Source organism: Bubalus bubalis, chromosome 7, assembly GCF_019923935.1.
Source record: "Bubalus bubalis isolate 160015118507 breed Murrah chromosome 7, NDDB_SH_1, whole genome shotgun sequence".
Classification (NCBI taxonomy): Eukaryota; Metazoa; Chordata; class Mammalia; order Artiodactyla; family Bovidae; genus Bubalus; species Bubalus bubalis.
In genome coordinates, this window is record NC_059163.1 from 32,098,057 (window position 1) to 32,213,649 (window position 115,593).

Here is a 115,593-nt window from a genome sequence, read left to right on the forward strand (position 1 = left end):
TGGATGGCATCACCGACTCCATGAACATGAGTTTGAGTGAACTCTGGCAGTTGGTGATGGACAGGGAGGCCTGCTGCTGCTGCTAAGTAGCTTCAATCGTGTCCGACTCTGTGCGACCCCATAGACAGCAGCCCACCAAGCTCCCCCGTTCCCAGGATTCTCAAGGCAAGAACACTGGAGTGGGTTGCCATTTCCTTCTCCAATGCATGAAAGCGAAGAGTGAAAGTGAAGTCGCTCAGTTGTGTCTGACTCTTAGTGACCCCATGGACTGCAGTCTACCAGGCTCCTCCGTCCATAGGATTTTCCAGGCAAAAGTACTGGAGTGGAGTGCCATTGCCTTCTCTGGACAGGGAGGCCTGGCGTGCTGCAATTCATGGGGTTGCAAAGAGTTGGACACGACTGAGCAACTGAACTGAACAGAACTGATTCAAACTGATTGTTCCTTTTCAAATCTATAAGGTAGAGAGGGGATTGAATCTCTCTTGGTTGTGTGTGTGCGAGTGAGTATGTGTATATGTGTGTGAGTAAGTGAGTGTGTGTGAGAGACAGAGAAAAGAAGAAGGACAAGGAGGATGTGGGGAGGAGGGGTGGAGGAGAAAGACAAGAGGAGAGGAGGAGGTAGAATGATCCTCTGAGGTTGCCCCCAGTTCATACGAGGACTTTTTCCTACACACAAAATTCAAATACTTAACCTAGAAAGAAAACTTTGAATTTCCTTAACACTTGGAATGTTTCACAAAGGTGTTCAGAGTTATAGTAAATCTTGAAGTCTAGTTTTCCTTTTAGTTTTCAATGTTACTTCTCTGCTGCTCTGCTGCTTGCTTTAAAAATCCTTATAGGTTTTAGCTCTGCTTACTGGAATCAATGAGAACATAACTTTTAACATCATTATAAATTTAAAACAATATAAATGGATATTTTTTCTTTGAATGTTTAGTAGACATCCCCTGTAAAATAATTAAATCTGATATTTGTTTTTTGTAAAGTCTTAAATTGTTTATTAAACTTACTTAATAGCTAAAGCATTATGTAAATGCTTATTAAATTTCTTTACATTGTAATAGTATAGTATTTAATAATCATTAAACAAATTTAATTAAAACCTAATGCTTCAGTAGTTTTCTTTGTACTTATTGATTAAAATTATATTTGAAAATTATACTTTCAAAACTGTCTCAATTTAATCTATTTTAAAATCTATTGGCAAAGAAAATATTCATAGATGTCTCATCTCTTCATAAATCACTTGTTCTCATTTTCAGTACTGTTTGTATGTGTGATATTTTTCTTAGTTTATTTTGCTTGTCTTCCTCAATTTTAATCTGTATCTCAAAGACAAAATTAAAAGACTTTTTCTTTTCTCTAAGAATTCTTCCATTTTCTTTTGTTTGTAATATTGAGTTTTATACACTTTGAGCTTATTCTGACATATTATTCTTTTTTTTTTACCCTAACTTTTAAGTTAAATTCTTATTTTATTGCTTACTTCACTAGTTTTTTAATTTTAGAACATTTTAAAATGTATTTATTTATTTGTTTGTTTTTGGCTGTGCTGGGTCCTTGTTGCTGCACAGGCTTTTCTCTAGTTGAGGAGAATGGGGGCTACTCTCTAGTCGAGGTGTGCAGGCTTCTCATTGCAATGGCTTTTGCTGTGGAGCACAGGCTCCAGGGCACATGGGTTTCTGTAGTTTCAGCACATGGGCTCAGTAGTTGCGGCTCCCGGGCTCCAGATCACAGGCTCAATAGTTGTGGCATACGGACTTAGCTGCTCTGAGGCATGTGCAATCTTCCTGGACCAGGAATTGAACCTGCATTGACGGGTGGTTTCTTTACCTTTGGGCCACCAAGGAAGCCCTAGAACAGTTTTATATTTACAGAAAGATTGTGAAGAGAGTTCCCATATACCCCACACCTAATTTTTTCTGATATCTTTGTTAGGGAAACTAAAATGGAGGCAGTCTTGTTCAGTCTTCAGAGGCAAGAAAGCAAAATAGGCCTCTGATCTTATTCTGATCTGTCTGAACATGTCCCTGATGACTTGCTAGCTTCCTGCCGGCTTGTGAGTGCATAGATTTTTACCAGGGAGCTGAGCGTCATTTTAGATAAGATAGAGAATGACTCTTGGAATTTTCTTCAGCCCCTGAGGGTTGGGTCTGGAAGTTCTCTTAACTCACAAGATGAAACATAAAAATGTAAAGTAAAGCCAGAGCTGTATTTTTGCACTCAAACTGATGATGATATCAGTTTGTGGCCTGGACTTAAAAGCAAGAGCTCCTGACACTGCAGTTTGAAGCCTCACCTGTGGAGGGGAAGCACTGTTTGGGACTCTTTCCTGATTGGAACTCCAGACTGCTATTAACAAGGGACTTCCCAGCACCGTTTGAGTCTCGATATTGGTCAGCCCTGTTTGGTGATGTATGTACTTCTACTTTTTTCTATTTCTATTTTTCCTTTCTTCTAATGATTGTATATTGAAATTAAGTTAAATAATCCTCTATGGCATATTGAAAATTTTTATAGTGTTTAACAGGCAGTTTAGCTGGTTAGCGAATCCTTTGAACCTAAAACAAAAGTGAAACTTCTGGCAAAACAATCTTATATTACCAGAGTGCATTTGTTACAGGGAATGAACCAGTATTAACACATTGTTGTCATTAGGTCACTAAGTCGTATCCGACTCTTTGTGACCTCATAAACTGCAGCAACACAGGCTTCTCTGTCCTTCACTGTCTCCCAGAGTTTGCTCAAACTCATGTCCATTCAGCTGCTGATATATTCAGTCATTCAGTCGTGTACGACTCTTTGCAACACCATGAATCGCAGCATGCCAGGCCTCCCTGTCCATCACCAACTCCCGGAGTTCACTGAGACTCATGTCCATTGAGTCAGTGATGCCATCCAGCCATCTCATCCTCTGTTGTCCCCTTCCCCTCCTGCCCCCAATCCCTCCCAGCATCAGAGTCTTTTCCAATGAGTCAGCTCTTCACATGAGGTGGCCAAAGTACTGGAGTTTCAGCTTCACCATCATTCCCTCCAAAGAAATCCCAGGGCTGATCTCCTTCAGAATGGACTGATTGGATCTCCTTGCAGTCCAAGGGACTTTCAAGAGTCTTCTCCAACACCACAGTTCAAAAGCACCAATTCTTCGGCGCTCAGCCTTCTTCACAGTCCAGTTCTCACATCTGTACATGACCCCAGGAAAAACCATAGCCTTGATTAGATGAAACTTTGTTGGCAAAGTAATGTCTCTGCTTTTGAATATGCTATCTAGGTTGGTCATAACTTTCCTTCCAAGGAGTAAGCGTCTTTTAATTTCATGGCTGCAGTCACCATCTGCAGTGATTTTGGAGCTCAAAAAAATAAAGTCTGACACTGTTTCCACTGTTTCCCCATCTATTTCCCATGAAGTGATGGGACTGGATGCCATGATCTTCATTTTCTGAATGTTGAGCTTTAAGCCAACTTTTTCACTCTCCTCTTTCACTTTCCTCAAGAGGCTTTTTAGTTCTTCCTCACTTTCTGCCATAAGGGTGGTGTCATCTGCATATCTGAGGTTATTGACATTTCTCCCAGCAATCTTGATTCCAGCTTGTGCTTCTTCCAGCCCAGCGTTCCTCATGAGGTACTCTGCATAGAAGTTAAATAAGCAGGGTGACAATATACAGCCTTGACATACTCCTTTTCCTATTTGGAACCAGTCTGTTGTTCCATGTCCAGTTCCATGTTCCATGTACAGATTTCTCAAGAGACAGGTCAGATGGTCTGGTAGTCCCATCTCTTTCAGAATTTTCCACACAGTCAAAGGCTTTGGCATAGTCAATAAAGCAGAAATAGATGTCTTTCTGGAACTCTCTTGCTTTTTCCATGATCCAGCGGATGTTGGCAATTTGATCTCTGGTTCCTCTGCCTTTTCTAAAACCAGCTTGAACATCAGGAAGTTCATGGTTGACATATTGCTGAAGCCTGGCTTGGAGAATTTTGAGCATTACTTTACTAGCGTGTGAGATGAGTGCAATTGTGGGGTAGTTTGAGCATTCTTTGGCATTGCCTTTCTTTGGGATTGGAATTAAAACTGACTTTTTCCAGTCCTGTGGCCACTGCTGAGTTTTCCAAATTTGCTGGCATATTGAGTGTAGCACTTTCACAGCACCATCTTTCAGGATTTGAAATAGCTCAATGGAATTCCATCACCTCCACTAGCTTTGTTTGCAGTGATGCTTTCTAAGGCCCACTTGACTTCACATTCCAGGATGTCTGACTCTAGGTAAGTGATCGCACCATTGTGATGGTCTGGGTCATGTAGATCTTTTTTGTACAGTTCTTCTGTGTATTCTTGCCACCTCTTCTTAATATCTTCTGCTTCTGTTAGGTCCATACCATTTCTGTCCTTTATCGAGCCCATCTTTGCATGAAATGTTCCCTTGGTATCTCTAATTTTCTTGAAGAGATCTCTAGTCTTTCCCATTCTGTTGTTTTCCTCTATTTCTTTGCATTGATCGCTGAGCAAGGCTTTCTTTTCTCTTCTTTCAGTTAACATTAATATATTGATTTTTACTCCCTTGATGGTAGTGGTTTAGTTGCTAAGTCATGTCTGACTCTTTTGTGACCCAATGGACTCTAGCCCACCAGGGTCCTCTGTCCATCGATTTTTCCAGGCAAGAATACTGGAGTGAGTTGTCATTTCCTTTTCCAGGGGATCTTTCTGATTCAGGGATCAAATTAATGTCTCCTGCATTGTGGGTGGATTCCTTACCACTGAGCCACCAGGGAAGCCCTATTCCCTTAGTTTTACTTTATATCTTTTTCTGTTTCAGTTAGTTCTTATGTCTCCTAGGCTCCTCTCAACTGTGACAGTTTTTCTTATTTTTGATGATCTTGATAATTTCGAGGAACAATTGTCAGCTATTCTGTAGAATGTCTCTGAATTGGGATCTGCCTGATAGCTTTTCTCAGTATTATACTGGAGTCATGAGTGTGGGGGAGGAAGAATACAAAGGTGAGGTGCCAGTTTCACTTCAACATATTAAGATGATGTTGATGTTAATTCTGATAAATATGACATGTGCTGTGGTTCTCATCCCCTACTGAGTTTCTGATAGTAAGACTGGGGTGGACTAACAAACTTCCAGATGATGCTGATGCTACTGATTTGGGAACCACAGTTTGACAAACACTGTTGTAAAAGAAGAAAATGTAACCTGTGAATAGTCACTGGCCTATGGAAGATGGTGAATTTTACTCTATGTACAGTATGCCTTAATAAGTCTGACTTAAACAGAACAAAGAGGATTTTAACATATTACAAAGAAAAAGAATTAGCATGGGTTCTGGAACACTCATTCTGGTTCTCTCACCTCTTAGGTGAAGAATGTTGGGCGCTTTCCTTACCACTTCTGTGTCTCTGTGTCCTTATATGCAAAATGTAGATGATAATGCTGTTGATTTAATAGAGTTTTCTGAAAATTACAATTTGACAAATGGTAACATTTGATTCATGCTAAATATGAATGTAACACAGTGGTATTCTTTTATTAAAAGGAAAAACTATTAGGTGAGTATGATTTCTTAGTAGGCATCTAAAAGAGAGTAAATTGGATTTCTTTTTTTCCCCAAGGATAACTGGGGTTAGTGAAATGACATGACAGATTATTAACAGCGATCCTATGGTTAACAGAATGTGGTGTGGAAAAATATAAATGAGCTTCTATTTATAACTGAGTTGTATTTATGGAATTATACATGATTATGCCTGAAATTGCAAATGGTTTTACTTAAGCTTGTTCTTTATAGAACTGTGTGTTGTTGTTTAGTTGCTAAGTCGTGTCTGACTCTTTGTGACCCCATGGACTGTATCCTGCCAGGCTCATGTGTCCATGGGATTTCCCAGGCAAATATACTAGAGTGGACTGCCATTTCCTTTTCCAGCACATCTTCCTGACCCAGGGATTGAACTCACATCTGCTGCATTGCAAGTGGATTCTTTACTGCTGAACCACAAGGGAAGCCCTATAAAGTTGTGTAATGTTATAAAATTAAACTTTATATATGATATAGACATTCATTAATACCTCCAATTGTGACATTTCTGAAATATATATTATTATAATGCTTTGACTGGATAGATATTAGATCTCAATTAGTTCTACTTAATTTATCTTTTGTTATGATCTTTTGAATGAGTTACATCAATGAATCTCAAACTTAATGTACTTTGGAATTGTATACAGGGCTAATCAAAACACAGAATATGGACCTCCTTTCAGAGATTATAATTCAGGAGATTTGAGATGAGGTCTGAGAATATGCATTTTTGAAATTTGTAGCATATATATAGATGTTAACAGTTCAGGCATATCACATTTTGAGAATGACAAAATGGTTAAAACTATGTGGGAATATTCTATTAGAGTCTTCCCAGGCCAGATTCTATTAGAATCTTCTCCAGGCCAGAAAACTGGAATGTTCATACTGTTGTCTTTGGATATAATTCTTTCTCCCTTCTTCATGTCCTGCCAAAGTTCTACTCAACTTTCAAGACCATTTCAAGTTTATTTTTTCAAAATTACTTTTACATGTCTTATACCTGTAATGCCCAGGTTCTATATTTCTCTTCTTGTTTTGTATTCTTTCATACAGCAAGCTCTTTATATAATTCATGGAAATATTCATTCATTTTTCAATTATAGAATAAATTATACTGCTGGAGAAGTGAAGTTGAATGTATTATGGATACTTTGTTGAATATGAAATGATTTATAAACTGTTTTTTTTTTTTTTTCAAAACTCCAACACAGACATAGGCAATTAGGCTAGGAACTATTATCACAATTGTTTTGCTTTTCTTTTAGTGTTTTAGGGTATCTGACATGACCATGAAAAAGGTTGCAGGGAAAATGATCATGGCATATTTTTCCTGCTCTGTGAAGATATCAAAGAGATGATGATAATCCTTAAAATGAGATTAAAATGATAGGAAAATGGGAGGATGATTTTCCAAAAGTAATGATAGGAACTGAATTTAATTTATACTACTTTGTGGTAGTGGGATCAGAAGCTGGAGTTAATAGGGAATTATCAAGGAAGCGGCAGCTCTTCAACTTATAAAGTTAATGTTCTTCAGTTGCTAAATCATATCCGACTCTTTGCGACCCCATGATCTGCAGCATGGCAGACTTCCCTGCCCTTCACTATCTTCTGAAGTTTGCTCAGACTCATGTCCATTGAGTTGGTGATGCCATCCAACCATCTCATCCTTTGTCACCTCCTTCTCCTCTTGCCCTCAATCTTTCCCAGCATCAGAGTCTTTTCCAATTATTCGACTCTTTGCATCAAGTGGCCAAAGTCAGTAGTTAAAAGTAATTAAATGCACAGCAAGAAGAAAAGTATTTTAAGAATGAAACATAGGTTGTGCATTAAGGTTTAATGAGATACTTAAGGGACTCAAAATTCTACAGACCAAGTCTTCCAATGGAAACTGGAACCAGCTTCATTATGCTTCTTCATCATGTATTCAAAAGATTCTGTAACCAATAAGCCTCTTCCCAAGAAACTGACTCCAAAATAGTCTTCTTTTAAGAGTCCTTAGGCAGAGCGAAGATTTCCATAATTTTTGTGGCTGGATGGAGTCCGGTACAGGCAGAATTTATACTGGAAATGTTTCTTTGGTAGATGATGAAGAGTGAGGCAGTAAATGTGAAAAACAGCTATTGATCCGCTGTCTTACCTACTGAGTAATTCAGTAATTATTCTTGTAAAAGTGATTTACTGAAAGGCACAATTTAGTTTTTAGTTTATTGACTCCCTGAAAAATCAGGCTTTTGTCTCTTTTTCTGTAAGATCCAAAGTTACAAGAATTTTCATTCATTGCTAGTGAGAATGCAAAATGATATGGGCATTTTGGTAAACAGTCTGGCAACTTCTTTCAAAACTAAACATAGATGTATTGTATGATCCAGCAGTCATGGTCCTAGAGATTTACCTAAATAACTTAAAGATGTGTAGTCTGCCATCTCAACTGATGAATTCATACACATTTCCCCCTCTGCCTCATCTCTAGTCACTTGCAACAACGTTTTACTGTACAAAATCAAAATGAGACCTCTAGGTAATACTGAAAGAATGTTCCTTTTTAGATAGAAGGCTACAAGAGCCTTCTATCACCACAGATATTTCATTCCACTCAGTTTCCATTGTTCTGGCTGCTTTAGTTTTCTTTCAATGTGTAGGTTAGGTTGCAGTGTTGGGTCAGAGACCATGCTCTGGGTTCCCTTTCCAAGAACACATGTTTTGTCTAAATGAGCAATCATCAAGAGGACTGTCCTCTATCCTTTGTCTGACAAGGACACAGACAAAGTGGTTAAGATGTTGTAGCCATGCGTTCCAGGAGAAAAACTCACTCAAAAGGACAATGCAGATAGTGGAGTGCAGTTTATTACACCGGCGGGCCCAAGGCAGAGTCTCCTCTTAGCCAAAGACCCTGACCAGTTTTTGTGAAAACCTTATATACCCTAATTGTACGTGCTCAAACCCACCTACCCAGATTCTCTGAAACTAGTCTGAACAAAGGAAAAGAAAGATGCAATGAAATTTAACCTGTGCCACAGAGTCCAAAAGACTGTTCTATACATCTGTGTCTCTCTTGCTGTCTCGCATACAGGGTTGTCGTTATCATCTTTATAAATTCCATATATATGCATTAGTAGGATGGAGAACATGTGTACACCCGTGGCGGATGCATGTTGATGTATGGCAAAACCAATACAATATTGTAAAGTAAAAAAAAAAAAAAAAAAAAAAAATTTAACCTGTGATTTGTATGTCTTAAACCCGTGTTTAGTATGCCTTAAGCCTAGGTAGTTAACAATGGACAATTATCAATAGGCCTGTGGTCATACCCCAATAAGCATAATAGAATTTATGATTCTATTTGGTTACACAGATAATTAAGGTATTCTTTTAGGTGATGGAGAGTCTAGGTACAAGTCCTGGGGCTCTTCCATCCAGGGGAGGGGGGGTCTGGTTTTCCAGTTGGTATGTCGTTTCCATAGATACTGGGCATATAGCTCAAAGTCCGCAGTCTGGCCCAAGATGGAGTTCTTCTCTCAATATGGAGCCTGTTCTGTTTCCTCCTTCAAAGAAATACAGTCTTCTAAATGTCCAGGAAGTAAAAAAGCACCAGATATAAGGAAGTACCTGTGTAGACCACATAATCTCTCATTTGAAATGCTCAGAAGGCTCGCTCTATTTAACAGCCCCCCAGGGCTTTTATTATCCTTACCTACAAATGTGCAAAATAAATTGCTAAAATAAATTTGCATTAAGTAAAAGTCAATGACAAACCATTCAGTTCCAATGCTAGATGCTTGGGTAGGTGTTTTGGGAAAAAATATATGAATAATTACAATTATTTTACTCAAAAAATAATATGTGAAGCATATAAGTATCTCAATGAGCATTATTTATGCTTTGATTCAAAATTACTTACAGATTAACTATTTTATGTGCTAGGCAATTACCAGGGACTAATAAATCTTTTTCTTTTATGAAGCTTATATTTTATTCTGATGGAAGAAGAGAGAAAACAAACAAACAAAAACATGTGTAATATGCCATGTGGAGATAATTCCTGTGAATTATCATAATGAAGAGTAGAGGACTAAAATTTGGGGGAACATTGATATTTGGTATAAATCAATCTAGAAATGCCTATGAAAGTGATGCTTAAGCAAAAAACTGAATGAAAGTTATACTTCATGAAGAACAGAATAAACCATTTATAGGGTACAGAGTGTTATCTCTACATTGAAATGCTCCCCTAAAATTCAACATTTGCTACTTATCTCCATGTAGATGTGTATACAACTTCTCAAAATTGAACTCTTATCCTCCCTTTCTTGTAACTTGTATCCCAAGTGAGTAAATTCCAAAGAAAACATTCATTGACTTGCTCAGCCCCAAAACTGTGGAATCATCCTTTACTCCACTCTCTCACTTACCATTCCCAAATCCTGTCAGCTCTATGGCTATTTCTTACAAATCCATCACTTTCATTTTTGTCCAAGTCAGCATGGTCCATTGCCTGAATAGCTGAAAAAATTCTTGCCAACTAAAAAAACACTCTTGCCAACCACCATACAGCACTATAAGTATTAGGTCATTAGCCACTGTGATTGCTGACCTTTAACAAACCCTGAAAGGAGTAAAGGATGGAGATTAGGAAAGAGGAGCACTGTACTTTGGGAAAACTGACAATATAGAATTTCAGATAGTTAGATATTTTCATGAGAAACTTTTGAACTCAAATTCTTGCATCTTCTCATACCTAAAGGGGCCCTAAAATCATTAACAGAGACATCTGTTCCTTGTGACTAGTAGAAACCTCCTACAGATTTGTGTGCTTGGTTGCATGTACCCACTTCACCAAAATCATATATAGAGAGAGATACAGACTTCCCCATACCTTTTCAGAGCAATTCTTCAGAACTAGCTGAAAGGGTGTCTCCCAGGCTATAGTCCTCAGTAATCCCCCCAAAAGCTGAATTTATAGCTCTTACATTGTTGTGTATGCATGTTTTCTTTTAGTTAATAGCCTAACTATTCTTTCAGATTCTACTCTTGCCCACACCTCCAATCTCACATTTATTTTCAGCACAGTCACTAATGTAAATCTTTTAAAATAGGGATCAGATATCTCAGTTCTCTGCTTACATCTCCATGTTGAATTTTTCAAAAACAACCAAAGATGTTAGAGTGCACACCAAACCCATTTGCAATTTGGCTCCCAAACCTTTTTCCTGTCCTCTTCCTCCTTGTTCCTTTTTCTCCTCTATCCATACTAACCCCCTTTCAGTTCAGTTTAGTTCAGTCACTCAGTCGTGTCTGACTCTTTTTGACCCCATGAACCAAAGCATGCCAGGCCTCCCTGTCCATCACCGACTCCCAGAGTCCACCCAAACCCATGTCCATTGAGTCGGTGATGCCATCCAACCATCTTATCCTCTGTTGTCCCCTTCTCCTCCTGCCCCCAATCCCTCCCAGCATCAGGGTCTTTTCCAATGAGTCAGCTCTTCACATCAGATGGCCAAAGCATTGGAGTTTCAGCTTCAACATCAGTCCTTCCAATTAACACCCAGGACTGATCTCCTTTAGGATGGACTGGTTGGATCTCTTTGCAGTCCAAGGGACTCTCAAGAGTCTTCTCCAACACCACAGTTCAAAAGCATCAGATCTTCGGCACTCAGCTTTCTTCATAGTCCAACTCTCACATCCATACATGACCACTGGAAAAACCATAACCTTGACTAGATGGACCTTTGTTGGCAAAGTAATGTCTCTGCTTTTGAATATGCTATCTAGGTTGGTCATAACTTTCCTTCCAAGGAGTAAGTGTCTTTTAATTTCATGGCTGCAATCACCATCTGCAGTGATTTTGGAGCCCCCCAAAATAAAGTCTGACACTGTTTCCACTGTTTCCCATCTATTTGCCGTGAAGTGATGGAACCAGATGCCATGATCTTAGTTTTCTGAATGTTGAGCTTTAAGTCACCTTTTTCACTCTCCTCTTTCACTTTCATCAAGAGGCTCTTTAGTTCTTCTTCACTTTTTGGCATAAGGGTGGTGCCATCTGCATATCTGAGGTTATTGATATTTCTGCCAGCAATCTTGATTCCAGCTTGTGCTTCTTCCAGCCCAGCGTTTCTTATAATGTATTCTGCATAGAAGTTAAATAGGCAGGGTGACAATATACAGACTTGACATACTCCTTTTCCTATTTGTAACCAGTCTGTTGTTCCACGTCCAGTTCTAACTGTTGCTTCCTGACCTGCATATAGGTTTCTCAAGAGGCAGGTCAGGTGATCTGGTATTCCCATCTCTTTCAGAATTTTCCACAGTTTATTGTGATCCACACAGTCAAAGGCTTTGGCATAGTCAGTAAAGCAGAATTCCCCCTTTAGTATTCCCCAAATATAGTGAGCATGCCCTTGATTTGGCACATTTGCGCCTGCTGTGTCATTTTTCTGGAATGCTCTTCCCCAAAATATCTTTATAGATCACTCATTTTTCTTATTTATATTTGTATTCAAATACTACCTGAGAGTGAAAGTGAGTCACTCAGTCATGTCCAACTCTTTGTGACCTACTGGAGTGGGTAGCCTTTCCCTTCTCCAGAGGTTCTTCCCAAACCAGGGATCAAACCCAGGTCCTCTGCATTGCAAGCATATTTTTTTTTACCAGCTGAGCCCTAAGGGAATTTCAAGAATACTGGAGTGGGTTGTCAACCCCTTCTCCAGGAGATCTTCCTGATACAGGGATTGAACTGGGGTTTCCTGCATTACAGGCAGATTATTTGCCAACTGAGCTATCAAGGAATCAAATACCTACTCAGAATGAAATTTCTTGGTCACCATATTTAAGATAAACTACTCCTTACCCTATTATCCTGCTTTACTTTTTGGAAATTAATATCAATCAATACTTGGCATTCTAAATGTCTCACTTGTTTTGTCTATTGCCTGCTTCATCTCAGCAGATTGTGGGAATTTAGGTCTGCTTTTATCCAGTATTGTACTTTGGAACCTTGTAGTTCAGTAGCTAAGTTGTGTTTGACTCTTTGCAACCCCATGAACTGCAGCATGGCAGGCTTCCTTATCCTTCACTATCTTCCAGAGTTTGTTCAAACTCATGTCCATTGAGTCGGTGATGCCATCCAACCATCTCATTCTCTGTTGCCCTCTGTTGACTTAAAACACACACACACACACAATGTCAGGGTTACAAATCAAGTTTTATTTAAGGGCAAAATGAGGACTATATACCAGAAGATAGCACCCAGGTAGTGCTGAGGAACTGCTCCAAAAAGGTGAACAGGCTGGTCAGTTTATGTGTGATTTTGTTAAAGGGGGAGTACATGCAGCAAAGCACATATTTTTTGCTAAAGTTGCTGCTAGTCTCATAAAGAATACTGTTAGTCATGAGGAGCAGATGTCACCATGAAGGATTTTAGTCCTTTTCTAGATATGAGGAGATACAAGAATTGAGCTCATAAAATCACTTCCTGAAAATATCTATCTATCTAAAGACCTATCCTGCAGTTTTACCCAGAGCACAGAGGGCCTTACTTTACTCTCCACTCTGAATTCCTTTCAGGGGCTGTTGAAAATCAGCAGCTGCAGTAACACATGATTTAACTCTTGTAGAGGTGGATGGCAAATGTAATTTGTTCTTGACACCTACTAGGCTGTTATTAGAAGCCTGTGAAACAAAAAAGACAAAATAATATCTTTCAGTTTATATTCTGAAAATGATGGGATCAAAAAAAAAAAAAAAAAAAAGCAAAACACTAGGAATACAGCCACCTTCAACTCTGCCACAAAAGTATGATTCTCAGTGAAACTGAATATCAGTGCTATGATAAATTTTTAATATTTACATTTTCTCATATTATCTGAAAGTGAACATAGAATTTCTGGAGAAGTGATCAGAGGTATTATTCCTCACAATAATTACTTTGCTAATTCCCTTTCGCCCTAGTTCTTTCTTCTTGTGAAGTACAGTGATAGCCATATGGACACACCTACAAGTACAAAAGCTGCTTTTACATTACAGGAATGGAACCCCCAAATAGAAATAGGAGTTCTATAAACATGTTGACTTCCTCTGGCCCAGAAAGAGAAAGAGAAACTTAATTTCCCTAATTTAAAAAATTATAATTGGCAAATGGATGAAAAGGTTTCAAGGTTCTTATCCCTTGGAATGTAAATAAGGATCTCCAGAGATGGAAATATGTCAAGTGCTTCTAATTTTGAAAGTCCAGGTGATGTTTCCTGGATTCCAAATGATATAAGACATACCTGTCGGAGAGTAGATCTCAGGATCTTTTAACTACCAAGTCTTGTTTGTTAACTTGCTAAGTCGCTTCAGTCGTGTCCGACTCTGTGCAACCCCATAGACGGCAGCCCACCAGGCTCCCCCGTCCCTGGGATTCTCAAGGCAAGAACACTGGAGTGGGTTGCCATTTCCTTCTCCAATGCTTGAAAGTGAGAAGTGAAAGTGAAGTAGCTCAGTCGTATCCGACTCTTAGCGACCCCATGGACTGCAGCCCACCAGGCTCCTCCATCCATGGGATTTTCCAGGCCAGAGTACTGGAGTGGGGTGCCATTGCCTTCTCCGTTTGTTAACTTAGACCCCACATTTCATAAAGTCTTGCCCGTATAAAAATGTAAAGGTATTTTCTCTATAGTCTTGTCATCCAGTCATGTTTTAATTTTCTTTTCCTACTGAGCATTTTTTTTCTTTCCTCTCAACAAGCTGTTCCTAATTTCCCAACTAACATACTAATATATACACACACACACAATCCTACATCATCACATTTTATAAATCCAGCCAATTGTTGTTGTTCAGTCTCTACATTGTGTCTGATTCTTTGTGACCCCATGGACTGCCTTGGGAACAGGCTCCTCTGACCTTCACTATCCCCTGGAGTTTGACCAAATCCATGATTATGAGTCAGAGATGATATCTAACCCATTTCATTGTCTGCTGCACCTTTTCCTTTTGCCTTCAGTCTTTCCCAGCATCAGGGTCTTTTTCTAGTGAGTTGGCTCTTTGCAGCAGGAGACCTAAGTATTGGAGGTTCAGCTTCAGCAACAGTCCCTCCAAAGAATATTCAAGGTTGGTTTCCCTTAGGATTTACTGATTTGATCTCCTTGAGGGCCAAGGGACTCCAGAGAGTCTTCTCCAGCACCACAATTCAAAACCATCAGTTCTTCAGTGCTCAGCCTTCTTTACGGTCCAACTCTTCCGTACATGACTACTGGAAAAACCCATAGCTTTGACTAGATGACCTTTATTGGGAAAGTGATGTCTCTGCTTCTTAATATACTGTCTAGTTTTGTCATAGCTTTCCTTTCAAGGAGCAAGCATCTTTTGATTTCATGGCTGCAGTCACCATCTGCAGTGATTTTGAAGCTCCCTCAAAATAAACTCTCTCACTGTTTCCATTGTTTCCCCATCTATTTGCCATGAAGTGTTGGGACTGGATGCCATGATCTTAGTTTTTGGAAGTTTGAGTTTTAAGCCAACTTTTTCACTCTCTTCTTTTACTTTCATCAAGATGCTTTCTGCCATAAGGGTGATGTCATCTGCATATCTGAGGTTATTGATATTTCTCCTGGCAATCTTGATTCCAGCTTGCGCTTCATCCAGCCCAGTGTTTCTCATGATATACTCTGCATATAAGTTAAATAAGCAGAGTAACAATATACAGCCTTGACATACTCCTTTCCTGATTTGGAACAAGTCTGTTGTTTCATGTCCAGTTCTAACTGTTGCTTCCTGACCTGCATACAGTTTTCTCAAGAGGCAGGTCATGTGGTCTGGCATTCCCATCTCTTTCAGAATTTTTCACAGTTTGTTGTGATCCATTCAATCAAAGGCTTTGGCATAATCAATAAAGCAGAAGTAGATATTTTTCTGGAACTCTTTTGCTTTTTCAAGGATTTAATGGATGTTGGCAATTTGATCTCTGGTTCCTCTGCCTTTTGTAAATCCAGTTTGAACAGCTGGAATTTCATGGTTCATGTACTGCTGAAGCCTGGCTTGGAGAATTTTGAACATTGCTTTTCTAGCATGTGAGATGAGTGTGATTGTGTGGTAGTTTGAACATTCTTTGACATTGCCTTTCTTTGGGGTTGGAATGAAAACCGATCTTTTCCAGATCGGTTTGGAGTTTTCCAGATTTGCTGGCATATTGAGTATAGCATTTTCACAGCATCATCTTTTAGGATTTGAAATAACTCAACTGGAATTCCATCACTCACACTAGCTTTGTTCATAGTGATGCTTCCCAAGGCCCACTTGACTTTGCATTCCAGAATGTCTGGCTCTAGGTTGGTGATCACACCATTGTGGTTATCTGGGTCATGAAGATCTTTTTTGTATAGTTCTCCTGTGTATTCTTGCCACCTCTTCTTAATGTCTTTTGCTTCTCTTAGGTCCATACCATTTCTGTCCTTTATTGTGCTCATCTTTGCATAAAATGTTCCCTTGGTATCTCTAATTTTCTTGAAGAGATCTCTAGACTTTCCCATTCTATTGTTTTCTATTTCTTTACATTGATCACTGAGGAAGGCTTTCTTATCTCTCCTTGCTATTCTTTGGAACCCTGCATTTAAATGGGTTTATCTTTCCTTTTCTCCTTTGCCTTTTGCTTCTCTTCTATTCACAGTTATTTGTAAGGCCTCCTTAGACAACTGTTTTGTTTTTTTGCATTTCTTGGGGATGATACCTGCCTCCTGTACAATGTCATGAACATCTGTCCATAGTTCTTCTGGCACTCTGTCTATCATATCTAATCCCTTGAATCTATTTGTCACTTCCTCTGTATAATCATAAGGGATTTGATTTAGGTCATATCTGAATGGTTTATAGGTTTTCCCTACTTTCTTCAATTTAAGTCTGAATTTATCAATAAGGAGTGGTGGCTGCATGGCAGGAGCGACTGTGAGGAGATACCCTATGTCCAAGAACAAAGGAGAAGCCCCAGCAAGATGGTCAGTCAATCAGTCAGTTCAGTCGCTCAGTCATGTCTGACTCTTTGCAACCCCATGGACTGCAGCATGCCAGGCTTCCCTGTCCATCACAAACCTCTGGAGCAAGATGGTAAGAGGGGCAAAATCACATTTAGAATCAAACCCCATACCTGCCAGAACCATTCAGAGGGCTCAAACAAACCTGTGCACACCAGGATCCAGAGATCCCACAAGACTGAGATAGAATTGTTTTTGAGTGTCTCCTGAGGAGGTACACGTCAGCAGTGGACTGCCACAGGGGCAGGGGCTTGGGCTCTGGCTGCAGTAGATGTGGGTATGGCATAAGCCCTTTTGGAGGAAATTGTCATTAACCCATAGAGCTGCCAGAACTTACACAGGACTGGGAAAGAAACTCTTGGCAGGCACAAACAGAACCTTGTGTGCACCAGGACCCAGAAGAAAGGAGCAGTGACCCCACGAGAGGCTGACCCAGACTTGCCCAGGAGTGTCCAGGAGTCTCTGGTGGAGGCGTGGGTCGGTGGTGGCCTGCTGCAGGGTTGAGGGCAGTGAGTGTAGCAGTGCTTGCATGGGACCTTTTGAAGGAGGTCGCCATTATCTTCATTACCTGCACCATAGTTTGGCTCCAGGTAAATAACAGGGAAGGAACACAGCCCCAACCATCAACAGAAAATTGGATTAAAGATTTGCTGAACATGACCCGCTCATCAGAACAAGACCCAATTCCCCTCTCAGTAGTCCTTCCCATCAAGAAGCTTCCATAAGGCTCTTGCCCTTCTCTGTCAGAGAGCAGACAGACTGAAAACCACAATCACAGGAAACTAACCAATCTGATCACACGGACCACAGCCTTGTCTAAACTCAATGAAACTATGAGCCATGCCATGTAGGGCCACCCAAGACGGACGGGTCATGGTGGAGAGATCTGACAAAACATGGTCCACTGGAGAAGGGAATGACAAACCACTTCAGTTTTCTTGCCTTGAGAACCCCATGAACAGTATGAAAAGGCAAAAAGATAGGACACTGAAAGAAGAACTCTCCAGGTCAGTAGATGCCCAATAAGCTACTGGAGATCAGTAGAGAAGTAACTCCAGAAAGAATGAAGAGACAGAGCCAAAGCAAAAACAACACCCAGTTGTGGATGTGACTGGTGATGGAAGTAAAGTCCAATGCTGTAAACAGAAATATTGCATAAGAACCTGGAATGTTAGGTCCATGAATCAAGGCAAATTGGAAATGATCAAACTGGAGATGGCAAGAGTGAATATTGACATTTTAGGAATCAATGAACTTAAATGGACTGGACTGGGTGAATTTAACTCAGATGACCATTATATCTACTACTGTGGGCAAGAATCTCTTAGAAGAAATGGAGTAGCCATCATAGTCAACAAGAGTCTTAAATGCAGTACTTGGATGCAATCTCAAAACGACAGAATGATCTCTGCTCATTTCCAAGGCAAACCATTCTATAGCATGGTAATCCAAGTCTATGCCCTGACCAGTAATGCTGAAGAAGCTGAAGTTGAACGGTTCTATGAAGACCTACAAGACCTTCTAGAACTAACACCAAAATAGATGTCCTTTTCATTATAGGGGACTGGAATGCAAAAGTAGGGAGTCAAGAAATACCTGGAGTAATGGGAAAATTTGGCCTTGGAGTACAGAATGAAGCAGGGCAAAGGCTAATAGAATTTTGCCAAGAGAATGTACTAGTCATAGGAAACACCCTTTTCCAACAACAGAAGAGAAGACTCTACACATGGCCATCACCAGATGGTCAATAATGAAATCAGATCGATTATATTCTTTGAAGCCAAAGATGGAGAAGATCTAGACAGTTAGCAAAAACAAGCCTGGGAGCTGACTGTGGCTCAGATCATGAACTCCTTTTTCAGAGGTTCTTCCAAATCAATTTGCAAAAGCATTTTGCTTACATGTATACATTTATTAAAATATATATATTTTTGCTCGTTAATTTTAAATTAAGGGGACAACACCTTATGAATTAATTTTCTCCCAGTTTTTCCCATTCATGAATGTCTTAGAGATAATTTTTTATCAGTATATATAGATCATTATTTTTAAGTACTAAGTGTTTAGATGTCTTACATCTATTCTTCTAATTAGAATGTTATTTCTTCTCTTTCATTTCATTCCTTATAGAAATCTGAGTTGTCCTTTTAAACCTGGCTCAAATATTATCTCTTGCATGAAACCTTTCCTCATCTTTCAGGCTATGTTAAAATGGGCTGAAAGACCGGGTGGAGAAGAGGAAGAAACGGGACCTGATCCATGTGTAAGGTTAATCCCCCTGAGGGGTGTTCATAAATTGAAGCACAAGGTCCACTGGAGTGGGATGAACTGGAGTATAATTTTGAGCAGTGAGCAGTATTCATGTCTGTGGGGGAAAGGGGTTTTAGTGGTAATATTTATAAATCAGTGGGTATTAGGGGGAAGCTTTTGTGCTTGGATCCTAGATCTTTTCCTTTTTTGAAATAGGATTTTCTCTATTAACTAGAGTGAACAAGGAAAGCATCTGATTCTAAAGAAGATAGAATTGAGGCACATATCATATCTCTTTCCATTTGTCTGAAGTTCAGTATAGAATTCATATCCAACTATGGGACTATGGAGGGCTTCTCTTGTGACTCTGCTGGTAAAGAATCCGCCTGCAATGCAGGAGACCTGGGTTTGATTCCTGGCTTGGGAAGATTCCCTGGAGAAGGGAACGGCTGCCCACTCCAGTATTCTGGCCTGGAGAATTCCAACGACTGTATAGTCCATGGGGTCACAAGAGTTGGACTTGACTGAGTGACTTTCACTTTCACTTTCATGGAACTATGGAAGACGTGGTCTCGTGTGGATGAGCACACTTTTGAAGGTGATGGAGAAGGTTGCAACAACATTGTAAATAAAGAACTTTTTTGAGGAATGATCTTAAAATAAGAAAAAATAATTTTAAACCTTCTTTCCTACCTGGCTCTGTCAGGTTTGGCTCAAGAACTTGAGAGAATGACACTGTAGAAAAAAAAATACTTTTTATGAAATTAACTGGGGATGGGGAAAGTAAAAGCACATACTCTTCCTCTTGGTACTTCCTTTGTCATTATAATCATAAATAATACTTCTGGGTAGTTATTATAGCATGAGTTCCTTGAAGGTAAATTTTACCTGTGATTGAATTATGTGTGTTCAGTGACTAACATAATGTCTGGCACTTAGTTGATGCTAAGAAATTGTTTCCTGAATTGATTTTTAAATAATTAATGGTTTGAATTGCTTTTCAAAAGAATATGAAACAAAAAATTAGTTACTCTTGCAGAACTTCAGAAAACAGTAGCAAATTAGTGGAGTTTATTATCTTCAAACTTGCTAATTATCTTTGATTTTCATTGTGCTCCAAGCTGTATGTGTGAGTGTGTACTCAGTCACGTCTGACTCTTTGAGAACCCACAGACTGTAGCCCACCAAGCTCCTCTGTCCATGGGATTTCCCAGGCAAGAATACTGGAGTGGGTTGCCATTTCCTCCTCCAGGAGAACTTCCTGACCCAGGGATCAAATCCACATCCCTTACATCTTCTACATTGGCAGACAGATTCTTCACTAATGCACCGTGTGCACCAAGCTAGAAATCCAAAAATGAAATGTCTGCAGATATTGATGTGTGCCAGTAGAGAGCAGCATGGCCCCGTACTGCTGGTAGATCAAGACTTCTTTCCTTGACCAAACCTTAGTCAGGCTTTTTTGAGCTCACTACTTGAATAGGCCTGATCTTAATACTTGTAAAGCATAGTTTGGGCAAGAATTTTGCTATGTCAGTTTAACTAGAATGCCCCATGATTAATATCTTCAGTTCAGTTCAGTTCAGTTCAGTTGCTCAGTCGTGTCCGACTCTTTGTGACCCCATGGACTGCAGCATGACAGGCTTCTCTGTCCATCATCAACTCCCGGAGCCTACTCAAATTCATGTCCATCGTGTCGGTGACACCATCCAACTGTCTCATCCTCTCTTGTCCCCTTCTCCTCCTGCCTTTGGTCTTTCCCAGCATCAGAGACTTTTCCTGTAAGTCAGCTCTTCACATCAGGTAGCCAAAGTATTGGAGTTTCAGCTTCAGCATCTGTCCTTCCAAAGAATATTCAGGATTGATTTCCTTTGGATTGACAGGTTCAATCTCCTTGCAGAGTCTTCTCCAACACTATAGTTCAAAAGCGTCAATTCTTCGGCACTCAGTTTTCTTTATAGACCAACTCTCACATCCAAACATGACTACTGGAAAAACCATAGCTTTGACTAGATGAACCTTTGTTTTTAAGTAGTATCTTTGCTTTTTAACATGCTGTTGGTCATAGCTTTTCTTTCAAGGAGCAATTGTCTTTTAATTTCATGGCTACAGTCACCATCTGCAGTGATTTTGGAGCCCCCTCCAAATAAACTCTTTCACTGTTTCTATTGTTTCCCCATCTATTTGCTATGAAATGATGGGACCGGATGCCATGATCTTAGTTTTTGGAATGTTTTCACTCTTTTCTTTCACTTTCATCAAGATGCTTTCTGCCATAAGGGTGTTGTCATCTGCATATCTGAGGTTATTGATATTTCTCCTGGCAATCTTCATTCCAGCTTGTGCTTCATCCAGCCCAGTGTTTCTCATGATACACTCTGCATATAAGTTAAACAAGCAGAGTGACAGTATAGAGCCTTGACATACTCCTTTCCTGATTTGAAATAAGTCTGTTGTTCCATGTCCAGTTCTAACTGTTGCTTCTTGACCGGCATACAGATTTCTCAGGAGGCAGGTCAGGTGGTCTGGTATTCCCATCTCTTTCAGAATTTTTCAGTTTGTTGTGATCCACACAGTCAAAGGCTTTGGCATAGTCAATAAAGCAGAAGTAGATATTTTTATGGAACTCTCTTGCTTTTTCGATGATCCAGCAGATGTTGGCAATTTGATCTCTGGTTCCTCTTCCTTTTCTAAATCCAGCTTGAATATCTGGAAGTTCTTGGTTCATGTCCTGCTGAAGCCTTGCTTGGAGAATTTTGAGCGTTACTCTGCTAGTGTGTGAGATGAGTGCAATTTTGTGTGGTAGTTTGAGCATTCTTTGGCATTGCCTTTCTTAGGGATTGGAATGAAAACTGACCTTTTCCATTCCTGTGGCCACTGTGATTTTTCCAAATTAGCTGGTATATTGAGGGCAGCACTTTCACACCATCATATTTCAGGATTTGAAATAGCTCAGCTGGAATTCCACCACCTCTACTAGTTTTGTTCATAGTGATGCTTCCTAAGGTCCACTCTTTTGAATAGTTCTTCTGTGTATTCTTGCCACCTTTTCTTAATATCTTCTGCTTCTCTTAGGTCCATACCATTTCTGTCCTTTATTGTGCTCATCTTTGTATGAAATGTTCCCTTGATATCTTTAATTTTCTTGAAGAGATCGCTAGTCTTTCCCATTCTATTGCTTTCCTCTATTCCTTTGCATTGATCACTGAGGAAGGCTTTCTTATCTCTCCTTGCTATTCTTTGGAACTCTGCATTCAAGTGGGTATATCTTTCCTTTTCTCCTTTGCGTTTAGCTTCTCTTCTTGTTAGGTCAGTTTAGCGAAGAATTAATACCTTGCCCTTTTACTAGTTTTGCATTTATTTATACCATGCCCTTTCCAATTTACTTCTTAACTATAAATTCCCACTTCTGTTTGCTATATTCTGAGCTAAGCCCAAATGCTGTCCCCTTCTACACTGGGGAGTAGGGGAGAGCAATTTGATTGCAATAATGCCAACTCAAATAGCAATAGTCCTGTATAAAGACTGCCTTCACAAGTCTAGGAAGTTTTATGAATAATGTTTTCGTTAACATTAGCACAATCTGAAGAGCCTCAGAAAATTCTGGTTTTGATCAGGTGGTATATAGTATTCTATAAAGTATAGAATATAGTATTCTAAAGTGCTCTACTTTTTAATATAGGAATGTACTTTATAATTCAACAAATCAATTAATTAAAAGATACAGCTTTTATCCTCAATGACCTGACACTCATACAATTAATGAGTGAAATTTTCTTTTTGTATTGATGTTACATCATTTTTGCTCAAACATTTTCCAGATAGTGAGACTAAAACAAGAACCTTAAATATGTAAAGTTTGAAAAGACTTACATTATTTATTTGTATACCTTCTTTTTCTACAATATATTTAAGGCATCTCTAAAATAAATAAAAATATACATGTATAAATATAAAATAAATAAATATATACATGTACCACAAAAAAGGAAAATTAATTAATGTGATTACTTCTAGGAAGTGTAATTGTTACTTAATATTCATTTTATCTATTCAGTGTTTTTTTTAATGGTAAAATGGCTATATATGTCATTTTTTTATTAAAAATGTAGATAGGGGGAAATGCTTAAGGCATTTGGTGTCAGCTTGTTTGCTTGAATTGAGTTTGGTTAAATCTGATAGTGAAGAAGTAAAAAGAAGAAGGGCAGAAAGAGTACTTACTGGTGACCACTTAGTAACCTCCATCCAAGTTCTACTGTCTGAAGTTGAAAGTCTCACTCTGAAATGCAACTCCAAGAGCTTGCAATTAGTCACAGAATCACTTGGTAGAAGAGATAACAAAGCAAACCAGCTATTCACAAAAACGACAATAACAGCAACAAAGATAAAACACCCCTTCCTATAAAGTTGCATTTATGTAAGTTTTATATGAAAAAAAAATCATGAAAATGACAGAAGGATGCAAACTAAGACTTAAGTAATTGAAAGATTAGATGAGTTTTACATAGACACAAATTCACACATTTAACAAATCTTCCTAAGTTAGCTAATGAAACAAAAGTTGTAAAGATACAGGGTTTGCTTTACATTTTAATTAGACATGCTGATTCTAAGGCAAGTCATATAGAAAAGTCAACTCTTGTGAGGTGGCCTCTTCTCCAGTTCTCACTGTGCTGTGCTTAGTCGTTCAGTCATGTCCAGCTCTTTGAGACTCTATGGACTGCAGCCTGCCAGGCTCCTCTGTCCATAGGGATTCTCTAGGCAAGAATATTGGAGTGGGTTGCCATGCCTTTAACTAGAGCATCTTCCCAACCAAGGGATGGAACCCTACTAAGGGATGGAACCCTCATTGCAGGTGGATTCTTTACCAACTGAGCCACCAGGGAAGTCCCCAGTTCTCATTGGAATCTAGTAATATCCTTTCCCTCACTCCTTCAGGCTAGGAATGGTGATCACTTTCTACTGAAGTCAGTCTCTGGGTGCCTAATCATGCCTTAGGTTCCTTAATCTTGGTTGCATCTTTGGAAACAGTCTCATGAAAATCACTTTAGGCAAATCCTCTTGAGTGAATTATATTTTTGCTTGACTACCATCCAGCTTTTTTGATAAAGCAAAGTTAGGTGATAAAACAAAATTTACCACCCCAAAATGTATCTCTTCAGCTTGACAGTTAGTTTTGGCTGATTGTTTTTAAGAACCAAAAGGCTCAGGAAGTCTTTCTTATTACCTCCCTGTTAGCTGCCTAAAAGATTTTAGCTAAAGGGCCTGGTCCAGGATGAGCCCTCTCACCAGAGAGATCTACAGAGAAGATGGGCTACTGTGGTAGGAAGCTTATCAGGGTCTGGAGACCAAAGTCTACTTTGTGTCCCACTATCTCTATGGCATAACAAACATTCCTTTATCAAATATTTGTTTTTCCATCTCCAGATGAATTGCCTTTCTCTCCTTTAAAGCCCCAAATCCCTACCCTCTTCTCTCAGAAGAAGGTTCTCAAGTTAATTTAAACTTGTCCTTGGACCTCAGTCCTATGGAACCTCCAAACATATGTAATTAAATTTAGTTTTCTTCTGCTAATGTCAATTTAAGTCTTAGCTGAGTCAGAAGAACCTAGAAGTACAGAGGGAATTTTTTTCTTTCCCCAATACCTATATATTGAGTTTTGCAATTAGAGATTTTATCAAATGAGAGTTGAATTGTGTTGATGAGTTTATGCCGGTTAAGAACAATCAAACTATTGATAGAACAGTTAAATTTAGTAATAATTGAGTATGTCTTGATTTCCATCTAAGTTAAATACTAAAGCAGTATATAGGTTGTAACATGCTGTTTTCATCAATAAAATATCCTTCCTATATGGCTGCATGGATCATACATATAACCTCTCTTTTTCATTTAATCTTTATTGTTTAGTCACAAAGTCAAGTCCGCCTTTTACGTGACCCCATGGACTGTAGCCTGCCAGGCTCTTCTGTCCATGGGATTTCCCAGGCAAGAATACTGGAGTGGGTTGCCATTTCATTCTCCATCATTGAATCTTATTTTGTTCTAATTTTTAATTTTCCCTTCTAAAAGTAAGAGGAGACTAAATAATTAAAGAAATTTATGTTCCAGAAACATACAGCTTCTAAAACTAGACATATGGTTTTTCCATGAGGGTAATCTTAATTCTAAGAACAGGGATGTAGCCTTTAGAAAGACATTTGAGACCAAAGAGAAAAGATGCCAAGGATTTATCTTTTTCTCACATCTGCTCTTTTCTTCACTCACTGTGTGGCCTCATCTACTCTTCAATTAGCAGTGCAAATAAAATTTTACTGCCTTGGTGCCATCACTGAATTGTTTGAGAGATTAACTCCAAGTAATGCAGAGACTCTAGGTTTAGATACCCAGTCATAATCTGACTAGCCCACTCGGAATATCTAATTCCTTCTTGATCATCTGTAACCAAATGGATCACCTTTAACAAAATTGACTTTCAAGGTTCTAAGCTTGTAGAGTTCAGAACATCCTTTTTAGCTACAAACATAACCTAAAAAGGTTTATGATTTCCAGAAATTGTGATAATCTTTTCAAATATATAATTTCATGTGATGGTCCAGAAATTCTATAAGGAAGTTACTATATGAACATCATGTATAGATAAACCACAAGAAACTTCAATCAGTTGCTCAAGGTCACAAAGATTAAGTGACAGAACTGGTACTTAAATTCAGGTCTGCCCCAGTGTTAGAGTTGGAGCTGTCAGCCGCTTCATCAAACTCCTTATGGAGTCTTGGCTCAATGAACCTGTTCTATGAGAAGTCAAAATAAGTTAGTGTAAGTGCTAGCTCTTTGATGGCCTGTTTTAATTGCTTCCTTGATAGCTCAGTTGGTAAAGAATCTGCCTGCAATTCAGAAGACCCTGGTGTGATTCCTGGGTCAGGAAGATCCCCTGGAGAAGGGAAAGGCGGTCCAGTACTCTGGCCTGTATAGTCAGTCCATGGGGTCACAAAGACTGAGCAACTGTCCCTTTCAGTTCACTTTAATAGAAAAGTAGCATTTTAAAATACCCAGAGAAATTGATAGAATTCACATCCTCAGACAACTCTCTATAAATATTGCTTTTCATAACCTGGCTTTTAATAAGTACCAGGAAGCACAGAATTCAAAGTTTCTATCTCTGGCAAGCTAAACCTAATTTATTCTTTCCTTCTTAAGCAAGATGTGAAGGCAAGCATGGGGCAGAGGAAGTGGTATATTCTAACGAAGTAGCAGAGGTAACATGGGGCTCTTCCTGTACCCTGACACCTCTGTACTTGCTCACTTGGTCAGCCAGTGTTCACTTCATAGATATTAAACTCATGTCTGACGTTTTGCATTTTACAAAGGGTGTTTCCAAAGATGTTCATATTTGCCCCATTTCTTATAGTAAGCAGAGATATGTTATTCTCTTTTATATAAAGACATAGTAGTTAAAATAATTCCCCTGCATTGTACAATTTATCACAAGCAGACCAGGTAGCCTCACTATCAAATCTATTTTCATTCACTACTTTGTGTTGTTTGATAGTCTATGGAGGGTGCCCTGGACTTCAAGGGAAACAACCACATTTGATTTCTCATCTCAACGTATTTACAGTTATAAGCTGACAATGTTGAACTTTATCCGTTGTTCCCCAAAGAAACATTCTTTCTCATATGACTTTGCTAAGAATCACGGATGCCTGTTTATTGGTGACACTGACACCCTCCACATATCCATGTTTTGCCTTGTTAATGATTAACTGAATACGATTCTTCTTGACTAAACTTTTGATTCTTTCCTTCTCCCAGGGTCCTGAACTTTGTCTTGCTATCTGCCTGAATTGATAAACAATTCCATTTTAAATTCATTTTTTCATTGAGATAACGTTGGTTTATAACATTGTATCTTTCATGTGTACAAGATTGTATTTCTACTTGTGTAGAGACTATAGTGTGCTCAATACCAAAAATTTAGTTTCCATCCATCTCCATACAGTGACTCTTTTAACCAGTTTTCCATTCCCCTTTAGTAACCATTACTCAGTTTTCTATCTGTGTTCTCTTTCATTTGATTTGTTCTTTACTTTGTCCTTTTGTTTGTTTGCTTTTTAGTTTCCACATATGAATGAAATCATGCAGTACTTGTTTTTCTCTGTCTGACTGAGGTCCATCTATTAATATATTGCTGCAAGTGACAGTACTTCATCTTTTTTTTTTAACGACTGAGTAGTAACAATCATTTTTTAATAGTCCATCCTGAAAACAGGCTGCCCTCAGGGTGAGACATTTTCTGACCTTCTTTTCCATCACACAGCTCTTCATCCCATTTCTCCATTCAGGGTTCCTTCTTGTCTGCTGACTTCTCTGTATGAAAGAAAAACCCTTTTGCCTAGTGTTCCCATCCCTAGCTTTCCCTGTGTGTGTGTGTGCACGCGTGCGCGCGTGCTCGCGCACACACACACTCAGTCATTTCAGTTATGTCCAACTCTGCAATTCTATGATCTATAGCCCACCAGGCTCCTCTGTTCATAGGATTCTCCAGGCAAGAATACTAGGATGGATTCCCATGCCCTCCTTTAGGGGATCTTTCCAACCCAGGGATCAAACCCGTGTCACCTGCGTCTCCTGCATTGCAGGTGGATTCTTTACCACTGGGAAAGCCCATCATGGCATAAAATTGACAAATAAAAATTGTATAAATTGTACAGTGTGATGATTTTATATAAGTATATATTGTGAAGTGATTATCCTGATCAGGCTAAATAACATGTCAATCATCTTTTATAGTTAGCTTTGTCTCTGTAAGGAGGACACCAAAAGTCTACTCTCAGCAAATTTTGAGTATACAGTACAGTATTACTAGCTATAGTTACCATGCTGTACATTAAATTCCCAGAACTTATTTATCTTATAGCTGGAAGTTTGTACCTTTTAACCAACATCTCCCCATGCTCCCACCCACTCACTTCCTTGTAACCATGCTTCTGTGAGTTTGAATTTTGGGAGTTCACGTGTAAGTAAGATCATATAATATATACCTTGCCTAACTCTTAAGATGCTTGGTGATCTATCAGAACATTCTACATATCACAATGGTTCTTCTTCTACCTCGTCCCAGCCCCCTGCCATTTTGCAATAAGGCTTTTAAACAAAATTTCTTTCTACTAAGTCAATATTTATTTGTTCTTTGATAATATAATATCACAGTCTAGAAGGGACATTCTCCATATCACTGTCAGAGTAAATGTTCTTTTGAAACAGTAATCTAACCTTATTCAAGATCAGATATTCCCATGATCTTGGCTCTAGATTTTGTCCAATCCCTTTCACAATACCAACCCTAATTTTAAAGTCTTTTATAATTCTTCACTTCTAATTACATATGCCTTATGTCCTAGTTGACGGCTTCCCTGATAGCTCAGTTGGTAAAGAATCCACTTGCAATGCAGGAGACCCTGGTTTGATCCCTGGGTTGGGAAGATCTGCTGGAGAAGGGATTGGCTACCCACTCCAGTATTCTTGGGCTTCCTTGTGGCTCAACTGGTAAAGAATCCACTAGCAATGGAGGAGATCTGGGTTCAATCCCTGGATTGGGAAGATCCCCTGGAGAAGGGAAAGGCTACCCACTCCAGTATTCTGGCCTGGAGAATTCCATGGACTGTATAGTCCATGGAATCTCAAAGAGTCAGACACCACTGAGTGACTTTCACTTTCACTTTGTCCTAGTTAAAACAAGACACTTTTGTTGTATTATAAAACTGTATCTTTTTTTATTAAATCTGTGCAGAGGCCCATAACTCCTAGATTACTTTAGAGTCCTCTGTAATATTTTTCTAAAGTACAGTGTGTGTTCTAAGTTGCTTCAGTCATGTTTGACTCTGTGTGACCCTATGGACTGTAGCCTGCCAGGCTCCTCGGTCTGTGGGATTCTTCAAGCAAGAATACTGGTTGCCATGCCCTCTTTCAGAGGATCTTCCTGACCCAAGGATGCAATCTGCATCTCTTATGTCTCCTGCATTGGCAGGTGAGTTCTTTACCACTAGAGCCACCTGGGTGTACCTCCCTTATATTAACTGTATCATATATATCACAGCATAGGTCATTTGGAAAGATACAGTTTTATTTTCCAGGATTTCTTCATTAGTTAGCATTTAGAACAGACAACTGCAAAACATCAGTGACCTAAAATGAGAAAAATTAATTTCTTGCTCATTCCACTTGAAGGCTACAACTCAGTTATGATGTAACTGGGCTCTGTGACTCTCATTTGTCTCCTTGTTCAAACACTGAAGATGAAGAAGGAAGTATTATTTGGTGCATTATGTTCTCTTGGTGGAGGATAACAACATGAGTGACAGCCAAAACACACAAAGGCTTTCCAAACTTTTGCTCAGATATGGCCTCTGTCATGTCTTCTCATATTCTATTGCAAAAAGCAAATTACATAGTTAATTGCAAGATTATTGCAGTAGAGAACTACACTTCACTTTCAGGTAGCAAGGGTAGTGTACTGTTTCCTAGAGCTGCCATAACACCACAAACTAGGAGGCTTAAAGCAACAGAAATTTATTCTCTCAGAGTTCTGGAGGCTTGAAGTCCAAAATCAAGATGTAAGCAAAGCCATGTTTCCCTTGAGATTGTGGATAGAATCATTTCTTGCCTTTTTTTTTTTTTTTTTTTTTGGCTTTGATGGCTTCTGTCAGTTCTTGGTGTTCCTTGAATTATAGACACATAATTCCAGTCTCTACCTCCATCTTCATATGGAGTTTTTTCCTTATATCTTTACATTGTTAGCTTATAAAGACATCATTAGGCTTCCCTGGTAGTTCAGATGGTAAAGAATCTGCCTGTAATGCGGAGACCTGGGTTCGATCCCTGGGTCTGAAAGATACCCTGGAGAAGAGAATGACAACCCACTACAGTATTCTTGCCTGGAGAATTCCATGGACAGAGGAACCTGGCAGGCTACAGTCCATGGGGTCACAAAGAGTCAGACATGACTTAGTGATGTCTAAGTGGTTAACAAATACACAAGGACATCATTATATTGAATTAAGGGTCCTCTACGGAGAAGGCAACAGCACCCCACTCCAGTACTCTTGCCTGGAAAATCCCATGGATGGAGGAGCCTGGTAGGCTGCAGTCCATGGGGTTGCTAAAAGTCAGACACGACTGAGCGACTTCACTTCACTTTCACTTCTACTACAGTAAGATCTTAACTAGTTATAACCATAGTGGTTCTATTTCCAAACCAGGTCATGTTCTGAGGTACCAGGGTCAAGACTTTAACATATATTTTGAGGGGACACATAACAGATAGGGAACACATTCTTATAAACAAATTATAAATCTGCCACCATTTTCTTCCTTTCTCCCTGTCTGTAACCTTTCAAGAATATAGACGGTAAAAATTACCTCAGAAATTGAGAGAGTAGAGGAATGGATCAAGATTCAAAGTAGAATTCTTTCTTAGGAGATGGCCAAAAAAATAGAAAGTGAACTGATTCTAGAGATCAGAGAAGAAACCCACAATTGCAGTGGATCATCATAGATGAAAACTATTTCCATGGCTTCAGATATTCAGGTATTGCTCCAGTTCACCAGTCCCCTGGTGTAGTTGACTCTGATATTCCTACGAGCAATGGGAACATGCAAATTACACTTTAGTCTCTATGCCCAGGGCGTCCCCAATGTTTCAGTGATAAAGAATCAGACTGCATTGCAGGAGACACAGGAGATGCAGGAGACACGAGTTTGACCCCTGTATTGGGAAGATCACCTGGAGAAGGAAATGGCAATGCACTCCAGTATTCTTTCTTGGGAAATCCCATGGACAGAGGAGTCTGCTGGGCTACAGTCCAAGGGTCGCAAAGAGTCAGACATGACTGAGTGACTGAGCAAACACACACACTCTATGCACAGAGGCAGAAGGCCTTAGGTAGGTTAGAATGATTGTGATGATGTCCTGCCCCTTTCAGATTTGGTGTAACTAGGTGATCTGATCAAAGAACAGAACTATTGGGAGCTAGCAAGAATTCAGTAAACTGATTAGAGATTAGAGAATTACTGGACTTGATTAAGCAATTGGGTAATATCTAAAAGAGTCTCTTCTCACTTCCCAAAAATCTTCCTGGTTTCCACAGCTGTGGCATCTCCTCATGCCCTGAGGCCAATCTTGGTAGGAAAGAGGAGGAATTGAGAAGAAGCTGGAGAAATGGTGCAGGGAAGTGAAGAGACTTAGCTGCTACTGGGCTAAGTCTTTGAATGGGCTCTTGGATCAGTTGGCTAGGGTTCACATCCCAAGTCAGCCACTCAGTGGTTATAAATTTTTGCCACTTACCTAACCTAACTGAGGGCTTCCCCACTGGCTCAGTGGTAAAAGAATCCTCCTGCAATTTAGGAGATGCATGTTTGATCCCTGGCTCAGGAAGATCCCTTGGAGAAGGAAATGGCAACCCACTGCAGTATTTTTGCCTGGGAAATACCATGGATGAGGAGCCTGGTGGGCCACAGTCCATGCAGTCACAGAGAGTTGGATATGACTGAGTGACTAACAACAGCACCTTAACTAAGCTTCAATTCTTTTGTCTTAAAATGATTATAAAATACTAATTCAAAGGGTTGAAGTGAGGATGAAAAGAAATAATCTATGAAAAGTACTCAGTGTAGTTCCTGAGACATAATAAACCCTCATGAAACATTAGATAATTTTAGTAGTTTTACAAATCAGATCAGGGACTGTCCTATGACAAAACCTGCATTATATCCCAGGTTTCTCACTTTTTTCCCCCACACCTGAATCCTTATCTGTATATGTTAAATTCCTCTCTTATCCAAATCAGACTTTTTTTCTGTCTTTCTGAGAATTAGTCCTGCTTCTTAGCTCTAGGTTTGTAGCAGCATCTCTATCATCTGCTCGCTTTCTGCTCTTGTGTGACTGCCAGATATCTGACTCATAAATTACCATGTGCTCGAATTTCTGACTCCTAACACCCACCTTTCTATTACCTTCTACCCCATGTTCCCTGAATTTCATTGTCCTAGCACTTTCTGCCTGTTCTGTGATTATGTATATTTTTTCTTTCTTATCATGAAATGTAATTCAAATTTGCATCATTTTAAAGATGAAGACTGACTTCACTCTCTCTTTACCATGAAGCTTCTTGACATAGTTGGTTTCCAAATCACAGTTGTACTTACACCTGCATATTTCAGGACAGGGTTGTAGGATGCACTTGTATAGGATATATGTGAAGATCACATAACTGGACACAAACGGGGTGGCATATAGAAGGTATTCTGTATATTTCACTAAGTTCTTATTTTTCATTGCATTGCTGCTGCTGTAGACCCATGAGTAAAGAAAGAGCCTGATTACTAGATACAGACTAACATTGGACCAGTAACAAGACTAACTTACTATAAAAGTATATTATTAATACTTTTACAAAATAATTTTTCATTTGCCAAAAATTGGGACTAGAATGTTCAGGAACTGGTAAACTGGAGAAACTTAAACTTGTGAATTGGAATCATCTCTGAGAATTAGACCATCAAGGAGGAAAGGAATCAAAACAAGAGGGACATAGGATTTCACAATCTTTCTGGAAACTGATGCTTCCTTGAACTCAAGGGTAACCACCTCCCAAAATAAAGAAAGCCGTGGAAAACCAGACCATAATGTGAAAGAATTTTAAAGTATTCACAAAATTTTCAGTGCCATTTTTAAAGTATAACAATATTACACTATGTCATGACCCATGTGGCAAAATGCTATGAATTATAGTCTATTTTATATTATTGTATTACTTTCAAATGTGCAACACTGTTAAAATTATTGGATAAGGCTAAGTTGAAATTAACAGTACAATTTATAGGCCGACAACCACTTTAAAGCTAGTTCTATCAATTGGGTAGTAAGTATGTATCTGATAGAAATGAAAAGTAAACTACTAAATTTGACATTGAAAAAACCTGAATTCCAAAAAACTTTCTTTCATTAAGATAAACAAAGATGTTGAGTTTTGTAAGTCTCTGGCATTCAAATTATCAGGCATTTCAAAGAACCTATGTGCTCAAATGAGCACTACTAAAAAGTTAATGATTATGTCTTTCTTTCCTGATAAGACTCTCTGGGACTTCTCAGGAGTGGGAGAAGACTGCAGTCACTTTACTTTTTCAGGCTCATGGATTATCAAAAAGTGAAGCCACATGCATGTGTTAAAGAGCTGTCAGACCCCTGGATTCAGGTGTAATATATAAAGAGCATGTAAATAGTCAAACAGACTCCCCACCCCCACCCCGCACCCTCCGTGATTCAGCGGTAAAGAATCCGCCTGCCACGCAGGAGCGGCAGATGAAGTACAATCCACGGGTTGGGAAGATCCCCTGAAGGAGGTCATGGCAACTGACTCCAGTATTCTTGCCTGGAGAATCCTATGGACAGAGGAGCCTGGCGGGCTATATAGTCCATAAGGTCGCAATGAGTCGCACATAACTGAATTGACTTCCCATGCACACAAATAACGAATCACATCCTCACAAGAAGGAAAAAAAAACAAAAAAAAAAAACAAAAAAAACAACAACTGAACTGGAAATCAATAAGACTTCTTAGATCTATCAAAGAAATGAGGTCATAGGGAAAACTGCAGTTCCCAAACCTAGAAAGACAGAATCCATAGAATGAGGTCCTGCCGGGGTCCAGCCCCGGTGGATCCAGGGAATTCGAAGCGGGGACAGTGTCGGAGAGGATCAGGAAACAACTGCTTAATAAAACGTTAATTAAGGATATAAAGAGTGGTGAAATAAGGATAGCTCAGCGAAGAAATTCAGTGAAGAAACGAGGCTGAAATAAGGATAGCTCAGTGAGGAAATTCAGTGGAGAAAAGAGGCTGAATAATTCAGCCAGAAGGTGAGAGAAAGAACGACATGGGGAGACCAAGTTTCGGTGAACAAGGCCCGCACTTTATTTTCCAAAGTAGTTTTTATACCTTAAGTTATGCATAGAGGATAATGGGGGAAGGGGTAGAGTCATGCAGCAAGCCAGGCTTTCTTCCTGCAAACTTATCATATGCAAAAGCTTAGGTGATTTGCATCATCTTCTGGCCTGGAGGCCTGTTAACATTTTAAGACCCTTTCTTCAGAAAACGTATTTTTCTCTAAAGGTGATTGGTCAGGAGCCACCCTCCAAAAGCATTAGATAAAGTTGCATTCCTACAGAGCAAAGGTGTGGTGGGCTATAACAAGAAAAAGAATTAACTCAAGGGTCCCAGGTTACAAACATTAAAGCTACTACTTACACCAATTATATTAATCAATACACTGCCAGGGATGCAGCAGGTAAGGGATATGGAGACTTAGCAGCAAACATTGGCCCAGCAAGTGAAAAACCCTTCACCAATACAATTTCTAATCAATCTTTTAACTGCTCAAAGGAATCTGTATTCAGACAGTTTAGAACATCTCCTGCCTCTCACAGTTGGGAGGCTCTGAACAATCACATGTGGCCAGAAAAACCTATTCAGGCAGGCTAGAGGACTTCCAAAGGAGTTTGTAGGTTGAAACACTATCACACCCAGGAACTTTATTAACTGCAGCTGTAAGTAATGGGGGACAGCCCCCTGTAAAGTCAGAGGTGTAGGTGACAGCACAAAGCGGAAAGTAGGCAGACTCTGGTTTTGGGGGTAGATGCTCAAGAATTTCCAGGGGGACTCCTGAGGCTCGATCCCGCCTTTGCGTATGCCAAGCCTCCTTCCTCATGACCTTTGCCACGGGCGGAGCTCGCTCCCGGCAAGGTCCGATGAAAGAGGAAGAGTTTGGAAAGAGGAAGACTTTGGAGCCAGTAACTGGTAGGAACTGATGAAATGCTGGATGGAGGAGGCTGGGCATGTAAGAGCTGACTTATTGGGAAAGACCCTGATGCTGGGAATGATTGAGGGCAAGAGGAGAAGAGGGTGGCAGAGGCTGATAAGGTGGTTAGATAGCATCACCAATTTCAATGGACATGAATTTGAGCAAACTTCAGGAGATAGTAAAGAGCAGGGAAGCCTGGTGTGCTGCAGTTCATTGGGTCATGAAGAGTTGGACGTAACTTAGCAACTGAACAGCAATGACAGTTTGCTTTAATTTAAGAGTTAAAAACCCTGGAGGGCTCAGTTAAAGAAAATCTCCAAGCTTCTGTGAATTTTACTTCCAAGTCTCAATCAGATTATCATGTTGAAAAACCAATGGAGAAAAACCGCCTGGGTTCAGGCAGAGGGAAGGGAAAAATAACCATTTAAAAATAAACCTAAAAAAAAAAATAAAAATAAATAAAAATAAACCTAGAGTGTTCTCCATAATAAGGGACTTCAGGCTATGGAAAAAGATCTTACCAGCAATTTATCTGATATAGGGGAAGGGAAATACTCAACTACAGCCCTTTTGGCATTCCTGTCTCATAAAGGGGAGGTAAAAGATAATGGAGATCAAAGCAAGGACACTAGAGGAAACTGAAGTCTATAACACAACAGCAAACATTAAACACAGCCTATCTTTTAATCAGATAATATCCAACATTCTTACAATTCTAAATACTGGTGAAGATGTGGAGCAAAAGGAACTCTAATTCATTGCTGGTGGGAGTGCAAAAAGGCACAGCAACAGTGACAGTTTCTTACAAAGCTAAATACAGTCTTAACCATTTGGTCTAGCACTCACACTCCTACATATTTGCACAAATGAGGAGCAAACCTATTTCCACACAAAAGCCTGCACATGAATGTTAATAGAAGCATTACTGATAATTTTGAAAACTGAAAGCAACCAAGATACCCCTTAATAGGTGAGTAAATAAACAAATTCTGGTACCTTCAGATAATAGGATATCATTCAGCATTTAAGATAAATAAGGTATTAAATGATCAAAAGATATGGAGGAACTTTGAATGTACATCGCTTTAAGTCAAGAAGCCAATCTCAAAAGGCTACGCATGCTCTTTGACTTCAACTATATGGCATTCTGAAGTCAGAACTACAGATAGGATAAATTATCAGTGAATGTCAGAAGTTCACAGGAGGGGAGGCAGAAGGAAGAGGTGGAGCATAAGATATTGTTGTGAGGGGTGGGGGCAAAACTATTTTGTATAATACCATAATGGCAGATGCTTGGCATTAAGAATTTGTCAACATTCATAGAAATGTGCAACTCAAAAAAAATGAACCTTAATTAAACTCTGTGTGTGTGTGTGTGTGTGTGTGTGTGTGTGTTGTCCTTCAGTCATGTCTGACTCTTTGTGATCCCATGGGCTGTAGCCCACCAAGGTCCTCTGTCCATGGAATTCTCCAGGCAAGAATACTGGAGTGGGTAACCATTCTTCTGCTCCAGGGGATCTTCCTGACTCAGGGAACAAATCAGTATCTCCTGCATTACAGGCCCATTCTTATTTTAACCTATGTGATTCATACTTTATAAGATTATACAGAAAGTTCTTTCAGGCAAAACTTTTCTTTTGCACCCTTCAGGAGGCTTCATTTTACTATATGTTATTTATAGTAGCTATCTAACACACTTTATGTGAACTCAATGCCCCATATGGAGCTAGTGGTAAGGAATCCGCCTGCCAGTGCAGGATACGGGTTTGATTCTTAGGTTGGGAAGATACCCTGGGGAAGGAAATGGCAACCCACTCCAGTATTCTTGCCTGGAGAATTCCGAAGACAGAGGAGCCTAGCAGGCTACAGTCTGTGAGGTTGCAAAGAGTTGGACACAACTTGGCGACTAAACAACAACATACTTTCGCACTTATTTTTTTATTGGTAAGTGAATCCTCATCATTTGAAAGATTTTTTTTAAGGATAAATGTGTTTTGGACTTCAGTGGCTGCCAGCATCACATGGTTTAGACACATTTGTAATATCTTTGCAGCCAATTGCTTACAACTGAAAGATAAGAGAGATGGCCTGAAAGCTAAGTCTGTTCCGATTAGCCTATGCTTATATCCTGACTTTTTGGATCAAAGAATATCTTGGTAAACAATGATAGAAATCTTACAGATCCTTATTATTAAATGATGATAATTTTAAAATTAAGCTATGCAATAGTATTAAATATTACAATCTATATTAAACTTGTATATTTAACAATTAAATGTTTTAACACTTATTTAACACAAATAAAAATAAAAAAAGTAAAATGACAAAGTACATAAAGTCAAATGACATGCAATTTAAAAATAAGCCTCTGGTTAACCCTGCTCTATTTAGATTTTCTATCATAAAAAATTGCCATTTCTCAAAAACCACTCGTTTATTTTATTTTGGGTAGGGCTGGATATTAATGTCTTTTGTAATTAACAACGGCAGTTCTCTTAACTTTGTTTTTTTTTTTTAACACATCAGCCACTTTCACTCTGTTAATATGTATTCAATGCCCAGCCTGTGAGCTAGTTACCAAATATCACCCTGTTTTAAATGTATACACAGACTAATAAGGAAATTGGACAAGTAAATTTTAATTCTGGCATAATGAAATAAATGCTAAATAGGATGCAGTGCAGAGTTTCAAAGTCCATTTGAAGGGATATTCAGTCTTGCAAAAGTTAGGAAAGGTCTTTCAAAGTAAGTGCAATCAAATTAAAGACAAGAGACAGATGAGAACTAGTCAGGTTTTAAACTAACTGAGTTGGAGGTATTGATGAGGGTATGAGGTGGAGCAAAGGAGAATATCCTCCACTGAAAAGAGTAAGTGCAGAGACATGAAAACAAAACAAAACAAAACAAAGAAACCTTGGCCTTTTCTTGATTTGAAGTAGAGCTGTACAATATTCTATGTTACAGGTGTACAGTATAGTGAATCACCATCTTTAAGGGTTATGCTCCATTTGCGATTATTATAGTTCAGTCAGTACAGTCTCTCAGTCATGTCCGATTCTTTGTGACCCATGGACTGCAGCACGCCAGGTCTCCTTGTCCATCACCAACTCCTGGAGCTTGATCAAACTCATGTCCATTGAGTTGGTGATGCCATCCAACCATCTCATCCTCTGTTGTCGCCTTCTCCTCCTGCCTTCAGTCTTTCCCAGTATCAGGGTCTTTTCCAGTGAGTCAGTTCTTCTCATCAGGTGACCAAAGTATTGGAGTTTTAGCTTTGGCATCAGTCCTTCCAATGAATATTCAAGACTGATTTCCTTTAGGATGGACTGGTTGGATCTCCTTGTAGTCCAAGGGATTCTTAAGAGTCTTCTCCGACACTGCAATTCAAAAACATCAATTCTTACTGCAGTTCAAAAGCATCAGTTCTTTAGCACTCAGATTTCTTTATAGACCAACTCTCACATCCAAACATGACTACTGGGAAAACCATAGCTTTGACTAAATGGACCTATGTCAGCAAAGTAATGTCTCTGCTTTTTAATATGTTGTCTAGGTTGGTTATAGCTTTCCTTCCAAGGAGTAAGTGTGTTTTAATTTCATGGCTGCAGTCACCATCTGCAGTGATTTTGGAGCCCAGAAAAATAAAGTCTCTCACTCTTTCCATTGTTTGCCCATTCATTTGCCATGAGGTGATGGCTCCAGATGCCATGATCTTAGTTTTCTGAATGTTGAGTTTTAAGCCAAGATTTTCACTCTCGTCTTTCATCTTCATCAAGAGGCTCTTCAGTTCTTCTTCACTTTCTGCCAAAAGAGTGGTGTCATCTGCATATCTGAGGTTATTGATATTTCTCCCCACGATCTTGATTTGGGCTTCATCCAGCCCAGAATTTCACACAATGTTGTCTGCATATAAATTAAATAGGCAGGGTGATAATATACAGCCTCGACTTACTCCTTTCCCAATTCGGAACTAGTCCATTGTTCCATGTCCAGTCTAACTGTTGCTTCTTGACCTGCATACAGATTCTCAGGAAGCAGGTAAGGTGGTCTGGTATTACCATCTCTTGAAGAACTTGCCACAGTTTGTTGTGATGCACAAAGGCTTTGGAGTAGTCAAAAAATTATATATATATATATATATATATATATATATATATATACTCTATATGATATATTATAAAATATTAGCAATGTTCCTGGTGTTGTACAGTATATCCTTGAAGCTTATTTTATAGCTGATAGTTTGTACCACTTAATCCTCTATGCCTATCTTTCCTCTCCCTCTTTCCCTCTCCCCACTGGTAACAGCTAGTTTGTTCTCTATATCTGTGTGACTGCTTTTTTTGTTGTTATAGTCACTGGTTTGTTGTATTTTATAGATTCCACATACAAGTGATGTCATACAGGATTTGCCTTTCTGTCTGACTTATTTTATTTAACATAGTGCCCTCCAAGTCCATTTTTCTCATTCTCTTATCTAAATTTCAATGCTGTCAATGACTAACTTTACCTGGAAATTCCACACTATATCATTTAGCATGTGATTGGGAGCAGAGATAAGTGAAATTTTAAAAACAGTAATCCAAGGTGATTTCTGTTACATTATTCCTTTGGCTGTCATCTGTTTTTGATTTTCAGGGTTACTCAAGAGTTAAAGGCAAAGATTTTTAAACAAAAGGTGTTTTCCAAGTGACCTGTTAAGACACAAGCAAGTACTATAAATCCCTCTTTGAAAAGTCTCCCTAACCTAATCTAGGTCTCCTGATGCAGGGTCATTTTCTTCTCTCTTACTCCTCTAGGGAGTTTAATCTTTCAAAAGTCAACCTCATCCTTTGATTCAGTAAGTGACACTCTCTTATAAATTCTCTTATATTTTGCTCCATCTTGCTTACATTTTTCTCCCTCATCTTTACCTTTATTTCCTTTTCTTCCTTCTCCTTAACCCAGTGATGGCTACTGGCAAATTTAGAAATTTGCCTAAGAGCCAAGAATGAAAAATAACTGGAGAACCTCTAATATCTGTGTGAATAAACATGACTGTGTGGCTCACTGCACCTGCAGGTATGATATTTGTTTTACCCCATTGCATCACGAAATCCAGAAAGCCTAGACTCACAAGTTAATCTCCGCCTCCTTCTCTGGTATTCAGAATAAAAATCCACCAGAAACATTCCAAACGCACAGTAGTGCTCATCTTTTTTTGCAGCTTGAAACCTGAGTGGGGATTGAAGAAAACTGAATTGCATCACCCAGTTTCTTTCACAGGATCATCTGGACAGGTTTTATCTCTATTATTGCTGATATTAATATTTAGATTTTAGATATAGAAAATACAGAATTACTTATTACAAAACTATATTAAAAAGGAAATACAGAGAATAAAGTTTTTATCAATATTTTACTTACTTAGAATAAAGCAAATAATCACTTTGTGATAAAAGATCACTTATTAAAAATAATATATTTATATAACGTTTTGCTGTTTAAATTAAAGCGTTTTAACATAAAACTTAGTATCATAGTTGCCTTGTAAATCCTGCATGTTAAACATGTTCTCTATTTTACTGAAGTGAGAACAAAGCAAGCAGAGTAGAAAAGTTAAAGTGGAGACTGAATTCTAGTCAGATGTTTACTTCTGTGAAATATGTCAGAAACAATCTATTACTAACAGGGAACTTGCAAATATCACTGTTACTTTTAAGTGAAAGACATTTGACCTTCAAGAGCAGAAATCCCAAAAAAAAAAAAAAAAAAAAAAGAGCAGAAATCTAAGTCCTTGGTAAGTAGTTGACAAGGTACACCATTGGCAGGACAGTGGCTGTTTCATCTAGGAATTGTTAGTGGATACTAGAAAGCCCAAGCAGATTTGATCTAACAATAAAACAATTGAATTTAATGAGGATTTTTTAGCATCTATTTTGTGACACAGTGCTATGGTTCTGGATAGAAAAATGTCCAAAAGGATATTCTCTCCTTTCAGCCACTTTGCTCAAATCCAAATTAAGTTGTAGAAGGTGAGGCTGAAGCAAGCCCTTTGCATCTATACTCATTCTGATAGTCAGCACTTATCTCTGTGCCTGGTAAGAGCAGAGGCGTTCACATAGAGTATACCGCTGAATGAAAGGCAGACTGGGGAGTAGAGGAGGGGAAGATGGAGAAAGAGAGAAAGAAAGAAGAAGGGAAGAGGAAATACAAAGAAAAGGAGAAACATATTTCTTCCCTCAACTGAATTCATGAATCACAGTTCTAATAATTTTTGGTCAGCGTTTCTAGACAATAGCACCCTCCACACTCAGTTAGGGAATGCAGTTGACAATTTCGAACTGAACTATGTCTTTTGAGAAAGAAGAAATCAGCTGGAGGTGAATCTGTACATTACAAGATGAGAGAACTTACCAAAAGAAGCTAAACAAAGCAAGGGATTTTATTATATGCCACCTAGTTTAACCCTGAGATTAAAATTGACCATGAAGGGTCAGTCAGAAGTCAGCCAACTGTTTTTGATAATAAGTCAGCTACTCCCACTTGACTATAAGCCAATTCTTACAAACTTGGCAGAACACCAAGCAAGTTGTTCATATGAATAAACAAATCAATAGGCAGGACAAGGAATGCCTTTTGTACACATTTTTTTTCCCCTAGTGATTATATGAGCAATAAATTTCTATATAAACCATTAAAAAATTAAAAACAACTGGCAATATAAGATGGGAACACTTCAGATATCTTCAATTTATAAACAAATGATAAATTACCTGCTATATATCATTTAGGAAAAAAAACAAAACACTTCTGATGGACAAAATTGACCAAAATGATTAAAATAACCAATAAACTTATGAAACATCAAAACATGAAAAGTTATAAAATATCTTTAATACACAGATTTTTAGGAGTTTCCCTGGTGGCTCAGATGGTAAAGAATCTGCCTGCAATGCAGGAGATGAGGGTTCGATCCCTGCAATATTCCCCTGGAGAAGGGAATGGTTACTACTTCAGTATTCTTGCCTGGGAAATCCCATAGAGAGAGGAGTTTGGCAGGCTACAGTCATCCCTGATGGCTCAGCAGGTAAAGAATCATCCTGCAATGCAGGAGACACAGGAGACCTGGGTTCAATCACGTGTATGAGCGTCTAACAACTTATCCTACAGGGTTATTTTTGTTTTTTGTTTTTTTTTTGACAGGGGTGGATAAAAGGGAGATGCTACCATGTGTAAAATAGTTCGCTAGTGGGAAGCTGCTGTATAGCAGAGGGAGCTTAGCTCAGTGCTCTGGGATGACCTAGAGGGGTGAGATGGGGGGCAGGAGGGAGGTTCAAGAGGAAAGGAATGTATGTGTACATATAGCTGATTCACTTTGTTGTACTGCAGAAACTATGGGCTTTCCTGGTGGCTCAGTGGGAAGGAATCTGCCTGCCAGTGCAAGAGATGTGGGTTTGATCCCTGGGTCAGGAAGATTGGGAAGATCCCAAAGATCCTCTGGAGAAGGAAATGGCAACCTACTCCAGTATTCTTTCCTGGGAAATCTCATGGACAGAGGGCCTGGAGGGCTACAGCCCATGGAGTTGCAAAGAGTTGGACATGGTTTAGCTACTAAACAATAACAACAATCCTGAGGCAGTCTTGTAACTGAATATTGCCCAGTTCTCTGGCATGATGAGCCTCATTTTACTCAGTAATCAGATCAGATCAGTTGCTCAGTCGTGTCCGACTCTTTGCGACCCCATGAATCGCAGCACGCCAGGCCTCCCTGTCCAGCACCAACTCCCGGAGTTCACTGAGACTCACGGCCATCGAGTCAGTGATGCCATCCAGCCATCTCATCCTCTGTCGTCCCCTTCTCCTCCTGCCCCCAATCCATCCAAGCATCAGAGTCTTTTCCAATGAGTCAACTCTTCGCATGAGGTGGCCAAAGTACTGGTTTCAGCTTTAGCATCATTCTTTCCAAAGAAATCCCAGGGCTGATCTCCTTCAGAATGGACTGGTTGGATCTCCTTGCAGTCCAAGGGACTCTCAAGAGTCTTCTCCAACACTACAGTTCAAAAGCATCAATTCTTTGGTGCTCAGCCTTCTTCACAGTCCAACTCTCACACCCATACATGACCACAGGAAAAACCATAGCCTTGACTAGACGAACTTTTGTTGGCAAAGTAATGTCTCTGCTTTTGAATATGCTATCTAGGTTGGTCATACCTTTCCTTCCAAGGAGTAAGCATCTTTTAATTTCATTGCTGCAGTCACCTAATACCTCGTCTTAAAAGAAAAATAAAGGAGATCCTGTGAGGGCAATATCAAAGAAGGATAACATTTGTTGAGATGCTATATCACAAACTCAGAATGGAGTAAGTTTGCAGAGGAAAAAGGTAATGAGAGGAGTTGAAAGCCAATAAAGGAAAGTTTGCCTAATTAAAAAGTCTAAGGCTTACTCTGAACATGAAATGAGGTATCATGGGATCAGGCACTGTCAATGATAACCGTGTTGTTTAACCTTATAAATTTCACACAAGTCACTCAATGAGAGTGTCAACTTTACTGATGAAGTGAGAGAGAAAAGTATAAGTAATGCTAGGGGGTCATACTCTTCTATACCTTCCAGAATCCATGTCTTAGACATATCCATTACAGTGTCATTATTTTCATCTTTTTAATACTCTCACCAAGCATTTGATTTTTTTTTTTTTCATTTAATGAAACATATTCAGGATCAAAGAAAGCTTTGACTTTGACATCTGGCAATAGCTATCAAATGTGGCCATCAAAATTTATTGTTATTTAATGTATACAAAATTAATTAAAGGGATTCTTTGCCAAAATATTGTTGCATTTGCACAATATCTTAGTCTTTTTATATGTTTTATCAGTTCTGAGGGAGAAATCAAGGCTCTATTGAATGTATCACACATTTTGTACATAGTTTTAAAACATGTAACTTATTTGTGCTTTGTACTACTTATTCTTTTATATGTTAGACTTAGTAATAGAATTAGAAACTCTTAAAGCACCAAGGCTATGTTATACATTTCTTTAATATTCCTTACCCTATATGCTCAACATATAAGAAATGTTAGACACCCAAGAGAAATTTGATGTACAGGACTACTATTAATATTAAAACAACTTAAAGTGCATGTGAAGTGGAAAACATACCTTTTTTTCTTTCAGTGTACCACTCCACGATGAGTTCTTCCAAACCGTCCTTCTCAGATTACTTTGGCAAAATCAGTGGAATACCAATGTATAAAAAATTTATCGAGCAGTTTCATAATGTGGAGGAATTTGAGGCAAGACCAGATGACCTTGTCATTGTCACCTATCCCAAATCTGGTAAGTCTCTTTGTTATGTCAAAGGTGTTCCCTTTTCACCTAGAAAGGACAAATCCACCTTTTCTGTTAAATATTAAGCCATTCATTTCTCCCACATTCATTCTCTGTATTAAATAAGGACATATTATAAAAGTTCTGCTATATACACAGAAAATAGTGGCATATTATAACTCTATTATCTTGGTATAAGTTAAATAAGCAGAGTGACAATATACAGCCTTGACGTACTCCTTTTCCTATTTGGAACCAGTCTGTTATTCCATGTCCAGTTCTAACTGTTGCTTCCTGACCTGCGTACAGGTTTCTCAAGAGGCAGGTCAGGTGGTCTGGTATTCCCATCTCTTTCACAATTTTCCAAAGTTTATTGTGATCCACACAGTCAAAGGCTTTGGCATAGTCAATAAAGCAGAAATAGATGTTTTTCCGGAACTCTCTTGCTTTATCGATGATCCAGCGGATGTTGGCAATTTGATCTCTGGTTCCTCTGCCTTTTCTAAAACCATCTTGAACATCTGGAAGTTCACGGTTCACGTATTGTTGTAGCCTGGCTTGGAAAATTTTGAGCATTACTTTACTAGCGTGTGAGATGAGTGCAATTGTGCGGTAGTTTGAGCATTCTTTGGCATTGCCTTTCTTTGGGATTGGAATGAAAACTGACCTTTTCCAGTCCTGTGGCCACTGCTGAGTTTTCCAAATTTGCTGGCATATTTCATCTTTCAGAATTTGAAATAGCTCAACTGCAATTCCATCACCTACACTAGCTTTGTTCATAGTGATGCTTTCTAAGGCCCACTTGACTTCACATTCCAGGATGTCTAGCTCTAGGTGAGTGATCACACCATCATGATTATCTGGGTCATGAAGCTCTGTTTTGTACAGTTCTTCTGTGTATTCTTGCTACCTCTTCTTGATAGCATCTGCTTCTGTTAGGTCCATACCATTTCTGTCCTTTATTGTGCCCATCTTTGCATGAAATGTTCCCTTGGTATCTCTAATTTTCTTGAAGAGATCTCTAGTCTTTCCCATTCTGTTGTTTTCCTCTATTTCTTTGCATTGGTCACTGAGGAAGGCTTTCTTATCTCTCCTTGCTACTGTTTGGAACTCTGCATTCAGATGCTTAGGTCTTTCCTTTTCTCCTTTGTTTTTCGCTTCTCTTCTTTCCACAGCTATTTGTAAGGCCTCCTCAGACAGCTGTTTTGCTTTTTTGCATTTCTTTTCCATGGAGATGATCTTGATCCCTGTCTCCTGTACAATGTCATGAACTTCATAAGAAATGCTGGGCTGGAAGAAGCACAAGCTGGAATCAAGATTGCTGGGAGAAATATCAATAACCTCAGATATGCAGGTGACACCACCCTTATGGCAGAAAGTGAAGAGGAACTCAAAAGCCTCCTGTGGAAAGTGAAAGCGGAGAGTGAAAAAGTTGGCTTAAAGCTCAACGTTCAGAAAACTGAGATCATGGCATCTGGTCCCATCACTTCATGGGAAATAGATGGGGAAACAGTGGAAACAGTGTCAAACTTTATTTTTTTGGTCTCCAAAATCACTGCAGATGGTGACTGCAGCCATGAAATTAAAAGACACTTACTCCTTGGAAGGAAAGTTATGACCAACCTAGATAGCATATTAAAAAACAGAGACATTACTTTGCTGACAAACGTCCGTCTAGTCAAGGCTATGGTTTTTCCAGTAGTCATGTATGGATGTAAGAGTTGGACTGTGAAGAAAGCTGAGTGCCAAAGAATTGATGCTTTTGAACTGTGGTGTTGGAGAAGACTCTTGAGAGTCCCTTGGACGGCAAGGAGGACCAACCAGTTCATCCTAAAAGAGATCAGTCCTGGGTGTTCATTGGAAGGACTGATGTAAAGCTGAAACTCCAATAGTTTGGCCACCTCATGCGAAGAGTTGACTCATCAGGAAAAGATCCTGATGCTTGGAGGGATTGGGGGCAGGAAGAGAAGGGGATGACAGAGGATGAGATGGCTGTATGGCATCACCGACTCTGGGAGTTGGTGATGGACAGGAAGGCCTGGTGTGTTGCGATTCATGGGGTTGCAAAGAGTTGGACACGACTGAGCGACTGAATTGAACTGAACTGATAGCTCTATTCTAAAACCACAATCTGTACATATAATTTGAGCAGCACACTGATAAATGGGTATTTTGCCATATAAGAAATTCACATAATATAGATGGATGACTATAGAACCATTAGTAAAATTTAAAATTACCTTTCTGTCTTTATGTCATTGTTGTCATTGCTGTATAGACAAAGTATAAGTAATTTTCATGGATTTTTTAAAAAATTAACACTTTTTAGTTAATCAGTTCCTCTTTCTAAAGTCCATCTCTGAAGATCTATTATATATTTTCCTGAACTTAGCTTGTTAGTCATAGTCTTACAATCTTAGAACTTTAGAAATTAGAAAGTCCAATCCAGACTTCTTCTCCATCTGGTTGTTCCAATTAGTACTTAAATATGTCAAACGTTAAATATACCTTAGGCTATTCTGACTCTAAAGTGGTCTTCCATTCTTTTTCCTGTCTGAATCAATGTCAGCACAAAACCAGTCACCTGTTGAGGACATATGAGAGCTATTTCAGAATCAGTTTCTCTTAACTTCTTCATCTTCCGTATTCAATCAATCAATCTGTTTTGCCTGTTTAGTCTCATAGATATGCCTCAGAGTCAGTTTCTAGTTTTCTTGTCACCTTCTCATGACCCTTTTCTCCATTATTGTATTTACTCTGCCACTAGAGTAAGTCTTCCAAAACATGACCCTTATAACCTTGCTTTCTTGCTTGTTGTTTGGCAGTGACCTTTAAAATCCTTTAGAGATGACTTGAACTCTAGTATGAATTACAAGGCTTTGTAGGCTTGGTGTCTGCTTGACACTGCATCCTCATCTACATTCATCCCTTCAAGTAGCCTCTGATTTAGGTTTTATAATCTACATCCATGGAGATGCAAATGGCAACACACTCCAGTATTCTTGCCTGGAGAATCCCTTGGACAGAGGAGCCTAGCAGACTACAGTCCATGGGGTCGCAGAAGAGACAACAGAAGCAATCTACATCCAATTCATTTCCTCACCACTTTACTATTTGTAAATATCTGGCTTTTGATTTTAAAAAAGCAGAGGGAGTTCTTCTGTCTGATAGAGCTCTCTCCTATCTTACACAATTAGTGAATTTATGCCAATAATTTGTTAAGGCTAAGCTCAATTACCATGTTCTCTTAAAGTCATTTCTTTCTTGTGGAAACATCATGGCAACAGCAGAAGCACATAAAGTCCTCCTTTACAGTTCTTTAAATCCCTGTGCCCATCTATATTACAGCCACTTAAGAAAAATGAAGTGTAATTATTGAGCACTGTTTCTGACTCTTCTGAGGGCCCTTGAATATCACAGAACAAGGACCAGACTTATTCTTTTCTATATTCTCTGTACTAGGACTCAACCTGAGGCATAAAAGCTATTGAGAAACCCTGTGGTTGAAAGCATGCTTACTTTTTAGATGTGAAAATTTAGATTCAAATAAATTATCAGCTTGTACAATATTACAATTCATTTTTGACAAAGTCAAATTTCTATCATAGGTGTATTTTATTACAACTATGTTCATCCTTATTTTTGATGCTATGTATAAGAGTAAATATTAGAGGAAATAGTTTTTGTGTCCTGTGGCGATTCTGACAACTTTCAAATACTATTTCATTGGTAGCGTCTTACTTTATCCAACTATAAATACATTGATCCCTGCATTATCATTATGCATTGTCAATGGGAGACTCAGGTGTGTTTAATTTTTTCAGGTACAACATGGCTTAGTGAAATTATATGCATGATTTATAATAATGGTGATGTGGAAAAGTGCAAAGAAGACGTCATTTTTAATAGAGTTCCTTACCTGGAATGTAGCACTGAACACGTGATGAATGGTAATACATAAGTTAATTTTAAAAGCTATACACATATATTTTAATGTGTGGGTGTAAATGGTACAAGAAAGACTGTATGCAAAATAGCATTTTTTGGCCATAGTATTAAATGGCAATTAGTATTATGTCATCTACATAGGGAGGTATGTAAATTTAAATTTTGACAGAGTTTATAGTATAGCATATTCCTGGAATAGAGTGAGTGAGGAAAGCTCTGACATGCTTTCATCAGTGCCTAGTAATATATGAGAATTATGTCTCTCCTTGGGATATATGCAGTGATACTTTAAACACTAGGGACATATCCATAAATTTTCAAGGATGTGCAAAAAGATGTTCATCACAGATTCTTTTATTATTGTAAAAAATTAGAGACAATATAAATGTTAATCAACAGAAGGTAAAAGTGACATGAAGTCATTAAACATATTGTGATATCATATGTTTGTTGTCACTGAAGTGTTGGTATAAAATATTAAGAAAAATGCAATTATAAAATATTAAAAAATTTCATCTGTGTGTCTGGTATTTATATGGCTATAAGTCTGGGCATATTGATATAGTTGTATGGAAGGATGCTTACCAAAATGTTAATAATGATTTTTTTCAAAGTGGTGAAAATTTATTTAATCTATTTTTTTTCTGTATGATTTTATCTATCTAAACTTCTGTCATAGTGAATACATATCATTATTAGGAACATAACATAGAATGTATAGATATTTCTATTTTTAAAATCTGTAAAAATCCATACAAATATTTATAATTTTTGAAGTTGTCCAACTTTTTTTTTTTAATTAGGAGTAAAACAATTAAAAGAGATGGCATCTCCTAGAATAGTGAAGTCTCACCTGCCTGTTAAGCTTCTTCCAGTCTCATTTTGGGAAAAGAACTGTAAGGTAACAGAGTCAAGTGTTCTTAGAACTTCACCCAACTCAAAGAATGTTACAATGAATAAAGTTAGGTCATATCCTGTGTCTTATATACACTTGTTTATTTATTTCTTCACTGAATCTATAGACATTTTAAAAATGTGGATCATAATATAGTTAGAAGGTCTAGACTTCAATTCTAACTCCAGAGCTGATTCTCAGAAAAACAGATAAACTCTCTGAGCTTTCAGGAAGCTGAAGTTTCCTCATCTTAAAAGAGGGATAATAATTGCATTTCACATAGAGTTGTTATAAGGATTAGCTAAAATAATGCTTGTGAAGTGCTTAACATAGTACCTAGCATGTTATAAACAATTTACAATGGCTACTTTTATTTGTTATTATTAGTAATTGTAGTCAATGTACTCTTTTTGCAAACTGTTGTGCTTGGCCTTGTGAGGCATGCAAACGAGCTAGGCAAGGATAAACCAGACAAAAATGATAGAATAATTATTTAGTGAGTGCCTATCATGAGCCAGCAATATAACAAATACACATGTAATCTTTGTCTTCATGGACACATGTTCACAGGGGAAAGGGATGAATAACAGACACTACAGAAGGTGATATAAATCAAGTAAAGGAAGGATTCTGGCCTAGATATTGAGGGCAGAAAAGGAACCTTAAAGCAAGTAACATCTCATCTGATATGTGAAGGATGCATAAGAATTAGTCTATATAATCTCTGAGGCAACCCAAGGTGGGATGTGAAACCAGTTCAATTTAACTGGAAAACTGAGTGCCTGTACTGGTTGGATGAGTGATGGGAGATGAGCTGGGTTTGTTTGCAACAGATATGGAGGCCAACTTATGAAGTTTGGGCTCTACTTTGATGATAATGAGGAGTTACAGCCATATTAAGCTGCTGATTGAGATGATCAGTTTTGCTTTTTAGAAAGAATAATAACATGGAATCCTAAAGTACAAGCCAAACATTGTCTTAGACCACTGATGATGTTCCTTGAGACTTTACTAGCTTTATTAGGACACACTATGATCCATACTAAACATATGAGATATTAAAGTACTATATGTAGTCATTATTGACCAAAAAGGGATCTATCAGAGTCATGAAGTATTTCTATTTTGTACTGTGATATAACATGGTATATATGACATTTTTTGGAGCTACATAGTGCAAACTTTTGAAGATTCCAGTGTTTTTTGTTTGTTTGCTTTTATCATAAGCAATCCTAGAAAGATCACATACATCCTTCTGAAGTCATACATAAGAGTTCTCTCTTTAATAAATACTATTTATATGTATCTTCTGGGAAATGTGTGACTACTATTTTTTCAAGATATTTGGCCAAGTTACTTTTTTTCTTTGAAGAATGGAATGAAGTCTTGGTGTTATCCCTTTACTTGTACATGAAAAGATACTGTACCTTTACAATGGCTACAGCTTCAAAAGCCTGATTATTATCTCAGGGATCATCAAAGAGTAGGAGACCATTGGATGAATCACAACTTGAGTACTTCTGGGGTGATACACTGGTGGACAAGAAGACAGGTGGATTGAAACTATTGGTAAAAGTGTGTTTGGAGTTTTGAACTAAAAACTTAAAGTGGTTTAAAAAAAAAAAAAGAGAGTGAAAAAAAGGAACAAGCTAAAAGCTAAAAAAAGCAATTGAAGTCAGTAAACTTGAGGCTTTGGAGTTGTTGCAGAAGAGATATATCCTTGATAAGGAAGAAAGGATGAAGAAACAGAACTGTCTTGGAAGAAATCATGGTGCTCAAGTACAAGTCTTCAGAACCTTTAAGGTACTGGACTAGTTTCAAGAATTGGCTACAAATGTTGCTAACTGAAGTAAAATAGAGGTAATGATCAAAGACCCCAAGAACCTAGAGAATCTGATGGATCATGTATACAAACACTAAAATTACACAGCACGATGAAAAGCTTTGGAATGGAGAGTAATATTATGAGTCTGATGTTCAAATCTTCAGTTAAGCAAGGGAGTGACCATAACTTTAAAACTGGCTTCAGTTAGGAGAAGAATGAATTATTACAGGATTTTTTCAAGTGTAGGATTTTTAAGACAGATTATATCCCAAGTGAATTGTGGGCAATAGAAACTTTGACTTGAGAGAGCTGAGGGGAACGACCTAGATTTTCCTCAAAGGCAGGAAGAGCATGCACAGTGAAAAGTTAGTGTATAGAATCAAATCTTCCAAAATGCAGAGAAGATAAACTATTGGAAGTTTAAGGAAAGAGGAGTTGCTTTTACATTCCGCCTTCCCCCACCTTGAAGAATAGGGAACTAAGAGGCAAAAACTACTATGTATAAAATAAATAAGCTACAAGGATATATTGTACAACACAAGGAATATGGTCAATATTTTATAAAAACTATAAGTGGAGGTAACCTTTAAAAATTATTAATCACAATGTTGTACACCTAAAACTTATATAATATTGTACATCAACTATAACTCAATAAAAAAGGAGTACATTAGGAAAAAAAAAGCTTCATGGATGACCTGGAGCAAAACTTTAATATAAATTGTATTTTGAGATGCAGAGAATATTCAAGACAGAGGGAACAGTATGAACAAAAAAAGGAATAAAAATGATAAAGCAAATTTGTGGAGAGATTTTATATATATATATATATAGTGGCAAAGAGTTCCATTCAGCTCATAAGCAAAAAGGCTAGGGAAAATTTTAAATAAATGTGGAAAAGTTTCATATGGCCAATGATAGCTTTGTTGAGAAAGAAAGTTGACTTTTTCTGTAGTATTTGGAGCTTTTTATAGTGGGGCCTTAAAAATGAAAACCATACTTCTTAGAATATTCAAACAGATTTCTTTAAAATTGTTTGAAAATGTAGAAACTTGAGTAAGACAGATTAGTGAGCCTTATCAAATCCACTAAAGAGTGGAGAATCAAGAGCTGCCATAGACCATGGCGTGGCTCAGGTACCTGAAGGAGGAAGTGGAAGACCATAGAGAGAGTTTACTGGTGCAGGTCTTTTCCTGCAATGCAGAGTTGTTGTTTAGTCGCTAGTTCATGTCTGATTCTTCTGTGACCCCATGGACTGTAGCCTGCCAGGCTCCTCTGTCCATGAGATTTCTCAGGCAAGCATCCTGGAGTGGGTTGCCATTTCCTTACTCCAGGGGATCTTCCTGACCCAAGGATCCAACCCCTGACTCCTGCATTGGCAGGCAGATTCCTTACCACTGAGCCACCAGGGAAGCGTGGAGTATCAGGGGTCTAGGCATCCCATAAAAATTAGCTTTTCTTCAAGACTGTGAGTAAGAAAATAGCAGGACCTTTTTAAAATTGTTATGCAGGATCGTTGTGTAGTATAAAGGCCAGAAGACTTTTTGACTGAATGATTTATCAAATTGCTTACTCTCATTGATTAATTCTCAACCATGTATTCTGACTCATATTTAGTTTAGTTTCTTCACTTATAATTTGGAGATAATAATCTGCTCACCCAATTTATATCAGTGGAATTTGAGGCTCTCAAATGAAACGTGAAAATGGCATAAAAATGAACAGTGAAAACTAACATTGAATAGCAATACAAAAAATGTTGTCATTTCAGTTTATTGAAAGAATTTCCTTTTTTATAATTTTAATATTTCATAAATTTTCTAAAGCAAAAATATGTCATGTTTACAGTTAAAAACATAAACTTTTTCTTTTTAAATCTTGATGTGACTATATTTGAAAAATAATAGATGATTTAATAACTAATTTCATCTTCCTTAGATCATCTATCTTTCCCGGAATGCCAAGGATGTGGTTGTTTCTTATTATTTTTTCATTTTAATGGTGACTGCTATTCCAGATCCTGTCTCTTTTCAAGATTTTGTGGAGAAATTCATGGATGGAGAAGGTATGAAGAGTTTCTTTCCTTTTCTGAATTCTTTCAAGGTAAATGCTACAAGACAAATGACATCTTTGGGGATAATTTTTGCTTTCTGTTCTGGTCTGTTATCCTTCCTGGTCCTTAATTTAAACACAGACGTTCTAGAAACCCTTGAACTTAGAACAAGCATAATTTTTCCAGATGAGAATGGCAAAGTTCAGAATCTGGACATTCGAGTACAGTGCCTACAAGTAGGTATATAGATGTATATGTGTGTGTCCAATTCTCTCTCATGTCTTTTTATTACAGAAGTACTTCACAGTGTATTATTATAACTTCATTGAACAAGAAGGAAAAAGATAGAGGAGAGAACTTGTTTATTTGTATTTAAGAAAAATTTCAGATACTAAATGAGGCCAGAAATCACAAAGAAGTCTGAATATCTACAAAATTCTTACTCATTCTACCCTCTGTACAGTCTGAATAATTCAACTAGATTTCTTAGAATAGTACAAGAGTTACTTGAGCAGAAATTCTGGGAAATTTTGTCTTTTTATTTAACTCCAGACTAAAGCAACAGAGTATTCAGGTTCGAGAAAGAAAGTGTTTAGAAGAATCTAGTATTAACTAAAGGCCATTCTGACTCCTTAGTAAAAAGTGTAAGGAAAAGGATAATAATGTCATTTATATCCTCCAAAATTAATATTGACTCAATAAAAGTGCGGTATATGTGCTTTATGTTTGTTGCTACCTTTGGAAAACTTTATGCTAAAGCACAAATAAATTACGTGCCTCAAGATCATCAAAGCATGCATTGTAAAATGGATAAAGATAATGCTGTACCTCTGCAAAATAAATGAATAAGATCACTATAAAAATCATTTATGACTTTTCTGCAAAGAAACAAATGGGACAAAACAGAAGCAGACCTACCCACAGATACAGAGAAAAAATTAGCAGTTACCATAAGGGAGAAGGATAGGGGAGGGCCAGAATGATGAAGGGGATTAAGAGTCCAAACTGCTAGCTATAAAATAAATACATCACAGGGAAGTAATGGGCAATACAGGGAATATAGTCATTATTTTATACTAACTTTTGGTGTGTAATGTATTCAAATATTGAATCACTATGTTCACACCTTTGATATTATTTTAGTATAACTATAAATAAATAAATAAATAACTGTCAGTAGGGTCAAAGAACAAAAGAAATATCCAATGACTTAATGCAAAGCAGAATACATTGCCTCACACATCATTATATTACCATATCAGCTTTTTACTGGGTGTAACACTTGGATACATGTGAGAAAAGATGAGGGAGAGAAAAGAAGAATCCATATTTGGTCATATCATATCACCTCCAAAATCTTCTAACTTTTTAAAGTGAGAATGAAACTAAGGATCCCTAAGAAAGCATCCCTTACCCTTTAAACTGCAACAGTGTAACAAAATTATATAATTACTATAATTATAAATTATTCAATTACCAAAGCTACTTTTTAAATGGTAAATTTGAGGTCTGGACTGCATTCTAATCATAAAAATATTGATAGCTCTACTATTCACCTCCTTTCATTAACAACACACACACACAGACACACACACACACCATTTTCAAAAATACTCTCATAAGTTCTAAATCAAATGGAAAGACTTCCATCACTTTTCCTCTGAGTCATAAACTATGTCATAATAATGAAAGTTGAGATTATATTTCTGTATGTAGATTTTTCAACATACTTCCTGCAGAGAAATTTGCCTCAGATGGGCAGCTGATCTCTGGTTTTCATTCCATGATCATTTATTTATATTTTTTTCTCTGAAGTCTCATTTTCAAGCTGAGTCTGAGTGTAGAGTTGATGCTATGTCCTCACATTGTTTTTTTTTTAAATATAAACTTATTTATTTTAATTGAAGGTTAATTAGTTTACAATATTGTATTAGTTTTGCCATACATCGACATGAATCCGCCACAGGTATACCTGTGTTCCCCATCCTGAACCCCCCTCCCCCCTCCCTCCCCGTACCATCCCTCTGGGTCGTTCCAATGCACCAGCCCCGAGCTCACATTGTTTTTATCTCTGATCTTAGTTCCTTATGGTTCCTGGTTTGAACATACAAAATCTTGGTGGGAAAAGAGCAAGAATCCACAAGTGCTATTTCTTTTCTATGAAGACATGAAGGAGGTGAGAAACTCAAAAGATATGGCAACTTTATAATTATCAAAATGTTAGCATTTGACAATAATGTAGATACAAAATTTTGCCTTCAAATAAATAATGCAGCCAACTCCAAAAGTTAAAATAATCCAGATACTCCACTACAGATTGAAGCTAGTGAATAAAAATCTTCTGTAAATGAACACATTTAAACTCAAGTCTCAAAAAAATTACCAAACATAAAAGTGGAAAGAGTTTGAGTTCTTAAATCAAAGCAACAGCCACACACAACACACACATACACACAGATGCAGATGCACAAAAGGAATCACAATGGGCAAGAAGAGTTAACTGGTTTCTAAATCCATAGATAATGGAATTATTAAAAAAAAGACCATAAAATAGCTATATTTCATGTATTTAAAAAAATAAAAGAAGAAATTTAAAATCTTACAAAGAAACAAGAGGTTACTAAAATTGACAAAGCAGATTTGGGGGGAAAAAAGAGCAGCAAACCAGAATTTCTAAAATAACTTCTAAAAATTAAAATTTGAAAAGCAAAAAGATGGCTTAAGTAACAGATAAGGCATGGCTACATAGTGAATTAGTAATGTGGTAGATGATGCTGAGGAAAGTCCACAGGATGTACCTCAGTGAGATAAATAGAATACTTTAGAAAGAGTAATGGATATGTAGGATAGAGTAATAACATCTTACATGTATCAAGTCAAACTTCCAGGAGAGAGTAAACAGAATGCCAGAATAGCAAAATGCAAAAGTATGATGACATCACAATGTCTTAAAAATCTAGTTTTTTTCTAGCTTCATTAATAATCAGGGTAATTCAAAATAAAAATGTCTATGAGGTGTTATTTCACACCCAGCAGAATCACAACAATGAGCTGTAGTCTGACTGGGCTGTGCTTAATTGCTCAGTCATATCTGACTCATTGCAACCCCATGGACTGTAGCCCGCTAAGGCTCCTCTGTCCATGGGGATACTCACTTTAGAGGGATCTTCCCAACACAACCCGGGGACTGAACCCAGGTGATCTAACCAGTCCATTCTGAAGGAGATCAGCCCTGGGATTTCTTTGGAAGGAACGATGCTAAAGCTGAAACTCCAGTACTTTGGCCACCTCATGCGAAGAGTTGACTCATTGGAAAAGACTGATGCTGGGAGGGATTGGGGGCAGGAGGAGAAGGGGATGACAGAGGATGAGATGGCTGGATGGCATCACTGACTCAATGGACGTGAGTCTGGGTGAACTCCGGGAGTTGGTGATGGACAGGGAGGCCTGGCGTGCTGTGATTCATGGGGTTGCAAAGAGTCAGACACAACTGAGCGACTGAACTGAACTGAACTGAACTGATGTGTATATTAGTTTATATGCACAGCAACCTCCATAACAGCATTCCACACGACCATAAAAACAACCCCAATACACATATACTCAGGAATAAAGGCATTGTATATACTATTATTCTACAATTAAATATTATATTGTAGTGAAAAGGAATATATTTCAAATGTGCTTATCAGTTGAGTAAAATCAAGCTATATGTTGTCTAGGGATACATACATGAGTTTCAAATCTACAGAGTAAAGGCACAGGATTGAGTAGGTCAATTTCAGGACAGCAAGTTTGTTTGTTGTTGTCGTTTGTGAAAATTGAAATGGAGAGTGAAAAAAATGAAGTTGGGAACTTGCAAATGGAAGACCTTAGCCAATTATGAATGTTTTCTTACATGAATTGGGTAGTAGGTAAGGGTGCTGCATTCATATTTATTCTTTAAAGTATATATGTACGCATATCAAATACTTTATAAATGAAAGACAAAATACTAGATCTTTTTAGTAAAGGTTAACAAATATCTTCTCTAAATTATTATATATATATATATATATTTATTTATTTATTTATTTATTTATTTTTTGGCTGTGCTGGGTCTTCATTGCTGCTCAGGCTTTTCTCTAGTTGTGGCGACCAGGGGCTACACTACATTGATGTGGCCAGGCTTCTCATAGCAGTGGCTTCTCTCGTTGTTGTTGAGGCTCTAGGGCATGTAGGCTCAGTGGTACAGTTCCCAGGCTCTAGGGCACATACTTGATAGCTGTGCCACATGGGTTTAGTTGCTCCACGGCAAATGGGATCTTCTGGATCAGAGACTGAACCCATGTCTCCTGCTTTCGCAGGTGGATTCTTTACCACTGAGCCACCAGGGAAGCCCTCTTCTCTCATTCTTTATTAGCACAAGAAAGCAATTGATATCCATGTCTTGTTCACGTCTTTGAGCAATTATTGAAATTCATTTCACAGTAATTCTAGAGTTGTTTTGAGGAGGACATATTTAAAATAAAATTATGGATGTTATTTTAGAAGCAGAATTATTTCTTTGTAGAATTTAATGCAGAACAGATTTGAATGAGAAGCAACCATGATTTGTAGTTTGCTATTATGTTACTTAAATTTGTGTTCTATAGCTAGAATATTGAAGACAGTAAATTTAAAAGGCAACCCACAAAATTTATTAGTTAATCCATCCCTTTCACCCTCCCAAATTGTCTCTATCCATTTACTCCCTATTTTGATCAATAATGGCCAGGTTTATGTTTCTTCTGTATTTGCATAAATGAGGAGCAAAAGAATAAATATTTTCTCTTGTTTCTGCAATACATCAAGTAAGAGTAAAAGACATTTACCGTATATGTAGAGATACTATCATTTTTGTGGAAACAAATTAAAAATGTGTGAGAATACATACATTATACAATAGATTTATATGGAATTTATGGAGCAAAAATAGAGTTATCTAACTTAAATTGGAATAGTCAAGGAAATAATCCCAAAGAAGGTGATACTTAAGCTGAAGTTTGACAGATAAACTGCTCATTAGAAGCCTACTTTCCAATATCAGTGTGGGGAGGAGCGGGGAAGAATGATTTTATTATTGTGTCCTTTTTTTTAAAAAACAAAATATGTTTTTCTTCTTAGGATATCAGAAAAGAGGTGATGAAATTATTAGAATTTCTGGGAAGGAAGGCATCAGATGAGCTTGTGGACAAGATTATAAAACACACTTCATTCCAGGAGATGAAGAACAATCCATCTACCAATTATACAACATTGCCGGATGAAGTCATGAACCAAAAAGTATCTCCCTTCATGAGAAAAGGTGAAATGCTCATGTTATTTGCCTCCATTGCTACAGGAAGGCCTAAGTTTAAACAGTTACAGGCAAAAATCTATTAAAGTCTATTCATGCCTGTGGACCCCACTTGTTTTCTTCAGAGCTGTTTCCATATTTGAGTGATCAGTTCTGCAGAAGTATAAAATATTAATACTACTACTAAGAAATTACTATTAGAAATTTACTATTAGTAATTGGTTTTGCAGAAACATAAAATACTAGTACTACTACTAATAAATTACTATTACATGTTCATTATTTGGTACATACAACAAATTATATTAAGAACCACAAGCAGTCACCCCAGCCTCAGTACTAGCACTAATACCACACCCTACTACTACTACTACTACTAAGTCACTTCAGTTGCGTCTGACTCTGTGTTGCTATTCCCTTCTCCAATGCATGAAACTGAAAAGTGAAAGTGAAGTCGTTCAGTCATGTCCGACTCTTCACGACCCCATGGACTGCAGCCTTCCAGGCTCCTCCGTCCATGGGATTTTCCAGGCAAGAGTACTGGAGTGGGGTGCCATTGCCTTCTCCAATGCCACACCCTACTAGCTATTATCTGTTAAGTCTTTATGCCTTGGTGCTACACGCATACATTATACAAATTGTAAATTCTATTTTTTAAAAAATTCTATAAAAGAGTTAGGAAAAAACTTCTATTATCTCATTTTGAGATGAGGAAACAACCTTAGAACAGTTAGTCAGCTCTTCCCTAGCTAAGTGGCAGACATTTTTCAAGACTAAATGTCAAATGGCCAAACATCAAATGGTACACATTGAATATGTACAGTTTTCTGTGTATTAATTATACTTCTACAAAGATGCTAAAAGAGCACTAAAGTTTCAAAGCACTAAACAGAAAATACTGCTCAACTTGGTAAAAATATCAAAATACAATGAGGTGGCATCTACTGGGAGAAGGCATGTTCTTGATGAGACACAGTCAGTTCATAAATACACAGGCATATAGGATATGGACCTAACAGAAGCAGAAGATAGTAAGAAGAGGTGGCAAGAATACACAGAAGAACTGTACAAAAAAGAGCTTCACGACCAAGATAATCATGATGGTGTGATCACTGACCTAGAGCCAGACATCCTGGAATGTGAAGTCAAGTGGGCCTTACAAAGCATCACTATGAACAAAGCTAGTGGAGGTGATGGAATTTCAGTGGAGCTCTTTCAAATCCTGAAAGATGATGCTGTGAAAGTGCTCCACTCAATATGCCAGCAAATTTGGAAAACAGCAGTGGCCACAGGACTGGACAAGGTCAGTTTTCATTCCAATCCCAAAGAAAGGCAATGCCAGAGAATGCTCAAACTACCACTAGCTGGAATGAAGATTGCCGGGAGAAATATCAATAACCTCAGATATGCAGATGACACCACCCTTATGGCAGAAAGTGAAGAGGAACTCAAAAGCCTCTTGAAGAAAGTGAAAGAGGAGAGTGAAAAAGTTGGCTTTAAAGCTCAATATTCAGAAAACGAAGATCATGGCATCTGGTCCCATCACTTCATGGGAAATAGATGGGGAAATAGTGTCAGACTTTATTTTTCTGGGCTCCAAAATCACTGCAGATGGTGATTGCAGCCATGAAATTAAAAGATGCTTACTCCTTGGAAGGAAAGTTATGACCAACCTAGACAGCATATTCAAAAGCAGAGACATTACTTTGCCAACAAAGGTCTGTCTAGTCAAGGCTATGGTTTTTCCTGTGGTCATGTATGGATGTGAGAGTTGGACTGTGAAGAAAGCTGAGCGCCGAAGAATTGATGCTTTTGAACTGTGGTGTTGGAGAAGACTCTTGAGAGTCCCTTGGACTGCAAGGAGATCCAACTAGTCCATTCTAAAGGAGATCAGTCCTGAGTGTTCTTTGGATGGAACAATGCTAAAAGCTGAAACTCCAGTACTTTGGCCACCTCATGCGAAGAGTTGACTCATTGGAAAAGACTCTGATGCTGAGAGGGATTGTGGGCAGGAGGAGAAGGGGATGACAGAGGATGAGATGGCTGGATGGCATCACCAACTCGATGGACGTGAGTTTGAGTGAACTCCGGGAGATGGTGGTGGACAGGGAGGCCTGGCGTGCTGCAATTCATGGGATGGCAAAGAGTCAGACATGACTGAGCGACTGAACTGAACTGAACTGATAGGATATGCAAAGTATTGGGACATCCAGTGTTACTTGGAATATCTTCCTCCTGGAAGAAAAAAATAATAAAATAAAAGAATGATCTTCCTCTTGGAACCAAATTGTCAATGATAGGGTTAAGGATTTTTTAAACAATTGTATTAACAAACTTGCAACTGGGTTAAAACAGGGCACCCCTGAAAAAGGAATAACATGCAGATTAAATTTAGGTTACTTATACTCAGATTATCTCAGTTTCTTTCCCCAGAATGTCTTCATATATTTTAAACATAAAACAATAAACTAAAAATAATTTCCATGCTTGTAAAATGTTTCATACTATTGAGTCCTCCGACAGAATCTGATTTTCAAAACACATTTTCTATCTTATGCTTTTTGGATTATTTCATTGGGAAGGTTTAGAGCTCCTTGGATTAAGAAGACAAGTGAACTACTGATTTAAGTACTAGAGACTTCTTCCTTTCAGAGGAGAGTTGGATGTGATGAAAAGCAAAGAAGAGCCTTCTAGACTTTTGTAACAGCACAGGTGGTAAATATTGAGGAGCTTCTCTAACTGTTAGTGGCAGTAAAAATGGGGAGGAGGCAATGGCTATGAAGAAAGTCTGAATATAAATAAAGAATTAGACATCCTGGCCTAAAGACAACAGCCAAGCTTATGCAATGGATATCTGCATTCAATTAACCAGGTTATGGAAAATGACTCAAAGAAAATGCAGTCTGGTGGGGAAGAAAATGAATTTATTTTTTAGCTGGGTGAATTTGAGATGTTCCTATGAAATACAGGTGGCCACATCAGGTAGGCACTTGGGTATGAAGACATTGTTCTGGATTTTAATGTTCTCTACATGAAGATGATTTTTAATACCACAGGAGAGGTAAAACATGGATCACGAATATTTCAAAGGAGATTGGAGAAGAAAATTAAGTAGCATAAGAAAGGAAGGTCAGAGAAATAAATGTGCTGGATTTTTTTCTTTTGTATGTTTATTTGTTTTATTATTTTTAAACAATCAGGACAAATCCTTGTTTGCACTCTCAAATATATAGTATTTATGGTATATACTTATAATTAAGGGTTGCAAAATAAAATTTGATTAGGTGTTAATGAAAGTGATAGATATTAGAAAATTTCACTATTCTGACTGGAAGACATAGTGTTCACTGCTTTCTTTTCTTTTCTGTTATAGGAGATGTAGGAGACTGGAAGAATCACTTTACAGTAGCCCTGAATGAGAAATTTGACATGCACTACGAGCAGCAAATGAAGGGGTCTACCCTGAAGTTCCGAACTAAGATCTAGGAAGGGTTTTCTTAACATCGGAAATTAAATTGCTCTTTCATCCTTCCTCACTTTCTTCATTTTAAACTAGTAGATAATGAATTATACAAAAGATCATGATCAGGTTCACATGATTATTGAGATCTTAGTATGAAATAGTAAGAGAGATTTTTTTCTGTGATTATCTCTTTAATATTTTCTTTCTTTTTTTCTTTATTATAAATATTACACATAGCTATAACCAATGAGAATGATGTAGGTACACACAAATTGTTCAAGTTGTTAGAGCCTCAGTAAAAATAACCAGACATTCCAAATTATTTAGCTTTGTGTCTACTTTTTTTTTCCATTTATTAGTACATTTGGTATATACATACACCTTTAAATACATATTAATAACTGTACGTGGAATTTGAAAACCTTGACAAATAGAACTGAAAAGAATAAACATGAGTGTATAACTCAATGTATTATTTCTTGGCTGATACTATCTTTCATTTACTGCAAAATGACTTAACTTGGAATATACCTTAGTTTAGTGTAAATTTTCAGCATTTTCAGAACTGATTTCCAGATGTCTATAAATAATTCCAATGAGTATGATTTACATTTGAATATCTTTAGCTAATTTAAAATAGTTATGCTTTAGGGTTCCTTCTATCCTATACACAATGTAATGAAAGTAAGATCTGTAAACTAAAGTTTTAATGAATGTGACATATACCAGTAAAATAAAACAAAAGCAAAAGCAAAAAAAATTGTTTTTTATTTAAACAATGTTGTTTTGACTTATGTCTCCTATTTTTCTATATTGTATTGATCATCTTTTTCCTATAGTGTTTTTATTTTAACAGTCAATGCGTCCTTTCTCTGAATCAGAAGACACAAGAGATTATGAAAAAATCACTATGGGTCTCCAGTGGAATACAACATCATAGTCAATTGATATATGTTTTCTTATTCTTTGCAGAAAAGACTAGGAGTTTCCTAGCCCCTTGTTTAATAATTTTGATTTTTCAGAATCAAAGCTATATTTAGTGTAACATTTCTATAAATTATACAAAAATTGAAGAATCTTGAAACTTTTTAAGAATTTGTTGGGTTGGGGTGGCAATTAGAATCTCTGTTTCTGGAAGAAACAATCGTTAATGCATACATACACACAGGTATGTATGTATCATGGCAAATAGAAGGGGAAAAAGTGGAAACAGTGACATTTTCTTTTCTTGGGCTCCAAAATCACTGTGGATGGTGACTGCAGCCATGAAATTAAAAGAAACTTACTCCTAGGAAGGAAAGCTATGATAAACCTAGACAGCACATTAAAAAGGAGAGACATCGCTTTGCCAACAAAAGTCCAGATAGTCAAAGCTATGCTTTTATGTACAGATGTTAGAGTTAAACCATAAAGAAGGCTGAGCACCAAAGAATTGATGGTTTTGAACTGTGATGTTGGAGAAGACTCTTGAGAGTCCGTTGGACAGCAAGGAGACCAAATACTATAGGAATCAGCCCTGAATATTCATTGGAAGGACTGATGCTGAAGCAGAAGCCCCAATACTTTGGATACCTGATGTGAAGAGTTGACTCACTGGAAAAGCCCCTGATGCTGGGAAAGATTGAGGGCAGGAGGAGAAGGGGAGGACAGAGTTGAAATGGTTGGATGGCATCACTGACTCAATGGACATGAGTTTGAGCCAACTCCAGGAGGTAGTCAAAGGACAGGGAAGCCTGGAATACTGCAGTCCATGGGTTGCAAAGAGTTGGACATGACTTAGCAACTGAACAAAAACACACATTAATACATACACACACATGCATACTCATTAATTATCATTATTTTTTTCCTGAACCATCTGAGATCAAGTTGTAGACATAATCATCCTTCAATATGCCTGTGTCTATTTCTTAAAAATAAGGGCACTTTCTTGTATAACCACAACTATCCAAATAGTTGGATATGTCAATCAATATTGACACAGTGCTATTATTCAATTCATATGGTACATTCACATACATCCAAAATTTTTCATCACAGGGCTTTTAGTTCTTACCTTTTTGTCCTAGATCCAATCTGGGATAACATGCTCCATTTTATTGTCAGACTTGGAGAGATTTCCTTCAGTCTCAACAGTTGCTATGCATATTTTTGTGTTTCATGACCTTTGCAGTTTTAGAGTATAGACTTTTAATATCTCCCAATCTTGCCCATCTCAACACTCAGGACATACAAAAAAATTGTGGATCTCTCAGCACATCAAGCCAAAGGGCATGTAATGCCCAGCCAATTCCACATTGTTGCTATCAAACTTGATTATTTTTTAAAATGGGTGTCTGCCCTGTTTCTCTAACATAACAGCACCTTTTCTGTCTTTGCAACTGATTAGCACTTTGTGGTATTAATAATTCATTCTTTTGCATTTAGCATCCACTGATCATTTAGCCTTAATCCTTCACCACTAAATTAATTGCAAATTCTGTCAATAGTTTCTATTTCTATCATTCTTAGCTTGTTGAATGGCACTACATTATAAGAAAGTAATTTCCCCCTCATTTATTCATTCATATCAATATGAACTCATGACTGCTTATTTAATTCAACACTGGGCTTCCCCAAAGGATCAGCAAGTAAAGAATCTGCTTTCCATGAGGAAATCACAGGAGATGGGGTTTGATCTCTGGGTCAGGAAAAGATTCTCTGGAGAAGGGAATGAGAATCTTCTCCAGAATTCTTTCCTGAAAAATCCTACGGAAAGAGGAGCCTGGTGGGCTTTGTCCAAAGGGGCGCAAGGAGTTGGACAATACAAATACAATTACAATCCAAATACAATCAAACTCCATGAAGGCAGGGACTTTGTGTTATTCATAGAATAACACAAAGTCCATACAACTGAAACTTGTGTACAGTATATAATCATGAATATTAGATAAATGAATGAATAAATATCTACCTAGGTACATATGTATATCTCTATTATTAGCAAGAGTTTAAAAACTAAATTCCTTATTCTTACCAATGAAAATGGTATTTTTTTCATTTCTATCAACTCGTGAAACCATTGAATGTTAATTTCAACTGAATTATCAAGTGGTGGTTTACTCACTCAGTCATGTCCAATTCTTGTGATCCCATGGACTGTAGCCCACCAGGCTCCTCTGTCCATGGGATTTCCCAGGCAAGAATACTGGAGTGGGTTACCATTTCCTTCTCCAGGGGATCTTCCCAATCCAGGGACTGAAGCCAGATATCCTGCATTGCAGGCAGATTCTTTACTGACTGAACCACCAGGGAATTATCAAGTACTTTTGTCCAAATCTCTAAATATTAAGACCAAAGTTATCCATAAAGGGAAATATTTATTGTACATATTTTAGAACAACTATCCTTAGGAAAAATTTCAAGCTGGTCTTTAACTTAGCAACGATTTTAGGAAAAGGTCTATAAGAAGCAATTATGTTAGCAAGCTTTACTGAACAAACCAAGCAATTTGCAATCTTTCATTACTTAACAATAAAGGAGGGCTATGGCACCCCACTAACCCTAACCCTAACCCTAACTCTTGCCTGGAAAATCCCATGGATGGAGGGGCCTGGTGGGCTGCAGTCCATGGGGTCACTAGGAGTCGGATACGACTGAGCTTTTGACTTCACTTTCACTTTTCACTTTCATGCATTGGAGAAGGAAATGGCAATCCACTCCAGTGTTCTTGCCTGGAGAATCCCAGGGATGGGGAGCCTGGTGGGCTACCGTCTATTGGGTCGCACAGAGTCGGACACGACTGAAGCGACTTAGCAGCAGCAACAGTCCTTGTTCATGTTACTTTTGGACTGCCACACTTCTCCAAGCTTTAAACAGGCTAAGACTCTGACATTTGTTTTTTTTTTTTTATTCTGAGACCCAAGCTGACAAATCTGTCCCTTTGGGGTACATGTTCATTCTCAAGTTAGACACAATAAAGAATAAGAGCACCACTGTAAAATACAGTGTCTCTTACAGTGTCATTGGTGTGTTACAACTTCTCAGTTCAGTTCAGTCAGTTGCTCAGTCATGTCCGACTCTTTGCGACCCCATGAATCGCAGCACGCCAGGCCTCCCTGTCCATCACCAACTCCCAGTGTTCACTCAAATTCACGTTCATTGAGTCGGTGATGCCATCCAGCCATCTCATCCTCTGTTGTCCCCTTCTCCTTCTGCTCCCAATCCCTCCCAGTAGCAGGGTCTTTTCCAGTGAGTCAACTCTTCGCATGAGGTGGCCAAAGTACTGGAGTTTCAGCTTTAGCATCAGTCCTTCCAAAGAATACCCAAGAGTGATCTCCTTTAGGATGGACTGGTTGGATCTCCTTGCAGTCCAAGGGACTCTCAAGAGTCTTCTCCAACACCACAGTTCAAAAGCATCAATTCTTTGGTGCTCAGCTTTCTTCACAGTCCAACTCTCGCATTCATACATGACCACTGGAAAAACCATAGCTTTGACTAGACGGACCTTTGTTGACAAAGTAATGTCTCTGCTTTTTAATATGCTGTCTAGTTTGGTCATAACTTTCCTTCCAAGGAGTAAGCGTCTTTTAATTTCATGGCTGCAATCACCATCTGCAGTGATTTTGGAGCCCCAAAATATAAAGTTATCACTTCTACTTACAGTTAATTGGCCAAAGGTATCATATACAAATCCAAACTTACTGGGCAGGAAAGCATATATTCCTTTCATAGACAAGTTCAGTTCAGTCACTACATTGTGTCTGACTCTTTGTGACCCCATGGACTGCAGCATGCCAGGCCTCCCTGTCCATCACCAACTCCCAGAGTTACTCAAACTCATGTCCATTGAGTCAGTGATGCCATCCAACCATCTCATTATCTGTCATCCCCTTCTCCTCCTGCCTTCAATCTTTCCCACCATCAGGGTTTTTTCAAATGAGTCAGCTCTTCACATTAGGTGGCCAAAATATTGGAGTTTCAACTTCAGCATCAGTCCTTCTGATGAATATTCAGGACTGATATTCCTGTAGGATGGACTGGTTGGATCTCCCGCAGTCCAAGGGACTCTCAAGAGTCTTCTCCAACACCACAGTTCAAAAGCATCAATTCCTAGGCGCTCAGCTTTCTTTATAGTCCAACTCTCACATCCATATATGACTACTGGAAAAACCATAGCTTTGACTAGACTGGCCTTTGTTGACAAAGTGAAGGTCAATTAATATTTACCAAGATTAATATCGGCTACCTTTTTGTAGCTGAGCTTCCCTGGTGGGAACTTCCCTTCTGGCTCAGATGGTAAAGCATCTGCCCGCAATGCGGGAGACCCAGATTCGATCCCTGGGTTGGGAAGATCTCCTGGAGAAGGAAATGGCAACCCACTCCAGTATTCTTGCCTGAGAATCTCATGGATGGAGGAGCCTGGTAAGCTTTAATCCATGGGGTTGCAAAGAGTCAGACATGACTGAGCGACTTCACTTTCACCTTTTTGTAGTCATTTGTAATCAGAACTATTGGCATCTATTTGATATTTGACAGGAATAACTGAATTATCAAGAGTTCAAGAGCTATCTAGTTTTATTCATAACCCCTTGCCATCCCTGAAACGTGCTCATTCATTTTCTTGATAAGAAATGCTGAATTTATCACACAGCACTTGCATTAAGGCCTTTGAGTCTCTCACTGTTTAGCCCAAAATGTCAGAATCATTTGTGACTCTTGGGCCATGGTGAAAATATATTTATCTGAAAAAAAAAAAGTGAAAGTGAAAGTCATTCAGTCATGTCCGACTCTTTGTGACACCATGGACTATACAGTCCATGGAATTCTCCAGACCAGAATACTGGAGTGGGTAGCCTTTCCCTTTTCCAGGGGATCTTCCCAATCCAGGGATTGAATCCAGGTCTCCTATACTGTAGGCTGATTCTTTATCAGCTGAGTCACAAGGGAAGCATGTTATAAATCATTCTTCTTGCTTATCTATTTCATACTAGAAGTTTGTATCTCAAACCCACAATTCTATCTTGCCCTTCCCCTTCTTCCTATCCTGACTTAACCACTAGTTTGTTCTCATTACACATTGAACAGTTCTGGGAAATATAGCCATTGTTCTGTAATAACTTTAAATGGAGTGTAATCTATACCAAAGGAGACAGGGAAAGGGAGGAAGGATAAATTAAGAGTATTAATAGGAATTCTTTACCATCTGACCCACAAGAGAAGCCTATTAATAGGAATGCTCCTAAGTCACTTCAGTCGTGTCCAACTCTGTGCGACCCCATAAAGGGCAGCCCACCAGGCTCCCCAGTCCCTGGGATTCTCCAGGCAAGAACACTGGAGTGGGTTGCCATTTCCTTCTCCAATGCATGAAAGTGAAAAGTGAAAGTCAAGTCGCTCAGTCGTATCCGACTCTTAGCGACCCCATGGACTGCAGCCTACCAGGCTCCTCCATCCATGGGATATTCCAGGCAAGAGTACTGGAGTGGGGTGCCATTGCCTTTTCCAATTAATAGGAATAGAGTAGGATAATTAGTCAGTTTAGAAATCCCACTGGTGGATTAAAGACAAAGGGCATTTTAAGGGCATTGGCAAGACTGTTGTGTAGCTAATGATCACTCAAGAAAAGAATCCACAACCTGGCAACAGGCTTCCTAATGGCTCAGATGGTAAAAAATTTGCCTGCCAAAGCAGGAGAGGTGGGTTCGATCTTCCTGGGTCAGGAAGATCCTCTGGAGAAGGAAATGGCAACCCACTCCAGTATTCTAGTGTGGAGAATCCCATGGACAGAGGAGACTGGAGGGCTATCATCCATGGAATCTCAAAGAGTCAGACATGACTGAGTGACTAACACTTTCACTTTCAACCTAGCAGCAATCTAGTCTACCTTGAAGGAAGACCAGGTGCAATCAAGCACCAGAAACACTCAAACCACAAATCCTGTTAGTTAAAACATTAAAAAATAGACAGAAGTCTGAATCTTGTTACATGAAGTCAGGGAATTAATAGTCCTTGAAGAATAGCATTTCTGATTGTAGACAAGATAGGAATATAGGTGAAAGGGGACATTACACTGAAACCTGAGATGAATTGTCATATTACCACCCTTCTGCTAATATACATTATAAATAGTGCCATGACAGTCTCATTTAATATAGGGTCAAATGAGAAGTTAATGATGTAAGCCTGGGTGTCTGTATAAAAGTAAGAAAGGAGATGGTCTCCTCTCCTCACTTGTTTATAAAAATAGCATACTCTCAGAGCTAGGGGCAGAGCTTTCTCATCTGCTGGCTAGTTTGTCTCACAAGTGTCCTGGATGCTAATAAATTCACTCTTTGCCTGCCACTTTGCTTCTTGCTGTTTTTTTTTTTTTTTTTTCCTGTGGTGAAACAAAAGAACCTGAGTTTCAGCAAGTTCTGACACTATGTGAGTAGTTTCAATTAAAAGACAATGAGTATAAGTCCTCTTCTAATTCACGGATCATGAGTTCAAGTGCCAATATAAATTTTGGCTGGTTTAAAGTCCCACCTGAGAAAGAGTGCAATTTCAAGATAAGGCTAATAGATAAAAGCTACAAAACATAAATTAGATAAGCAACAAGGATTTACTCTACAACACAGGGAACTATATTCAATATCTTGTAATAATCTAAAATGGAAAAATCTGAAAAAAATATGTATATAATTAAATTACTTTCCTGTACACCTGTAACTAACACAATATTGTGAATCAAATACACTTCAATTAAAAAAACAATTCTTGGATTGGTTAAGTAGATGTCTCATGTGACAATAAGAAAAGAAATTATGCTGTGAAAATAAGGCATCAATTTCAGTGCTCAGCTTTCTTTATAGTTTGACTCTCACATCCATACACGACTACAGGAAAAACCATTCCTTTGACTAAATGGACCTAAGATGGGCACAGTAAAGGATACAAATAGTAGAGACCTAGTAGACACTGAAGAGGACAAGAAGAGATGGAAAAAATACATAGAAGAACTGTGTAAAAAAGATCTTAAAGAACCAGATTGCTACAATGGTGTGGTTAGTCACCCAGAGCCAGCCATTCTGGAGTGCTAAGTCAAGTGGGCCTTAAGAAACACTGCTGTTAATAGCCAAAGGATGCAATGAAATTCCAGCAGAACTATTCACATTTCTAAAGGAGGATGCCATCAAGGTTTTACATTCATTATGTCAGTAAGTCTGAAAGACCCAGCAGTGGCCACAGGACTGGAAATGTTCAATTGTCATCCCAATCCCCAAGAAGGGTAGTACTAAAGAATGTTTTAACCACTGACAGTTGCACTCATCTCCCATGCTAGTAAGGTCATGCTTAAAATCTTTTATGCTAAGCTTCAACATTATGCAAACCAAGAACTTCCAGATGTCCAAGCTGGGTTTAGAAAAGGAAGAGGAACTAGAGATCAAATTGCCAACATTCACTGGATTATAGAGAAAGCAAAGGAATTTCAGAAAAACATCTATCTCTGTTTCATTGATTACGCTAAAGCCTTTACATGTGTGGATCATGACAAACTGTGGAAAGCTCTTAGACAGATGGGAGTACCAGAGTATCTTACCTGTCTCCTGAGAAACCTGTATGTGGGTCAAGAAGCAACAGTAAGAGCCATGTAGGGAACAGCTGATTGGTTCAAGCTCAAGAAAGGAATATGACAGAGCTGTCTGCTGTCACCCTGTTTGTTTAACCTATATGCTGAGCACAGCATGAGAAATGCCAAGCTGGAAATTACAAGCTGGAATCAAGATAGGCAGGATAAACATCAACAACCGCACATATGCAGATGATACCATTCTAAAGGCAGAAAGCAAAGAGGAACTAAAGAGCATCTTGATGAAGGTGAAGGAGGAGAATGAAAGAGCTGACTAAGACTATTTTAAAAACTAGGATTTAGGCATCTGGTCCTATTACTGCATGGCAAATAGAAGGGGAAAGGTGAAAGCAGTAAGATTTCCTCTTCTTGATCTCCAAAGTCACTGCATATGGTGACTGCAGCCATGAAATCAGAAGACGATTGCTTCTTGGCAGGAAAATGATGACAAACCTAGACAGCATGTTGAAAAGCAGAGACATTACTCTGCTGACAAAGGTCTGTATAATCAAGACTATGGTGTTTCCAGTGGTCATGTACAGTTGTGAAAGTTGGACCTTAAAGAAGGCAGAATGCTAAAGAATTGATGCCTTCATACTGTGCTGCTGGAGAAGACTCCTAAAAGTCCCCTGAACTGCAAGGAGATCAAATCAGTCAATCTTAAGGGAGATCAACCCTGAATATTCACTGAAGCTGAAGCTCCAGTATGTTGGTCATCTGATAATAACACATGACTCATAGGAAAAGTCCCTGATGTTGGGAAAGATTGAGGGCAGAAGAAGAAGAGGACATCAGAGGATGAGATGGCTGTATGGAATCACTGATGCAATGAACATGAACTTGGGCAAACTCCAGAAGATAGTGAAGAACAGAGAGGCCTGGCATGCTGCAGTCCATGGGGTTGCCAACTGTCAGACGCTACTGGGCGACTGAACAACAACAACAACAACAAATATTACCTTGTATATATGTGTAACATATTCTTTATTCAGTCATCTATTGATGAAGTTTTAGGTTGCTCCCAAGTCCTGTCTTTCATAAATAGTGCTGCAGTGAACATTGGGGTGGATGTGTCTTTTTGAATGATAATTTTCTCAGAATATACACACAGTAGTAGGATCACTATGTCATAGTTTTAACTTTAGGTTTTGTTTTTTTTTCAAAAACTTCCATTAAGTTCTCCATAATGTCTGTATCAATTTACATTCCCAGCAACGGTGTCAGAGGGTTCCTTTTTTTCTCTACATCCTCTCCAGCATTTATTGTTTGCAAATTTTTTGATGATGGCCGTTTTGACTGGCGTGAGGTGATACCTCACTGTAGTTTTGATTTGCATTTTTATAACAGTTAATGATGCTCAGCATATTTCCACGTGATTCTTGGCCTTCTGAGTGTCTTCTTTGGAGAATACCCATTTTTTTTTATTAGGTTGGTTGTTTTTCTGATATTATGCTGATTAAGCTATTTCTATACTTTAGAGATTAATCCCATGTCAGCTGCTTCATTTGCAAAGGTTTTCCCTCATATTGACGGTTGTCTCTTTTCCCTCCTTATGTTATGGTTCCCTTGTCTGTGCAAAAACTTTTAAGTTTAATTAGGTCCCATTTGTTTATTTTTATTTTCATTATTCTAAGAGGTGGGTCAAAAAAAAATCCTGCTACAATTTATGTTAAAGAATGTTCTTCCTATATTCTCTTGTTGAGTTCTATAGGGTCCAGTATTTAATCCATTTTGAGTTTATTTTTGTGTTTGGTGTTAGAGCATGTTCTAATTCATTTGTTTATATAGAGCCTTCCAGTTTTTCCAGCACCACTTATTGAAGTATCTGTCTTTTCTCCATTGCATATTCTTGCCTCCTTAGTCATAAATTAGGTGACCATAGGTGTCTAGGTTTACCTCTGAGCTTTCTATTCTGTTTCAGTGATCTGTATTTCTGTTTAAAATATTTTAAATTAAATAAAATTCTATTAATTCAGGTTCATCTATTTAGGTTAATGCCTGTGACCAGTCAATAGTTTTTTTTTTTTTTTTTTTCCTCCCAATGGATAAATGTTTCACTATTACTGTTTCTTTAATTTAAGCATTTTTCTCAGATACAGGGAAGTTTATATATTTTAAATTTATAGCCCAATGTTCTGAAAATGTTTCAAAATTGTGTTATTTTTAATGACATATAGATTTGTTAGCCATCGATGTGCACAAAACTATAAGGGACTTTAATATTATCACATACCCAATTTAAAATGAGGTTAATATTGTTGAAGCTGTATACTATCATATGTTATCTAGATTTCCAGATATACTAAGGAAGTTTTCATGTGATTGAAAAAAAAAGCCAGTTCATTTTGGGTCATATGACTCACTTAGTATTTATGATGGCCCAGAACATTAAGAGAATATTCTTCAATATCCATTTGATTCTTTGTTCTTCTTGGAATGTTAGCAAATTCATAACTTTATTCATGGCATCTAAAGCAACTTCCTCTGTGGTCTGAAACATGATGCAAATAGTCATGAAAGAGTCTTTGAAAGTGATTTCAAAAGGTGATAGAAAGTATTTTTCAAAAGCCTTTAAAATTTTTTAGAATACTGTTACCAAACCAGGGTCCTACTTCTTGTTTCTTTAAAGGCAATACTCCAGAGACAAGTGTTGGTAGGGCAGAAAATGTTGCTTTAGTCTGGAGGCCAGCAACAGGGGGAGAAGGTGGACCTCTGTCTGAGAATCAACTCCTGGTTGCTACTCAGGAGACAGGAGGTTTTAAAGGGGAGTTTAAACGGCAACCCACTCCAGTGTACTCTTGCCTGGAAAATCCTATGGACAGAGGAGCCTGATAGGCTACAGTCCATGGGGTCACAAAGAGTCAGACACAACTGAACGACTTCACTTCAGGTTTGTACAGATGGAGGAGGGAACAGAACGACACAGTCAGCTCTTACAGTCATCTTGATAATTAATGTAGCAGTCTGATCAGCTTCATCTTGATTATTTTAAGTATAGTTAACCTTTAGTTTCAGGGTTTGTTCCCATTTCTATGAAGCAAGTTCTCAGAATTATGTTAAGTGGATCAGCTTATGTCATGGTTTCAATTTCAATCATATAATCATCTTCCTCCATGTGGTGGGGGCTTCTGTGTCTGCAAAACAGCTTACAGGATATGGTTCAGAATATTATCTATAGTTATTGAGGAGTAATTAAAAGTTCTTGGCTATGCTTCATGTCTAAACTATTATTATTTAGTCTGATTGGATTATTTTCCTCAGTTTCTACATTTAATGAGTTTCTACATTTTATCACTTCTCTGATTAAACTTGTTCTTTGGCTAAAGTCTTCCACAGACAAAAGGCAGATAGAGGACATGGAGGAAAAAGGACCATAGGGTCCTGCTCTGTTTCAATAGTCTCATGGACCCATGGCCAGGCAACAAAGGACTGGTAGCCAGGAAGAATCTAAAAATGTTACAATCTAAGATACTTAATTGAGTTAAAACAGGTAGTCATCAACTTCTTTGAAGAATTTAAGGACTTCTTTATTAAGCTTTATAGACTACATATCTCATCTCAATTCATGTCATCTCACTACATCCTGAGAGATTTTAGAGAGGAAAAAGAAAACATTAATCTTTCTGAAAGAAGAGAAATTTATTCTTTGGGAAAGGTTTGGCAATGAGTGACCTGCCATTGCCCAGCTAAATTTCTCTGGGTCTCATTCAGCCAAACTTGGATCACTTTGGCCTTGAAAATGCGGGATATTGTCTATTTCTCAATTCCCTATTTAAAACTTCAGGTAAAATCACACAGCATAAGGGTGAAAGGAAAACCAAGTCATTAAAGAACAAAACAAAATAAAGCTTTTAAAAAAAACACATATACAAATGCACCTATATGCAGTTATATTTTTAGTGAAAGTTCATGCTTATTATCTTATTTCTAATATATATTTTGTTTAGGCTGGCCAGCAAGACCTTATAATGCGGAGTTGTTTATGCTTTCAAGAGCTGAGATGATGAACTCATTAATTCCTTCATTGTTATGGCACTGGAAAGCTGTTTCCTGGATTTTATTAGGCCCCAGGGATCCCAGATGGAGAAGAGTATTGTTAACTCTTTACCATAAAATTCTTATGTTAAAAGTCCCTGAAAATAAAAAGGTGGCTAATGATAAATGGCACTTCCTGACTATATACAGTTAATTACTGTATATATAAAAGAAGATATAAAAAAGATATAAAATATAACATATTATTTAACTTTAGAACATCTGTATAAGATGAAGTGAAATTATCTCCAGTCAAAAGCTAAAGTTGCCAAGCACTTATAGGGTTAATAACTTGCTCAAGACTGACTAAGAAGCAGAGATCAAATATAAAACTTAGATCTACTATCTCTTTTTGTGTGCAACTAACAGCAGCATGAATTGTTCTTTAGAGTAAAGAGTATGTATTTTTCTGCTGATTTGAGGCAGTATTGATGTTAATAAAGAGCATGAACTTTGAGATTATGATGGTGTGAGTCTCCTGTGTCTCCTGCATTGGCAGGCAGATTGTTTACCACTGAGTCACCTGAGAAGTCCTTGATATTCAGTAATGTCCAGAAAATGCTATTAAGTAACTATATCAAAATGTGTTATTTTGGAAGGAAGGGCAAGAAACAACCTCTAACTGTGCACATTTTAAACTTTACATTTCTTATGCTTTTTTTTTTTTTTTTTTCACAGTTAGGAATTCATGAAACTTAGCCAAGGCCAACAGGAAATACTGCAGTACTATGGGGCTTCCCTGGTGGCTCAGAGGTTAAAGCGTCTGCCTCCAATGTGGGAGACCCAGGTTCGATCCTTGGGTCGGGAAGATCCCCTGGAGAAGAAAATGGCAACCCACTCCAGTGTTCTTGCTTGGAGAATCCCATGGACGGAGGAGCTTGGTAGGCTATGGTCCACGGGGTCGCAAACAGTTGGACTCGACTGAGTGACTTCACTTTCACAGTACAATTATATCATAGGCCAACACAGTCATAAATTTGCTTTTGAGATATGCCAAACATAAAAATTAACTTATCATTATCTACTGGTATTGCAACTTTGTGGTCTTTATAAATCCTCAAATTCATGGTTAAAAAAAGATAACTAATTTCTATTGCAATTATATAATCCTTTTTCAATAATGTTCAGAAACATCACAGAATCAGTTTTATCACCAAGCTCTTACATGAGGACAAAACTGCTTTTAAAACTAGGCACTGTGGCAGGTTAGTGGACATCCCTATTCCAATAAATTCTAACCAGGAACCTGGTATATCCTGGACACATTTATCACCCAGAAATGACCTGAAATTTGTAGCTTCTGCTTCAGCAATACGTGAACCATGAACTTCCATATGTTCAAGATGGTTTTAGAAAAGGCAGAGGAACCAGAGATCAAATTGCCAACATCTGATGGATCATCAAAAAAGCAAGAGAGTTCCAGAAAAACATCTATCTCTGCTTTATTGACTATGCCAAAACCTTTGACTGTGTGGATCACAATAAACTATGGAAAATTCTGAAAGAGATGGGAATACCAGACCACCTGACCTGCCTCTTGAGAAACCTATATGCAGGTCTGGAAGCAACAGTTAGAACTGGACATGGAACAACAGACTGATTCCAAATAGGAAAAGGAGCACATCAAGGCTATATATTGTCACCCTGCTTATCTAATTTATATGCAGAGTACATCATGAGAAATGCTGGGCTGGAAGAAGCACAAGCTGAAATCAAGATTGCCAGGAGAAAGATCAATAACCTCAGATATGCAGATGACACCACCCTTATGGCAGAAAGTGAAGAGGAACTAAACAGCCTCTTGACGAAAGTGAAAGAGGAGAGTGGAAAAGTTGGCTTAAAGCTCGACATTCAGAAAACGAAGATCATGGCATCCGGTCCCATCACTTCATGGGAAATAGATGGGGAAAAGGTGGAAACAGTGTCAGACTTTATTTTGGGGGGCTCCAAAATCACTGCAGATGGTGATTGCAGCCATGAAATTAAAAGACACTTACTCCTTGGAAGGAAAGTTATGACCAACCTAGATAGCATATTCAAAAGCAGAGACATTACTTTGCCAACAAAGGTCCGTCTAATCAAGGCTATGGTTTTTTCAGTGGTCATGTATGGATGTGAGAGTTGGACTGTGAAGAAGGCTGAGCACCGAAGAATTGATGCTTTTGAACTGTGGTGTTGGAGAAGACTCTTGAGAGTCCCTTGGATTGCAAGGAGATCCAATCAGTCCATTCTAAAGGAGACCAGTCCTGGGTGTTCATTGAAAGGACTGATGCTGAGGCTGAAACTCCAATACTTTGGCCACCTCATGCGAAGAGTTGACTCATTGGAAAGGACCCTGATGCTGGGAGGGATTGGGGGCAGGAGGCGAAAGGAACGGCAGAGGATGAGATGGCTGGATAGCATCACCGACTTGATGCACATGAGTTTGAGTGAACTCTGGGAGTTGGTGATGGACAGGGAGGCCTGGTGTGCTGCAATTCATGGGGTCGCAGAGTAGGACATGACTTAGTGACTGAACTGAACTCACCCTAATTTGGGAAAGTATTCATACACTCCTCACTTTCTACATTCCAGGCATACAGACATTATTGAAACAGAGCAGGAGCCCATGATCCTTGCCCCCACACCATGTCCTCTTCCTGCCTTTTGTCTATGGAAAACTTTAGTCAAAAAGAAAGTTTGATAAGAAAAATGAGAAATGTGGGGAAAAAAAGAAAAACAGTCAAAGGAGACTAAATAATAATAGTGTAGCCATTAAATACTTTCCAGGTGATTCAGTGGTAAAGAATTCACCTGCTAATGCAGCAGACATGGGAAAGGTGTGTTCTATTCCTGGGTCAGAAAGATCCCCTGGAGGAGGGCATGGCAACTCTCTCCAATGTTCTTGTCCGGGAAACCCCATGGACAGAAGAGGCTGGAGGGCTATAGTCCATAGTGTTGCACAGAGTTGGAGACAACTGAAGCAACTTAGCACAGTATTAAACATAGTCAAGGACTGTTAGTTCTTTTGTAAGAGATATAGACAATATTTTGGGCCATATCCTGTGAGCTGTCTTATAGATACTAAAGCAACAGGTGGAGAACTACATGATGACCAGACTGTACCCAGGACATAAGCTGCCACAGTGCTGAGAATTGGCCCTCAGATAAATGGGAGCAAATGGACCTTGGAACTGAAGATTAACTGTACCTAAAATAATCATGATGACACTGGGCAGATCACTGATGATCAATTTAAAAATGACCATCAGAGTTGACTGTATTTCTACATGTAGCCTCCCCCCTTCTGTTTAGAAAAGCTCTCACCCTCTGCTTGCTGGGGAGAGTTGGAATTCTGATAGATGTCCACCACCTCCCTCCCACTTAACAGCATCTGAAATAAAGTAAACTTTGCTTTCATCAACCTGGCCTGTTTATTGACTTTACAGCAGTAAGCAACTGGAACACACCCTACACCGTTTTTGGTAACAGATTTTGGCGCCCAATGAGGGGCTGTCTCCTGTGCTTTCCTGGCACCTGGCTGTCCTGCAGTTTTCAAGGGGGAGCTGTGGTGGTTGTGACAGGGTATTAACCTGCTGCTCGTGGCTAGCTAGCCCTAAGTAGGGGATTTGGGAGATGTTCCTGCTGCTAAGACACTTCGGTCGTGTCCGACTTTGTGTGACCCCATAGATGGCAGCCCACCAGACTCCCCTGTCCCTGGGATTCTCCAGGCGAGAACACTGAAGTGGGTTGCCATTTCCTTCTCCAATGCATGAAAGTGAAAAGTGAAAGTGAAGTCATGAAAGAAGAGTCATGTCTGACTCTTAGCGACCCCATGGACTGCAGCCTACCAGGCTCCTCCATCCATGGAATTTTCCAGGCAAGAGTACTGGAGTGGGGTGCCATTGCCTTCTCCAGGTAGATGCTCCTAGCAGCTGCCAAAACCCTTTGTTTTGAGGGTCTTCCCTATTTCTCCCCTGCTTGGCACTTGCTGGCAACTTACGCTTTTTCTGGGTGTAGTGGAAACATATTTGCGACAAGCTGATAAACTCCAATACTGGATAAGTCCACCAATGTGCACATCGGTGACCTTCCTATTTGTGAATGCCAGTGGGCATTCTTGCTAATTGGTTCTGATGTCTCTCTGCCACTGAGGACCATTTGTTAATGATATTTGGGCATTCTTGCTAGTTAATTCTGATGTGTATCTGATGTTGAGAGCTGTTTGGGGCATGAGGTGTAATTTGGGCATTTTTGCCAATTGGTTCTGATGTGCGTCTGATATTGAGGACCGTTTATGAACACTGATTGCTATTTGGGCATTCTTGCCAGTGCCAGTTTGCAGTTGACAGTGTCTGCTGGATATTAAATATTAATATTCAATAAGAATTTTAAAATTTATTTTACTTTCACAACATTGTCCTTTATGTCAGTATGTATGAGCTTGGTGACAAAAAAAAGTAACAATAATAACAATACATGGTTCTAGAAAATATAAAATAAAAATCCTGGTAACTAGTCAAGGACTTGCTGTGCATTTTTTTTGATTTTTCTCTGACATATTTTGACACAGTGGATAATATGGCTGGGAAGGCTCTTACTATTTCATCTGCTGAAAAGACTGACCTTTGCAAAAGCTGCGTGGTTGAGAATAAATCTTTTTATATTAAGTGACTCACAGATAATAAGAATCTGGTAAACATTAATGGGCTGAATACAAATTGATGGCATTTCCAGAAACTTCCCCAGGAAGATCATATTATCTCCCCTAGAAATCCTCTACTAGCATAGATATATTTCATATGTGATTATATTACAGAGCACAAAGAGCCTGAAACTCGTAGGATGAATTGCAAAACAAGGCAATTTAATGGGGCAGGTGGAGGATTGAAAAGCAAGTCAATGTCTCGCTCAGCCTTTACATATTGATTTAAAAAGTGTTAATTACATATTTCATAGCAATACCCTGAAACATTTCTCATTTTGATAGTTTTTAATACATTAGAGAAAAAATAATTTGGAAAATTGATTTGGAGTAAAGAGCCTGCATTTTAGTACCAGCCTATAAACTATTTCTTGTGGAAGGGAAGCTGTGGGTAACTGGGAAGAAACAAATTAGGGCAACTAGAAACCTGAGGCACAGTATAATAGAAATGTGAAAATAGAGGCTATAAGGTATGAGAAATATTAGGTAGTGGAGCAAACATTAGCTACTTTGAGAAGTTAGTATATAGGAAAAGGAATCAGATCATGAATTTAATTTATTACATATTAAAAAAATATTTTTTCTATCTGACTATTCCTCCCATCCCAAGATCTTATTTTGAGCAGGAGGAAAGGATGAGGGATTTGGGGAAAATAAAAGTGTCTGAGCACTGCCACACAAATGTGTCAGTTTCCTGTGTGTTCTGAGGCTAAGTTACTTAAGATAAAATGGCATCTCTTTATGAAATTCTTGTGCTGTAAAATAAATTGGATTTTAACTAGAAAATATTTGTTAAATAGTTTGAACCACAATCTTTCACAAATCAAAGTAAATTTATTTAATTTGAGGAATTAGATGATACTGTTTTCTTTTTTATTGAGATATAATTGACATATAACATTATAGTAGTTTCAGGTACGCATGCATGCCTGCTAAGTTGCTTCAAGAGTGTCTAACTCTTTGCAACCCTGTGGATTGTACCCCACTGAGCTCCTCTGTCCAAGGGATTCTCCAGGCAAGAATACTAGAGTTGGTTTCCATGCCCTCCTCTAGGGGATCTTTCCAACCCAGGGATTGAACCTGCATCTCTTATATCTCCTGCATTGGCAAGTGGATTCTTTACCACTAGTGCCACCTGGGAGGCCCCAGTTTCAGGTATACAACATAATGATTCAATATTTGCATGTATTGCAAAATAATCTACACAATAAATCCAGTTAACATCCATCACCATGTATAGTTACCAAATATTTTTTCTTGTGATGAGAACTTTTAAGATCTACTCTCTTAACAACTTTCAAATATGCAATGCAGTATTATTAACTATAGTTTGTGCATGTGTGCTCAGGCATGTCCGACTCTTTGTGATCCCCATGGACTGTAGCCCAACAGGATCTTCTGTCCATGGGATTTCCAGGCAAGAATACTGGGGTGGGTTGCCATTTCCTCCTCCAGGGGATCTTCCAGATCCAGGGATTGAACCTGTGTCTCCTGCATTTCCTTGTACTGGCAGGCAGATTCTTTACCACTGAGCCACATGGCAAGCCCCTTCAACTATAGTTTCTAGGTTGTAAATTATATCTCCATCACTTATTCATGTTACAACTAGAAATTTGTACCATTTGACCCTCACTCACCTGTTTTGTTTTCAGAGGGACAGTAGTCTTGAAGCAGGATCTTATTTCCCTGTCCAGGGATTGAATCTAGCTGGCAACCCACCAGGAGTTAGAGGCTAGAGGCAAAGTTCCCTGATACTTACCCCATTTGAAAGCAAAAAACGTTTCAAGGAGGCAAAAACTGCAAAACAGGTACAAAGTTTACTATTAGAGACACAGTATAATGTATGGAAGAGCGCACAGAGAAAGTTTATTTCTGTCAGAAGCAGGATACACACCCCCTAGAGGAGTGCAGGCATCCTGATGAGGAGCACAGTAAAATGGTGATTTAAATTGTTGATATAGGACAGAACTTCTAGTCTTTGTTTTCATTTGGCCAATAGTTTTGTTACTTTTTTCACACCTGACTGGTCCTTAGGCCCTCCCAAAGATGTGTGTGCCTTTTTGCTAAGATGGATCCCACCACAGAGGCCGATGGGTGCATGTCCACACTTATTATGGGATGGGATCTCCTCTCTTTTTGATGTCCAAGAAGCCTTCCTTCCTATGCATGTGCAGACAGGGAAGTCTTCCTTGACCTCAGGAATGGGCACCTTGTCCCTTAGTGTCTGGGTGAAAACAAAGCTTCAATTTTACTTCACTTGATAAACACCAGCTGTCCAGCCCGCGGGCCCATCTATCTCCTAACTCAATTTTGCCCAACCCCTTCCACCTTTGACAAGGACCAATCTGTTCTATCTATGAGCTCATTAAAAAAAAAAAATACTATCATTTTTGGATTACACATGTAAGATCATATGGTACTTGTCTTTGTCTGACTTGTTTCACTTAGCATAATGCCCTCAAGGTCCATTCATGTTATTGCTGAAGAAAAGATTTCAACCTTTTTAATAGTTAAATAATATTCCATTAGATAAATAGATATACATACAAATATCATGTTTTTTTTCATTTATCCCTTGATGGACACTGAGGTTATTTCCATGTCTTGGCTGTTGTAAATAATTCTGCAGTGAACATGGGGCTGTATATATCTTTTTAAATTACTGTTTTCATTTTCCTTGATTAGAATACTCAGAATTGGAGTCATATGGTAGTTCAATTTTTTTTTTGATGACTCTCCATACTGTTTTCCATATTATTGCACCAATTTACATTTCCACTAAGGTGCACAAGTGTTCCATTTTCTCCACATTTTCTCCAACACTCTGTTGTTTCTTTGATCACAGTCATCCTGACAAGTATGAGGTGATATGTCATTGTGGTTTTGATTTGCATTTCCCTGACAGTGATTTTGAGCATCTTTTCATGTAACTGTTGGTAATGTACATAATATCTTTAGAAAAATATTTCTTTAGATACCCTGCTCACTTTAAAATCATATTGTCTTTTTTTGCTATTGAGTTGTATGAGTTCTATGTATTTTGGATATTAGCCACTTATTAGATAAATAATTTGAAATTATTTTTCATGTTGCATATTAATTTTGTTACTAGCTTCTTTTGCTGTGCAGAAGCTTTTCAGTTTCGGGTGGAGTCCCACTTTTTTTTTTTTTTTCTTTTTCCTCTTCTGTTACCTTTATTTCTGGTTTCAAATCCAGAAAATCATTTCAAGAGCTTCCAGTCTATGTTTTCTTCTATGAGGTTTATGGTTTTAGGTCTTACATTAGAGTCTTCAATCCATCTTGAGTTAAGTTTTGTGTATGGTGTAAGATAATGGTACCATTTCATTCTTTTGCCTGTAGTTGTTCAGTTTTCCCAACATTATTTCATAAAAAGATTCTCCTTTCCCTACTGTATATTCTTGGCTCTTCCATTGTAAATTAGCTGACCATGCAATGCATTGGTGGAGCACTGTGGTTAAGACACGTTCTCCTGACTTTAAAGTTCAGTAGCTTTATTATAGTGGCACCCCACTCCAGCACTCTTGCCTGGAAAATCCCATGGATGGAGGAGCCTGGTAGGCTGCAGTCCATGGGGTCGCTAAGAGTCAGACACGACTGAGCGACTTCACTTTCACTTTTTCACTTTCATGCATTGGAGAAGGAAATGGCAACCCACTCCAGTGTTCTTGCCTGGAGAATCCCAGGGACGGGGGAGCCTGATGGGCTGCTGTCTATGGGGTCGCACAGAGTCGGACACGACTGAAGCGACTTAGCAGCAGCTTTATTATTTAACATAAACATGTTAAACATTAGTAGCAGCAGCTTTATTATTTAACATAAACATGTAAATGAATTGTGTGATACCTCTTTAGTTTTTATAATACCTTCTTATGCCACTGATTCATAATGCAGAGTCTTGTGACTAGGCTACTTGATCTAGAGTAGTGAAATATCACTTTATTTAATACAATATTAACTTGTTTCTTAATTTGACTGATGTGGTTAAAACAAAGACCTGCTCCTCTTTGCTTAAAATCTAGTCTTTCAAAAATGGACAACAAGCTGGATATATTCAGGAGGGAGTTGGTGGATGTTCAGGGCATCCCTCTCTTTTGGAGCATTGTTGAGGAGTGGTCCCAGGTGGAGTCATTTGAAAGTCGACCAGATGACCTTCTGATCACCACCTATCCCCAATCTGGTAAGATCTTTTCATTTATTTGTACTAGCTAATTGGTTATTGATCCACTTGTGTAAGCCCAATGATCAACAGATCACTTGACAAGGGGATATCTGGAGAGCTGAGGGACAGTTTTAAGTTACACAAAGTCACTTCTTATTTTGAAAGGTCTGCAACTGAGTGGAGGCTATATCTAAGAAGAAATTAATGCTATTGGAATTTCTTTTTAAAGTCAAGCAAAAACAAACTACACAGATAAAGAATTTAAGAACATTAGAATATATATGCACACATAAACTTTCTATACAAATTAAAGTTTAAATATCTTGCTTATTTTAATATTCAAACATATTTTGTAAAACAGTGTTTTGCTATTTCAAACATATTTATTTTGTAAATATGTTTAGAAGTATTCTGACCTGAGACCAAACTAGGGTGGAGGTAATGAAGATAATGGCAACCTCCTACAAAAGGTCCCTTGCACGCACTGATGCACTTAGTGCCCCTGACCTTGCAGCAGTCCAATAAGAACTGGACATGGAACAACAGACTGGTTTCAAATTGGGAAAGGAGTACACCAAGGCTGTATATTGTCACCCTGCTTATTTAATTATATACAGAATACCTCATGAAAAATGCTGGGCTGGATGAAGCACAAGCTGGAATCAAGATTGCCGGGAGAAATATCAATAATCTCAGATACACTGATAACACCACCTTTAAGGCAGAAAGTGAAGGAGAGCTAAAGAGCCTCTTGATGAAAGTGAAAGAGGAGAGTTAAAAAGTTGGCTTAAAACTCAATATTCAGAAAACTAAGATCATGGCATCTGGTCCCATCACTTCATGGCAAATAGATGGGGAAATAATGGAAACAGTGACTTTACTTTTTTGGGCTCTAAAATCATTGCAGATGGTGACTGCAGCCATGAAACTAAAAGACACTTGCTCCTTGGAATAAATGCTATGACCAAACTAGACAGCATATTAAAAAGCAGAGACATAACTTTACCAACAAAGGTCCGTCTACTCACAGCTATGGTTTTTCCAGTAGTCATGTATGGATGTGAGAGTTGGACTATAAAGAAAGCTGAGCACCAAAGAAATGATGCTTTTGAACTGTGGTGTTGGAGAAGACTCTTGAGAGTCCCTTGGACTGCAAGGAGATCCAACCAGTCCATCCTAAAGGAGATCAGTCCTGAATATTCATTGGAAGGACTGATCCTGTAGCTGAAACTCCAATACTTTGGCCACCTGATGCAAAGAACTAACTCATTGGAAAGGACCCTGATGCTGGGAAAGATTGTAGATGGGAGGAGAAGGTGATGACAAAGGATGAGATGGTTGGATGGCATCACTGACCTGATAGCCATGAGTTTGAGCAAACTCTGGAAGAAAGTGAAGGACAGGGAAGCCTGGCATGCTGCAGTCCATGAAGTCACAAAGAGTTGGACATGGCTGAGAGACTGAACTGAACTGAATTTAGATGTATTTTGCTCTAAGCAAAATACCTTCTGACTTTAGTATACAATTTCAGAAAGGAGATTTAATATAACAATAAAAATCAATAATTTTTTAACTTCCCTAGTGGTTCAGTGGTTAAGAATCTCCCTGCCAATGCAGGGGACATGAGTTGCATCCCTGGTTCTGAAAGATTACATGTGCAATGGGGCCACTAAGCTCATGATCCACAATTACTGAGCCCGCACTCTAGAGCCTATATGCTGCAACTCCTGAGCCTGCATTCTGCAACTGCTGAAGCCCACACACCAAGGGCCTGTGCTCTGCAACAAGAGAAACCACTGCGGTGAGAAGCCCATGCCCCACAACAAAGAGTGGCCCCCACAACAAAAACCCAAGATAGCTAAAAATAAGGTAAACAAATAACTTTTTTAAAAGAATCAATATCTTGTATTTCTCAAAAACATATATGACTGAATCACTTTGTTGTACACATGAAACTAACACAATATTTTAAATCAACCATACTTCAATTTAAAAATGTGTATTCCTTCAGATCTTTTTATGATAGCTTTCCACTTTACCCAGTGTTAGATATATAGAAAGGTATCAGAGAGATGGGGCTCTCTCTTGCCTTTTATCCAGTTAATTTACTTGCACTCATAATCAACCAACTGTCCTGATTACAGAACTCTCTAAAGTCAATTTTCCTTTATATTCCTGCTTCATTTTTTAAAAGAATTGAGGAAAATAAAATTTTAATAAGTATACTGACTACCGATCTTTTTTTTTAGATTATAAATATTAAAACTACCTCAAAGCTATATGTTACAGGTCCTAGGAGGAAAGCCCTGAAAAGCTTGGGGGATTCTAATGTGCCAAAATTACAAACATTGCATGAGAATATAGGGTTCCTACTAGGAAGTAAACAAATGTATTATGCAGACCTTCATAGACATGAAAAATATGTTTCTTTTAGCAAAAGCTTGCTTTTCCTATCTCTTGTCACTATTATAGAAAAGAGCTGTACACCAAGCTCAAATTGTTTAGGACCAAATCTACTTTACATTTCTTTGTTGAAGTATAAGCTTAGGAAAGGAAATATAGTCACTGATAACATATGTGTTCTTTTGTTTCTGCTTTTTTTTTGATATATTCACAAGCAGCAATACATTAAGTCAACCTTTGTTTTGTTTTATTTTTAATTTTTATTGGAGTGCAGTTGATTTACAATGTTGTGTTAGTTTTGGGTATATAGCACAGTGAATCAATTATACATATATTCACTCTTGTTTTTAGATTCTTCTTCCCTATAGATCATTACAGAGTATTGAGTTGAGTTCCCTGAGCTATATGGTAGATCTTTATTAGGTATCACTCTTCTATATAACATATATTTATATATATAAATATATAATACTGTGCATATATCAATCCCAATAACTCAATTTATCCCTCGCTCCCCCTTTTCCCCCTAGTAACCATAAGTTTGCTTTCTACATCTGTGATCCTATTTCTGTTTTGTAAATAAGCTCATTTTTACTGTTTTTGTTGTTGTTGTTGTTTGGATTCCATATATAAGTGATAACATATGGTATCTGTCTTTGTCTGACTTACTTAACTCAGTATGTCAATCTCTAGGTCTATCCATGTTGCTGTAAATTGAATTATTTCATTGTTTTTTATGGTTAGCCCATAGTCCATTGTGTATATGTACTGCACCTTCTTTATCCATTTCTCAGTTGATGGACATGTAGGTTGTTGTATATATGTACTACAGTAGGAATAGTCCATTGTATTAGACCACTAGTCCTCCCCAGGTGGTGCTAGTGGTAAAGAACCTGCCTGCAAATGCAGGAGACATAAAAGATGTGGGTTTGATCCCTGGTCAGGAAGATCCCCTGGAGGAGGGCATGGCAATCCATTTCAGTATTCTTGCCTGGAGAATCCCATGGACAGAAGAGCCTGGCAGGCTACACACAGTAGAATCGCAGAGTTGGACACGACTAAAGCAACTTAGCATGCACACATATATGTGCTACATAGTCCAGTGGAATAGTAGTCCATTGTATATATGTGTTATATCTTCTTTATCCATTCTTATGTTGATGGACATGTAGGTTGCTTTTATGTCCTGGCTATTATAAACATAGTGCTGCAATGAACATTAGCTGCATGTATCTGTTCAGATTATAATTTTCTCTGGATATACTGGACAAATATATATACTGCACAAATATAAATCAATGGGATAGGATAGAAAGCCCAGAGACACATCAACACACCTATGGTCACCTAATCTATGACAAAGGAAGCAAGAATATACAATGGAGAAAAGATAGTCTTTTCAATAAATGGTTCTGGGAAAACTGAAAAACTACATGTAAACAAAGAAATTAGAATACTTCTTAACACCACACAATAACATAAACTCAAAATGGATCAAAGATCTAAATGTGAGGCTGGACACTATAAAACTCTTTAAGGTAAATAGGCAGAATACTCTCAGACATAAATTTTAGCAGGATCTTTTCTGAGTCATCTCCTAGGATAATGAAAATAAAAACGAAAATAAACAAATGGAGCCTAATTAAACTGAAAAGCATTTGCACAGCAAAGGAAAATATAAACAAAATGAAAAGATAGCCTTCACAATGAGAGAAAATACAGTATTTACAAAAGAAACAACCAACAAGGGATTAATCTCCAAAATATGCAAAAAGCTCATGCAGCTCAAAACAAAAAAAAAAAAACAAAAAAAAAACACAAAAAAACCCCCAATAACCTAACCATTTGTTAATTTTTGTTTTTATTTCCACTACTCAAGGAGGTATATCAAAAATGATCTTGCTGCAATTTATGTCTGCTGCTGCTAAGTCGCTTCAGTCGTGTCCGACTCTGTGTGATCCCATAGACGGCAGCCCACTAGGCTCCTCTGTCCCTGGGATTCTCCAGGCAAGCATACTGGAGTGGGTTGCCATTTCCTTCTCCAATGCCTGAAAGTGGAAAGTGAAAGTGAAGTCGCTCAGTTGTGCCTGACTCTTAGCGACCCCATGGACTGGATCCCACCAGGCTCCTCCATCCATGGGATTTTCCAGGCAAGAGTACTGGAGTGGGGTGCCATTGCCTTCTCTGATTTATGTCTGAGAGTGTTCTAATTATGTTTTCCTTTAAGAGTTTTAAAGTATCCAGCCTTACATTTAGGTCTTCAATCCATTTTTAATTTATTTTTGCATATGGTGTTAAGGGGGCTTCCCTGGTGGCTCAGTGGTTAAAAAAAAAAAAAAAATCCACCTATCAATGAAGGAGATGCAGATTCAATCCCTGGGTCTGGAAGATCTCCTGGAGAAGGAAATGGCAACCCACTCCAATATTCTTGCCTGGGAAATCCCACAGAGAGAGGAACCTGGCAGGCTACAGTCCATGGAGCCTAGTGGGCTACAGTCCATCACAAAGAGTTGGGCATGACTTAGCAACAAACAACAATAACAAACGATATTTGGGAGCATTCTAAAGACAATTTTTGGAAGCTATCATTATTCAAACAGTTCATCTATGAAAGGAATCCTTGAAGGTGAACTTTTTCTGGCATAGTAAGAGCTAAATGGCTTCATATAAATTAATCCTATGCTCTTTATTCCTGTTATTTTCTTTTTAGTTCATTTCCTTTACAATCTATTGAGATTACATCTTAAAATTACTAATATATCGGTGCCCTGTTGATTTTTTTTATAAAAAGTTTCAAGTTAATGAACTCATTAATGAGCTAAACCATATGCTATTTTTTCAAATATTGTGGAAAGTAAACATTTACAGTTCAAACCATAAATTGGCATCTTTTTCAATCAGAGTTCATTGGCCACCATTTGAACCACCCACTAATAGGAAATATAATGTGCTATATTGTACTTTGGCACTTAGGTCTCTTTTTCTCCCACTCATGAATCATCGCTTAAGCCAAAACCATTTGCTGTCATTTAGTCACTAAGTTGTGTCTGAATCTTTGCGACCCCATGGAGCATAGGCCACCAGGCATTTCTGTCCATGGGATTTCCCAGGAAAGAATACTGCAGTGAGTTGCTACTTCATTCTCCAGGGGATCTTCCTGATAGAAGGATCAAATCTGCATTTCCTGAAATATCAGGCAGATTCTTTACCACATGAGGGAAGCCCAAGCCGAAATCAGACCAAGCAACAAAATGTTCAAGGGTGATAATGATTTGACTCATCTTTTTCTTAGTACTATAATTGTCTATGTAGAAGGATAGAGGAGAGAGACTCATGCTCATGATGTAGGGACAAGGAAGAGGAAGAGTTGTCTACAAGAAAGGACTGAATAGTAAGGAAGTCTAAAGTATTTAAAGTTGCATCTACAGACAGATCATTCTTCAGAAATGCTGTGTGCACAGATCAGTTATTTAATTTGTATATTTAGTTTCGATCTACGATTATGCAATTTAGAGACTATCATTACACACTGGGTAAAGAGGAAGAGGATAGAAACAATTAATAAAGTATTTTTCTCCTAGGTACTACGATGTTTGTTTTGTTTGTTTGTTTAGCAGTGCCTCAATACCCTGTTCATTGAGTGCCGTAGACAATTAGGTAGACCATATTCTCATACACTTAGGTCCATTTCTCAAAAGACCAGCGAGGCACAAACTCAGAAAGATCAGAGTGACTTGGTATGCCCTGCTCATTCAGAATCCATTGTCTTTTGTTGATGAATGACACATGAGTCTCTATGGATGCATTTACAATGTCTTCTTTGTTTCCCTTGTTCACCATTCCACCAAATGTTGAACATTTTTACCTGAAGTGCTCTTTTGTCCTCAAAACTAATAATCTTTTTATTTAAATAGGAAATATACAAGTTGCTGGTCAGATTCACTAAATGTGACTAATTCCCTCATCCATTTCACCCAGGAGGATATGCTATTGCTATTTAAATTCTGTCTCCTTAAAAAGTCATGCTTACGTCCTTTGCCTGCCTTACTCTTATGGTTATTTTAATCAGATTTTAGACATATAGATACACATACATATGTACACAATACATATGTATATGTTCAAGATAGATACTGATATCTCCTAAGAAAAGAGATACTGATATTTCCTATCTCCTAGGAAAACAGAATGCAAATGAAGAACACATTTTTTTTAAATATATTACAGTACTTCTCTACCTCTATTAACCCTTTCATATACTTTTTAATACAGAAGTTTTCAGTTTCTTTGATTCTTTTTTCCTCAGGAGCAACCTGGATTAGTGAAATATTGGATTTGATCTATAACAATGGGGATGTGGAGAAATGTAAAAGAGATGCAATATACAAACGAGTGCCATTCATGGAATTAATAATTCCAAGACTTACAAATGGTAATTTCTCTTAATGTTCCTTTTCTGTATAGGATTAAATCCCCATTTTTGTGGTGTTTGAAAGTATTGTCATGGAAAATGATACAAACAGAGCTTGCACAGTTGAATCATAAGTGTCTACAATAAAAGAGTAAGAATTTGGCTATGCCAATACTCTTATTATAGTCAACTTCCACCCAAAGATAATATCTACATATGAGGACATTTTAATGAGTATATTAAAGCTTTCAACATTTAAATAATGTGTGATCATTATATGTAGAAAATTCGGTGTTTGATTCATTATAGAATCATGTCTACTATTATCTACTGATGTTCACAGACTCAAAGAAAATGATGATGGGAATATGTGGTTTTGTATTATTAAAATATTTAAAATTAGTCCTCGATCTCATGGCTTAATTTGATTTTAAGATTTGAATATAAAAAAGCTGGAAAGAGATTTTGAAGTCCTGTAGTTAAATTTTCCCATACTGTAAATAAGTAAAAGAGGAAGATAAATGAAGGAAAAACTTGGACAACTAGCACTTGACTTACTGCCTCAGCAAGCCTTTTATCTGAGGATTTATAGACACTTATAAAGATAATAAGCCCCATTATTTACAAATAAAAAATCCTAGCTCACCAGAATTTATCAGTTTTTACTTTATTGCGGATCTCAGAAGTATATGAGGATATGTAGTCATATATCCATTTCAAGTCACATAGTGGAATTAATGTTTACAAAGTCTTAGGTTATATTTTAATTAACCTTATGATTCCATATTTAAAATGTAGTTTAACTTTTATGCTTGCAGGTGTTGAGGACTTGAATGATATGCGGTCTCCTAGATTAGTGAAAACACACCTACCTGTCCAACTTCTCCCTTCTTCATTTTGGAAAAATAACTGCAAGGTAGCAAATTTTTAAAACAGCAAACTTTATGTTGTGATTACTTTGACTAATTATGCAGAAATTAAGATGGGAAATTGCAATCCCTGGATAAATCATTGAAAAAGTAATAATTTTGTCCATATATCCCAAGGATTAAAATAATACCACTGGACACAAGTGCTATAGATAAAGGATTATTCTCAGTGCCCAAACACTGAGAATCACTCAGGCTTTCTCGTTTCTAAAATGCCTTCTTGTCTAAATCCCTTCACTCATTGCTTTTAAACAATGGATGTTTAAATAATCCAGAACTCCTTCATTAACTCAGTATAATTTTAATTTACCAATATGAACTTATATATAATTTATAACATATAGCATATTATAATTTATAACATTTCCCTGATGGCTCAGTGGTAAAGAATCCACCTGCCAAATAGGAAAGGGATGTTGGATCCTGGGTTGAGAAAATTCCCTTGAGAAGGAAATGGCAACCCACTCCAGTATTTTTGCAGGGGAAATCCCATGGAGAGAGGAGCCTAGTGGGCTGCAATCCATGGGGTGGCAAAAGAACTGGACATAACTTAGTGACTAAACAACAGCAAAATATTACATTGCAGGTTTAGCTAACTACTATATTATGGACTTCACTGGTTGCTCAATGGTAAAGAATCTGCCTGCCAATATGAGACACTGGTTCAATCCCTGGGTCAGGAAGATCCCCTGGTGAAGGAAATGGCAACTCATTCCAGTATTCTTGCCTGGGAAATCCAGTGGACAAAAGAGCCTAGGGGGCTACAGTCTATGGGGTTGGACATGACTTACAACAATGGACTTGTTGTAACAACAATGGATTTGTTTCAAGCTACCTTTTTAATAAGTATTTTAATTCATGTAATGTTTATAGTGGAAAGTACATAAATGCTAAGGATATGGATTGACGAGTTTTCACAAAGTGAGCATACCCATGAAATTAGACCCCAGAACAAGAAATTAACCAAGGAATTGAATGAGGAATAGAGCCGGATAAAGCTCTATTCCTGTGCACTTCCAGACAGGAACCCATCCCCATTTGCAGAGATAATCACTATTTGTGAATGTTTTCATCATAAAGTGATTTGCCTGTTTTTCTTGTAAAGTTATTCTCTTGAATGTTTCAGTTCAGTCAGTTCAGTCACTCAGTAGTGTCCGACTCTTTGCGACCCCATGAATTGCAGCACGCCAGGCCTCCCTGTCCATCACCAACTCCCGGAGTTCACTCAGACTCACGTCCATCGAGTCAGTGATACCATCCAGCCATCTCATCCTCTGTCATCCCCTTCTCCTCCTGCCCCCAATCTCTCACAGCATCAGAGTCTTTTCCAATGAGTCAACTCTTCGCATGAGGTGGTCAAAGTACTGGAGTTTCAGCTTTAGCTTATTCCATTTAATGTAATATCTGTGGGATCAATTCTTACCATGCTTGTTATTTTGCTTTTGTCTTGGTTTCCTTAATATAGACGTGTTTACATCATAAATTGTGGTATCATGAGCAAAAGTAGCTCACTAGAGATGCAAATTCTCAGGCCCAAATCCAACCTTACTGAATCAGAAATTATGGGCTTAGGGTCCAGCAATCTGAGTTTTAATAAGACCTCCAAGCATATTTGGTTCATATTAACATTTGAGAACCACTGATGTTAGGCATTCTAATATGTACATGTGAATATTCCACAAATTACTTATTCATGGTATAATTGATGGACAGTTGGGTTGTTGTTTATTGTCAGTAATAAAAATAGTTCTGCAGTGTAAATTCTTAGGCAAATATAAAATAGCACATATATGTATACATTTCTCTTAGTTACATATCTTGGGATAGTACTGCATCTTAAAGTGTGCATTTGTCCAGCTTTAGAAAAAAATTTTCCAATTTCTTTTCCAAGCATATGCACTAGTGTACACTTTGATCAGTAGTATATGAGTCTAAGTTCTCCATGTCCTCATGAATCCAAAATATAGCTAAAAATATTTACTTTTAGCCATACTGGTAAATGGTGGCAAACTGGTGGCATCTCATTGTGGTTTTACTTTATATTTCCCTAATGATGAATTCTTTTAAGCAACTTTACATAGCTTAGATATCACCTTTTCTGAGGTATGTGTATAAATCCTTTGCCTTTTTCTAAAGGGGCTTCTTTCTTTTTGATTATTAAACTAGAAGTTCTCCATATAGTCTTAATATAAGTCTTTTCATGAGATAATTTAATTTCTTTATGTCTTACTCTGTTTTTTTTTTCTTTTTTAACTTTCTCAGCAATATCTTTTAAAGAAGTTTTTAATTTTGGCGTTGGTGGATATATCAGTTTTTTCTTTATGATTGGAGCTTTCTGTAATTGTTTAAAATCTCATCCCCCAAATCATGAATATATTCTCCCTTCTGTTTGCCTCTAGAGGTTTTATTGCTTCAATTACCACCTTTATATAAAAATATCTGTTTAATACCTATAACATAAGTAGTAATGTTCTTTTTTAAAAAAAATTGATATAATAATTTTCTTTCTCTATGACCACATTATGCAAAGGTTTAAAAAGTCAGGGACTTCTGGTCCATAAGAGCATATAGTCTTATAGAATATATCAAATACTGTGGAAAAGACAGCCAAAATATACATATATATATATATATATATATGAAAAAATAATTACATATCAGCAAGGTAAGTGCCAATACACGAAGTAAAGATTCTCTGGGGCAAAGTAGTTTCTCTCTCTCTCTCTGGCTATGCTGCACAACTTGTAGCAACTTAGTTCCCAAACGAAGGATAGAGCCCCGTGCCCCCTGCTGTGGAAGCACAGGGTCCTAACCACTGGACTACAAAGGAAGTCCTGAAAGAAGTCTCATAAATGAAGGAAAATTTTGATCAACATCTTAAAGAAAAAGTAGGAGATTTTCAGATTAACAAGGTCAGTTTAGAAAAAGAAAACTATATGTACATAGCCTAACATGTGAAACAGCAAGGCATGAGGTTCCACAAATGGTTTAATGTAGTTGGAAAATGAATCTGGAAAGCTAGACAGTCACCAGACCTGTAGATCTGAGAAAGGTGTTTTGAGCATGTCTTTATCATGGCATCTTTAATAGAATGAGCAAAACAGCAGTTGTTTTTCAGCTGTAGTTTTTCTTTTGAAAAATTGATTGATTATACTTTCACTTATATTATCCAAAATATTTTTGTATGTGTGTTTGTGTCTACCTTTGTTTTTCATTCAAAATCTAATTAAAACAAATGTGATAAGGAAGTAAGGAAATAGTTTATCACCTTAAATCTAGAAGTAAAAACTCACAGAAGCTCCCAGAAATACCTTGGTATTAGGAGAATTGGGGAATATCTCTGAGAGCCTTTTATCTACATTTCTATCTACAAACTTCATTAAAGAAATAGACGTGGTGATGATAAGAAAGCAGTTGATTCATCACCATGATCTCTCAGTATTGAAACAGAAAGCAATTGAGAATGTTTGCAAAGTTTAGCATTTTCTCAAGAAATTATATCAGCAACGCAGTCCAAACTCTAAACTTTTGAAAAGTCCCTTTCCACTCGTGTCACTTCTTTCTTCTTTCTAAGCCTGTCCAGAATACGAGAACTACCAGTGGTATGGGATTATAAAAGTTCCCATTTCCTTTCTCCATAAGTTGGAAAAGAAGAAGAAAACTCAGATTCTATTTAGATGAAAGATTTCTTCCTGAAATACATTTTTACTTAGAAATATATTTACTGTATAAGTGGCTAGGGCTTCAGTGTTTTCAGGTGTGCTTTTTCAGGGGATAAGTAGGCTTAATGGACTTTATAGGATTTGCCAGCAAGGCATAGCAATATCACTTTTATTGAGAAATGTATTCAAAATGTCTGCCTTCAAACATACTTGACATCTTAATACATAAATTTTACTCCCATGTCAATCATTATAAACAGCAATGATCGTTACGTACATTGATTAAATGTACCCAAATAATAGTTTCTTTTCAATAAAAGGTCAGGTGTTTTTTCAGCTTTATAAATTTGCTTTTTCCTTTCATTATTAGTTTTAACAAGTTATACAGAGAAATATTCTCAATTTAAGAGCAAGTTTAGTTCATTCTTAAAATTCAATATTTACTGTAATTCTTATTATACTTGGTTTTCTATGTGTTAAGAGATGTTCTTCTTTCGAAAGACTAAAGACAAATCAGGGAAGTGAGATATGAGAAGTTTTTGTGTTATATATAGTCATGAATATACTATGTCAGAATATAAATATAAAGCTTAGGTTATCTTTAAAAAAAGGAAAATAAACATTCTGCCAGGGTAAGCAAAAAAATACAAATGATTAAAGAATATAAATGAAATGATGATTTTTCCCTCTCTCCCCACAGACGGTCTATGTGGCATGAAATGCTAAAGATGTTGCCGTGTCTTACTGTTATTTTTACCAGATGGCAAAAATGCATCCAGATCCGGGTACCTGGGAGGAATTCCTAGATAAATTCATGACTGGAAAGAGTAAGTCTAAATCTTATTTTAATGATAGAGTTCTGTTGTGAAAAATCTTTTTACAAGGAGATACAAGGTTTAAATACAAATCTTATATTTATTATAAACCTAATATATGCCCAACATTCTACTAGTGTATGAAGAAGATAGACAAAGCAAAAGATAAAACATATAGCCTCTTCCCTTTAAAGACTTTTGGGGAATATGAGACTTACTGAGTCATCAATCCTAAGTCTCTGTTTTGTTACTGCTTAGCGACCACTGATAAGCACTTTCTTACTGTCCCTCCCCTTGTATTGTTTTGATTTTGTACATATCTTCTGGACTTTTCTTTTCTCTACCATTCCTCCATTTTTATTATATAAACTGAAAATTCTAGAGTGAAAATTTTATATTCAAGTCTTTGTTCTTCTACAGAGCCTCTTTTAGGAAACATGTTCATGCCTATGGTAGTAACTCTATGCTTCTTCCACATCCCATTCTTAACCTCTCAATCCCTGTCTTTCTCTCCCTCTCCCTCTCCTATGAACTTCAATACCACTTACCTTCTGTGCTACTTAGTATCTGCCATCTTGCTCTTGTAATTTTAGTTTTATTTATTTGTAGCTGTATCTTTTTGCTAGGCCTGTCATAGCAAAGTACCACAGACTGAATGGCTTAAACAACTCACATTTATTTTCTCACAGTTCTGAAGGTTAGACATCCAAGATAAAGGTGTACTCAGGGTTGATTTCTGAGGCTTTTCTTCTTGTCTTGTAGGTGACCATCTTCTCCCTGTATCTTCATATGGTCTCATTGTACACGCTTGTTGTAATTTCCTGATGACCTCTGAACCTCCTTTAGGGTCATCCTTGAAGAAAGAAGCATGTTCGCAGCCACGTGGCTCTATTGGTTTATTTCTTGCCTGTAGGGACCCAGAAGTCTAACAGTCTTCTGACATTTCATCCTGCCACTGTCCTTTCAGTGCAAACTGGCAGTGTTTTCACTGAGATAACTAATTGTATCTTTAAGTCACACACTGAACCTCTTTGATGAATTCTGCCAATCACATCCTTGGTGTTTTTTCCAGAGCATGCTTTCTCAGATCTTTTTGCAATATGGATAAGCTGAGAATTTTCTAAATCTTCGATTTCTAGTTCCTTTTTGCCTAATAACTACTTCTTCAGTTTATTTCCCAAATCAGTTGTAGTCTGAAGTACTAGTGATCAGGACTTCAACATAAGAATTTCAGGGGACACAATTCATCATGTAACAGAAGTATTTCATCCTTTCTAAGATTGTTAAGTTGGGTGAGAACAGGAGTTATTTGATATGTTTCTCTTATCTTACCGCCCCTCATTCCTGAACTAATAAGTAATCATCCTGATGTGTGATGATGACTGGGAATAATGTTGAACAATTCTTTACTTCATGTAAATATTTTAATTATGTGATCATTTTATGTCTCCATTTAGTGGCTTTTGGTTCTTGGTATGACCATGTTAAGGGCTGGTGGGAGAAGAAAAAAGATTATCGCATACTTTATCTGTTCTATGAAGACATGAAAGAGGTAAGAGCAAACTACTATTGCTTCATTTTTAAGGAAACCTAAGATTCATCTTTGTATCACACTTTCTTTTCTTTTTGATCTATAAATATGAGTAATATGTGTGTGCTAAGTCACTTCAGTCTTTTCAGACTCTTTGCGACTCTATAGACTGGAAGCATTCAGGAACTAGACCACTCAGGTATGACCTAAATCAAATCCCTTATGAGTATACAGTGGAAGTGACAAGCAGATTCAAAAGAGTAGATCTGATAGACAGAGTGCCTGAAGAACTATGGATGGAGGTTCGTGACATTGTAGAGGAGACAGGGATCAAGACCATCCCCCAAAAAAGAAATGAAAAAAATCAAAATGGTTGTCTGAGGAGGCCTTACAAATAGCTGTGAAAAGAAAAGAAGTGAAAAGCAAAGGAGAAAAGGAAAGATATACCCATTTGAATGCAGAGTTCCAAAGAATAGCAAGGAGAGATAAGAAAGCCTTCTTCAGTGATCAGTGCAAAGAAATAGAGGAAAACAATAGAATGGGAAAGACTAGAGATCTCTTCAAGAAAATTAGAGATACCAAGGGAACATTTCATGCAAAGATGGGCACAATAAAGGACAGAAATGGTATGGACCTAACAGAAGCAGAAGATATTAAGAAGAGGTAGCAAGAATACCCAGAAGAACTATACAAAAAAGACCTTCATGATCCAGATAATCATGATGGTGTGATCACTCACCTAGAACCAGACATCCTGGAATGTGAAGTCAAGTGGACCTTAAGAAGCATCAACACAAACAAAGCTAGTGAAGGTGATGGAATTCCAGTTGAGCTATTTCAAATCCTAAAACATGATGCTGTGAAAGTGCTGCACTCAATATGTCAGCACATTTGGAAAACTCAGCAGTGGCCACAGGACTGGAAAAGGTCAGTTTTCATTCCAATCCCAAAGAAAGGCAATGCCAAAGAATGCTCAAACTACTGCACAATTGCACTCATCTCACATGCTAGCAAAGTAATGCTCAAAATTCTCCAAGCCAGGCTTCAACAGTTCATGAACTGTGAACTGCCAGATGTTCAAGCTGGTTTTAGAAAAGGGAGAGGAACCAGAGATCAAATTGCCAACATCTGCTGGATCATTGAAAAAGCAACAGGGTTCCAGAAAAACATCTGTTTCTGCTTTATTGACTATACCAAAGCCTTTGACTGTGTGGATCACAGCAAACTGTGGAAAATTCTGAAAGAGATGGGAATACCAGACCATCTGACTTGCTTCCTGAGAAATCTGTGTGCAGATCAAGAAGCAATAGTTCGAACTGGACATGAAACAACAGACTGTTTCCAAATCGGGAAAGGAGTACGTCAAGGCTATATTTTATCACCCTGCTTATTTAACTTCTATGCAGAGTATGTCATGTGAAATGCCAGGCTGGATGAAGCACAAGTTGGAATCAAGATTGCCGGGAGAAATATCAATAACCTCAGATATGTAGATGATACCACACTTATGGAAGAAAGTGAGGAAGAACTAAAGAGCCTCTTGATGAAAGAGGAGAGTGAAATGTTGGCTTAAAACTCAACATTCAGAAAACTAAGATCATGGCATCTGGTCCCATCACTACATGGCAAATAGATAGGGAAACAATGGAAACAGTGAGAGACTTTATTTTTTTGGTCTCCAAAATCACTGCAGATGGTGACTGCAGCCATGAAATTAAAAAATGCTTGCTCCTTGGAAAAAAAGCTATGACCAATCTAGACAGCATATTAAAAAGTAGAGACATTACTTTGCCAACAAAATTCCATCTAGTCACAGCTATAGTTTTTCCAGTAGTCATGTATGGATGGGAGAGTTGGACTATAAAGAAAGCTGAGTGCCAAAGAATTGATGCTTTTGAACTGTGGTGTTGGAGAGACTCTTGAGTATCCCTTGCACAGCAAGGAGATCCAACCAGTCCATCCTAAAGAAAATCAATCTTGAATATGCATTGGAAAGACTGATACTGAAGCTGAAACTCCAATACTTTGGCTGCCTGATGCAAAGAACTGACTCACTGGAAAAGACCCAGATGCTGGGAAAGATTGAAGGCAGGAAAAAAAGGGGACGACAGGGAATGAGTTGGTTGGATGGCATCACCGACTCAATGGACATGAGTTTGAGTAGGCTCTGGGAGCTGGTGATGGACAGAGAAGTCTGGCATGGTGCAGTCAATGGGGTCTCTAAGAGTCAGACATGACTGAGCAACTAAAATGAACTGAACTGGACCAGAACCCACAAAGTTCCTCTGTCCATGAGACTCTCTAGGGAAGGATACTGAAGTGAGTTGCAATTTTCCTTCTCCAGGGGATCTTTGCCAACCAGGGGTCCAACCAATGTCTCTGTCTCCTGCTTTAGGAGGTGATTTGTTTGTTTGTTTAATTCTAGCACCATCTGGCAAGTCCTCATGACTAATCTTCTGTTCTATTAATTCAGCCTTGAAACTTGATCTTTTACTTAATCTACTCCTTTCTGCTAATACTGTCTTCTACTCTAGGTCAGCCAACTGTCTTGATATATTTGAACTAATTTTGCTTCTATTATTCACTCAGAGAGAATGATCTTAAAATCTAAATCAAAGTATGTCCACTCTCTTCTAATAATCTCTCAGTGACTTCTGTCTCTGCTGCTGTTATTTAGTCACTAAGTTTTGTCTGACTCTCTATGACCCCATGGACTTTAGCCCACCAAGTACCTCTGTCCATTGAATATTCCAGGCAAGAATACTGGAGTGGGTTGCCATTTCCTTCTTCAGGGTATCTTCCTGACCCAAGGATGAAACCTGTGTCTCCTGCTGGGGATTCTTTAGCCTGGATGAGCCACCAGGGAAGCCCCAAAACATAAAACATTAAGATAATTTATAGATTTGCACATTATTTAGTCCCTGTCTGTCTCTCCAATCTCTTCTGATGCCATTTTTCATTTCTCAAAAAATTGAGCTTACTTGAAACATTTTCCCTACTATTTTTAGATTAACCTCTTCTCATGCTTCATGTCTTAGGTATTACCTCTCCACAGAGCTCTTTCATGTTGACAAGGTCAGATAACTTATCTTTTGTCTACTAAAATCTCTTTTGCTGCTATTGTTATTTTCATAGTATCGACCACTTCTAATTACTTTATGTATATGTTTATTTATGGTTTTTTAGTCTCCTATACTATTATGGCAAGGACATTGGGGAAGCAATGTAATTTTTATTATGTAATGTCTAAAACATATAACTTTTATTTTTTCTTCTTCAGTTTAATCATTAGCATTGAAAATAATTCATGCTACAATTTGATTGAAAACTTACTCTGTCCTGATCATTTAAGCAATTCATTTAAGAAATGTTTCTCATCTCTTAAAATGAATGTCTCTCAGAGAACCTGTCCACACCTAAATTCCTTTGGATGACTATTATTCATTCATCTCTTATTTGAGAAATCTATTCCACACACAGCCCCTAAAGAAACTACCTTACCCATCTAAGGCAACCCTCACTGGCAGATTTGCTAGTCAAATTCTCAGCTTCCCATGCATCCTGTTTAAACCACTTTGCACTTGCCACTCTAAATTATGGGGTGGTATATTATCCTAATTATGGGACAAGAAGCAACAAATAGAGATTGAAGATGATAAGCATTATCTTGAAAGAGAAGTTTCCACATTAGGTCATAATAAGGTCTTTGAGCTAAGGAAGTTTTGTTTTTGTTGGTTAGTCGCTAAGTTGTGTTTGGCTCTTTGCAACCCCATGGACTGAAGCCTGCCAGGTTACTCCATCCATGGGATGTCCCAGGCAAGAATACTGGAGTGGGTTGCCATTTCCTATTCCAAGGAATTTGAATCTTCTCAAATATGGGAGGAGAATCTACATCTTCTGTCAGAAAAAGCTCAAAATTAATCAAGGGTTCCAGTGTCTCTGTTATCAGATCTGCCCGAAATATTACCATTCCAAGCCTTCTCCACCCTTTCCCCTCACTCTTCCATGTACCTTTCACATGATAGACTAGTCACAACTGGGGATTCAACTTTCATAGTAATTCTTCCGCTTGAAGAATTAGGGTGTGTATCTTATTGCTACCATGTTAAGTTCTGCAGTTATAAGAAATAGATTCTATTAGAGCCACCACAGAAACTCTCTGGTTCTGTTTCCATGAATTGAGATGGATGTCTTAGGAAAGTGAAAGCTCAGATTGTTTTCTGGCTGATACCATCAGTTCACTAAGATTATGGCTCTCTGTTTCAGTCTGGTTTAGAGCGTCAAGAAGAACACTTCCCCAGTGGGTAGCAGGGCACAAGCTATTTGATCTGAATGCAACTCTTTCATTATATCTAACATGCTCTTCTAGGGCCAGTCCTGATGCATAGAGAAGGAAAGTCACAAGGAATACATTAAATGGATCTCTCCTCTTCATTATTGTCTCTTTCTCTTCCCTACCAGTCCTTGGGCTGGAAAGTGCACAGGTTTTTATTTTACTGTCCTCATATACTCAGACTATCAAAATATGTATTTAAGTGTGAGAGGTAGAAAGAATATCTTTTTTCTAATATAAGAGATTTCTCTGAGAGGCATATCTATTCGTTATTTTATCAAGATATAATTGACATATAATATTAGTTTCAGGTGTACAACAGAATAATTCAATATCTGTCTACAGTATAAAATACCACCACAATAAGTCTAATTGATATCCATCACAACACAGAGTTATATACATATCTTTTCTTATGATGAGAATATTTAGATATACTCTCTCTGCAACTTTAAAACTTATAACAGAATATTATTGACTATGGTTAACCATTATTCCTAGCCTTAGAAAACTTTCAGCTTTTCACCATTGAGTATGTTAGCTCTGGACTTATATGTGGCCTTAATTTTGCTGATGTATGTTCTTTCTCTATTCCCTTTGTTAAGAGTTCTTAATCATAAATCAGTGTTAAATTTTGTCAAATGATTTTTTCTGCATCTATTGAGATGATCATGTGATTTATATTCTTGATTTTGTTAATGTGATGTATCACATTGATTGATTTGCAGATGTTGAAACATTTATGCATCCCCAGAATAAATCTCACTTAATTATAGCATCAGTTCAGTTCAGTTCAGTCGCTCTGTCATGTCCGACTCATTGCGACCCCACGAATTGCAGCACGCCAGGCCTCCCTGTCCATCACCAACTCCTGGAGTTCACTCAAACACACATCCATCGATTCGGTGATGCCATCCAGCCATCTCGTCCTCTGCCATCCCCTTTTCCTCCTGCCCCCAATCCCTCCCAGCATCAAAGTCTTTTCCAATGAGTCAACTCTTCGCATGAGGTGGCCAAAGTACTGGAGTTTGAGCTTTAGCATCATTCCTTCCAAAGAACACCCAGGATTGATCTCCTTTAGAATGGACTGGTTGGATCTCCTTGCTGGGCAAGGGACTCTCAGGAGTCTTCTCCAACACCACAGTTCAAAAGCATCAATTCTTCACAGTCCAACTCTCACATCCATACATGACTACTGGAAAAACCATAGCCTTGACTAGACAGACCTTTGTTGGCAAAGTAATGTCTCTGCTTTTGAATATGCTGTCTAGGTTGGTCATAACTTTCCTTCCAAGGAGTAAGCGTCTTTTAATTTCATGGCTGCAATCTCCATCTGCAGTGATTTCGGAGCCCAGAAAAATAAAGTCAGCCACTGTTTCGACTATTTCCCCATCTATTTCCCATGAAGTGATGGGACCAGATGCCATGATCTTAGTTTTTTGAATGCTGAGCTTTAAGCCAACTTTTTCACTCTCCTCTTTCACTTTCATCAAGAGGCTTTTGAGTTCCTCTTCACTTTCTGCCATAAGGGTGGTGTCATCTGCATATCTGAGGTTATTGATATTTCTCCCTGCAATCTTCATTCCAGCTTGTGCTTCTTCCAGCCCAGCATTTCTCATGATGTACTCTGCATATAAGTTAAATAAGCAGGGTGACAATATACAGCCTTGACATACTCCTTTTCTTATTTGGAACCAGTCTGTTTTTCCATGTCCTGTTCTAACTGTTGCTTCCTGACCTGCATATAGGTTTCTTAAGAGGCAAGTCAGGTGGACTGGTATTCCCATCTCTTTCAGAATTTTCTACAGTTTATTGTGATCCACACAGTCAAAGGCTTTGGCATAGTCAATAAAGCAGATATAGATGTTTTTCTGGAACTCTCTTGCTTTTTCCATGATCCAGCGGATGTTGGCAATTTGATCTCTGGTTCCTCTGTCTTTTCTAAAACCAGCTTGAACATCTGGAAGTTCATGGTTCACGTATTGCTGAAGCCTGGCTTGGAGTATTTTGAGCATTACTTTACTCACGTGTGAGATGAGTGCAATTGTGTGGTAGTTTGAGCATTCTTTGGCATTGCCTTTCTTTGGGATTGGAATGAAAACTGACCTTTTCCAGTCCTGTGGCCACTGCTGAGTTTTCCAAATGTGCTGGCATATTGAGTGCAGCACTTTCACAGCATCATCTTTCAGGATTTGAAATAGCTCAACTGGAATTCTATCACTTCCACTAGCTTTGTTCATAGTGAAGCTTTCTAAGGCCCACTTGACTTCACATTCCAGGATGTCTGGCTCTAGGTGAGTGATCACACCATCATGATTATCTTGGTCGTGAAGATCTTTTTTGTATAGTTCTTCTGCGTATTCTTACCACCTCTTCTTAACCCACTTCCAACAACACAAGAGAAGACTCTACACATGAAAATCACCAGATGGTCAACACTGAAATCAGATTGATTATATTCTTTGCAGCCAAAGATGGAGAAACTCTATACAGTCAGCAAAAACAAGACCAGGAGCTGACTGTGGCTCAGATCATGAACTCCTTATAGCCAAATTCAGACTTAAATTGAAGAAAGTATGGAAGATCACTAGACCATTCAGGTATGACCTAAATCAAATCCCTTATGATTATACAGTGGAAGTGAGAAATAGATTTAAGGGACTAGATCTGATAGATAGAGTGCCTGATGAACTATGGACGGAGGTTCGTGACTGTACAGGAGACAGGGATCAAGACCATCCCCATGGAAAAGAAATGCAAAAAAGCAAAATGGCTGTCTGGGGAGGCCTTACAAATAGCTGTGAAAAGAAGAGAAGTGAAAAGCAAAGGAGAAAAGGAAAGATATAAGCATCTGAATGCAGAGTTCCAAAGAATAGCAAGAAGAGATAAGAAAGCCTTCCTCAGTGACCAATGCAAAGAAACAGAGGAAAACAACAGAATGGGAAAGACTAGACATCTCTTCAAGAAAATTAAGGATATGAAGGGAACATTTCATGCAAAGATGGGCTCCATAAAGGACAGAAATGGTATGATTATAACATGATCCTTTTAATGTGCTGTTGAATTTAGTTGGCCAGTATTTTGTTCATGTTTTTTGCACTGATATTCACCAGAGATACTGACTTGCAATTTTCATTTCTGATACTCTACTTGTCTAGCTTTGTTGTCTGGATAAGGCAGGCTTCATAAAATGTGTTTGGAAGTATTCTCTTAGCTTCTACTTTTTGGAAGAGTTTGAAAAATATTCATATTAATTCTTCTTTAAATGCTTGGTGGAAATCTATTCTTAATATTAGATATGCTATAAAAAGAAGATAAAGGGGTTTTGAAAATTTCATCTTGTCATAATTATATCTTATCTTAATTATACCTTGCCATAATATCATAGGGCTTCCCTGGTGGCTCAGTCTGTAAAGAATCCACCTGCGATGCAGGAGACCCAAGTTTGTTTTATCACCATCTATTATTCTACAGGATAATTCTACTTTTGAAAGTGAAAAGTTGAATATTGACCTATTTTTTTTTCCATTTTTTGAAACAAATCTTACCTCTTCCTTTTAGCAGATAGTTGCCTGGTATAATCAAGAATAGGATTATACACTTGGGAAAGGAAAATGAAAAGGCCACATAAAACTATAAAAATATTTCCTCTGCCACATTGATATGTGGGTCCTTATAAAATGCATTGCTTACTTCATGACTAAATCTACCTGAGATAATCCTGTTTCTTTATAACATTTTTTAGGATCCAAAGTGTGAAATTCGGAAGTTATTAAAATTTCTAGATAAAGACCTTCCAGAAGAAACTGTGGATAAAATCCTCTATCATAGCTCCTTTGATATGATGAAGCAAAATCCTAGTGCAAATTATACCACTATGCCAAAATTTTGTATGGACCATTCTGTGTCTCCCTTCATGAGAAAAGGTAGCTTTATATACATTATATATTAGCTTCTATACAGATTGATAGTAATATTATGGGTATTGTATGTAGGCAGATAAGAACAGTATCAAAGTAAATGGGAAGAGATAGTATGTTGGGGAGAAAGTTTTATGAAAAAAATTGTTAAAGGAAATAATTCATGGCAAAAATATTTATTATTATTGTAAGTCTAACATGTAAGACAAGCTTTCTAATAAAAAATGTTTATTCAAGAATCTATGTGTTGATAAGTATAGATTTTTGGCATTCAGTGATGTATCAGAAGGATGACTGTTATTTGTCTGAATTATCTAGATATTCTTCATATTCCCTAAAATTTTTGCTGTGGTTGGTAACTAGCTTAAATAATGTTGGGAATAAATTAATGAAAAGTGAAAGTGAAGTCACTCAGTCGTGTCCGACTCTTTGTGACCCCATGGACTGTAGCCTACCAGGCTCCTCTGTCCATGGGATTTTCAAGGCAAGAGTACTGGAGTGGGTTACCATGAAAGAAAATCCAATTCCTTGAGATTGTTTCTATGATTATGATAAATCATTGCATACTCAAGTATTGAACTGTAGTCAACATTTTGCACAAAATATTCCTTTACTGAATATATGTTGAGTTGAAGTGTGTGTGTGTGTGTGTGTGTGTGTGTATGGTTGAATGGCATCACCAACTCAACAGACATGAATTTGAGCAAAATCTGGAAGATGGTGAAGGACAGGGAAGCCTGGAATGCTGTAGTTGGACATGACTAAGTGACTGAACAAAATGTGTGTGTATGTCTTTGTCCTTATGATGAGACTGATTGATAAATTCTGTTAGTTGTGTATGCATTAGTCATCTTTGCTGAAACAAACAACCCCAAGAATCTCAGTAGCTTAGGGATTTGTTTTTTGTTTAATATTGTTGTGTGTTGGCCAACTGTGGCTGCAGCAATTTTGTTCATTTCTTTTTGACTCTGATTAGGTTTGCTTGACTCTCATGGGCTCTGCCTCTTGTGTCTTCTCTTTCTGAAACCCAGACTGAAAGAGCTGCCCTTTTGTGAGCTATGCCCTCAAAAAAGAGAGAAAGACCAAGAAAGATGTTGGAAACTTGCCAGGCCCTTTAAAGTTTCTGTTCAGATGTGCTATATACCACATACATTCAAATCCTTTGGCCAAAGCATACAAAAAATCCAAGCCCAAAGTTAATGAGGCAAGGAGGAATCACACAACACGCTACAATGGACATAGGTGTAAAATCTTTTTACAGTGAAGAAGAGAGTAAATATTAATATAATCTAAGACAGTTTTGGAGGAACAGATGTTTTGACAAGAACCTATAAAGGCACTATTATAGGAAATTGTAATTATAATGCATCAGTACATTCTAGAGATCTTTTTAGGAGGTTAGGAACTGTGCAATGGATAAGCCTTGCTGGGAATATCTGGATCTTGGCCAGGTATGATTTTGCCTCCCAGGGGATGGATGTTTGAGAACATTTGAAGTCATTGCTGGTGATCATGACTAAGGGTTCGCTGTTGGCTTCCAATGTATAGAGGCTAAGAATGGTGCTAAAACCTCCCACAATGCACAGGACAACCCCCACATCCTCCCCAGCAAAGAACTGGCTGACTTCAAATATCAACAGTGGAGACATACATAAATAAAATGTCAAGGTTAAGAAGTCCTAGGCCAGACTGATGGTTGTTTTGGCATGTTTTCTTCATTTTTTCTCTAAAACTGGGTTTCCAAATGTGTCTTCTTAATTGCCCTATGAAAATGACATTATTTCTATCAGATATGCATTATAAATACTACTTCCTATTTCTTCCTTTAAGGTTTTAGATGTGGTTAGTATCACGAAGATTGAAAGAAAAATACAATAATAATGAAATAGATTTAATTACATTGAATATAGTAGTTTCTAAATATTACTTGATCATAGAAACTTTTTAATAAATTATCATTTTACACTGGAAAAGATAGTTTTAAAATGTCTGAAAAGTTCTCTGGTCCTTTATTAATCAAGCTCTTAAAATCAAAGAGTAAAGATTTTGAGACATTGGATTTTTCTCTCAGTGATATTTCCTGAAGCTATTCAACAAGTTATTTCTTTATATAAGATATTGGAAAAACCCATGGAGATTTTTGGAAAATTAGGAAGATCTAAGAGTCTGGGAGTGGGAGTAGGAGGTGAAGAACAGAATTATGGAGTAGATATGGCAGTATAAAGTTAGAGGTCTAAAAATACAAGCTAGTAATTAAGCTTAAAATTGATATTAGAAATTTTTAACATTAGTTTAAAATTTACCATCTCATCTTTCTTTTCAGGTGTTTCAGGAGACTGGAAAAATCAGTTTACTGTAGCCCAGTATGAAAGATTTGAAGAAGATTATGAAAAGAAAATGAAAGGGTCTACATTGCAATTTCATTCAGAGATCTAAGAAATACTTGCTCTTTTTCCAGTTGCTTTAGTTATGTGTAATGTTTCCCTATTTACTGACATTAGTGTTTTATAATAGAATATTCAAAGATTTCAGAGTTTGCATATGAAAGATCAGCATTGTTTTATTATTTTAACTACCTTCTACAATGTTTTTATTATGCTTTATTATTCCTAAAGACTAAATAAAATTAAGTCTAAAAATTTATAATTGTACTTTCTTTTTTAAATTTAAGGCCTGCATTGATGGACTGGTAAGGAAGATATTTAACAAAATCTTCAAGATAGATGGATTAGACCCAAAATACCCTCTTAAGAAGGCATTATATTCTCTTCATTGTATGCTTAGAATGTTATCAGCATAATAAAATATCAATGACATTTTTGTGTATTTCCTTAGAGTGTTTACTGAATAGTTTATTAGTCATGGTCTTCTACTCTTATAGTTTATACATTAATAATCTAAAAGTAATCAATAAACATATATTACCAAAGTATGTAATAATAATAATTCATTAGTTACTATCAGAGATAAAAATCAATAGTGAGTCATCATAGTATTGCTGCGTCGCTTCAGTCGTGTCTGACTCTGTGCGACCTCATGGACTGCAGCCTACCAGGCTTCTCCGTCCATGGGATTCTCCAAGCAAGAACACTGGAGTGGGTTGCCATTTCCTTCTCCAATGCATGAAAGTGGAAAGTGAAAGTGAAGTCGCTCAGTTGTGTCTGACTCGTAGCGACCCCATGGACTGCAGCCTACCAGGCTCTTCTGTCCATGGGATTTTTCCAGGCAAGAGTACTGGAGTGGGGTGCCATTGCCTTCTCCCATCATAGTATAAAGCTCATTAATATTTATTAACTACTTCCTATGTATAAATAGGGCTTCCCTGGTGGCTTAGATGGTAAAGAATTCACTTGCAATGCGGGAGAGACCTGGGTTTGATCCCTGGGTTGGGAAGATCCCTTGGAGGAGGTCATGGCAACCCACTCCAGTATTCTTGCCTGGAGAATTCCCAAGGACAGAGAAGCCTGGTGGGCTATAGTTCATGAGGTCACAAAGAGTCGGACTCAACTGAGTGACTAAAAATGTATAAATAACATATATATGTATAAATAACATATATATGTATAAATAACATATATATGTATAAAAAAGGTAACTTAGAGATAACAAAGAATTCAAAGAACTTTAATCCAGACTTGGAATAAAAAGAAAATATAGATAACTAATTGTAAGAAAGATTAACAAACATTTGGTCCTACTCAAAATGTCCATAAGACATTTGGTCCTGTTCAAAAGATCCACAGGCACTTTTGATCTATGCCAAATGGTTTTGAATATGACCAAATATAAAGTTGGCTCAGTTGGTAAAGAATCCATCTGTAATGCAGGAGACCTGAGTTCGATCTCTGAGTTGGGAAGATCCCCTGGAGAAGGAAACAACAACCCACTCCAGTATTCTTGCCTGGGAAATCTAATGAACAGGGGACCCTGGTGGGCTATAGTCCATGGGGTCACAAGTGTCGGACATTATTTAGCAACTAAACCACCACTACCAAATATAAAGTAATTTTTGGCATGGTTCAAATGTCTACATGGACGTTTTGGAAAGGACCAAATATGCCCACATTTAAAGGACCTTTTAGCATGGACCAAATGTCTAATAAATGTTTTAGACAAGACCAAATGTCTTGCAAGGGTAAGAAAACAAAAACCAGCCACAATACTAATAGCTGATGTTTATTGAGAACTTACTCTGTACCAAGTACTATGCTATACAATTTACATGACTTCACTCCAACTGATCTTCATTCAGTTCTTTAAAATAGGTATTCTAATTTTTCGCAATTTTGCTAGTCAGTGGCTACGCACTCCAGGACTCTTGCCTGGAAAATCCCATGGACGGAGGAGCCTGGTGGGCTACAGTCCATGGGGTCGCAAACAGTCGGACACGACTGAGCGACTAAACTAAACTAAACTAAACTTCAGAGAGAGTAAATTATGCGGCCAACCATACATGTCAAATATGCCCTAAAAGCACTTAGAGGGGATAGCTTAATTTCTGGTTATTTAATCTTTAAGTCTCAGTTATTCACTCTTATCCTCATATTCTCTCATGAACTTATCCTATATTCACCTTCCTTCATGCTCTCCAATTCTGCTGTTGCATGTTATTCATGTCTCATGACTATCAGATAATTTAGTTGAGAATACAGTTACAAACATAATTGAAAATCTTCTCTGATATGGAAATAACAGATGCTCTCAAATTTTGTTCTTTCTGAATATTTGATATATAATCTGGCAGTCTCCAAATCTTTATGAACAATCACCATTGCAATAACATACTTTAAGCATACTCCAATAATATATAAAAATCTATTTCTTTGTAAATTATATATTTTTGTATAAATACATTATGTATGCTGTGAAATGAACATATATTAATTAAAGAGATAAATATGAAATAAATAATCCAGAATATATTATTTATCTATTATACAAAGTACATTTACTGTTACTAAAATAGTTTTAGAATAATTTAGAATGAGGAACAATGTGATTGAAATGGCTTTATGATTTTTAAAAATATTTTTGTATTTCTTTTAAAAATTTTTTTAATTGGTGGAAAATTGCTTTATAAGGTTGTATTGGTTTCTGCTGTACAACAATGTGAGTCAGTCATAATTATATATATGTTTTCTCCCTCTTGAGTCTCCCTTCCTCCCCACTCCCATCCCACCCATCTAAGTCATCAAAGACAGCCAGGCTGGGCTCTCTCTGTTAGATAGACACTTCCCACTAACTATCAGATTTACACATGATAGTGTATATATGTCAATGCAACATTTTGATTTGAAAATATGGTTCTAAATTTAGATTATTTAAGAATTTTGCTTCAGTTATTATAAAGATGAAAAACATATGTTACTCAAACCATACACTGAAATGTAAAAAAAATGTAAATTTTTTCCTGTGCTTACCAAGTCATGTACTCAGCTTTCAATCTTATCTAACATTTAGGACAGGGAAGCCTGGTGTGCTGCAGTCCATGGGATCTCAGAGTCAGACACGACTGAGCGACTGAACAACAGTGACCATTTAGGAAAAGCATTATGCTGGAATTTGGTAATAAATTTGTGTCTTCATGAAGTATGAGGTGTCATTTATGTTGTATTTTTATGGGTCTTAACAAAGAAGTTCAAAAGCCATAAAAAGTTTTTGGAAAAATTTTAAATTAGTTAACAAATCATGTTTCCCAGGTTTTTAAGAATGTTGATATGATTCCCCTAAATGATACATTTACATTATTTTCACTATTACAATCTTATAACTATAAAGTTTTTCAAAATGCCCTCTTGTTAGTTCACTTTTGACTTATATTTCAGAAAGCTCTTATTTTCTCACTCATTGTTAACATCAAATGTCTTTGAAATCACAACTGATGGTAACTTTTTGTCATAGAAACTAAAAATCTTGAAAAGATATCTTTAAAGAGAAAGGAAAGCGTAAGTCTACATTCAGTTAAGTAGTTTTCCATGAGATGATGGGAAAACCTTGGTGTGTTTAAAGAATTTTTTTGTCTCCTTAGAAAGTAAAATTTGTTCCTATTTAAAGGCCTTGTCTTTATACAATTAATTATGTACAAGGCACCCTATTGTCTGCAAACTGGAATCCATTGCAGTGCACAGAGTAAAAAAAATAATTGTTATCTATAGCTTAAAATACTATGTTGTATATTTGAAAGTTGATTAGAGAGATCTTAGACTTTCTTATAACAAAAGTGTAACCATGTGGTGATGGATGTTGACTAGATTTATTAAGGTTATCATTTCACAATATTTACATATAGAATCCTTATATTATGGATCTGAAACTAATGTATTGTTATATGTCAATTATACCTCAATTTTCAAAAAATTGGAAGTGCCACTTAATTCTTTTGTCTTCCTAGAATTTCTCTGTTTCCTCATAATTCGTTCATAATATTAAGTCAGATTTAAATCACTTCTGTCAAGATGCCCAGGTATAATGAATCACCTTTCCATCAGGCCTCTTTTCTTCATCTGCCTTCTGACCCACACCAGAGTACTCTGGTGATACAGAGCTAAAATATGCCCTCCTCTTAAAAGATTAAAGTGCTTAGTTGCTCACTCATGTCCGACTCTTTGTGACCCTGTGAACTGTAGCCCGCCAGGCTCCTCTGTCCATAGGGATTCTCCAGGCACGAATACTGGAGTGGGTTGCCATGTCTTCTCCAGGGGATCTTCCCTACCCCAGGGATCAAGCCCTGGTGTCTCTCATTGCAGGCAGATTCTTTACCCTTTGAGCTATCTTGTGATACAGACAAGTATGAAAAAAATAGAAATTTGCTCAGATTTCTGTTATAACCTTAACTGAAGGAATATTTTCCCTCAATAGTTAGAAAGTGAAAGAAAGTGAAGTCTCTCAGTCGTGTCCCACTCTTTGCGACCCCATGGACTGTAGCCTGTCAGGCTACTCCGTCCATGGGATTTTCCGGGCAAGAATTTTGGAGTGGGTTGCCATATCCTTCTCCAGGGGATTTTCCCGGCCCAGGGATCAAACCTGGCATCTCCCGCACTGCAGGCATACTCTTTAATGTATGAGCCACCAGGGAACCCTTTACAGTTATTGATTGTAGAACAGCAAATACAGGAAAATAACATCCTTTAACATTCTGGCAATCCTTTAATAATGGCCCCATATTATTCAATTATATAAGAAGTAATGATTGAATGATCTATTAATCTCTTATCAGGAAGGTTATTTAATGTAAGCTGATTAAAGAGATTGTGTTAAAAAAAAAAGTAAAATATATACTCAGATTGTTCCAAAAAGAAAAGGAATATATTCATACCATAGAATTGAGACTGCCTTCTATGCCAGAAGTGGTAAATCTTTTCCTTCTTTCTTGGGCAAAGGAAAGTTATTTGTCTGTTGTTTTCAATTACCTACACCTTTCCACACATTAGACACATATGTCTCAGGTTCCCAAGGTATTCTCCATTGTGGAATCAAATACCTTACCTGTTTCAAAAGTGCTGTTTTGCACCAAATTTTAAAATAACATATTTTATGTATGACATTTCAAAAATAATTTAGACTGGTTCCCTACTTACCTTAATAATATAATTATGTCCATTGCATTTTTCCTTGTCTTTGATTTGTTTAACTATTTTAATCTACTTAGATTATATATGCAAACAGGAAAAGTATTCTTCCAATATAGAGAAAGCAATATTTTGGGATAAAAAAGCTATTCTTGTGTTTCAGGGCAATAAAGAAATTTCACAACCTATTAATGAGCAAATTTGTATGCTTTATTGTATATGATTTAATAAAATCTAGAATTTATTTAATTATTAATTGAAAATCTACATTTAGGGCTGGTGCACTGGCACAACCCAGAGGGAAGGAATGGGGAGGGAGGAGGGAGGAGGGTTCAGGATGGGGAACACATGTATACCTGTGGCGGATTCATTTTGATATTTGGCAAAACTAATACAATTTTGTAAAGTTTAAAAATAAAATAAAATTAAAAAAAAAAAAGATGTAAAATGTCAGCATACCATTTGGCTGAAAGACCTATATTTGTTATTGGGCCATAACATGTGCCTTTGTTCTTAAGATATCACTGGTAATAAACCAGCACAAAACCCATGTTTGTTCCCCCTGAAAGGTAAGGATTATCCTTTATATTGCAGAAGTGTGTTACCAAGAAAATGTATTCTTTGTAGAACATGTGCCTTTTAATCAATGAGGACAAAAAACTGCCTGTGTCTTATGTCTTCAAGTCAGAATGAATAATAACTACTTTTGGATTTTGTTTTCATTTTTCTTGACTATGGTACATGCACATAGGAGACAGTTAATAATAAAGGAATTCACAGTGGATGCTATAAACTGAGTTTTCAAAAAATTTTAATCCATCTTTATTTCCTGTTTTGACTTACTTTCATGAAGTATCCCTCACATTTCTTCACATTACAGGTATTCTTGATAATTGTAAGGATTTTACAAACAGAGAAACTCCATTAATAAGAATTTAAATGATTTCCCTAAAATCTTACATTTAGAAAGCAATCAGATTTGCTTTATAATACTAATAACTGACATTTGCTTTTCCAATGCATATCACTGAAATAAAGCAGTGATCATTCCAAATTTTCAATCAATGTCCTTCACTTTCTTCCTTTCTTTATTTAATAATGAGTTTTTCCCTTCAAATTTTATTGAGATACAATTGACAACTATCACTGTATAAAGCATAGAGCTTACTTATTTGACTTACATACATCATGAAATGGCTATCACAACAGATTTAGTAAACATCTGTCATTTTATATAGACGCAATTTTTAAAAATAAAAAAAAATATTTTCCTTGTGATGAGAACTCAGGATTTACTTCTAACAGTTTTCATATATGCTACTGTTGCTGCTGCTAAGTCACTTCAGTCGTGTCCAACTCTGTGCGACCCCATAGACGGCAGCCCACCAGGCTCCCCAGTCCCTGGGATTCTCCAGGCAAGAACACTGGAGTGGGTTGCCATTTCCTTCTCCAGTGCATGGAAGTGAAAAGTGAAAGTGAAGTCACTCAGTCATGTCCAACTCTGTGCAACCCCATGGACTGCAGCCTACCAGGCTCCTCCATCCATGGGACTTTCCAGGCAAGAGTAGTGGAGTGGGGTGCCATTGCCTTCTCCGTTTCATATATGACATAGTGTTAATTATATTTAGCAGATTGTACCTTATGTCTCAAGTACTTCTTTATCTTATAAGCAGAAATTTGTAATATTTAAATGCTTCATCCAAATCCACCTTCACCCCCATCCACTTCTGGTAACTATAGAACCGATTTCTTTTTTGTATGACTTTGTTTTCTAAGTAGAGTTGACCTAAACTTGTGTTAATTCTTGCTAGACAACACAGTGTCAGTATTTCTCTAGATGTAAAATTATCACCATGATAGGTCTAGTTATGAAATGCACCATATGAAGATATTAGATAGTTATTGACTATATTCCCCACACTGTACATTTTATACCTGTTACTCATTTATCGTGAAACTGGAAGTTTATGCCTCTTAACCCCTCACCAATTTCTTATCTCTCATCATCTCTCCATCTCTCTACACTCTGGCAGCCACCTGTGTCTCCTCTGTATCTGTAACTCTGTTTCTCTTTTGTTATTTTTGTTCATTTTTTCTGTTTTTCTTTATGTCCACATATGAGAAATAATATAGCATTTGTTTTTCCCTGTCTGACTTATTTCACTTAATACTCTCCAGGTACATTGATGCTGCCTCAAATGGTAAAATTTCATTCTTGTTTATGGCGAAATATTATTCCATTATATATATATCATTGAATACTATTATATATAGCAGTAATAGATAGTGGGATATATATGCACACTGACAGAGAAAAATCCACTGCAAAAGGAAGAAATTAAATGATTTCCCCAAAATCTTACATATAAAAAGTAGGGAGATTTGTATTACAATATGTGGCTTTCCCAATGTCCAATAGAACTGGGACTCGAATCTAGGCAATTCTGTTCTGCTTTAAAACCCTACCTCATCCTTGACCACGGAGAAGGCAATGGCACCCCACTCCAGTACTCTTGCCTGGAAAATCCCATGGATGGAGGAGTCTGATAGGCTGTAGTTCATGGGTTCGCTAAGATTCGGACACGACTGAGTGACTTCACTTCAAAGAGTAACTAGTCTTTTTTTTTTTTTTTTGGCTGTGCCGTGTGACTTGCAGGATCTTAATTTCCTGATCAGAGATTGAAACTGGGCCCCCATCAGTGAAAGCCCAGAATCCTAACCACTGAATTTCCAGGGGAATCCCAACAGAGACTAGTCTAAAATGTTATTTTATGATTATTTGAAATACAAAACAAATTACTGCTTTTACTTTATTTGCATGAAATAAAATGTATTTTTTTCTTTTGCAAGGTATAATAATGATATTTTCATTTTTCTTTAATAAAATTAAGTTGATATTATACACTGTAGTTCCTGAAATTTCTAAAATTTATATTAATGAGATGAGTGACATCTTTAAAGTTATTGCATGTTTTTAAAGGCATAAAAATCTGAGTCTAGGATTAATTTTATGTCATCTGACTA

General features: G+C 37.6%; 2 protein-coding genes across 3 annotated transcripts; both read left to right on the plus strand.

The window, feature by feature from the left end:
* The first annotated feature begins 2,287 nt into the window (after nucleotides 1-2,287).
* SULT1E1 (sulfotransferase family 1E member 1) lies at nucleotides 2,288-62,271 on the plus strand. 2 transcript variants are annotated; one of them, XM_025289969.2, is made up of 8 exons: nucleotides 2,288-2,415; nucleotides 43,858-44,019; nucleotides 47,835-47,960; nucleotides 48,762-48,859; nucleotides 52,617-52,743; nucleotides 54,813-54,907; nucleotides 57,877-58,057; nucleotides 61,422-62,271. In XM_025289969.2, the coding sequence occupies exons 2-8, from the start codon at nucleotides 43,872-43,874 to the stop codon at nucleotides 61,532-61,534; spliced, it is 888 nt and encodes a 295-aa protein (XP_025145754.1). In that variant the 5' UTR covers nucleotides 2,288-2,415; nucleotides 43,858-43,871; the 3' UTR covers nucleotides 61,535-62,271. The 2 variants fall into 2 exon arrangements, with proteins under 2 accessions (XP_025145754.1, XP_006071189.1); XM_006071127.3 differs by lacking the exon at nucleotides 2,288-2,415 and adding an exon at nucleotides 39,828-39,974.
* A 20,596-nt stretch (nucleotides 62,272-82,867) lies between these two features.
* Nucleotides 82,868-107,516, plus strand: LOC102397372 (sulfotransferase 1 family member D1-like). The gene is given in 7 exon segments (XM_006071128.2): nucleotides 82,868-83,015; nucleotides 89,707-89,832; nucleotides 90,630-90,727; nucleotides 95,103-95,229; nucleotides 96,675-96,769; nucleotides 104,827-105,007; nucleotides 107,325-107,516. Coding segments are annotated over 7 exon segments (888 nt in total). The 3' UTR covers nucleotides 107,438-107,516.
* Nucleotides 107,517-115,593: the final 8,077 nt, after the last annotated feature.

Bases quoted from the DNA above. Each gene is read 5' to 3' on its own strand.
- SULT1E1 (XM_025289969.2), top strand. From the start codon at position 43,872: ATGAGTTCTTCCAAACCGTCCTTCTCAGATTACTTTGGCAAAATCAGT. The intron at 48,860-52,616 runs GTAACAGAGTCA...CATCTTCCTTAG, and splicing joins TTTGGGAAAAGAACTGTAAG to ATCATCTATCTTTCCCGGAA. The intron at 58,058-61,421 runs GTGAAATGCTCA...TTTCTGTTATAG, and splicing joins ATCTCCCTTCATGAGAAAAG to GAGATGTAGGAGACTGGAAG.